The following is a 144179-nucleotide window of genomic DNA, read 5'->3' on the forward strand; positions in this document are numbered from 1 at the left end:
AGGAGGTTTAAAAATGAAATACGATTTTTACCTCGTTTCTCCTAGTCTGCTTGATAGTGTGTGGGGAGGATGTTTATGTAGCATATTTGGTTAGACACGTTAGGAAGAAGTAGTAAAAATCAATTATTTGCTAATGACTATGAAACTTAAATGTAGCCCCTGTGTATGGGAAAGGTGGAGAAGATTTTTTTATGTAATTCTGTCTTAGTGTCCTGAAGCATCTGTCCCTCAGTGAAGTGCTATTCATATAGGAGTGGGACCTAAAGGCCCCACAGCCCTCTTTTCTGCCTCGGTTTAAGGCATTCATTGTAAATAGAAATACAAAGATAAAAAATGGCTCACATAAGCCAGGCACCTGAGCATGTCTTCATTTTAACTGTTACAATCTGATCTTAAACACAGTGTTACATTACACTTTGAAATTATATTTTGCTTTTGAAATTTAACGATCAAGCACAGCAATCTGAAATCTTTAATGGGAACCTTGACAACTAAATCTTGTAGGCTCCTTTGCAAAATCTTGCCCTTTGAACAACAGTGAAATATATGGGTCATTTCCTGGTCTGACTTTTGGCAATGGGACAGTAGTATATTTTTGCAAAGTGAGAGGTTTCTCCCCAAATTTGAGCACCTAGTAACATCAGTTTCCAGCGATCCTTGCAGGCTGGCAGGAAATACATAGTCTCACAATTGCGTCCTGATCACAGACGTAACGGGGTTTGCCTGTGCATACTGTGCAGGTTTATATGGATTCATCACCTCCAGTGAATGGCAGCAAAAGAGGTCTTACTCACCTGCGCCTGCTTCTGCACCAGGCAAGGTTAATATTGCAAGACAAAAATTGTTCTAGCAAAGGAAAAAGGAATGCTTTTCATTGCAAAATTGGAAACATCAAGGCAGAAGAGAAAAAGGGAAATAACAACAGACTAGACCAGTTCTCTGAGTGAAGGAAAGACAAAGGGGTCTTTCTACCCCTCTTCCCCAGTTAGGCAAGACAGATCAACCAACATTTGTTTTTATTTTGTTATCTAAAAATGTCCTATGGGGACATGTCTTTAACAGGAGCAGAGAAACAGGCAGTTCATAGATGGGTTCAGTGTCATCAGGTGACACTAATCCATGACCCATGAACACTACCACACTATTACTACCACTAACAGGTTCTACATAGTCAACTTGAGCCTCCCTGTAGTCATGCCCAGCTCCAGCTCCTTGGGAATCTCTTTGCAGCACTTCTTGTTGAAAAGGGGAAGCTAACTTTGGAGTTAACTTTGTTCACCAGGAATGGGGTAGTGCCCCTTCATTAGGTCCTGCAATAAACTCATAAGGAAATAAAAATATCTTCATCGTAGCTTGTTCCAGACAAGTTCTTTTGTATAAATGAATGTTGTGGTTCTTTTTCCAAGAATGATGTGGCTTGATGGGATGGGGAATGGTATCTTTTTAGTTTACATGGAAATTGCCAAGAAAAAGACGAAACAAAAAATGTATTTTCTTAATTTAGAAGTCACTCCAGGAGGCTGATTTCTCACGAGCATAAACCTCTACCACATCATTTTATTTTGTGCTTTTCACAACTGATTAGAGAAAATAATGCCACAGAACTTTAGAGCAAAAAATGAGAAAAACACAAAGTCCTGAACTGCAGTAAGAATGAAAGCTTGACTGTCATCTGTAAATAAGCTGTCTCGATAGGGGATTATTTCTACTGGCCTTTTCTCTTTCAAGACAAAAAATAATTCAATATAGTTATTTTCCCAGTTTTCTCCCTTGAAAAGTTGGGCTCTGAATCTGGCTATTACCCCAAAAACATTTAAAAATCACATCCCTGATGTTGTACTTAAAGCTCTCTCCCTTTCACGTATCAGCTGACCAAGACATTTCAGCCTGTGCCTAAATATAAACAGATTAATTAATCATGCTGAGATGGCTGTGTGAATTTCCACTCATAAAGAAGGACTCGTGCTTTCAAAAATCTTTTTTAACTGCATCTAAAATCTTCAACCACTATCAAGAAATCCTCATTTCATAAAATGTATTTAAGGATGATAAGATTGTTCAAATTTGTTTTCAGATATACCTGTGAATTCAAGGTTCAGCCCTTTGGACTGTAATTGGCTTTCACTACAGAAGGTATTTGCACCACTTAGCTTAGGTGGCAAAATGAGGGGCCCAGACTCACCTCATTGGAGATGGGTGACATCCAAACTTAACCAGTCTCAGTTATCCTGAGGTGCTTGCCTCACTGCTTTGACAATAAAGGAAGAATTTATTACCAATGTATAGACTTAAAATGAAGGCAGGGTGACTGTCTCTTCCTTACTACATCTTCCAACAGAGCTAAGAGTATGGCATTTTGATTACAGAATTATCTGCTCTCAGGTATTTGTTGCACTTCAAACTTTCATGTCACTGTGTCTGTTTAAACTTAAGTGCATACTTTAATATTTACTGCATAGGACAAAAGTCTTTCCATACTGATTGAATGAATGTTAGAAAAGAGACTAATGTAATAGGAAATTCTGATGTTGCATAGTGCTGCACTACTGCTGTAGTGATGCTTACCTAGTTGATCTACGAAATCAGGATCTAGGCCAAATTTTGTCAAAGTTTTATAGCCTGGATTTTCACAGTTTGCAAATGGTAGAAATCTGTTGCTCTGAAACTTCTGGCTTGTTTTTCAGGCTGTCAAAGCTCAGAAGTTCAGACAGACATTTGGCTGAGAACCCAAAATCTGAAATTTTCACCAAACTGGAAAATTAGTTGAGTTTTACTTGTCACTGTGTATAATACTGATACTGACATTTACAGCAGAAAATATTCCTTTCCTAGCTAGAATTGTAAAGCTTTTAAAATAAGGTTCTTCAACTTAAATACTGTGACATCTGTGAACTTCTGCCAATTTTTAACAGCAAAATCATTGCTTTTCTGGAAAGAAATACTACAAGCCTCTTGATAAACCACTTTAGACTTCAGAAATTTCAACTTCCTCATTGTGATCAATTAAGGATTCTTCAACTGGCAGGATAACTTCCCTTTATATATATGCTTTCTTCACACACCAATTTTGTTGACATCAGTGGATTCTGTGTGTGAAACAGTATAATATACAGTGGAGAAATGTCCTGAACAGCAAGAACAATTTTTCAGTAATTGAGCTTGCATATAGAGTAGTGAAGAATTTGCATGGTTACAGCTGTTGTAGAAGATGAAATATAAAGGCACTGTTACCTGCAGGAATGAAATCCATCTTGTCAGCTCGTTGGAAGACTCATGAGAAGGAATTTCCTGTTGTGGCCAATTTCATCTCTCCTTCCTCCACCCCTATTACGTCTTTGCTGTGCCTGCTTCTTCAGCTCTATCCGAATATATTTTCACTACGGCACATTTAGTTATCAATCAACAGGAATCTCAGCTGCTGTTGTGCTTGGTGGACAAACTGTTCTTTCTTTACACTAACAAGGAATGCCTGAAATAGCCAGACACACAGCACTGATTGATGCAGCTACAGTTTATACACCTAGATTCAGACAGTCTGAAACTGCCAGAATTAATGGCTTATTATTAGAAAAATACTTCTGCTAGACTTATAATTTAAAACCATTTAAACGTCTCAGGCATAATCACTGAAGTTAAAGTTTTAGCTCGTAGTTTGATGGTATGAATTAGACACGTGTCTGCCTGTCTCAGGTGCATTTTCTCTTAATGTTTTTGCTGTTCTAAGATTTTTCTGTATTTCTAGGATGTGATATCCAAGATGATCAAGACTGATGCACAGCTTTCTATAGATTACATTATGTCCCCGACTTATTATTGCTGAGCAAAAGAAAACTGTCCCTCTTCCACTGAGTCAAGCCTAGTCCAAGCAGGGTCTGGATCTCCTGTAGAATACAGCTCCCACTTTTCAGTTCTTGTAGATAGTAATGTTCTGGTGTTAACTTCAGGGAGGGAGGAATAATTAAAAAGTGAAATTCAAACTTCCCCACTCCATAAGCTACAAAGGGGAAGAGAAGGATATAGCAAACAGCATCAGAGATGGGAGCTCACTCCTGCTTATCACACTGGTGAAAAGCATGTTTAGAGGCTCTTGCAATGAACATGGTTCTAGAGGGCTGAGAGCATAAAACAATCAAACTTCCAATCAGCTAGGATTCTTAAAGCATATTAACAGTCTGATCTGGGGAAATTACAAGAAAGATGATGGGACCCCTAAAGTTTAGGGCTATGTAATGTTGCACAAACAGGAAATGACCACACATTTTCACTTACAGTCTTGAACTGTCTGGCTAGTTCAACTCAGTGAGTGCCCACTGATCAGGGAAAACGCCAAGAGTCCACCCCCCTAAAGGCAATCTACTTTTTGCTGTAGTGTTGGCAAAAGCAGCAACTGCTTTTTCTCCTGGACTTATTCTATGACATACAACAGAATTAAGGGCTACCTACAAAGAAAACATGTTGGAAATGAAGGGAAGGTATTAAGTGAGATGTGATGTAAAAGGAGTAAGATACCACAGAAACAGGGGCTATGGGACAAATAGCTCAATTTTGCCACACACATTCTTATTGGCTTTGACTGTAACTCTTAACCTAAGGGTTAACCTTTCTGTTTTATATATGAGAGTTTAAGTTTGTGACTAGCTTTCGTCATGAAAATGAACCATGATTTAAAAGCTCCGGCAGCACAAAATGCAGAATATCGAGCTACCGGAAACCTGTCCAAAGGCTGTATTAGTACTGAGTGCTCAAAAATAGTGCATGGGCTGCCTGTTAGGTGAAATCAGAAAACATGAGGAACTAGAAGAGGATTGTGGCTCTAACTGAGATTCAAAGCATAAGCCAGTGTGTAGTCTAAGCAACAGTCTGCACTCAGAAAAAGCTATCAAACAGACCTGGATATTCTCACTACCCAGTGTGTTTTATAATGTGCGATACATAGCACCAGGATGGCCAAGCAAGGACAGTTTCTTACAGTTTGCTGAACTGTAAATGGCTATAGCTTTGCCACCTGTTTTAATACAGTACTCTTAATTTGTGTTACTGTGTAAAATTGTAAGAGCAAAATTACCAATGCACTTAAGGAAGCTTTTAACTGATGGAGTTCTTCTGTTAACTAAAATAACTTTTCTGGGAATACTCAGCATTTCAAAATACTTACGAAGGTTGATGCAAATATTTATTTATATATCACCTGCTAGATATCTTTTTATCTCTACTGTGTTGTAGTCTAGTCGATCAGAACATCTAGTGTTTGAATCAGGTCAAGCTTTTGTGAGTTGATGAACTAATAAAGGTGGTGTATGCTGAACAGCGTATTTTTTCATAAAAGGTTTATGCTTTAGCAACCATCAGTGCTGTTATTTTAGCAGTCCTCTTTTTAAAGATAATTTTTTTCATGGACACTATCCCATTCTCTAAGTCACCAGTGAAAAAAAGAAAAAAAAGGACTCAGCACTATTGCATTTTCCCTTTTGAACTAAATGTGTGCTGTTCCTCAGTTTTTGAAGCGAGGCAGGTTACAGGCTAGCTAGGGGGGAATTGGGAGGCTTCTGTGTAACCTTGAGAACATGTGGGGCTGCATCCAGGGTTGCCTGTGTACTGAGGACACACAATGTAAGTCTGCCAGCTTGGTTGGAAAAACAGATTTTTTTCCTGCTCTTGCAAAGGGCACCTTTTTATTTTTTCCAAGCTAGACTCCTGGTGGCTGAGCTCAGTCTGTTAGTCTGTAGAGCACAACGGCAGTCTGAACACTGGTTGTTATGCCAGACCATTGTTCCTTGGTTTGTCAGAGCACTAAGTCACTCTGTAAATATACATGTGGTGTTAAGTATATCTCTGTTCTCTTTCTATAAGAGCTGCTTCTGAAAAGGTTTTTTTAAACTTGAGCAGTGGCAGGAAAAACACAGTATTGATTTCACAGGTTACCTGAGGCAAAGTCTTGTTGTGGTTTCTCTGGATCATTTGAGGCATCCTTTATAACCATGACTTTCAGACATCCCTCAGAAAAGAGACCATTTTAGAACCTTTTTCCTTGCTTTTTTTAAAAAGTGAATTAAAATATAGGTCCTTTATATTTAGCCCTTTTTGGTGAATCTCAATACATGTGCTGTATTTAAATAAAACATAGCTTTCTCTTCTATTTATTTACTTTATATTTGTTTCAGAAATAAATTCATAAAAGTCAGTTACAATATGCAAGTGCTTTTTTTTTTATCTGGCTCTGACTAGTTAATATAATTTTATACAAATTAGGGTTAAATTAATGATATATTTGCACTAGGAACACTAGGACTGTTTGCACTCTCATTGCACTAGGAAGTTCATGCAAGGACATATTTCTTATTTTTATTTAACATCTCAAATTTTATTGACTCAGAGTCTTAAGGTTAATAGGCATATTTATAAATATACCCACATCAATCTATATTGTGGCTCTCAGTAAGTGCTAGAGAGGAGTTGTTTGCACAGGAAGTTAAGACAAATTAACTAAAGATATGATTTTAAAGTATATTAGTTAAAGTGCATTAAAGCTTGGTGTGAATGTTCTCATTCAGAAGTAAAGTGACTGTAGTTCACTTTACCTTAATGCACTTTAAATTCACACCTTTCAGCTAATTTAGCTTAACTTCCTGTGTGGACAAGCCTTAAGATTGTTCCCATTAAACGGCTGTGCTGAGCTTTATTTTCTACTTCTTAAATGCAAACATGTAAAATAGTCTTATGTTCTAAAGAGATGATATTTTAAAAAGAGATTTTTAAATGAGTTTTCCAATCGTGATATTTACTTGAATGGGGTATTAAGTGGTAAATTTTAGGATAAATTATAATTTATTTATTTTTTTATTTCAGGTGTGAGATTAGTGAGAGATAGAATGTATTTATCAAACAAAAAACATAAAACGCTATGGGCAGCACATGAAACTATGACAATTCTTACTCAATGTGTCTGGATTATTTTCACTTGGGAGTCTATTGGAGCAGAATAAAGAGAGTTTGAACTATTTTTTCAGGATTTCTGAACCTTCAAAAGTCTGGAGAAAAGGTGCTGTGCATAGGCAGATCAACTCACCAGCACATACATAGTGAAACTGATGCTTTGATGTGCAAAACCTGGAGTGGGGAGACCCACATACATAGAGCTCTGCCCAGGAAACCTTGTCACTGACGTGGCAGTGCACAGACACTTTCTGTTTGAAAAAAACCTATTTCATCTCACTCTTTAGCAGTAGTTTTGGTGTAGGTATTCCATCTTAAAGATGGATGTTTGATGATTATTTATTACAGTGCCATTGTGTATTTTGGGGTACTTAAGGTATATAAACTAATCACCTTATTACTCAGCATAGATTTTTCATTAGTTTAGGTTTGTATCCTTTTATTCTCATGTTTATTATCAGATAAAAGATAATTGTCCTTCTCAGTTCCATTAAAAGCTGTATATTTCAAGAAACTGAGCTCTTCTCACAAAAACTTCTGTCTTACAAATTGTTTAATGTTATTTGACATGTTAGGCTCCTATTAATGTTGCATATTTATAATGTCAGGGATATATGCAAGATTTCTGGATTAGCAAATCCAGTCTGCTTTTAACCACATTATTTACCCTTCACAGAACTAGTGCTTCTGCAGTTACCTGTAGGTTGTTGTATCAAGCACTGCACAGAGCTGGGCGATCTAAATGCATTCAGCTGAAACAAGGATGTGAAGTAGTGGTTGGATCTGCAAAGTGTGTCAGTCCCAATCCAGCAGCCTACCTGGGTTTGCACTTAATTTTTAAGTACTTGTGGCCTCATTGTTTTCAGTGAAACTACTTAGACTTCTGAGGGGTTAAAGAAAATCATGTGCTTAATGCTTTCCAGGGTTAAGACCAGAATGCTAAACACATTTTAGGGTTTAGCACTATGCATTTTACTCTGCCGATGACATGAACTTTAACCAGGGAGTGTGTGTTACATTTGCCAGCTGTTATCCATGGTGTTCTACAGTTTGATCAGAGCTGGCATGTAGCTCAAAAAAGACTGTATGGCAGCTGATAGTTAAGTATGTGTGTAATAAAAACTGTATTTTTGGTCTTCAGATAATGGTGAAAAAGCTCCAATTCTCTTTCATACTCCTTTCTCCATTTGTCTTATTGTTCACATTTTCTAGGAAACGGTAATGCAATTTTTAGATCAGTCTGTATTCACTGTATTCATTTTATTCACTTTGAACATAACTTCTGTTCCCTTTTTGCATTGTTGATAAAAGTTACAAATTATTTGAGAAAATGAATCTCTCAAGTACCAGTTATTCTTGATGGCCTTTTCCATAAAAATAAAACCCTATGTGAAATAGAAGAATAATATATGAAATTTTGGATTTAAAAAATGGGTAAAGAATAGTAGGCAGATGTAGTAGTGAGATACATTGCCAGAGACCAACTTTTCTACACACTTTAATAAGTAAGGCAAAATATATTAATTGGTTCTCAAAAATACTTTTGTATCTGATACGTACTAGAAGATTTACAGAGTGCAAAGGAAGCAAAAAGCCGTTGGCATCATTAATGGTTCACATATTTGTAAGACTGTTTTCCACTGGGAATTATGATTATAATGTCTTCTGTGAGTTTGATGTTTATATGTTGCTGTATTTTGAATCATAAACGTAGAATATCATAGAGGGAACATGTTTTAATAAACATAGGCAAGAAGCATTGTACAGATATTATTTGTGTTACAGGATCACCTACCTATTTTATTAGGTACTGCATGTAAGAAAGCAAGTGTGCTGTGCAGACAGATGATGGATGAGGGTGGAAGGGGTCAGAGAAACAGGAAGCGACTTGGTCACAGTCATATAACAAGAATAGAAACGAAGTCTCCTCACTCCCAAACCCAGTGTGTTATCCAGTATTCCACACTGCTGCTCCATCTGTATATTTAGTTATTTGTTAAGCTCAACCACTGCTTGAAATCTGAGCCCACCTACCCTGGATGTGACAATAAGCACCACCAAAGTTTTAAGTAGGGAAGTTGAATGTGCAGGTATAGCAAATTACTTAGCAAGTGTAGTATCAGGTTTCTAATTTTATCTGCAGAGACCATCATTCCACTTGTATTTCAGCACCAAAACAGCACATTAGGCAAAATAAATTTGGCACAACTAGTGAGTTTATCATCTCTCTGTTTCCTCTGTACATATGATAGGTTCAAAGTTGTGTTTCTGGTTGCTTCACAGACAGAAGTGTAGTCTGTGGGAAGGACTGTGAACTAGTGGTCTCTGCAGCCAAATTTTTAGATTTAGGGACGGTTGTCAAAGGAAACCTCTTCTCAAGCTGTTTTAACTTCAAGAAGAATAATTAACTTGTACCAGCTTTTAAGCTTAAGTCATAACCTCTGTGGACTCTTTTCCCCGGTATGCCATGTTCATCTTACAATAAGCTGTCTTTTTTTGTAAAAAAGAGAAAGTTAATCATATTGTTCTGAATCAAACAAGGAATCTTACGGCAAGCTGAATCCCTTCTGTGGTGAGGAGGAACAGTGAGTTTGCTTCCCTTGTGCTGCAGTGCAAGTGTAGCAAAGGATACAGGGAGAGAGATGAAGTATCCCACAGCTACAAGAAACATTTTCCATGTTGTATACATGTACATTACTTCACAATTCCAATATGGGAATGTTTAGCTTGTTGTACCTGGGTCATGTGTCAGACTAGTTACAATTGACATGTTTTAACATAGTCATTATAATGACTCAAGAATTTCTATTGGGAAACAATTCTTCACACTGGAATTTACTGAAGGAAAAATATGCGATACCATACCTCCAGGTTTTCCTCTCTGGATAAAAACTTTAGCTTCAAAGATTTTGACATATTCAAACATTTATCCACGATTTCTGGTAACACAGCAGGCCAACTGGAGCATCAGTGACTGCATCCCATGCAGCAGTTGCAGTAAACTGGTTCTTTCAAGAAATGTTTGAGTAAGTGTGCATGCACTACACAGTTGCTGTCTGCCTGCAATAGATCTGACGCTTGCCGGAAGTTTTGGCCAGGCCTGCCCTACCACACACGTGCTTTCAATCCAGGCTGCACTCACTCAGTAAGTCAAGTCTTTCAGGAAGCCTCTGACTTGCTCCACAAACTGTATATTTTTTCCCTGTGTGCACAGAAGATTTGCTCTGTTCCTCATGTGCACAACAGTTATACCCCATACAGAGGTCCGACATGATGTTTTCACAGTGTTGAGCTGGATGCACAGGTGCTGCACAGCATATGTCTAAGCATTTCAATCTGGACTTATTATAGGAACCCCAGAAGGGTATGTCTTGTGTTTAGCTGAAACAGTTGCAATCACAGTTGCTACGGCAGAGCGCAGGGCACAGAATTGTTACTGTATGGAGGGGACTAGAGAAGAGGGTGGGTAGAAACACCTCAAGTCAACTCTGCTGTCAGAGAAATTGCTTCTGGTACTCCAGCTTTTATGTGCGTGCACCATAGAGTAACTTCAAGCGTGTTGTAATTCAACATATCAGACTAGGTGATCTGATCATGAACAGCCTATGCAGTGTGTCTGCACTAGGTCTGACGACTTGCAGAAGTGTTAGACTTACTGTATATGTGCTACACGGATCATACTTGCATAGGGCAGCAGTATAGACTCATTCATAGGCTGTAGGAACACCAGACATAACCATGTTCTACAGCCATAGTGGCTTTGAATATTTAGGAGGGACTTGGAACTTATGCTTCAGTTGCAGTATTATTTAAGAGTTACTTTTCTTCTGAAATACAGAAGAAAATTTGTTTCTGAATTTCCATAGAAGAAGAAAGATGACCTTTATAAATGTGGTAGATTATTTTAATCACTGATGGAAATAAATTGCATTGTGTAGTCACTCCTATGCATGGTTTATTTATACCGCATGTCCTATCAACATATCAACTTATTAAATTTTCTGTTTACAAAAACAGTATGGCCAATATGTTCAGATGTGGTTGATTTTTACTAGTTTAAAACTTCATTGTCCACTCTTCCAAGAACTCATTTGCATTAGAGATTACACTTTTGTGCAAATTGTTGGCAGATAATAATTACAGCTTAAACTGTCAGCCAAAATACACGAAAGCTATGGTTCTCATATTTGCATTCTGTATTCCTCTACTGTCCACTAAAGCAAATTAATTACACAGTGTTTCTTTTGCAAGTCAGCAGGAGGTAAATTGGTATGGTAGAAATGAAAGGGAAGAGTCTAAAAGAAAATTGTCAACCAATTTGTTACATTTTCATTTCTCTTTGCTGCATTGTTTTGCAATATCAAAGCCTGAAAATTAAAAGTCTGTCATTGCTTTGGGCATTGTCCTAGTGCTGCTGGCACAGGAACTGTTTGTGGTAGGTGAAAATGTCAGATGGCTTTTTGAATGGCAGCTAAAGGGTGGAGGACTTAAAAAATCTATTTCCTTTAATTTCTAATAGGCTTCATCATTCATTGTATTAAAGAGATATTGAATAACGTGGCCTTAATTTACTTTTTTGAGACTTCTGGTATCTCGGCCTTTGCACACGAGGTGATTCCATCTTAATTTTTTCTTGAAAATAAAATCCTCTCTTTTGCTAAAGGTTGTACTCCATAGAAATAATCTGGGACATCTTCCATTATATTCAATGGACTTTAGGTTTGGATTTATGTATATAAAAAAGCGCAATGTTGTAAGTGCATGTATTGCTCCTACCCTTTACACCTGTGTTTAGATTAAAGAAGCTGAAGAAACTCATTACTGAAGGATGAGGCAGAAGCACAGTATCTATATGCTGAGTGTGATCCAGTCCTCTATCCACAGCCTCCCCTTGATTCCTTATTTATTACACCCCTCTTGGCTCACTCAGTTATGATGTACCAGAGAGCACAGATCTTTGAGAATATAGGTTATCAGTAATGCAGTTGCAGTCTTGTAGGTTAGATATCATATCAACATCCTACCAATGCTTCTACTTGTAGAAATTCACCTGGAAATTGAGTTTCGTTCACCACTAATTGGTCTGATTGTGAGCTCCTCTTGATAAAATTCAGGTGACCTCATTTTCTGTACTTTGAATCATATGGTCTCTAGTCCCAGTGAGAAAATAAAAATAGTGAAATCTCCTATTATTACAGATACAGAAAAAAAGTAATAACACTTCCTTCAAAATTCCTGGTGTAATACAAGCAACAGGTTATCTTGAACGGTATTAGAATTTTTAGAGGTGAATAACTGATTTTGAATTGAATCTTGTTGGCTAATGTAGAAAAAAACACACCCAAACTGTAAGGTTTCAGAGCATTTAAAAACTGTTTTGGTCCAATATGTCTAAATTTGGAAGGGGTTTTTTTTATTATTTTCAACCAACTGTGTAACAGGTAAAAAAGCAAATATTAACTTTTGTTGAAATTTGAGATTTCAAAGAAAAATAAAATCATCAATACAGCTAAACATTTTTCTATCCTTCTGAATAGCTTTAAACCATAACACTCAAAACCAACCATTTTAATCTCTCTGGTGTTGATTTTCAATTATATGATTTCAGTTTGCTGAGCAAATGGTGTGCGGTAATAAATGGGGAGTGACACTAGGGTTGAAAGGAGCTGCAAATATTAGAAAAGCATTTTATTTTATTTTATTTTATTTTATTTTATTTTATTTTATTTTATTTTATTTTATTTTATTTTATTTTATTTATATTTAGGGGCAAGTCTGGGGAGTTCACAGAAGTCAAGTATGTTGGTTCCCTTATATGAGATAATTCCAGTTCCTTCATTGAAGGGGTTAAAGATCTGACTCTGATCTAAACCTTCAACACAAGTGCAAATTGAAAGATGTAAATCTGATCTCACAAGTCTAGACATAACTGTCAGCTACTTTTAGCCATTGTTCTGTATTGATTTTTATGTTCTTAGTTTTATTTAATGAACAGATTATTTTTCCCTCCCTCTGAAATTCTGACCTTATTCAGTAGAATTTCAATCTGCAAGTCCCCTTTAACTTTCAAAAAAAATCTCTTCCATAACAGGTTCAGAAAGCAGTTTCCTGTGAATTTTTATGAGGATGTTATGAAAATTAGGGTTGCATTTTTGACCCCATTTAATCTCTAAGCATCTGGCTTGCACTGTTCTGTTTGGTGATGTTTCTTTCCCCCAATATGACTTTGATAAATACTTTTGGTAGGCTGCTTACCCTTTGCAATTCAAAGCATTAGAGTTATTTACTATGCTCCTGCAAACTTTCCTATTGTTTCCACTGTCCTTTGTATCAAATAAGTTGGAGACCAGCACCAGCTTTGCAGCAGATTGATTATGTGGCTGTTGATGGCTGCTTCTTTTGGTAGTTTTGAATTTCAGTTCAGAGTAAGAAGAACTGTGCACGTACTATAAAATTATATCTTTCTTGCTTTTATTTTCCCTTTGCACATGATGCTTTTATTAAGATGATATACTATTTTTATTTGCCATGAAATCTTAGTTCTACAAAACTAATTTAGTTCAGATGGCAATACTTGACATATGAATTTTTAAGAACTTTGATGTCCTACAGGACAAAATTCTTTTCATGCACCTTTAGTCAACGAGCTGTATTTTTACTGTCAGTAATATTTACTTCTTTTTTTTTTTTTTTTGTAGCATGGTAGTACCCCACTGTGAGCAGATACCCATTTTAGTAGGCACTAAACCAACACTTAGTAACAGAATTCTTGCCCTGAAGAATTTACAGTCTGAACATTAACATATAGAGGAGAGGAAAGGAAGGACTGTTTATTCTTCTTCTACAAAGGAAAAACTTGAATGTAGAAACATGAAGGCTCAGATCCACAATGACATTTAACTGCTGTTGAAATCAACTAATTGATTTAAGGTCCACGATCACTGTCTGTATAAGCATCAAGAGGGAAGACACCAAAGTTAGATATACACTTCCAAATAAAAATACTGGGGAAAAAATCAAAGTAATATAAACTAGCCACAGATACTTATGATTACATATGGTGAATCAGGATGTTTCCATCTATTGGTGGAGAACACTCCTCCAGTATGAGTATTGGCAGCAAGAGCCCTAACTGTATTCATGGAAATTTATAGCTCAGTGCACTGATGATCAGAGAAAATTAAGAGGCGTCTCAGGTATCTAGTCACAGAGATCTTGGCGCTAACATTAGAGGCTTCAAAGATCATGATAGTGTGGAGGTTTTGTTTGTTCTATAACAGAGTTATAAATACATAGTTTATAATGCTTTTGTGTATGACATGTACAGTGCTTGCTGCAACAAAACCTCTCATTGATCTGCTAGAGATCTTGGGCTTTTGATCTCTACTCAGTGGATGCGGCAAAGCCAGAAGATAACTTGTAGGACTATAAAAATAAAATTCTGAACTTTCTCTAGGGACTTGTATAAAAAGCTCTTTTGACTGACTAAGACGACTTAGAGAAGACTCATTGAAACTATGCACTCGAGATGAGAGGAATACTTGGGAACCTGGTAATGTATCTGGTTATGCCAGCCAAAAAAACCAGGTCGAATACAATGCTTGCAAACAGAAAATTGTATATAAGCTTTCTTGTTTGCTGTGATGCTTATTAGCAGCCAAACTGATATAAAACAGCTCATTCTGTGTAAAACAACACTAAAATTGAAATGACATCATTTCATTGAGCTATCCAAGCAAATTCTGTATTTTTAAGAATATAAAATGTTTCATAATTTGTGAGAAACTTAACTTTTATTATTCTCTTGACGTGGATTACAGCATAAAAATAATTAGATAATTTGAAGATCTGCGTAAAATCTTAGAAGTTAATGTTTTCCTAATAGCAGTGCACTTAAGACATATCTCTATAGTTAGCTTACAGATAGTTCTGTTTCAAAGTTAGGAGAGGAACTGCTTTTACATTATCTCACTGGATAACAGAAAATCCCCAATAATTAATGCCAGATCCTCAGCTCTGATAGTTTCATTGAAACCATTAGGTCTATGCCAGTTTACATCATTTGAAGATCTGACCCAGCAGGTATAAAAATGAAAATGGCAAGGCAAAAAAATACGAGCAATTTGATATCAATAAAAATGTGCATGAGGTCAGTGGGGACAGAGCCTTTTCAAGTTTTCCTTTGACTTTTTATCCTAAAGAAGAACTTTTTTTTCAGTCATTGAACAAGGTAATGTACAGCAAATGATAAATTACAAAAGAAAATAATCTGTTGTAATAAAACCTGGGCAGAGGCCCAAGTATTTGTTCCTAAAATATTTATTTTTCCCCAGCTGTATTTATGCGTGAATACACTGATGTTTCTAAAGCAAGTATTAAAAAAATGTAACATCTTTTGAGTAAGAAACTGGTTTTAGTTATGCACATTTCCAAAAAAAAGCTTTTCCTCTTTCAAAATTCGAACTTTGACCTTTCTGAAATCTCACTATCACAACTGACAAGTTCCAACTCTTTTTATTTGACAGTGTTTACAGAAAAAGAAATTTCAATTCAGAAGTCTGGATCAAATTTCTGACATAGAAAGTTAACTCAGCTGCCCAGAAAAGAAAGTGTAATAGATCAGAGGACACGTTAGTCTCTCACTTTGAATAGCAAATACATTCAATACCTTGTATTGAAATTATTATCACTATAACTTGTCTGGAAAATATATATTAATAATTATTTACCAAAGAAAAATTAAATCAGAGACAAATACAGAATTTGCTGTTAACTCAAAGAAGGGATGTTTTCTTTTTATTTCACTGCAGCACTGGTAAAGAAACATAAATTTAAAATTGCTGTAAGGAAAATTACAGTTTAAATAATGAGCTTAGTGAAAAAAAGAAAGCTCAGACCCAAGACCTAAATGTAGAAAATGAAAACTGAATTTTACTGAGCCACACGGAGAGAATATTGTATTAAGGAGTTGGGTGTGTAGCCCCACATGTGATTAATTAGCTGCACCCAGGTGGTGAGATAAAAGAACAACAAGCAGCTTAGCTGAGAGAGAGCTGTAGGGAATAGGGGGCTACTGTAGAAGTGCTGGGTCAGGGAAAGGGGCTTGCTCTACCCGCTAGATGAAAGGCCTCGCTGGGTACACCTGCTGTGTCGAGAGCAGCAGAAGCCCTTGGAAACAGAGGTCTTAAGAGAGGCCAGACAGCAGGATTTAGTTTATCTGTTTTCTTTATTGATGACCTCTGTTTGAACAGTAAATATGTTCCTTAGAGGAGGACACAGTGATGCTAAAGATGCTTCATTAAAAAGTGTGACTGGCTCATATCAGAGTGGGGAAACTGAGGCAGGAATGTTGGAAGGTGGAGTTATTGCTTGTATTGCAGTGAAGTACTGTTCAGTTCTAAGCCTGTATCTGACTGCCCCCTCCAGCTTTGCTTTGCCTTTGGAGTGTGTTATGAGCAGTGGAGCAACTTAGAATGTTCTTACTGAAGGTGAATGACAATGATAGTACTGGCTAATAAGAGCTGCACAGAGGATCTGGGAACAGAGAGAGGAAAATAAGTGGGTACTATGGAGAAGTTCCTCGTCTAGAGTGGTTTGGGTGTGTGCTGGGGCCTAGCCTCATTATAAGGAATGGAATATATGGAATCAAAGTGAAATTCTATATGGGACAAGAAATGGGGTGGTCTTTATAGCAGGGTGGTCTTAAACTGAGGTTTAATGTATGTACAATATACAAACATTTTTGACAGACCATTAACACCTATAATCTTGTAAATATTTGCAATTTTCTAGATCATAAATATAGCTGCATAAGCAGTTCTTTCAGGACATCATTTATACTCCATTAAAGGTTAATTTACAAGTTAGTACCTTATAGAAAGAAGATATGTGTACTTTTATGTTAACTTTCTGTAAAGGGAGACTGGTGTCTCCAGCAGCAATTTGTAATTCTCCTGTGACGCTCCCAGTGGCACTATTCAAAGCACTATTTGAATTCTTTTCATCAGCTCATGTTCACAGCAAGCTTAATCTTCTGTTTTGAAGACAGAGAGGGAAAGAAAAAGAAAAAAGAGCAAGATCTTAGGTCTTCTGTCTGCGTTCCCAAGCATCCAACTGTTTGTTTAAACAGTCTCCCCTGACACACATTCTCATTTGTCACAGTGCTGATGATACCTGCTGCTGTATCTTAGCTCAACTTAACTAGCTTGGTTGTGCTAGAGTCTTGGTCGTGAAGGGGGGCAGGGAGGAAAGAGGTAAATAGTAGGGGATTGACTCTGTGGGCTATGACTTTATTCACTGTAATGGCATTTGTGCTTTCTAAAGATCAAAGGCCAGAGAAAGGGTGGGGGCAGGGGAAGAGAAAGAAAATTGTTCACTGTAGACCTAGTCAGGAACTTTCAGAAGTGCCTGTGAGAAATTAGGTGCCTCTCTGCGCATTTGATCATCTAACTTTGAAATCCTGATGAGAGAGCTTAGAGAAGGATCTGAAGAGAAGAGAGAATAACCGCTCATAAGTTAGGACTATTGGGGAAGAGTGCCAAATTTAACTGATTTTGATTTATTTTATTTTTCTAAATGACAACTTTCCTTGTTGAGCCTGGTAGTTAAACAACAGAGTGGCTTTAAAAATTGCAGTTAGCTGCAGATATACAGGAAAAAAGAAATCTGTTGTAAATTAATATAGTTTGTTGTCAGTTATTGGGATAAAAGAAAGCTTTCTCAAATGGTATGGCATGAGTTCTACATCGGTCTCTATGACTTTCGTCACCTTCCATAGGATTTCCCATGAAGAGAGATGAAAGCTTTATGCTTGTTGCTCACATATGTAGTATATGTTTGTCTTTGGTATTCATATCTTAATAGTGTAAAGCTTTTCTTTTCATGTTTCAAACTACTATGCACATTGCAGAATGTTCCAAGCTTCCATTTTTCATATACTGAGATTCTTTCAGCTAGTTTCATACACAAAATGGAGGGTGGTCATTATGGTACATTCACAACACACTATATAGGAGCTAGTTAGGTACTCTTACTGTTCTGTTTTCACTGGAAACTCTTTCTTTTCTCAAAACAGAATGACATCAACATTTGGGTAATTTTCTAAGGGTCAGGGTTGAACTTTTGACTTGGGGATGTGAGAACTAGAACCTTTGACCACTGCACTTTGAATTTGTGATCTTCCAATCCATACTTAAGTTTCTCCTTTGAAAGCAGCAGATCGAGGAGCAGTTAAAAACTTTCAGGCTGCAGATTGGTGTGGAGAAGAGGGAATGAATTTCCCTCTTACCAGGTTAGTGATCTAATTGCAACACTATAGAGTCAGTCCAATCTGTCAGAACTCCACTTGTTTTAAACAATTGCTTTTGTCTCAGACAAGAACCTTCTGAGGTACCGCTTGTAACCTCAAACCAGTTCTTAATATTTTTAAAAACGCATTGTTATTAATTCCGTTGTACCTCTGGTGTTGAATGAAGTAACTGCCTTCTTGAGGCCTGAATGATTTGGCATGCATTTTAGTATTAAATTCAGTGACAGGACTTCTACTATAAGTAGCTGGAGTTGTACTTGACTTTAGGAGATACCTGGTATGCCAGCAACAATGCCTTGAGTCCTAGAGTCATACACATGCCCAAGGAGACATCTTTACCTCTGTTTTACAGGAACATAGATCTTGATGCCAAAGAGCAGCTGCGTGGCATGATGTTGCTGATTAGTGCCATGTGCTGTGTGACACAGGAATCCCAGCAAGGGGTTGGAGAGGGGCATATTAAAATGGCAGAACTACACAGCTCAGTCACAAGTCCAGTCAATGTCCTTTTGAGGTACAAAGATGGCCACTCTAGTATGCGGAGTGCTGGGTTTGTATATACATATCAAAAATGTGGTTTTAATTTATCTTGTAGTAGTTACCATAAATAGCCTTATTACAGTTGAGGTTGTAAGTGGGTGGGCAAAACAGGAGTAATCATAAAGAAAAGTCTAAAATGTCTCGTTCACTAGGGAGCTCATCAAAGAGCGGTTTCTTCCTGCAATCACTAGTAAAGTGGCTGTGGTGAAGGAACATGAGGTTTAATGGCTGTGTAAGTGCTTTAATATAATTTAGCCTTAGAAACCAGTTAGCTTCAGTGTGTGCAAATCCCTTCACTTTTTTTTTGTATTGGGCCTGCTTGTAGGCCTATGGCTCACCATTGCACACTTGAGGCAGCTTAAAGAAATATTTATCTACATTAAGAAGAAGCACAAGTATTTCATGAGGGCATTTGCCACTCATCCTGCAATCTGTGAAAGGACTATCTTAATCACCTGTCTGGTCTTATTTCCTACTTCCTGAGATAACTCCCCTCATATCCTTCAGAAATAGGAAAATCTTCTGAAGAAATCCTTTCTGTTACTCTTTTCTCGTCCCTGTCTCTTAGCTCTAGAAACGTGCAGTCCCCACCATGCTAGTTAAGGGCAGGATCACAACTCAAAGAGGGTCTTATTTCATCTTCCTCTGCCCTGTGCACAGCTGAGGGATGGCTGTGACTATAAACTTTGCTCCTGCAGCAGCTCTATTCACGTGTATAAAGTGAAGCATGTGCTCATGAGTTTGCAGGATCAAGCCCAACACATCTGATCTTGGCCTTCCTCTCCCACAATTCATATATAAATTTACACAGTGGAAGCTAAATTTTACAAAAATTTTCATGAATAAGCAAATATATGATTGTCTCAGTATGTGAAATCTTCCTGAATTCTTTGAGTTGAATCCAGATTTACACAAGTGCAGAGCTCAGTGAGAGTATAGGCCTTGACAATTATAATGCCTACTCATCTAGCTGCTCAAATGACATTTGCCTCTCTAAATTTTACAATAATTTGTGGAGCCTTTAGGGCCCTCTGTAGAAATCTTAATTTAAAATCTTCAGTTTTGTTATGTAAATCAGTGCAAAAATATGTTCATCTGCATAATCTTAAAGTAGGAGACGGCACACAGTTATTCAGGAAGCTTTACAGAAGGTTACTTGAGGACACCATTAATGTGTAACATCTTTCTGATTATAATTATGTATATTTTATCATGAATTTGGGTCTTACATTTATCAGAATAATATCTTTTCCCTAATCAATTAAAGGGTGATGAATTGATGTCAGAGAGCAGTTTTTCTTTTCTGTTGCGAGGAAAGGGAAATGTGCCAATGCTTATGAAATCACTATGTTATGGTTTATGACACAAGTAAAAAAAAAAAAATTAATGTCTTTATCTAGCTATTGCTACTGCAGGAATAAACCCTTCCTGATCAAAGTTAAAGAGATATTAACCAGCCCTTTGCAGTTTGATCAGAGCTGTCATTGCACAGTACTATTTTGCCAGTCCTCCAAATTACTACTTTTATAGCAGAGCGTTAGTGTGAAAGAAGACTTTTTCATGTTTTCCTGTCATTTCTAAAAACGCTTTGTTATAATTCCAAATACAAGGAAACAATAAATTTCTGGGTATAATAAACTGTTATTAAAATGGTTTGCTTTAACTAGCTTGTTGCAAATTGGCAGTACAATATTTTTCAGGGTAACAGTAAGCTTTGTTTTTCTAAATAATAGTTTGCATGAGCTGAAGATACTGACAATGCTTGCTGAATGCACCATACTTCTGATCTTTCAGTATAAAGCATAAATGAAAGGAAGAGCTGCCAGGGCAGTTTATCTCCAATCCCTTTCTAAACTGTGCATTTCACAGGATTATTGTCATGAAGGTGACCATCAAAGCAGTGAGAAAAACAACATCCTGATTTTCTAAGAGTGAAACAATCTAACAGTTCTCTAAATACTTGCTTTAGGAAGTCTGATGCCACTTTTATTAAAAGAGTCTTCCATTACCTTACAACCAGACAGCACAGAGAGAGTAACTGGAGTGTCTGCAACAGTTGCGAAATTGCAATGGAAAACTGCAAGTTGAAGGTTACACAGATTTCTTATTTTATACTATTTTTTTATTAGTCAAAAGCTACTGGAAAACTCTTTGTCCATCTCTTCAATAAGCTAGTATTATTTATATTCCCATGCATAATACCTCAGCCAAGTGACTGAGATTTTTGAAGGCTTTCCAGAAAGACAAAATGCTTCATACGTATATATACTCTAGCAGCGATCCTATGCTGTTTGTTTATACTTTCAAGATTCAATAAATTAGGGTTGCTGTCATTGTTACATAAAGTCTGTGTAATTGTGCTTCATGTAGCTTTAGGAAAAGCAAATGCCTATTTCCTCTGTCACAGAATATACCTAACAGGGAGGGTGTCCTATTTTTTCAGCTGTTTATGAACTGCTATTGTAAATGAAGAACTGTGATCAGACGTTGCTCTTAGTCCTGTGTATGTTTTCCTTTCCCAGATCCTGTCACAAGTCCATTCTATAAAGATAAGTGTTAACTTGTCCTGGACCATTTCTTCTTTTAAAGTTTTCCCATTGAATGATTCAAATATAGTCCTGAAGCAATTGATTGGCTCGAATCCTGTTGCAGTTAATAGTGGTCAGTAGCTTTGGATGGTTATTTCTAATCCATGATTGGTTGTCTTCATTTGTCTTTGCTGAGGTTTTTTGAAGATATTTTTTCATCATTCATTCTTGATATACTATTATTTTCAGAACAGTGTAGATAATGCAAATGCCATTTTTTGACCTTTTTTAATCATGCCCTGTCAATTGGAAAGAAATATTACTTTTTATTTCCTTTTCCATTTGTTCCTGGATTAATAACAGTGTAAAATCCTGTGTTATTTGAAATAGATGAAACTGTATCATTGAGCTGCCTTGTCTTCTTAGAGACAGAGGTGAAAATGAGTTAATATCTCTTTATATAGAACCAATGGAATAAAATTCCATTGTAATTACTTTCAGACTTCACTGACTTTCATAAGTTTAATTTTCTCACCCATCTGTGTATGCTATTCAGTTGTATTAATTATTCCATATTGAAAGACACTACTTGATAATTAGTTGGTTGTATAACTTGAAGCAAATGCTGTAGTGAATTTTGCTTTTCTTTTTATTCAGAAATCATCTGGAAGCAGTTTTCTCAAAAGTACTATTTACAGAAAATTATGTACCTAGTAGTTATACTTGAGGAAATACAGTTGCTCTCGAATAGTATCTAAAAAGCTCATTGTGTGTATCTAATTTTTTTAATATATTCTAACTTTTTGGTTGCTTTTTATTAGCTAGACACATACTGATATAGTAATTTCTTCACCTGAACAAAAGAACAGAATGTATGGATTTAAAGATCAATTACTTCCTGCATTGCTTTTCAAGGAAACAAAAAGTTCATGAGTTATCTCCGAGAATTTCTCTAGTTTTATTTTATTGGTTGCTTGGAAATACAGTTCAGATGCTTCTTTGGATAGACAAATAGAGGAAATAAATCAAAAGGATTTGCGACTCTGCTTTGGAGCACGCATTCTCAAAACCACGTCTTGCAGGCAGACAACTTTTACTGCAAATTCAAAGCTTGTAACTGTGTTTCTTCCACTGTTTCATTTGTCTTTTTGTGTGTCCTACGATTTTGTATTCTCCCAGCACACTTTGTATCTGATATATCAGAGCACTGAATTTTTAGACACTTTGACACTATCAGCTTGTATTTTCAGGAGGGTGGTAGTTACAGTCTTGGATTTCTCACCCTTCTAAAGTATCATTCTTTAAGGACTGAACTTGTTTGAACATGCTTTAAGTGTCTGGATGTTTTTCAGAAAATAGAAAGTTATATTTAAACTGCGAGATTGTGATATAATAGCTTAGCAATCAAACTTTTCTGTAATACTGAAATACTGATACTTTAGCTTGTTGCTGAAGTACAGGTTCATTTAGAATAGAGTGTTTTCATTTGGAAGGGACCTACAATGATCATCTAGTCCAACTGCCTGATCACATCAGGGCTGACCAAAAGTTAAAGCATGTTCTTAAGGGTGCTGTCCAAGTTCCTCTTAAACACTGACAGGCTTGGGGCATTGACCACCTCTCTAGGAAGCCTGTTCCAGTGTTTGACGACCCTCTCGGTAAAGAAATGCTTCTTACTCACTGTCAAGTTGGTTCTTAATATAGCTTCATTTAAAGAAAAAGATGGTATCATTCATTGGCCACTGACTTTATTCTACTCTAACTTTATGTAATCTAATCTGTGGGCTCTTCTAACACAGGTATCAGAGTAGCATGTCAGTAATTTTAGAATTCAGTTCCATAGTAATTTCTCAAAGTGGGGGGTAAGTCTGATGAGCCAAGCTTGGACAAAATTCCAGCATTTCTCTTAAATTGTATGATGAGGTATAAATAGGCATAGGAACAATATTAATGTCAAATTCTAGCTCTGCCATGGATATACTGAGTAACCATTGGACAAATCACTCTCCCTACCTTCCTTTTCCTGTCCTGTCTATTTGCAATCCATTTGCCAGTCAGAGAGGGACCTGGGGGTGTTGATTGATAGCCATCTGAACATAAGCCAGCAGTGTGCCCAGGTGGCCAAGAAGGCCAATAGTATCCTGGCTTGTATCAGCAATAGCGTGGCCAGCAGGGACAGGGAAGGGATCTTACCACTGTACTCGGTACTGGTGAGGCCGCACCTCGATTACTGTGTTCAGTTTTGGGCCCCTCACTACAAAAAGGCCCTTGAATGACTCAAGTGTGTCCAGAGAAGGGCAACGGACCTGGTGCAGGGTCTGGAGCACAGGTCTGCTGGGGAGAGGCTGAGGGAACTGGGGGGGTTTAGTCTGGAGAAGAGGAGGCTGAGGGGAGACCTCATCGCCCTCTACAACTCCCTGAAAGGAGGGTGCAGAGAGCTGGGAGGAGTCTCTTGACCCAAGGAACCAGCACCAGGACAAGAGGGAATGGCCTCAAGCTGCGCCAGGGCAGGGTCAGACTGTCTCTTAGGAAGTATTTCTTTGCAGAAGGGGTTGTTGGGCGTTGGAATGGGCTGCCCAGGGCAGGGGTGGAGTCCCCATCCCTGGAGGGGTTGAAGAGTCGGGTTGATCCAGTGCTGAGGGATCTGGTGGAGTTGGGAATGGTCAGTGTGAGGCTCATGGTTGGACTGGAGGAGCTTCAAGGGATTTTCCAACCAAGATGATTCTGGGATTCTATGAACTTTCAAGTATTGGTACTTACAACAGTAATTCCAGTACAAAACATACATTTCTGTACTGATGTCAGTGTGAAACTGTATCTGAGCTTAGTGATAGAATATTGTAAAAGGGATTATTGTGTCACTGAATGCTCCTCTTTTAAAATTTAAAATGGAATTTTTGCATGTTTTTCATGGTTGCACTTTATGATTCAAGGTTGAAGTAGTTCTTATCAGCTTGATATTTTTTCCCCCCTCTGTAGTTCAATATCTCTCATGAAAATTCACCTTATTTGTATTGAAGAGTAGGCAACAGAGCCATCTGCACCAGTAATTCTAGGAAAGAATTTTATATGATTCATGTTTAACACTGCTTCTTACAAAGTGCAGCTGGAATAATCAATTTGACCTTCTGTTTTTCAGCACAATTTTGGTGGGTTTTTTTTTTTTTTCAGAGGAGACAGCAAATTCATCCTGCATACTGATAGTGGGTAATGCTCAAGTTCTTTCTAATTGAAGCCCCTAATTAAAACTTAAATACAGTTTTATTATAAGGTACAGGCAATAGAAAAGATCAGGTGCTTCCAAAGTATTAGAGCACATGATTTTCTGTTAGAGGATTTTATATAATAAAATATCATCCATCTGATAATCTCTTAATACTTGACAAATATTGGTGATTTAAGCTTCACAATTACCTATCAGCTGTATATTTAATAGATCAGAAGCTGAGGAAAGGAAATCATAACACACCTAGGACACAGTGAGGTATCCATATTCATATTAAAACTGGTAGTGCTGCCTGGGCTTCTTGAACCTTCAATTTGTTCACTATTCTTCATGACTTCTCTTAAAGAAACAGCTTGTTCTACCTAAAAAGCGGTTGCTATCAACATTTTAATTAATATACCAGTTTAGAAGTGGTTTTGGTTAATAGAATCATAACATGGGACTGTGGTCATGCTTTAGATCAACAACATATCACCAAAAGACAGGAAAAAGAAGTCCTCAGTTTTTGGCCAGGGTATTTATATTTGCCAGTACTGCTCAAATCAGTGCAAAACTGAAATCTGATCACAAAGCAAACTTCTCATTACAAATATATTGCTTTCTTGCTAGCTGAGTAACAACACTGGATGTTGTATGGAATCTGTTGCAACAGTGCCTGTATGGAAAACTGAATACAGGCCCAGAGGCAGGAGTTCCCCCAGATTGGTATCTTCAAATAAGAAAATTATATTTTCAGTTGCAACCATTCAAAAGATCTGCACTGAGTGAAGCAGTGCAGAATATGATCTAAAGCATATTATTTATCAATCAGAAAAAAAGTCATCAAAAAAAGGAAATTCAAAACTATTCATTGGTGTGATAAAACTGCATGGGATGTTTTTTGGTTTGGTTGTTGGTTTTTTTAATGTTACAGTCAAGAAGAGCACCTGAATTAAAACCTGTGGGCATTTTTTCTGTACAAGGGCTCAGGTGTCACACTGGTCCAGGATATTTGAAGGGTAATTCTCTTGTCCCAGCACTTAGTTACCTATAAGATTTCAGTTGGACTCAGTGTTGCCTATAGGAGAGACTGACCTCACTGCCGTATAAGATACCTCTGTGCAGGCTTGTAGGATACTCATATACAAGTTATCTATGAAATACATGCATATAGATCATGTCCTTTAAAAAAAAAAAAAAAAGTGCAGAGAAAGGTACTCAGTGAGAGTTTTCACATTGTGTGAATTCAGTTAATTTTTCCTTATAGCACCTCATAATTTTTCTGAACAGAGATCATTAATCATTCCAAATTGTGTACAAGTTTGTGTGATAGCTGTAAGACCACAAAACTCTGACCCTGGAGAAAATGAATTCCTAAAGGTGAAAAGCAAGTGTTTTCTTAATTAAGCCACCTAAGCTGCCTGGTTTTGCAAATATTTATTAACTCAATTCAGATGAAGTTAGATTAACACTTCTTGCTGCAGAGAAGGTTGTTTCACTGAACCATAAGTCCTTGTTTTCAAATCAATATTCAATCTTTTAACACAACAGCAAATTATTCTCCCCATCCATCTCCTGTGACAACTCTAATGAACGTAATATCTGGATGGTGATGTACAAACACTTTGTGAGTAGTTCATTTATAAAAATAGAGGTAGTATTTATTTATAATAGGCTGTTGGGGTTTGGGGTTTTTTCACTTTTTGAAGATGACTTAATATTCTTTTAAATTTGCTGCACGTAACTGAAACATAAGTGAACACGTAGATAACAGAACATTTGACATAATAAATTTGTAGGGTATATGAGCTTGGTATCACAAAGGCTTTCCCAGCCAATGCCTTTGTACTGTAGGACTAACAAGTGTTTTAGTATGAGTTGAAGAACAAAAGGTAGTTTGAAACTTGGCCAAGCTGGAGACTGAACCAGCTCAGAGTGTGACTTAGAGCAGGTCATGCCAGTTGTACCACCTAGAGTGGATCCGGGCGCTTGCCAGAGTGCTGTTGTGTGTTTTAAGCACCCACCTTCCGCCCCAAGATTAACCAGCACTGTTCTTTCTGATTTAAGGATGAGTGAGAATGAGTAAAGCATGTCCCAGATGGCCTATTAACAAGATGGAAGTTCAGACACTCTTGCTAACATATCAGGATTTGGCCTATATCACAATCCGTCATGAAGAGGGATTGGTTTTTTTAGTTCTGAAAGGAATAATAAGTGGCTTGAAGGCTGCATGCCAAGTACTTTGCTAAGTCAGAATCTGAATGTGGGAAATAAAAGCAAGAACCTCATGGTCTGAATCAGATTGTCTTTGACCTGCTGGAAAACAGAGTAATGCTTGCTGCAACCTGCCATGAAAAGTAGGAATTTATTTCAGACTCATTTCTCACCTTTGGTGTTGATTGATGCATTAGTTAGGACATGAGGAAGATGGAGGAGTGGAAAGGGAAGCTGTGAACTAAATCCATCCAAAAAGTATGTGCTCATTAGAGAGAAATGATCACTTTCTATGCTGTTCTCTTTTGTGGTGATGGAAATGGGACTCGTGGCAACAAAGTGAGGACTAGTAATAATGTTTATTGCTTAGTGAGAGGCTGGCATAACTAATTGAAAGGAAACAGATTAATCAGTTCTAGGGCTTAAGGAAAGTGATGAGAGGATATTTTCATGAACTGCTATTCAGTGCAATTCTATTTCATATTGAGTTAAAAAGCACATTTAAACTGTTACATATTCTAAAAGCCTCCACTGCAATAAAAAAGTAATGATTTTTGGCAAAGTACGTTATAGATCTCCTATATTCAACACAGGAAAGATTTGATTGCATTTCCTGCATTTTAATGTTACTTATATTGAAATGTTGAACTTCAGGAAAGAAGAATCACATATTTTGAGTTTTGCCACTGATTTTGCTGTACCTCATATCCCTTGTAAAGTATACATAATCATATGTCCCTGTCTCTGTAAAGTATAAAAAGGCTTTAAGAAAAACTCTTTTATGTCCATGTACATTGCCTCTGTAGTAAACCTTGGATCTTCATGATTTGAAAGCTATCATAAATGCTCAGCAAAAATGAATGTTTAAATGTGCTTTTTAACTCAATATGAAATAGAATTGCACTGGAAAGCCTGGAGTTACTTCACAGCAATCACTTCTATTCTGTTTAGGTTTTTGTATTGCTCCTGTGAGACCCTGGTTTGGAACTCTTCAGAGTTATTTTCATTTTAACTAAAATGTAAATGAACAGTCACATCAGACTGAATGAATTCCAGCCTGTGTAAAACTATCATAGCCAGGGAGTGTGATGTTTCTCTATTACAGAGATGACCCATGGGGCTATTCACAAAAGCTGGTCTAGTAAGACAGATCTCCTTGTAGTTCTTTCTCTGATAATGCAGACAAATAGGCTCTTGTTTTGGATTGTTGTTATCTAGAATAACCTGTCTCTATCAGGATCTGGAAAAATTATTCTCCCCGGGTAAATGTTAGCCTTTGAAAATAGTTGCCCTCCTCCCACTCCTTGTCCTCAGTATCAAAGTTTTTCCAAAATGGTACTTTATTCTTGTTTTTTGAAATGCCTGATTTTAATCACTATAAAATATTTATTAAAGAGAAATCATTGCCCTTAAACAGATTTCTGCTTTTTTTCAGGACAAACAAGCTGCTCTTTAAGGAATACCTATTTAGTGAAATAAACACTGCTTTGGGTTCACAGACCAGTAGGAATTTGTTTTTCTGTTATCAAAGTTGTTTATTTACTCAGTATGAGAAATAATGACACTTGTTTAGTGCTCTATAATAGATGCTCTTATACATCAAGTTTTGAAGAAAAGGGAGATTCACCTTCAGAAATAGTCCTTATATTAATATGTACATTGTTAATTATGGTAATCATATGAAAGTTGCAATGATACCTATCTGTATATTTATAAGTTCCTTTTGGTCTTTTCAATAACCATGTTGCAACCCTAAAAATTGTTCTGATCTTTGAAGACAGCATGACTTTATAGCTATAGTTTAAAAAAAAAAAAAAAAAAAGGTGCTTCTCTGGAATTGTGTATGTCTGCCTCTCTTCAGTTTTGTTCCATGCTCAATTTTGGTAAATCCTACTTTTTCTTTATTCTTTCCTAATCTAGAAATTGCCAGCTATGAAAAGCTTGTTAATTTCTGTTTGTAAAATGTTCTGCTGTAACTTGGATTAAATGCAGTGCAGCTGGGAGTAGTCAGGGCCAAACAATACATGGCATAAATTATCTCTATGTGGAGTGTCTGACTAGATAGCATAATCAACATGAGACTGACAAAACAACACAGTTGCACTGTTGTTGCTGACAACTTCATTATTTCTATGCTGTTCAGCTGGGTAATTTCCTTCTGAGGAACAGCAATATCTTCAGATATGTCTAATGGCCTGTATGTACTTTTATAAGCTTTCTGAAGATGGATGTGTCTGCACAAACTTAGTTGTTTGGGTTTTTTCTAATATGGAGAACAATTGCAGGAACCATTAGCAAAGAGCATTCTGCTCCATATTGTTTTTGCAGTAGGGCAGCATTTCCATCAAGCAGTGTTGGTGAGCACCTCTTCATATGCATGTGGATCACCTGGGGTAACAGCAGATGCTCTTTGATCCCTTGTTTCAAACAGTATTGGCTTTAAGGATCTGATGAACTTCTTATATTAAGGTATGTCTGTTTACCTTAACTTACACTCCAAATGGTCCCAAAAGACTAGTGTTTTGTGGCTCAGACACTCCAGACCTGATTCTATTCCACAGAATGCAGCCAGGGATTATTATTCTCAGGAATTTTCCAATTAAAAAGACTAGGAAAAATAAAAAAGCCACTTTGTCAAAAACAAATTGTACAAAAAACATGCCATCTTTAAAGAATTCTGACCAAACAGTTCTGGTTTCCTGCTAGTTCATCTAAAACCACACTCTGAAATATAAGCAACCAGGGTCCACAGCTCCAAGGCACCACTGCCATACAGGCTGCCACAAAGCTGGAGAACTGCTGGCCTCCAGTCCCTGCCTGGGGAAGTGGGAGTCTGCAAGCCCCAGGCACTGGTGTATCTGCCAGCTTCAGCCCTTCAGCAGAGCCTGTGGGTGTTGAAATCCAGGTTGTGCTGAGAGCACTGCAGATTAAGAACCACGGCTAAGCCAGGAAGCCTGGAGGAGCTGGGGCTGCCAAGTTCAGTTTCTTTTAGTCGCTTACATCACGGGTGTCTCAAATATTTCAAAACACTTGGGAAAATTGTTTCATTGGGAAATTTTCTAAACTTAGTCCAAACACAATTATTTTTTCTTCAGTCACAATTTCAGAATTTCTTGAGTTTGATCATATCTATGACCGATGAACTGGGAAATATTTGTCTTTTTTATGAATATACTGAATACTTTTGTGTCTCTGTGGATAATAGGTTATTTGCTATGGATTTGGATCAAGAACGCTGGCTAAAGGAACTAGTGAAACAGTAAGACTCAGATCAATGTCCTTGAGGAAACACAAGAAACCAGGGAATAGGACAGAGAATTAACAAATTGGCAAAAGGGTATGTGTGAAAGATGATAGGTAAACAAGGAGCCAGAGAGGCAGAAACTGCCAAAACCAGAGTTGGAATTTACTACAGTAGCTTATATGTATAAAAATTTGCAAGAAAGAATAAGTGTGGGGACAAAGAAAGATACACTTTTATAGTCTTGTTTGGCTTTTGGGGTTTTGTTGGTTTTGGGGTTTTTTTTACTTTTCCTACTATATAACTTTGGCTGTATGAAAAAAACACTCCAATATCTTGTTTCAAGGAGTAGAGTCACTTTAACCACCTTTCTAGCCATGGATTTCCAAAATGACAGAGCATACAGAAGCCAGACAGAGTTGGCCTGACCATGCTACTTTGGGAGGGAGGCTGGAGATCCCATTCCCAGGTATCTGATCTGCCTGGCTACACTGCTCGAACCCGGTCACAGCAGTGTGAGCCCAGTCACAACAGTGTACCGGACGTCAGATCTGATGTTTGAGCAATATTTGTTCTTTTAGGGGGACTGAACAGTCTAAAATACAGGTTTGTCTCTAATGATGATGACAGCTTTGCCATTGAGTGATTAGGAGGTAAAGTCAGGCTCCATGTGATGTCAAATTCCAAACGTTTGAGTGAGTTTCTTTGCTCGAAACTTCCCACCCAGTTTCCAGACTACTGGCCTGCCAAGCGTTTTTCACAAACTCAGTGTATGCATAACACTGAAACACAAGGTGATATAAAACGTAGGAACGTTACTTTCTGTGTATGGAGGACGTGCTTGCTACTGAAATACCACCTGCAATTAAGTGTTGGACACTCTGTGCTTGGGCCAATGCAATACCTGTGTGTGGCTGCTGCTCCCTGGACCACACCAGGCTCTGGAAGAACCGGGTGGATACTGCCATCTATTGCTTGGCGAAAGGAAAATGAATGTCTCCAGCTACCCTGAGATTGTACACAGAACAGCTCTGTGAGCTGCTCATCTTCCGCATGAGAACAGCCTTCCTCCCAGAAATGTTACCGGTGTCCAGAAGAATTTTCTAAATAGAATTAATGGCCAATACAATGTGCTGCCTGGCTGCTAAAATATCTGTGGTGTATAAAGCTGGGAACAATGCAGGGTAAACATTTTGGTAATGTGTCAGTTACTCAGCCAACTTGGGTGGCCTCTTTAAATGAAATGTACTGCTAAACATACATCTGCATAAAAATGTGCTGCTTTAGCAATAGTAATAATAAGAGCAGCTTGTGGAATCAGCTCATGATGTGTACTGAAGGTAGGTAAACTTTTAGAGTGATCAAACATGGAATGACAATTTGTCGCAATAGGTTAAGTAGTGTAAGTACACAAACAAAATATTCTGTTCAACTATGAAATATAGGCAAGTGAAATAATAAATGGCTGACATCTTTGGAATGGCTGACATCAATGGAATCATCAAAGGCTAAGAACGTGCAGGTTTCTATACAAGATCAGACTAATGGCTCTGCTTGCATGTGTTTTATCATAAACCCAGGTTTTAGTTTTCTGTAGGTCTTTTAGTCTTCTCCATTCCCAGAATTAGATGTAGGTGCCTCTCATACTTATTTGCACACATTCATTCATCATTTTTAGTAATTAATTACATGGTTTTATCATTCAGTAAATTTATGATTACTTCTCTTACCTTGCTGAGTGTTGTTTTATGTCTTATAGCTTTTGGACAGCTGAATAATGAATTTATATTCATATAACAGGAAGATTAGAAATATGTTTTCTGGATATAAACAATGTAATTGTCTTTCATAGAACTAGCTTGGGCAAGAAAACGCCTTTTACTATTCTACTAAATAATGTTTGGGTAGCAATAGAGAAGTACTAAGCATTACAAAAATTGAAATGGCAACTGCAAAAGGACTACTTTCCATCAAGAAAGAAAAGGGGAGAAGGGGGAATATTGACTCACAAAGAGAAACTGCTACAAAATGTTTAAGGATAAACTAGTTTCAGTAAACTCATTTTAGCTTTCCCCCTGAAAACAGCTGGAAATTGAGAATTCCCTCACAAGTGAGTTCCATAGATGGGGTCTATACAGACCAAAAAAACTTAATCATGGATTTTGACTCAGAAGAATCATTCCTATTCAGCACAGCACTGAAAATGGAATTTTTGTGCTTACATTTAATTTTAACTAATTTAGACATTTCAGATTTTCAGCATGCTTTTTTTCCAGATAGTATCCCAGTGTTAGAGAGGTATTCAGTGGTTTTCGAAAGATTTCCAATTTTCCTCCTGTTGGCAAGGAGCAGTGACCTCAGTCAGCTGTCCTGTAGCCTTCTGACTAATGATCCTTAGAAGCAGCAGAACAAAAGAGGGGATCCTATACACATATAGCCTGTGATTTTCACGGTATAGGAGAAGGAATGTTGTGCATAGCATATTGTCATAGCACTTTGTAATTCTCTGCTGCAGCAAAACATGCAGGTAGTTGCATCTGATATTCTTGTTATGTCTTTGAAATATATATATATGCATGTTTACATACATGCACATATATATAAAAACATGCATATGAGCATGTAGAAAATATCTCAAAAAATGATTTGGTCCATATCCAGACTGACTTTAAAAGTACAGAATAAGTTCAAGTCCCATGAGATACAAATGTCAGGCCCAGCCCAGCACTAGATTTTAGCTTCATCTACTTTGGCAAAAGGATGCTATTTGGTATGAGGTACAGTACCCTTAACTGAGTTTTGAAGGGTGGGAGAATCAGACTGGTCACCAGCTTTTTTTGGGGGAGGTTTCCAACATTTTCCAGAAATCAAGCATCAAGTCTGAATAAAGCCAGTGAAAATTTTTCAGCAGATTTTAACAGTAGCTCGGATATCCCTTTAAAAACAATTAAAAATATCTTTTCTGTAGATATTAATGATCACTGATCACAACAGACCCAGGAATTAGTGTGTTTAATTTTTTTTCTATTGCTAGATGTTACACAGGAGTGTTCTGGTTGCATGAATTTAACCAAGTGGACTGTCCAGGAAGAATAACGATTTTCTAGATTGTTGTTTATCTTTGTTTATTGTCTACACTATTTTAGAATTCTAAGGTTGTGCATGGTTATTCCCTATTCTGACTTTGTAACATTTTTGTGGGTTTCTGTGGGATCCGGCATTTGTGGGTTTTGCCCTATAGTAAAAAAAAATCTATTTTGAAAAATCACTGTTCTACTATTTTGGAAGCTCTTAGAGCAGACATTACAGGATCTGTTTTAGCTGAAATGTAGGCATCAATAAAATATGTTTTTCTTATTCATTTAATAGTCTTTTTTAAGCATAACCTGTTCAGGCTGGGAGCTCTCAAATGATCTTGCAGATGTCCCATAGCTATGGATATGGTTGCTGCTTTTGTTGCTATGATTGCAGACAGCTGTAGTGATAGCTTGCTTGAAGAAAGAAGAAACAATACATCACATGCAACATGCATTACTGGACTGAGTGTAGGACTGTGATTCTTTCCCTTTTTATTGGTTTAACATAAAACTAACTGCTTTAAGATGGCTGCATTAATGTCTTTTTGCTCATACTTCACGGCAAATTAATTACAATTGCAGTTTTGTTTACTCTGGCAGTAATTATTTTTTCTACTTGCACGCTGTGCTGCTGATCAATTTTAAGGGATACAACAAGCTAAAAGCATACAGAAGTCATGGCATCTTTGACTATGGAGGCAAGAGCTTTATATAGGAATTAGTTATTCCTATAGCTGCACAGGTAACTAGGATAGAGTTAAGGCACCAAACATTTTACCTGTGATACACCGCTATTTGCTTTAAATACTGTTTTGCTCTGAGATCTTACCAGTGATCTTGGACTTCAGTATTTGCTAGTAATAAGCTTTTTCATATCTGATCATTCATGCAGTATAAGGAAGAGGTTTACTCGTTCTGCCCAGAGGCTGAACCAGCAGAGACAGCAAAGCCAATGTGATTCATTGAATGAAGACAGTGGACAATTACCAGCAACTTGTTCACGTTTTGTCTTGGATAGCCTAAGCTGGTAAGTCAAATTTAACTCTTTAATGCATATATTCTTAATTAGGAGTTTCAAGTATAAAATTGTTCTTAAATATGTTTATGAAACACATAGTGTTGAGTGGTTTCTTGGCTGTTGTGTTTTCCTAAAATCAGAAAGATGCTTTTGCAGCTATGCTGTGTCTTGCCAGTGCACCTGTCTATACAGTGCAGCATATATGTGCCACATACAACAGACAGTGATCTATGATTTTGATATTTTTTCTCTCTCTGCAGTATGTTTTTAAAATGACATGAATATTAGGTCAGTATTTGCCAATTAAAAAAAAAAAAAAAAGCCTTTATAAGTAAGGGTAACTAACCTATATTAAATTTTAGTAGAATTTGACTTTCAAAGCACCCTGCTGTTGGGGAATAAAACAGTTACTTCAGGGCTTAGAAGCACAAGTAGAAATCCAATCACAAAGGTTAAACTGCAGTATGTGCAACATGAAATGTGTGTTGGAAGACTTTGATCACTGGTTTGGTACATGCTATAGCATGCTATAGTCACACAAAAAAGACTGGCTTGGTGGCTATTTCCAGGGTAGTACAGTAAGTGTTTCCTCAGAGAACTGCCATAAGACTTTCATTTTGTGTTTTTTTTAATTCTTGGAAATGCAAACTACAGTTAATTATGAGTAGTTATATGGTGAGCTGCTGTTGTTATTCTGTCTTGTTCTGCCTTTTACTGAGAAATCTTGTAACGTGCTGCTTGTTGTAGTTCTTGCCCTGCTGTGAGAATGCTGGTCAGATCACACAGGGCTACTCCAAACCATATTGAGATGTCCTTATCATTTAATTCTGACCTATGCTAGGTATGTGCAGAGGCTTCCATAGGTGAAAATCTCCAATGGGAGAGTTCTGGACATCACCTGTTTCTAAACTGTCTTTGATATACTGTAACAATTTCAGTTGTGACAACTGTATATCCTCAGGCTAAGTGCATTTCAGTGGGGGGATTTGTTACTTCAATCAAGACAATGCATGTTTCAGGGTTTCACTTGATCAGTGAGGTGAGGACATGGTTGTAAAAAACCCAAAACATGACTTAAAAAAGGAGCCTAAAACTGCTCTTACAAAATAGTTTATGTCTGTAAAAATAAAATACCAACATCCAGTAAAAAAGAGTAAGTTTTCAATCACAGAATCATGTGAATTGAGCTGTTTTCCTTATTTCTTATTATACATTTTACCCATGTTTTTGCCAGATCTCATTTTCATTGCTCTCTACAGCCTAATAAGATCACACTTCCAGAAAGTTTTCCAGAATATTCAGCTTACCTTTACCTTTTCATTTCATACCTTGTATGTGACTAGAAAACATGTTAAGTATGATTAATCTTTAGTAGCATCTTACTGTTTCAGTACGCTGGTAAAAATGCAGTTCATTTGTATTATATTATTCCAGCTATTGCTTTATTGTTCCACATTTATTCCATGCACTATTTCAGGATATTGATGGTTAGTATACAGGAAATGTTTCTGTGTTTCAAGTCATTTGTAATACAATGATTCTGTGTGGATAGTAAAGATGCCACCTGTTTTATTGTTGAATAGCTGCAATTTTTACAATGTTTACTTAGCTTCTCTATAGACTCACCTGCTCTTGACTTAAGAGAAACTTTCATGAGATTATAAAAGATTCTGTCCTCCTCTTACATTAATGTTAGTCTTGGGGATCTGCTCTGGCTGTGTACTGAAAAAGCTTCCATGCATTAATTGTTAGTATTCTTAGAAGCCATTGTTTAGATGGTTAGTAACACATTATAGTTTTCTCCTGAATCTATAAAGCCTGTTTCATTGACCAGATCAACGTGGGAAGGACTCTGGCAACCCCTAGGAACTGTAATAGTTGGAGTCAAGCTATGTTTAGATAGAGTCACTATGAACAGTAACCCCTGCTATGGGGAACAGGCCTGAGCAGACTTGGTATTAAACAGCTGCTAGGCGTTTCTGGGATGGAGGCATAGGCTAGCAGCCCAAAGATACCTAAATTTGCGTTGGTCCTGAGACTACACCAGCATCCTAGTGTGCTGTAACATATTTAGAGAACCTAGTTTCTTTTTACAGTGTACATATTGAAAGAGAGAGAACTGACATGCAAACTGAGTTTTGAATGTGTATTTGTAGATGTGTGACTAGAGCACCTCTACCAAACCCTCAGATTTCCAGGAAAACATCAAAAACTTGAGAGGTGCTTCTCCTTTACTTGATCAGGCTAATGTCTCCTCATAAAAGAAAATGTTACTGTCAAGATGTTCTCTGTAAAATGTTGGAATCTCTGAAAATAACTTCTCTACTTCTCAAGAAAAGCTTGAATTTGATGACTTTCAAGACATTCTGTGAAAGTCATCTGAGCAACAGAGTTTAAGATGATGGATACAAATAAACTTCCCACATTAATGGAGGCTGGAGAAGAGATTGGGTTTTTTTAGGAGTCAGGCTGGCAAAATTTCTTTTTAGCAATTATTTTAATCCTCAAGAGTATTGTCACAGTACTAATTCTATGAGCCAGAAGCTCTACAGCTTCTGTAAGAGTGACTTTAAATATAAATAAATGCCTCTTCACATCAACACCAAAAATCTCCAGCTAAGATCAGCTCTTCTTCAACGGCTGGCGTCTCCCCAGACAACTTAGGGATTTGAAGTCAACAAGCAGGTAGTTTGGTCTAGTGAGATGGAGGGAGGAATTTATCAGCCTAGGGATGACTGATAAAAGCAAAAGCCATGTTAGCTTTGATAGCGGGTATTAATAGGTATGAGAAGTGCTACTAAGTAGATATGCCTAATTTATTTAATGTAAACTTACTAAATGCCTACACAGTTTCTCAGTAAGTTTCCATACTGGCATACAGGCTTAATGAAGCTTGGAATCTCTCCATAGTGTCATATTGTGCAACTAAGAGGTGCTGAGCCTGTTGCTTTTCATATAAAAAAATTATAATTCTGATGCAAACACAGGGGAGTATTGTGAGCTAACTTTGAATTAAGTATTGGATGGGTCTACTCTTATTTTTTTGTCCTCATCTTGATGATGATTAGGTTTGTGTGGTAAATGCAAATTGTTCTCTCCCTCATGAGTTTACTACAAACTGTGTGGTATTTGGTATTCAATGACTGTACTCTTGAAATCAAATTATTTGGGGAAATTGAAACTTCCTTTACAAACATGTCTATGACATTTATTGGCCTATTTTAATCCATAATTTGGGACTGATTCTTGACCCATATTTTATTGATGAAAGAAGGAAATTCTCAAAAATGGAGGTAAGAGGAGAAACTTATGTGGGATATATGCTAATAAAAACTGTGGCAGTGTTACTCTAACTAACTGTGAATTAAATTATAATTATGATATATTGGTAAATTGCTGAGTTTCTTTAAAATACTAATAACTTGGAACAGTGGAAGTTGGGTAATCAGCTTTGGGGTTAATCAGCTATTTCTTAAGCTTATTTTTAACAAATATCTCAAAATAAACTGAACTGTTGAAGCTATGCTAAACAAAGACAGATGTGAATGAAATCTTTGGACCATTTTATTTCATGTTTATATTCCCAAATGGCTACATGGATGCATCTGTAAAACAAAAGGCTGTCTTCAAAGTTTGTCCAATATTAAAACTCAACACTTAGCAGCAACCTCCATACAGTAAAACCTAACCCACACTGATTCCAGCACGTGGTTCCAAATAATTTTGGCATGTCTGGAACACTTGTGAAATGGCATTGGTGAGCATAATTGTAGTGTTACGTTCTAGTCTGACATTATCAAGCAACTTCTCATGACAGAGACTTTGATTAAACATATCTTGCTATGTTCCTTGGTTTCCAGTCAGACTTTCTATCTAGTCTATGCAAACTTGCCATTCAGGGCAGAGAATAAAATGCTTTGTTTGAAGAGACACTGATTTCAGTTAGTCCTTGTAGGCGCTGCTGAAATGCATCTAATAATTAAAAAGCAGGATGAATTACTTGTGTGAGCCTCACACTACCTTTATTCCATAAGCTCAGAGAAAAGCAGTCCAAAATCATTGTAGTATTGTCTCTCCCTGAGTCCATTTCTTATCATATCCACTCTTCCACATTAGTTCCAGAGATGCAGCTCACATAATACCCTCCTGATAGCACACACCGTTGTTCTAATTTAACAAAGTATTCTCACCACATATGACAACTATGTTGACTTTGTCCCTCTTCATTCAGAGACTTGGTCTCTCTTTAATACCCCATGAGCTTGGAGAATATGTGAGATTACTTGTAATCAGATACTTTTGTGCTCAGGATGTCTGCTTCCCCACAATTTACAAATGAGAAAGGAAAATGTAGACAGCTTATGAGACCTGGGTGGTGTCTTTAATCATAGGGACCAATTCATGCCAACGAGCAGCCTCAACAGTAAAGAATGTTTAGTAAAGAATGCTTTTAGGATTGTAAATAGTTATTAGAGTCTGGTCCTGCGGTCTGATATGCTTAGATGCAGGCTGAGACCACAAGAACAGGAAGCTACAGGATTTGTATCATAGTACAAAAAATCTAAAGCTTATTTCCAGGAAAAGATAGTCTGAAAGGGTAGCCACATTTACTGTTACAACTGTGAGGTTGTCTAGAGAAATATTCTGTCTTATAAATGTATACACACTCTCGGCAGGAAAAAAGGAAACGTGAAGAAATTGTGCATTTTCGTCACGTTTTCACTTACAGAGATCCTGGGGATAGTTTCCCTGTACTTGCAGTCGGGTCAAATCTGATTCTTAGTTTCTCTTCAGACAGGCAAAATTATTCCCACATAAAGTGTTTCCAGAGAGTTAAATGTTAATTCAGTTTTTCCTAATATGGAAAAATTACTGTAATCATAGAGTATAGAAAGTATTCTTTAGTTATAAGATAATATGGAAACTCTATTGGGCTAGGTAGTCTTAGAGAGAGGAGGCAGTCCCTCTTGGAAAAGTTTGTAGTGTAAATGGATAGGGCAAACACAGAGCAGGATAAAGTTATACAATATAGAGACAAAACCAGTGCCTGTCCACTAACTGAGGAAAGAAACTACTCAGTATGAAACTGTAAACAACAACAGTTAGAATCACAGATTATTTTAACTGTAAAACATAGAGTGTAAGGCCTTTGTTTGCAATAACCTGGACACTAGTTGGCCACAGGTAGTTTAAATTAAAAATGCACATATGCCTCATTATGCCTACAACAGAGCCTAAACAGGCTTTCTGTGTTTCAGCTGTTATTTGCTAGAATATAATGCCTTAGGAGTCTTGGTCACAAAGCAGGTTCCCTCCCTGCTAAATGCTCTTCAAAACTCTAACAAAACCACATTCTCTGTAGCAACGGACTTTCATTTGGATGATAACATGTCAGCATTTAATGCAAATTAAATGTAAGTTCATGCATTATTTCTGTAGTAGCTTGTGATGGGTTCAGAGATGAAAAAGTATTTTGAATCCAGCCATACTTCCTGAGTGAGAAATACTGCTTTGAGTCTCTAGTGAAAGATAATCCACCCACCCAACTGAAAACGCCACATGCTTTTGGAGCACACAGTTTGCTAGCAGATAGTAATGTGGGATATAAAGCACATGTCTTGCCACAGTTGTGCTTGTGTCAAACTTAAATCACGACCAGTTAAAAAATTCAGTCCTGCATTGTGTTCTGTAACCAGTTAAATGTTTTTCCTCTCAATTGCTTCAGTTTTGTTTTAAGAAACCATTGTACTGACAAAACACAGATTACATACATGTTGTCCAAATTGTATAGTAACATTTACATTTGGGGGTAATTTTTTCTGACACCTGTGTTACCAGAACTCACTCTGTCAAAAGGCCATTCCCTTCATTAAATGAAACCCCTTCTCCTTATACAAATTAGCAAATAGTTCTGAAGTGGTCTGTTTCATTTTTCCATCCTTAATTCTCCTTCCCCATAGATATCCATGGGACTAATTCCATAAAGAGCAATTTGCAGTTGAAAAAGCCCAAAAACGTGCTTCTGAGTGTTCAAAACCTGTCTGTGTGAAAGTGATTTTTGCCATAGAAGTCTTGCAATGTGCATCTCAATGATACAGTTCTGATCAATGATGCTAGTGTAGCAAAAACTTGTTAAACAGCTGTTGTTTTTCTTCTAGAAACTACTAGCTGAAAATGACACAGCAAATGCATAACTTAAGTCTCCTCCAGACTAAAAAGAACAGCGTGCCATCCTCTCCAAATGCTGCAAAGCGGTTATATCGGAACCTGTCAGAGAAGCTTAAGGGGAGTCATACATCCTTCGATGAAGCATATTTCAGAGCTCGATCTGACCGGCTCAGTCTCCGTAAGACCTCAATGGTAATTACTTGATATTTATCAAATTGCCAATTTACTGTCCTATTAATCTCCTTATTCAATTTGCTTTTAATCTGTACAATTTTCATCATCTCACTTTGTTCCCTGACCGACGCTGTACGTTCTTCCCAGACATACCACTTATGGTTCTGTGTCAAAATAAAGTCTGACCTTCTTGAAGGCTAAAGAAAAGCTACCTTACTCAAGTGATGATGCTTTATTTTAGGAGTAAGGTCTTAACTTGGCATTAATGTGACAAAATGTAGATTAAATATATACACAGAAGTACTTCTCTTACAAGAAATGAAGAAAAAGTATTTTGAGAAAACTGAAGATGACTGTAATAGAAGTTCCCATTTTTCCAAACAACAGAGCAAGTGGAACTTACATGCTGTGACAGAAAAATGCAAGGTTGTTCACAGACTGTGGTGTGATGGTCACTAGATAAGACCATGGGAAAAGGAGATCACCCAAGAAGCAGTCTGGCCTGGGTGCCCTACCCCAGTTGCAGAACACAGCCGAGCACTCTGGTGCCAGTATAGGAAAGCATATAAGCACCTGCTGGATTTACCACTCACAAGTGCTCCTATTTATGCCAGTGCTGGTGAAGTTACACAACCTCCAGCAGATACATTTTGAAGCATGGACTGTGTCCTTGAAATAATAGCACAGTGTAAGTTCAGTGCAGAACAGAATCTTTTATATTTGCTGGAGGAAGATGAACCTACTGTTGATACTGCCAAAACAAAATAATTTCCCCTTTTCCATAAGTAGGAAGAACTGACACATCCTTCAACTTCTTCTCTGAGTTATTTCGAAGAGTTCCTCTCCACTTCTGAAGAGCCATGACTTATAACAGTGTCTGTGAATATGCCCGGAGACACCTCTTGGAACCATTACTCTGCTGCACTAAAGCAGATGCTTAGCCCAGTGCAGGTCTAAACTCTGAATATGGTTGGGCCAGATAATAAAAATATCACATTTTGTCAGAATAAAAAGCACACTCTAGACTCCTTTAACACACACAAATCTTTGTTATGTATGAGAAAATTCATATGAATCAATGCCAAAATTGAAAATAATTGTAAAGGCAATTCAATGATCCTATCTGCTAGGATCACTTCTTTCTGGAGGTCAGAGGACCCATGCATGCTCCATGGAAGAGCTAAGCTGAAACGTAGCTCTAGTGCATTGGAAAGTCAAGAGACTGTTGTGTCTCTCCTGTGAAGAAAGACTATGATCTGAAGATAGCAGGGGATCATGGCTCCTTCCTCTCAGCTCTGCCAGAGCCAATAGATTTTGTTTTACAGGAGAAGCCTGAAACTCAAACACGGCTTCATAGCTGAACAGCCTTTGCACAGGAGCCAACAGCTGTGCTTTGAGGCAGTGGGCTTCCAGATGCTTTCATTTTGTAGGGAACATTTGAGTTTGGGCCTCTAAGTATAAACTGTGGGAAAAGATTCTTTAGACGAATTTTTAGTCACTATCTTTCCTTGCCTTTTTTTTTTCAATTGCAAGCTTGTGTGTGACTAAGCAAGTGAAAGAGAGGAGGCTAAGCTAGTGCTGGGGACCATGCCAGAGCAGACTGACATGTAGACTGAATGAATGCCAGTCTGTTAGCATATATTCTGACCAGTGTTTCTCTAAATATACACTTAAAATTACATGTTCCTTCAAATATGGGGTCTTCTGTCATACTTAACTAATGAGAAGAGAAATTGCAAATGAGCATAGCCCAAAAATTGAGGAGCAGTGTACTGCTTCTGAGGCTCAAGTCCTCTGCTGTCCATAGAACTAATTACTTACAAACTCACTTCTCTCCCTTTTCAGTCCAGATCTGTCAGGCGGTGGGTGTGCCCATTCAATCAGTAATTGTGATTAGGAGACTCGATTTTACATTGTGATTTGGATGGGGGTTTAACGGGATGTAGACTTACTTGTCCTAACTTTGTTTCCCCCAACCCACTACGCTGTCATGGGACTGATGTAGCTTTTGTCACTGCTGACCCACAGCAAGCACAGGTACCTCTAGGTATTATCAGTCGGGGGGCTGAGCTGGTGTCCACAACAGTCAGTGAACAGACTCCCACTGAACTCAAAAGGCTTTGGTTCCCATTCTATCCGTTCTGCCTGTTGTTTTCATAGTTTTCCCTAGAAATAAATAGCAATGAAACCATCAGTGAAGGGATGGAAATATTCCAGGTCAAGTTGCTAGCTGATGTATTTTCTAATCATTGAATTTCTGTGCTACAGAGCTAAGTCAATGACTAAAATCATGTCTCCAGACAAGTGAACAACACTTGTTAGAATTTGTTTTCTTTCAGCTTTGGCTAGGGAAGAGTTTTCTTTCCATTCTCTCTTGCTGTGCAACACTTTCCATTCAGTAAATTGTTGTCTTGCTGCAGACATAGCAATGTCCTAAAATAGCTTTATTCTTGAACTCCTGTTTATCAAAACAAGTCTTTGCAGAAACTACTTTAACATTTTTTCCAACTCCAGTAGCACATAGTGGACTTTTTCAGTAAAACCTAGAGCAAATATCTTGAAAGGGGCACTTCATTTTAATTAAGCTACATAAGATTGCATTTCTAAACACTCCAGCACTGAATCACTTACTGGAACATGGTTATTACTTACTGCAAAGCAATACTGTGGTCCTTTTCAGTTTATACATTTGTGCATCAGAGTAACACCTAAATAAATTAATCACATAGCACAGCTGTCTAGCTAATGATTGGAGGCTGCAGGACTGAGTCAATGAAAAAGCAATGTAAAAACTGCCCCTAAACTTTACCTGATCACTTGTAAATGTGATTCAGTTTCTCTTTGAATTCAATGGTTTTGCCTTTTCAGAGCAGAAGAAAGTTATCTAGTAAATGTAAATGAAGGCAGAAATTAGAAGGATCTTGTTAGTATTTGTGACAATACCAGTTGGACTAAAATTGAACATGTGAGTCTAAAGATACTATGTCTTACCCCTCTTTGAATTTCTTACCCTCGGGCTGCAGATGTCTGAATAATGCTGCAATACTAGAGAGTCTTTTACACAGAATATGATCAACTTTTTGCAGAAAACTGTCTAATCTTCAAATATCTTTGAAGATATGCTGACGATATTTTCAAATACTCTGTTTTCTGTGTGAAAGCAAATAGTTGGGGAAAAGTTGGTCAGGTGTGTAGAATGTTTTTCTGGACTTGGAGAGCTGGGCTCGATGCAGGCTTCCAGATGGGACAATTTACTAGCATGACTGAAAATGTGGTAGATATTTTGCTGTCTCACCAGGATATTTTTTCACTGAAATAGATATAGCATGGTTAGATGCACACTGCTATGTGGATGAGGGATGCATACATGCCCATATCACAGTTCCCATGTTTTTATACTCTTTGAAGTTAGGAGACTTGCCAACATATTTCAGCCTATTGCTTGTGTCTGAATTGTTCATTTGGAAAAACTGATATTTGCGATTTGGTCTCATAATTGTTTGGATTGGATGAAGTAGCTTGTAAAATTCATGATCTGTTTCTTGTTTAAATCGGTGTAACTTTTTCAAACAGATTTCTAATGAAATAAAGAAATAGAATTTTTTTAAAAATTTTTTCCCATTCAGTGAAACATTCTTGCCAACAGATTAGCTGTCAAGAGCGTTTATGAGGAATTAACTTAAGCATGTGCTTAGATTCTGTTTAGCAATTTACTTAAGGCCAAAATTTCACAAATACTTTGGATATTTCATTTGGCAAGCAAAAGTCCAAAGATGCCTTTTCAAAGGCATCTAAACAGGTCTAAATCTTGATAAATTAATCCAAAAATAACAATTCAAATCAAAGTTTTAAAAATAGTTCTACAATAATCATTCAGGTAGGTAGAATCTGTTGTTAAAGTGTGCATGTATATATTTGAAAAGGGCCAAATGCTTTTGTCAGCCACATCATTGGGTTAATTTCAGCTGTAATGCTGAAGTTAGCCATCTTTTTTTTATTACGTAACAAGGATTTTTTTGTTTTTATATAACACAAGAAATTCCTGAGATGTATGACAAGATTTATTGAGTTTCACACAAAATTGGAATTAAAGCCAAATAATGGTATTGAGCACTTAGGGTAGCACTCTACAAATGCTAACTCATTTAATTTTTATGCACATACATAAAAGCAATTAAAAGAGAATGACTATTCTGATTTCAAAAAAGGGGGAAACGATGTATGTACCCAGTGCCACAGAAGTGGAAATGTAAACCGAGAAATACCTGGTTTCCTGTCCTAAGTGAGCACCACAAGCCTGTCATTGAGTGATATCATCAGCTGTACCTTTTTGTTCTGCTCTCAGATTGTTAGCTGGTGTTTCCCAAAAGAACTTAACTAAAAATGGAAACTAATGTAGTCATTCAGTTCAACCAATTCCCTTCGTAGTAAGCTCTTTATGAATTTACTGTTAAATAAGTAGATTTCCCTAGCTGTGACCAGTTACAAGAGTAATATGATTTTGCTTGTTTTCTGATTGGATCAAAAGCAGGCGCTTCTGAAGCATAATTACCCTTTATTTCCATAAACAACAGTATAAAGGAAGTTCCAAAATCAGTAGAAAACCAATTTGAAATGGGTGTGAACTGTGATGAAATTAATGCTTTTTAGAATGTTGATATATATTTTTGAAGAATTGGTGAATGTATTTTGCATTTCTAATAATTCATATGCAAAACCAGTCTATCGGTTCACAGTTCTGCATTCATAATAATGAACTTTCAAAGAGCAAAGGAGCACAGCTTTTTTTTTTTCCTCTTTAGGTGGAACATCAATGATCTATTTATATGAATTCTGAGTACATAGCACAGTGACATACAGCTGTTAAATGCATATCTTTGACTTGAGTGGGAGTTGGTGACATATAGCACATATCAGAATCATACCATTAATATAAATATTTTGTAATTATAATAAAAATTAATTAAAATTCTTTTAATTTCTAGCCAGAGCCCTTCATCCCTTCAGGGTAGGGGCAAAATGCCAGAATAAGAGTAAGATCTCTGATTTCAGGATGATAAGGTGTTATATAAGCAACACAGCAGATGTGTGGAGCTACTGGAATTAAAAGAAACATTGCTGCATTGCAGTAAAAATTTCTGTCATTTTTACCTTATAATAAGAGAAATATGTGCTGGCCTCTTTTCTAAAATTTGTTGGAGATGTGCCCTCTCTAATGACAGTATATATCCTTAAAGGCAATTTTTTGCCTTGAACAGTGGGGTGGATAAAGAATGATAAATATTGCTGCTTGCCATTCAACTTTTTCTGAGATTTTTTCTCTTACACCTAACACTGAAGTATGATCTAAGAATTTGATAATGAAATTAAATCTGAATCTTACAATCTAGAGAAGAATCTGAAAACAGGAATTTGACACAGACTCATTTTGATGAAGCACTTGTTTAAGTAGTGTCTTTTGTTCTGCATAGAAATCTACAGAAAAAATATTTCTCCAGCGTGAGTTATTTTCTGTACTTAGATGTCTAAAGGGTAGATTCTCAAGTCGGCACTACTCTCCTAGATTTGCATAGTTCATCTCACTCTTAGGTAGTCGTCTCATGTAAGTATCTCATTTGACTATATTGATAATTTTGGGTAAGGATCATCTTATGTACATCTGTCTTCTTGTTCTGCTGATCCCTAATATTCAGCATAGGTGGGATCCATATTAAAATTTTAAGATAACATCATCTTTGCCATTGCTTAGTGTGGTACCAATACTTCACATACAAAATGGTAGACCAGATCTCTCTCAGGTCTGAGAATTTCTGAAGACACTTTTAACTTCAAGCTCAACTGAAAAAAAAAATGTAGAACTGATCAAATTCCAAGCTGTGGACTCTAGTTTTCAGAACTGCTTGTAAACCATTAGTTTATGCATTTTAGGAGGAGACAAAAGATATTCCAGCAGATCAGTGCTCTGTCAGAAAGAGTTGCTTCACTGAGAGCAAAACTTGGACAAGTATATGCCAAATAAAACTGCATCAATTTAAAAAAGAAAATGAAGTTTTAATGTGGCTGAAATGTTAATTTCTAATCACAGAAGACGGTTTCAATTCAATATTTTTTTCATATCATAAAGAATACATTATTATATAAGAATTTTCTCTGTGTTTCCTCCATGTGGGTTTCAGGGCACGGGAAGTTAGTTTACATCATCTATCTGGATCGCTTGCTCTCTTAGGTATGCATTTCTTTAGTATGCCAGTTGGCACAATATGTCTACGTATATCTCAGTTCCTTTATGTGACCACATGCTGAGCTCTCCTTGCTTAGCTGGGCCTCTTGCTTCTACTAATTCATTCTTAAGAGGAAAAAAACCTATTGGGTAATTATGGCAATAGGACACTGGGAGAGAATTTAAAGAATCTTGGCAAATAACATGTCATTACTGTAGGCTCCAGAAGGATGTTCTCATAACAGAAACCTGCAGGCCATGCTACTCTCCTGCACCTGCTTCTCCTCAGCTCAATTAAGAAACTATATGTCTCTTTGTATTATAACATTCTTTTACCTCCTTGACATTGGTAAGGAAAAGGTTCAGTGGTTCTCCCTGCCTGAGAGTTTTTGGTTTTGGCTGCTTGTGTTCTCTGCTGTTCAGACACATCACTTTCTGGACATGCATGCTAGACAGTCAATTTTTTCAGTCTCACTTTTACTTCTTTATTTAAGGACTATATGTTTCAAAGCTTCTTCTAGTTACAAGTTAAATGCAAAAATGTGTGCATCTAGAAATGACTGAAGTGTTGGAATGAACAGCTATTACTAGCTCACACTGGAGCTGTGAAGTTTTTTTGCTCCAGAATTATCTTGTTTGATTTGGATTTTGATCACCTGAGTTTGTAGATTTTTACTTTAAATTTTGAGTTTGAAAAACTCAGTAGTCCAATACTCTGCCAAAATCATAGTCTTTCACCCAGTTGCACACTGAAAACATATAATATTGCTCATATAGTTTGATTACAGGACAGATGTCTAAATAAGTATGGGTTTGCTTTGTATGGGTTTGAATCTCACTTGAATCTTCCCACAGACCTGAAGCAAGTTCAAGCACACACAAGTCCAGAGGCAGACCAAGCTCAGTTTTGCTGCAAACAATTTCCATGTTTCTAGCTGAACCTAAGCTGGGGCTGGAGAATCAATATTTTATAGCAATCTCACAAAACACAAATTTTCTCAACGTATTTTTAAAACACTGACATTTGAATAGTTTTACTGAATTTCTGTTTTTATTGATACACAGAATTTCCAGTGCAATGAAGCTATGTTTGAGGCCGTAGAACAGCAAGATCTGGATGCTGTTCAGATTCTTCTTTATCAATACACACTGGAGGAACTGGACCTGAACACACCAAACAGTGAGGGACTAACCCCTTTGGATATTGCCATTCTGACAAACAACATCCCTATTGCTAGGACCCTTCTACATGTTGGAGCAAAGGAAAGCCCACACTGTAAGTAAAGAACACGAACTGACTTAGATAATTGTCTGTAGGAGATTAGACTTGCTGTTGTTTTGGAAAATTAATTACATTACACAAAAATTGCTTGTTTTATCATAATGAAGATTATACCAACAATAGTACCACACTGCTGGAGGACATTTGCAGCAATATCTGCTTGTTGAATGCATGCTCAGTAGATCTTTTTGGTTCTCTATGTCAGATACACCAACTGATGAATCAGGTTGAGCTTCTAATGTGATTAACACTGGGGCAGCTGAGTTAATATCAGTATTGAGAAAAAAAATCTTTCAAAACATGGAAACGAACTGAGTGATTCAAAGATCATGGTCTGAAATATGGAGTTTGTCATCAAAATTGAAGGGACGATGGGTTGTCTAGACTTTGGTTTATTTTGATTATCCTTTTGATTTTGGCTATGCTGCCTTCAGGAAACAGGTTGTGTTGAAATCTATTATTTCCATTACCCACAGACTCCTCACTCCTGGTCTTCAAATGGCCTAAAATCCCACTTAAATGAGAATTTCAAAGTTCTACAGAACCAGAAAAAATCTAAACACAAAACAGGCTTCTAACTTTACTGGAATACCAATATTGCTTATAACTACATATTGTAGTTATAAAACTCCTTTGTATTCCTTCATGGGCATTTTTATGCACAATTTGTGGGTTGGAGGGTGACTTACCAACCCAATTAATCAACCGTACACCATGACACAAACTCTGACGCCTTACTTGTGTCTAAAAATACACCAATGTATGCGAATTTGTTTTAAACTGTCAATGCCTATATTTAGGACATTCCCAGCAAGGCTATAATGAGACTGTGTTTGAGGGGTTCGGCCACTGCAGACTCTGCCATTAATTTGAAGTTAGTTAAATTAACAACATTTAGTGCTGGCATGTCAATCTCGGTGCTCCAGGAAATTGCACCTTGAGGCTACTAACATTGCCAGTTTTTTCACTGGAGAGTGTGTGTGCATGTGCGTGTGTGTGTTGAGTTTTTTTGCCAGACCCTCAGTGTTGGTACACCTTTATTGCTTTTCTATGTCCACAGCACTTATATTATCATTTATTCTGGCCTCCTTTAACCTTCCCTGGAGATTTTTGCATAGTGTAGCTGCTCAGTGAAAAGAGTTTTTTAGTTTTATATTTATTTGTTTATTTTTCTGTCATGGTTCATGACTGAGGCTTTAAAAAAAAGTGTGACAGCATTTAGAGTACATGATTGACTGCTGAAGCAACATTCATTAACCATGACAAATCTAGAGGAAAACACAGTCTTGAGTGTTCTAAACAGCAGTAAAAAAGACTAAACTAATTTTTCATTGACCTCATCTGTAAATAAATGCAGTCTGATGGCGAGCAGGGGCAATCATAAATTAGTATTCATTTCCTGTAATTAATGCAAACATGCCTATGAACACAGAGAATATGAATATATAACCACCTCATTTCCATTTCAAAATATACCCACCAAATTTCCACTTCACTTATCTTGATTTTTAGTTTTTCTGATTGAAATAATGGATGAAGCATTCTCAATAAAAAGCAAATGATTGTTTGGTTTGGGTTTTTTTACCTTAAGGGTTTACATTTGCTACTTGAGAGCAAAATACAAAAAAGTTATTTTCAGCAGTCAAAACAAAGGTTCACAGCATCTTTGTATGTGGCTTCATTCTTGTGGAACTGATAGCAGTCACTTTCTATTTTCTCTAGTCTTTCTGCTTTGCTTTCTGTACTTAACCAACCCTGTTAGAATGAAATCCATTCTGTTTCTATGATCTCAGGGCTGCAAGAACATGCTCCAGCAGACAGTGGGAGCATTTTCTTTTCTCTATGATGGGCAGTTGAACAAGGCTTCCCCAGGCTGAGTGGGAGGGGAGAGGATATCAAGGTAAAATTCTGACTCACCCCAATTTTGAGACAGGACACAAGCATCTCTTAATCTGATTGGAAGTGTATAGGGCAGATGCACAGATCTGGGAGACTGCAAGGTAGAGGAATTCCCTGTTCCAAGTGCACACCAAAAGCTTCCTACAGAGAAGACTCTTGCTCTTCCACTATATGAACCGTAGTGATCCAGCTGAAATCTCATTACAGTCCCTAACCTAATGCTGTAGAAAAGAGGATCTGGAGGACAGATAGCTTCCATCTGTATCACCTGGATTTCTGCCTGGAATAGGAACAACAGCAGATAAAGCAACAAAAAGTAAAACTATGATCTTCATTTCCACATGGAGCTCAGACTGTATAAATCCTTACAGGAACCAAGCATCTCTTAAAAACAAAGAAAGATCAGAGAGTACAGCATTTAAAATATTCATTTAGTTGGGGAGGAAGCAAAGTCCACTGTGTAATCTTTTCAGTTACTCTTATTCATCATATACTTCATTGTTTGGCTTGGCTTGTTCATGTGAACTCAAATAAAAATAAGATTAAATTGTCCAGTGGCTGATTGGACACATTTCCAAGGCCTGACAACTGTGGATCAGAATCTTGATTAAACAGATAGAGCCAGATCCTCAGTGAGAACTTGAACCAATGCCAAGTTTCAATCACCTGAAGTTCTGGCACATAAAATCTCCTTCCTCAGTCCTGTTGTGCTATCAGATGTGTTGCATGCTTATGGTAGGCATGGATCCAGGCAACCATATCGCCTTTGGCCTCCCAGTAAACAGGCAGTTCTGAGGATACCAGCAGATTCCAGTAAGCCTGGCCATATGTCTCTGATGTCCATATGAAGAATGATCAAACTTCAAGAAGGATGGCTTCAAGCCAGCTTCTGAAAGCAAAGTTGGGGGTTTTTTCCAGTCTTTTTTTGAGACACACATTCTTCAGAAACAATCTTTTGGATGTCAGAGGTGTTGAGTAATTCTTTGCTCTCCTCCTGTGGCTTTAGAGATCCCATGGCACTTTTCACATCAGTACATAGGGTTATTCTTAGACTCTGATAAACTTTGACTGTGATATTGTTATGAGAGACAGAGGGCAAAAGTTAAAATGAGAGGTTCAGACTGGATAAAACAAACACCTTTTTCACCATAAGGACAGTAAAGCAGTGGAACAGGTTGCCTAGAGTCGCTGTAAAGCCTCCATCCTGGGAAGTTTTCAAGACCAGACTGGGTAATGCCATCAGTAACTTGGTCTGACCTCATAGCTGATCCTGTTTGGAACAAGAAGGTTGGACTAGAGAAGGTCCTTTCCAATTGGATTTGTCCCATAATCCTATGATTCCAGTTTAGGAATAACACATTCATATGCGCAGACATCTTCCCTCATGTGGTTTTTTGATGTCAAAAACCTGTCAGAGTCTTGGTCCTTTATATGGTACAGTTTGATGTTTTCAGAAATGTCCACTGCTCGTGGCTTATCAAGTGAATGATTGGTGCATCCTGTGCAAGAGTCATGCTGTTCCTGTAAAAACCTTAGGGAAACCAAGAGCCTGGTTGTCCTTACATAGCAACTCCCCATCATTGCTAAGAGTAGCTGCTTGTGCTAGGGCAGTGTTTTCGGTAAATAGGGGCCTTTTAAATTAAGGCTATCTCAGAGCTCTTCCGCAAAAATACAAGACACCAGAGAAAAATTATTTTCTGTGATTTCAGAATTCCTTCTCCTGTACACTATTCCCTGCATATTGAACATCAGATCAGTGGTTGCATTTGCTTTCAGATTAAACACCTTTACAAGTCCTATTTTCTAAACTGCAAATAATTTGAACAATTTGAGGCTAAGAGCATTTCTGATTCACCACATTTCATTGTATAATCAAGGGGCTTAGGGTAGTCTTGTGGACTTGGGCTAAAATCAAACCTACTTCAGTTTGTAACCTATGCAATCTTCATTTTTACCTTTATGTAGCACGCAGTAGTTCATACAGGCAATCTGAACTGCTAAACATCAAATTAAAGTTTTTCTGAGTACTGGAGAAAACCAAAATGTCCATGTGTCAAGCTGCTCACTATCTGTCCAGTCTGTCAGAGGACTAATTATATAGTACATGGGCAAAACTGTGGCACAAAGAAAACCTGGAAAGAGATGCATTCTATACCAGCCATGGCCCTCAGGCACAAAACTCTCACTTTTAAATTTGCCGATTAGATGTCTCTTCGCCTGTAGAGATTTATATATTGTATGTGTTTATTACAATTTTCTATTTTTCTATGAAAGGTTATGATATTATGGCAAAGTAGGGGTTTCATAGAAACCAAATGCTTTATTATTTTAGTTTGGTTTTAGTATTCCATTAATTTAAAACATATATGCAATTTCAGTCTAATTAAGACATTTTAAAGCATATGAGAAACATTGGAAGATACAATCTGATCAATTTATTCATGTTGTTAATCCCATTCAAGTGGTCAGATCCTTAAGTGGTATAAATTGGCACTTGCTGACAAGATAACTACTGGAAGGCAGTATTTAGTGATGTCTGATATAAGGTCAAGGATTTGACCTTACCTGTGTTACACTGGAATGCGTAAGGCCAGAATTTTGTCACATAGGTCCACCAAGCAATTACTTACTTTTCCCTTTTCTTGGTAGTTGTTAACATGGAAAGCAGGTCAGTGCATCTGAGTACATTGGTCCAGGAAGCACAGCAGCGAGTTACTGAATTGTCTGCACAAGTGATGAATGAAGGCCTGGATACAGACAACGCAGAAAAAGAGAAGCAGCTAAAAGCATGGGAATGGAGATACAGGCTATACAAGCGCATGAAGTCAGGCTACGAGCATGCTAGTAAGTAGAAGAAAGTAGTTGCAAAATTCAAGACAAGCACTGCTATGAAGCAGATGAATGTTACAGTGGGAAAACTGAGGCATACAACTACATGGCCTTTCTAAGAATGAGAAGGAAATTGATGTTAGAGCAATAGAGGACCAAATATCTAAGAGCAACAATCACATAGCTCTACTTTAGGAATTAATGAGACCTCCAGACTCTTGGTTCAGGATCTAATGATTCTGTCCTGCTTATTTCTCTTTACATTTACTCCTGGATCTCAATTAATGTGCTCAGAGTTTAAACCAGGATGATTAGAAAAGAATATATAAATAGGGAGGAAGAGGGACTGGGGACATTGGCCTTTCTTCTGTTGTAATTTGATATTTATAAAAAAAATAATTATTCTGTTTTAGAAGAATGGAGTTCTAAACATTTGTTTGGAATTTTATTGTATACATAAAAGTTGTGAAAATTTAATCTTAATTTTGGCATCCATGTATAACATTTCATCAGTGCAGTCACAGATTGGGTCACTTTAAACAGTTGTGCAAGTGAGTCTGCACCCAAAGTAAATGTGAATTTGGGCCCATGGGAAGGAGTAAACAGGGCTGAATTGTTTCACGTGTAGATCTTTTAGCTGTATCCTATTCAATGAAATATAATCATTGCCATTAACATTTTTACAACCATCTTTAAATAAATGTACTTACAAATAATTTTCTCAAATTTATTGTATTCTAAGATTACTTCTTCAAGACAGATGTAGTGCTCCCCATATTAGATACTAAATACAGGAAATACAGCAGTAGTGTAAGTCAATATAATGATTTTTTAAATCAATCCCAGCAGTAAATTGTGACATTTTATGTTTGATTTCTGAACTGACTCTGATTGATATTCTGTGAATTAAGCTTTTTTAAAAAAAAAAAAAAGTTAAACCTCAACTGACAACTGTATTTTGGAACTACTACACTGAAACATTTGTGGAATTTGCAATTTCTGAATCACAATAATGTAAAAACATTTTCTGTTATTTGATAAATTTGAGTTTGTTAGTGAAACCATAAAGGTTTAATTAGCTCTTTGTGGTTTTGTCCTTTCTCCTCTCCTCCTACCCACCCCAAGAGATTTATAGGGGCTTTTCATTGACATAATTAGCATGAATCTGTTTTATTGGGTTACATATATGCAGGAAGATATTTTTAACCGAAAGGAGCCAAAAACCATGATAGAAACAAATGGTGTCTGCAGGATATTGTTAGCAGGGGCACTAATTAAAATGCTCAAAAGGCAGAGAACACAAACACCTACAACCCAAAGCTCACAATTGCAGGGTGATTTTCAGTGGGTTCTTTGAAGACTCAGAAACATTGTTTGAATAGGATTTGTTGTGCTGAAGAGCTGATGTTTTCTCTTCTCTCCCAGGAGCCCCTGAGGCGCCAACCAATGTCTGTCTCATGGTAACAAGCAGTACATCACTCACTGTCACCTTCCAAGAACCTCTGAGTGTCAACTCAGCTGTGGTGACCAAGTATAAAGGTACTGGATTTAGATATCTTTCATTTACCTTAACAATGTACAAAACTTTGAGGGCTAAGTGACAAAGGTATTTATCTACAAGAGCTTATATTACAATGCTAGTAATGTTTGAGTTTGTTTTCCCAGTTAATAGCTGTAGAAGTGGAATTTTCTTAAAAGATTCCCCAAAGACAAAATTTTTATTAAAAAAGAAAAATAAATTAACCAAAAGATTTCTCCATGAGTGCTTTGAAGAAGTTTGCTTGACTCACTGTGGTTAGGACATCGGCTCAATGACTGGGTTGAGATGAGCAGTTATAAAACACAAGCTAACTTTTGGTGCCTGTGGGCTTCTGAAACCATGTGTATCCTTGTAAATGCCAAACCCACACCATCATTCCTTAAAGGAATGCCTCTGGAAGCTGAAACTTTTGGCAGAGGCATCATACAGCCCAACTAATTAGCTATTCCAGGGCTGCCACATCATTCTTGGAAGAGCAATACGTTTGGGGTGGCACCAGTTAGTTGCAAAGTGGAATGAATAGGAAAATGCTTCCATCTGAATAGCGCTGTTGAATAGAAATGGTTTTAAAACAGAATTTCTGTTCCACAGAAAATTCCAACATTAAAAAAAAAAAAGTTTTATTGAAGATTAGAACAAAAATGAGAAATTTTAAAATTTCCTGTTTAAAGGAACTTCCAGGTTTTCTAAAATGTTTGGAACAGTAAGTTCTTCAGTGTTAAGTGCAGCAATCCACAGCCTCCATCTTCCAGTGGGAGCCCGAGCCCTTCCACAGGTCAAGGAACTGAAAGCACTGTTCTGAAGATCTGAGGCCTTCTTCGCCCAGCCCAGGGGAGTCAAGGAGGGGGGACCCTGAAAGTCCTCTTAGTTATTTCCCACTATGTTTCTCTTAATGTTTCCTGTTGTGTTTGTTTCTTTGTATTAATAACTAAAACTCATTTGAGAGGTACTTGAACCTTGTGTTTCCATACATATAGCAAGAACCATAATGGCTGTGTTGTGGGACAGTCTATTTCATGTTTCCATGTGTGCGTGTCACAGGGATTACTTCAACGGGGGAGATTCGGAAAGCCCCAGTCTATCAGGGGTCCAATAGCTCATGAAGCTCTTCTGACGGTGGGACATGCTGGTGCACAGGCTCCATGGGCAGCAAGCATAAGCACCCAAAGGACTGCATGAGTTTATTTTGGAAAAGGCAGATTCTCCCTTTCTTTCCTCCCCCTGCTTCTGGTCAGAGCTTCCAGTCATCACTGGCTATGCCCAATAAAAAAATTTTTTACAGCGCAAAAATAAAACCCAACCTCCCAGACATCGCTACAGCCATCAAAGTGATTCCATTCCTGATAGCCTCAGTAGAAGGGTAAATTACTGTATTACACCTAGTCAGCTGTGCAGTGCTGCAGGAAGTGTGATTTTCAAAAACATCAAAGCCCTTTAGAAGCCTAAATCTAATTTTCAGCAATGGGTTGGGTTGCCAGGAAACTAAATTTCATTTAAGGGCTTCCTACTGCCTGATTTACTTGTGAAAATGATACTTGGGCTCCTAAAACACTTAAGTTCTCTTGAAAATATCAGCCTGCTCTTTCTAATACACATATTTTAAACAACCTTGAAATATTGTCCACACTCTAACTATAATGATTGTTGATATTATCACAGTAAAGCAAATTCCCAAATAGAATTGGTTTTTAAAATAATTTTCTAAAGGTTGTAGTGTTTTTCTCTTCTGTATTCATTTGGGTTGAGTCTGTTTTGCACCATGTCACTTCTGTCTTCTTTTTGGTATTTAATTTAATTTAAAATTCAGAGAAATTTAATTCAACCTGACCTAACTTTCTAATCAGACTAGGTAGCATTGCCATTGTATTTTGAATTACCCTCATTGGTGATCATTTTATGCTTTATCAAGTTGACAGTTAATTTTGCCAGAATGTTCTTTTTAAATCCTTTATCCCAGGAGGCTTGCATATTTATGGTTAGATAAAAAGAAAGATCATTAATAGCTCCTTTTGGTGACTTTCGGGAATTAATTAAGCACTGGTTGTAGAATTGTTTATTACATTATGGAGTGAGATTCTTTGTGCTAGTTTGAGGGGTCATAAAATGAACCTTTCAAATGATCACTTGCAAGAATGATTAGAACCAGCTAGCAATTACTAGCCCTGAAAAGAGAGCTTGATAACATTGTGTGAGGATCTTTTCAGTCAGATATATGTAAACCTCCTATGCAGAAAACCATCTAAGCGTTTTGCTAATTCCTGGACAAAAATAAACTGTTAGGGTTTTTATTCCCTCAATACTTTACCATTTCTTTTTCTAAGCAAATTAAAATCCAGGAGCATTTGCAGCAGTGTTTAGGGAATACCTGCTCATTAACAGAAGCTAATAATGTTCTTTTCTCCGGACCTGAATTATAGGGGATAAAAATTGACATCAGTTTAGTTTAGTTCCCTAAAAACAGTGAGAACCTGCCAACTCCTTTTTTCTGTGTTTTTTTTTTTAAAAAAAAAAACGTATTTTTTCCAAAGCTTTATTTGCCCAAATGTCATTTAGAAACTGGGCTTGGAACATTATCTGTCTGCTGTTTTCCTGTGTGATCTTTTCCCTTGTTAGCTGTATAACTTACAAATAATAATACAGGAGAATAATACTTTGCACTCACTCTCTAACCACTAAAACCATCTCACTTCATTAGGAGATTTAATTTTAACCACACACGGTGAATGGGTATTGACTTTGGTGTCCCAGCTGGATGGCAGTTCAGTGACTGCATTCTGTTGAGCCATTTCTTTAAGGAGCCAGAGTATTCTTTACTTCCTCTCCTGGATTGTTGTTTAATGTTGCAGGCACCATCCTAATGGCTCCCTTCAGTTTCCCTCCAGAGAAGGCTACAGCGTGGTGGTGGCTGACATGAAATGATTCCTATGTATATTGTAACTTAGTAAAGTGTTTTGAGGCTGGAAGCAGACAGGCATGACATAAATCAATAACAATAGTAATAATCTGCTCCATGCTAGAAGAAAGATTCAAAGCCAGAGATACCTCACCCCAGCCAGTTTTAGGAAGGATGTGAAGCATCACTGTAATATTGAGAAGAAAACCCCCTGCCCTTGGCTAATCATGCCCTAAAGTCAAACTTCACATCCATCCTGGAAGTACTTAAGACCTGCTTTAGTTTTACATCTTTGAAAACACAATCACTACGTTCCACACTAACATACAAAATAACTTGCCACAGTTTGAAGCTGGGGTGGACCTTCTGTTTACACTGTCATATTGTTACTGCATGATGTAATATTATCCTAGAGCTACACTACTGTAGCTATCTGAATGCAAAAAATCCCAGCAGCAACATAATCCAGATAGGTACCACTTGACTCCTAGAAGCAGTCCCAATACAGCCAAGTGCTAAATGCTTGTGGGGCTTTTAAGAACTGTTGTCCTTCACTAATTAGCCTTTCTAGGGTTCACATGTTCCACACAAGACACACACATTAAGAAAGCATGGTTTTTTAAAGAACAAAATTATAAGTAATGGTAAGTAGTTTTGTTGCACTTATTTTCAGTGCATTTTAAACCTGATTATTATCCTGATTTGATGGTGAATAAGTACAGATAAACCTCCTCTTATTGCATATTTTTTTTTCATCCATTTCCCATCAGAAGTAGTCAAAATAATACTTGTGATCCCAAATTATAGGATAAGGAAGGAAAATGGACAAAGTGCTGATCATTACCTACTGGAAAGGATCACTATGCAATGGAAAATCTCTGTTTATATCTCATTTACAATTTTTAAACAAACATCTATATTCCCTTTTGGAGAAAAAATGAAACAGCTTGTATAACCAAAGTTAAGCTAATTTATTTAAGAGCCTGGAACTATTTATGTTTGAAGAGAGAGGAAGAAAGGAAAAAAATCTGAGCCATGTTTGATGTAGCAAACAGAGCTGATCTTCCCTCTGTTTGGATGTAGCTGTGGTTGTGGATGCCAAGTTATTTTCCAGATAGTGATACTAAGCTGTCCAGGCCACTTTAGCCCTTGTTACCTTTTCGTTTAGTTTGTTATTTTAGCAGAATATTTCATGGTTTTGGGACTGCCCAGCTGCCTTCTAGGATTTCTGTTGGATGGAGAGAAGATTTTTTTAATTTTCTATGTCAGTGTAGCTCTTAAAAAAAAAAAAAAGTCAGATTAGATCAGGAAAGAAGAAGTTATGTCTTGCTTAAATTTTGACAAAAAGTTGCTCCCTGCCTCCCTTCTTCCAAGTCAATTTGTTGTTCATTTCAGACTTTTTTACATGAGAATAATTTAAATTGTCTTTAAATCAGTGGTTCAGTCCTAGCTAGATATGCAGTAGCCACAGTGTGTTGCTATCTCAAGGCTGCATGGGATGGGTTAGTTACAGGCAAGTACCCTTTGGTGTTATCATTGCAAGACTCAACTAAAGGATGAACAGAGCTGCCTTTTCATTAAAGGTCAGCACCTGAGATCATGGGATGAGGAAACCTGCCAGGTTGGGCCTGTATGAGATATGTTCTGCAGCTCAAAAAAAATCTGTATTTGAGATTTTCAGTTGATATCTCACTGTTTCAATGGGAATTTTTCATTGAAAATTTCAGTGTGAAAAACCTCAAAGTTTTTACAAAACCTGTCTAGAAACTTTGTGTGATTCTACATGTTTTACTCTCAGGAGTAATCCTTTCACAACCAAATAATCATCATCTTGCATAGGCTTCTGCTTGTCCCTGTGAGCACGTACAAACAGCATATACCGTATGTTTTGTAATTATGCATTTGATTTGTCTATCAATAGTTGAATTACCATGTTTGATCAAGTTTGGAGTTGTTCCATAGCAGGCTTCCTGCAGTAATCCTTTCAGTACTGTACAGTGGGTTTGACTCCAGACAGATTTGGCTAGTCTAATAGGTAGAGCTTACACAGAGACCTAAGTACATATATATGTATGACATCTCCAGCTTTTTTTCCCGCTTTGGTGGCAACTAACTGTTCCCATATCAGAGTAGAACACAGCAAGCCTGTGCTTGCCTTGATTTCTAGAAGAACCCTGGTTATGGAAATGGATGCTTGTAGAAGTGAATCTTGGGTATGAAAATGTGATGCCTTAATATTAATACCTATGCATATTTCTAAAGTAGGAGCTATGTCACTGCTTGATCCTGTTCCAGTCTATAGTGGAATTAAGCAGCATTCTGCATTCAACTTGATCTTGAAACCCTTTTCAATTATTCAAAGTTTCTTTGTATATTTTGAAACTCATTCTTTCTTTCCTCAAAACAGTTCTTACTCCATAAAAAGGAAAGAGAATACATTTCTTTGTAAAACATTTGAATTTATCCTGCTGAATAGGTGTGGTCTGATATTTTTTACAGTAGTTCATTTATGGCATTTTATTAGGTCTCCTGGGCACTTTATTTGCACATTACATTTTGGTAGCTAACAGGACTGTGCAATTTGACTTCTATTTTTATGCCTAGCAAGTACAGAAATGTATAAATGTTAAAACAAACCTTTCTATTTCTAGCTCCTGTCAATGTCTGTAGTATGTGTTGGACTTAACATAAAATTTAAGAACCTCTATTTTTTGAGTTTGCTATGTATTTAAAACCACCTTTGAACATGGATCACATATTAAGTGATGATGCAATTAACTAATGTAGTTGATCAGACACACCAGTTACTCAATTCAGTCATTCTTTCCTCCTGCTTTGTGTTTTATAAGGATTCTGAACAGCAGCTCAAGATGAATGGCTATGAGAAAACCCAGACATACAGGCTCTGGTTTTGTCTGCCTTTGTTGTCTAAGAAAAAAGACTCATATCATGATGCTGCTGAATCTTAGACATTGCCTTACCTTTTACCTTTGTTTTGACTTACCAACATTAATAAGTGTTTTTAAAAATTATTTGAGTGTGGCTAAGCATTACAGCTTTCATTTCATAGGTACTGCATAGAAAAGGTGAATTTCTTATAATTAGTGGCAGGACTGGAACTCAAGACCTTCAGATTTCGTCTTGAAGGAGGTTTCTGATTTAGCAGATCTTTTGATTCATGGGTGTGGGAATGCTTCCTCACTGGAGACTTAAAACCAGAATGTCTTCAAAAGGATTGTGGCAAAGTTTCTCTGTTCAACACTTTGTCTGAAGTCTTCTCTGGTCCATCATGGACTTTTTTTGGGCCATTTACAAGCATAAAGGGTCTAAAACATAGCCAGTTTGCCTTTCCAACCAAAACCTGATACTCTTCTAGTAATTAGATCTGACCCACAGAAATGATAAATGAATGTTAATTTGGAATCAGGCCTTTGGATCTGCTTCAAGCTCCTACCTCATGTATTGAGCATAAATTGCAGGGTTTAGTTTTCATGCATGAGTGCCCAATTAGTTCACGCATGAACAGCCAATCAATTTATGCATGAGCACCCAATCAGCTCATGCATGAGCACCCATTTAATTTACTAATGAACACCCAGCTGGTTCACACATGAGCAGCCTATGAACTCATGTCTGAGCACCCAATGAGTTCACACATGAGCACCGGCTTAGCTCACACCCTGGTATTGTGTTGGGCATATATGGCAGATTTCAGTAGCCAGGGGCTACAGGTGTGGGAGGAGGTCAGGAGATGCCAGGTGCTGGTCACAACTGGCCCACCCAGCTCTAAATGTGATGGAAAACCCCATTGCTGAGTGTAACCTCATGGTGGAGACAAGGGAAGTTGGCAGTAGGAAAGGTGGGGGATAGGTGTTTGACTTGAGTTGAGCCTGGAAAAGGTGGTAGAAAGATGTTCACTTAAATTTTTGTTCAGTTGTATATGTTTTCTTTCTTCTCACTCTGAATGAGTGATTAGAAGTTTGTGTTAATTGGCAATAAATTAAATTAAATAAAAATTTCCCAAATCAAGACCGTTTTGCCTGCAATACCTGGCTGCAGTGCTAGGGAAAGGTGAAAGCTCTTTAAGCTACTGTAGGGATTAGTTTATAAAGAAAGAAAAGCCTTAAATATAATTAATTAACATCTATGCAGCTAAATCCCTCTTTAAAAATATATTACAGGAGAACCAAAGGAAAAGCAGTGGAATCCCATTAAACAGAATACTTGATTTAGCGTTTGTGTATTTACTTTCTTTGTTAACAGCGCTGTGCAGCATTCTGGTTTGTCTCGTACATTGCGATAGATTACTTTTTTGTTTGCATTTTCCCAACTGCTCATTATTAATTAGATGTTCATGTATTATGTTTTGGGAAGAAGCTGAGCCTAACCTATGCATGCTTCACACAAATGAGTAGTCCTTACTTTCATAAGCTTCCCCACCAGCTTTGGTTACACAGGTTACATGAGTAAAACGTACACTGGGAGTGGAAATCTGCAGAATTGGAGCCAAGCCTGTTATATACCTTCCTAGGATGTGAAGCCTTTGCGTAAGAACCCCATTTATTCTCCAATCCCTTTTCACAGTTCTAACATGTATTTTCTCCCACTTTTCTTTCCACAACCAGAATGGGATATGTTTGTCACTGCAGGGCTGAGACACAAATCTTGGCTGTTATTATAATCCATTGTAGCTTTTTAACCACTGGCCCACATTGGAAGGCAACATGCACCCACATGGCACATTTTCTTAGTTATTTATAAAATGTTAGTAAGAAATGTCATTTTCATGAACAGAAAGGAAAAAAGTTCCTTCTTGTACTGGAATGGCTGACCTTACTACAAACTGATAAAGAATTGTAAATACTTAGAAAACGCTAATTAAATACTTGAGAAAAAACAGTCAATAACCTTTTTATTTTCTCTTGGTGAGAATTTTATTACAATGCAATAAAAATAGTATCTTATAAATCATTTATATAATATAGATTTGCTATAATATGAAATAGTGAAACCATGATCAAGCAAAGATGTGTCTTTGGCACCCAGCCTGCTGTCATAATGCTTCCCATAAGCATCAAGACATAAAATAAGAGTATTCTGGCCTGGGTCAAAGGAACATCCAGAAACAGGGCCATGAGAAAGGTTATTTAACATCATCAGTTATTATTAGCAGGCATAACAGGTAAAGGAGCCCACAGCTGTTTGGGAAGAAGCTTTACTGCAAATAAAGTATTTGATTATTAAAAAAATTCTCTGAAACAAGTACCATGAAGATTTATAGGCAGGGAAGTTTCAAATGAAGATGTGCTCTCTAGGAAGTGTCTAGGAATGTTCTTCTTGGTACTGTTCTGACTGTTTTCCGATAAGAGGCCTTTAAATCCACCCATAGCTCTTTCACACTAAAACACAGCAGTGCTTTATTTACTTCAGGTGGACACAGTGCTGTTTGTTTGCATCTTTTTCATTCCTCTTCAGCCTTATTGATGTTTCTACTGACCCAGTGCAAAGAGCCTTGAATAAGCTTACAAATAAATGGAATAGTAGATAAGATCCAAAATAATGAACACTAGCATTTAGAGCAGTTAGGAGCTCAGGTTTTAATTTAAGTAGTACCTAGAGATCCTAGTACCAGGCCATGACTACACTTTACAACTTCTGTGTCTGCTCAGCAATATGTCTAAATCCCTTAGGCATTGTAGTAAATCCAAGTTAGAGTCCCTAAACAAGCAAACAAATTAAAAGTTCACCTGTCCCTTTTGTGGCTCGTATCATATTGTCCCTGTCTACAATCTTATTGAGCAGAATGCAACCAATTCCAGACTTTCTAAGTTAGTGTGCATTTATGGATGGATCATACCCTTCAGCAAAAAAAATCCATGGGAACAAACATAACCTCCTCAATGCCAAACATTTGGTTTTTTCCTAATGGAAGCACTATGCTGGGACCTCCGTCAGTACTCCCTACAGCTGGTATGACTTGTCTTTATCATTCTTTGGAAAATTTCTAAATGTGAGGGAAGCATGAACAGAGCCTGAACCCAAATCTGCAAAATTGGGTTCCTTTCTTAATTCAGGAGGAGCTGACCAAATAATGCAAACTATGTTCTCCATCTGAGCTGGTGATGCTGTATCCACCAACAAACTGATTCCTGCTTTTCACTAGTTTTCAATTCTCTTTACTTTTTTTATACTTCTAAATATTTGTTTAGGTACTTTCATCCTGATTTTATTCACACAAACAGCAGTGTTCAATATCCTTAAATCAAGCTGCTAAGATATTATGAGTGTAAATTATTAAAATTATTTCGTAAAGATCAGCAGGCAGAAGATGGTGTGACGTGGTTTCTGGTGTTAGTGCTCTCTTTCAGTTCTACATTTCAAAGGAAGCTATTGAACAATGCAATTATTGGTTTGGAGGCCCTTGGAAACACAAGCTAAGCTCTCAGTGTCCTTCAGCCTAGGGGCCTGGACATGGGAAGGAAGGGAAGGAGAGAGAATCCTTGCTGCTTAAGTCTGGGTTAAAAGTCATAGTGGCATAATGCTTTGCCCAAGGTCACAGCAAGTCAGTAGCAAATACAAGAATAAAACCCAGAATCCCAGCTCAGTACACTGTTTTGTAGACCCCATCAACTTAACAAGGTAGCTCATGTCCCTCGGTCTAATTAATCTACTCAGCAATTCAGTGAGTAATTTAAGTGCAAGCAAAAACAAATGCCAAGAGAAGTGACAAATTCTACTGTGGCTCAGGCTATTTACCTAACTCAGGAGAAGGTGCTTTCCCGAATGAATCTACAATAGGGTCAGGAGGTGTTTTGTGCCTTCACTTTGTCTCTTGTCTGTCTGCTGTCAATCCCTCTGATAAACTGTTTAAGGCATGCTCAGTATAACAGAAAGATAGCGAGTGGAAAAGAAACAGGTGAAAATAAACTTCTCCCTTTATTTTAAAGTGCATGAATTGGGTATTAAAAAAAAAAACCAAACCTTGGCCACAAGTAAGTTACATAACTTAAGCCAGTCTAAAATTATGTGCCAGCAATTTACATGAGTTTTATGTAACTGTTTATACTGCTGTTTATTTAAAAATTACTACTTATCTTGGCGACCGCAGCAACACATCGTGCATTTGCTAGCTCTGGAATACAGGGCACCTTCATTAAAACACATAGTCACCAATATATTAAACACACAAAAAACCCCTGCTCTGACATAACGTGAAGTGTCAGATGGAAAGCCGCAACAGCAAAGACATTCAGCGTTCACGACAAAGCAGCCCTTTGGCGTGTTCAGAACAGGACTGGAACATGCTCCATCCTTAATTCACCCAACAGCTTTCAGGTCCTTTACAGCACAGTTGGTACAGTCTACAAGACCAGCTCTTGTTCCTGGGCTCTTATAAAGGACCCTCTTCATCTTCAGGTTTTATACTTGAGCATTTTTATATTCAGCTTTTAAGGTGCTGAGGTTAGCTAGCCTTTTGTTCTTTCTTAAAGTCCCAAGTACTTTAGAGTTCCACAAATGGTTGATATTTTTTGTTTGCTACCAGAGCAGTCTGTCCCAGCACCCTCTCTCAGTAAGTAGGCAAAGATTTAGCAAAATCTTCATGAGGGGTTGCTTGTGCACAAAGTTGCATAATTTTTAGATCCAGGTTAATCACAAGGATAAGACCATGGATGTGTAGCTTTGTACTGGTACCAGAAAGAGCTATATATATCCCACATAGCCAGAAAATGGGAGCAACACTGGCCTAATAAATGTAATATAGGTCATAGGAGTTTGTCCCTTGTTGTTTGGGGGCCTTCTGAGTGAACTAGATGCTCTACCTCTCCTTGTCTTCATTTTCCCATCCATAAAATAGGAACACTGGTATTCACATCCTTCTAGAGGTTTAAAACCCAATGAATGAGTATAATAGAATATTTAGATGACTATTATGGTCATCTAAGGAAAAGCTGGCAATGTGTAACAGGAGATATAAACTTAAGTGATAAATGACTTAAGTTCATTTGCATTTCTTTAAAACTATATCATGTCATCCTCTTCTCACTTGAATCAGTAAAATCATGGGGGAAAAAAGTTTAAGATCAAAAGTCAGCAACAAATTCCAAAATTTGTTATGTGTTTCTTTATGACGGACATCATGAGTCAGAGAATGACATTCTGTCAAAAATAGCAATGCTTCAGTGTATCCTGTTGATATGTTTTCAGTACTGCTTTGAAACAAGGGGAAAAAGAAGGCATTATTCCAACACAGCTGTTCAAAAAATATTTATTTTTCAGTTAATGGAAATTTTTATTGAAATGGGGGGGGCAGGGTTTTTTCCAAATGTGAGGTTTTTAAATGCATATATATGAAAATTGAATTTTGAGTAACTTTGTATACACCATGTTGCTAGGTAAATGTCCTTTAAAAGAGTGGTTCTCAATCATAATGATTACCATAACCTGATCCACAAGCTAATATCATATTCCTATGTTTTCAACTTTTCAGTGACCACAGGGTAAGCTAAAAAAAAAAAGTGTAAAATGCTGGCATTACTTGGCTGTATAATGAGAAGCACAGCTGAGCCTCGGCCTAGCTGCAAGTGCAGACTGGGCTGGTTGAGGGGATCAGAGGGGTACACAGTCCTCCTCAGTACCTTGTGAAAAGACTAGTGGACTCGGTCACTCTCTCTAGTGAGTAGTTGTCCTTCAAGGGACTGGGAGATCACAGTGTCACCCAGCAAGTGGATGAGGCCTGCACATGGGGTTTCACTAACATGTGTTGGGGCAACAGTTTGCCGTAGAACATCAGAGCAAAGCTGTGGTTTATTATTTCAAAACCCACCTCCTTGGCTGTTCCTGAGATGGCTTTAAAAACTTTTCTCCCCTTGGTAACTCAGCTTCTTTCTCTGAACTCAGTGGTCCTTGATTATTCCTGAGAACAAACTGCCATGAAGTTGCTAGTCATAATACTAGTATCATGATGTTCCTGCTGTACACATGCTTGCAAATGTGTAGGATTGCAATCCTGTTTAGATTAAGACAGTTAATTCCTCTTCAGGCAGTGTGTTAAGATCTCTAAATATTAGGAGCACTTTTCTAAATGCCAGAATACAAGTGGAAGGGTTAAGAAGGAGACCCACATCAAGAATAGGGCTGCAATGTTTATTTGTGTAAGCTACCCAAATTTAAATATGCCTCTTGAACTACCAGTTTATGTTTGGGCAGTCTCCAGTCCATAGAACAGCTCAGTTTAGGAATTTGGGAAGCTCAAAAACAGCTTAAAGCCGCTTATTTCACCCTTGGTTTTTGTTTTGTGCTGCCTGAAGTGCAACCTTACCACTGCCCCTCATGCTGAGAAGCACAGTCAGACATGCCTGGGAATTTCAATGAAGACAGGATTTGTTGGCAGAATCTGTCTTGAGTGACACTATCTTGCTTAACATGAATCTCTGAAAAGAAAAACGGTATCTGAAGTAACTGCAAGCTGTTGATAACCTGTTCAGCAGTTCAAACAGGGTTTCTACAATTTATCCTTCTGGAAAACAGATGCATCTAAGTTTGCAGCGTGTATACAACATCCTCAATGATTTAATACAGTGGAGTTATAAACCCTGAAAATCATGGTTTACAATGGAAACTCTGACAGGCCATCAAGTTCAATGGTACTTGTAAGTATTCCTATAATTAAGTTGTCAACAAAAACCTACAACACAGTACCATAACAGTCTCTACATTTTCATACTAATGTACAGAGATAGCTTCCTCTAAAGGTGGCAGTAATTAGGTATTTAAAACCTATGAAAAACTAGAAAAATATACACTGAAAAAGTTCAAAGACAATAACAAAAGTGATATCCTTTTCATTGCAGCAAATACAAAAATGTTGCAGAACATGCTGTGCATTCACACACTGCAATCACAGAAAAGGAGCAATTAGGAGAGAAAGGAAAAATGAATTGTGCTATTGATACTTGGCTATTTTAGAAAAATGTGTTGGCAGTTAAATGTTGTATGTGCTGAGCAAAAAATTCTGTAAAGCCTTTTTCTTTTAATGTGAACATACCAGTATGACACAGCCAGAAGATGAAAATTCCACATGCTGAAATTAAAATACCTATATTCTCTGATCTATTCTAAATTACTGACTCCAGTACTAATAAATATGCAAATATTTTGTGAATTTTAAAGGGGAAGCTTTGGGTTGAATTCTGTACCTTGGTATAAATCCACAAAATTGATGGGATTCTCCCATGTCTACAGTAGAATAATTTAAGAGATTATTTTCACTATGCTTTTGATAGGTTTTCCTGGAAGTTTGAAGGTACCAGTTACTAAATCCCAGAGGTATGACTCCGGGATTAATCTCTAATCATGGTCTCTGTCATTAATAAAATATAATTTAAGAAAAAGAGCTTGTTTTCCTACCTGCAGCCATCAGTTCCCCACTTGTATATATTCTTTTTTTAAAATCATCTAGTAGTTTTTCATGGTCTGTTTGATACTACTTTACATGTATATTAATTTTTGCAAGCACTAAGAAAGAGTACTGACAGCAGGACTACTAATTTCATAACCCCTTAAGGAGGAATATGAGTCGTCCATACAAGCTGATGGGAGCGCTTCAGTGAAGGTTCCCATTGTAATTTAGGCTGCAGGGTGGGTTGGGAGGGATGTGTCAGCCCAGCGCCACTTAATTCACTTCAAAAGTGGATACAACTCAGTAGGTCCTTGTGGAGCTCTGTAGTTTCAGTGACCACAGCAGCATCTGGCTTGGGCAAGAGAGCCAGAACCCACTGAAACCAATGAAGAGACTCTAGTGGGTGTCAGATCTAGTGCGAGGAGGGTATTTCTATACAAATTAGCCAAGGCTAGATGATGAGAGTTTTGTGGACCTGTGGAGCCAAAAGGACTCTCTCTCTGCCCATGCTTACCTATGCAGATCCAATTGCAAAACAATAATTTTTGTAGGTTTGGATGTATGAACTGCCAAATGGCATTAGCAGGTCCAAATCCTCTACCTACTCTTTTCCACTACTTCACTTTCTTTAAAAGGAAATTGTTTAAATGAAGGTAAATGTTGACTGAATGTAATTTGGATTGCAGTGTATTTTTAAGCATTCTTTCCTGAAAAGCTTTTGAGCAATATTTTGCTTTTCTCTCTGATACACAGACATATAATTCAATTATTGTGTGAAGTTTTGCTAAACATTATTGTTAAACATAACTTTTAGTATCCACATGGAAAGGGAAACTGCTAGGAAACTGCTAGGAGAAAAGTTAACCTCTGAGTGATTCAAGTACTTTGATTTCTTTGCTTGGACTGGTATCTGATTTTATTTTCTCCTGCTATTTGTTTCCTAGTGGAATGGAGCTCTTCAGAAGACTTTTCTCCTTTGGTTGGTGAAATAATTATGGATAATCTTCAGTCTTCGAGGTGCACGATCACAGGTCTCAGAACGGTAAGTGCCAAATGACTCATTTAGATCTTGATGCCCCCTGCTGCCCCAGTGATACAAAGACACTGAGAATTTGCATCCATGCCTGTTGATAATAAGTGTAGAGTGCCTTTCTTCTAGCAACAAGTTCCAGTCATTAAGCGTCATATGTCTGGTATCCATAATCTGAAAGTCACAAAGGAATAGACAGACAGCATGAACTGTTTTATAAGTTGTCATGCTTAGGGGAGATCAGAAATGACTGGAGTGAAAGCTGTTGTTTTCTGGATCAGAGGATAATCTTAGTGCTGATCAAAGGCTCGTGAAAGATGTAGTCCTGACTCTGATGACCAATAGCTAAAATAACAGTTCTTCCTCTTCTACTTCTTCCAGGAACACACACATTGATGGCAATCATTTTCATTTTTGTTATTTATTTTTGTATAAATATTTTACACTGATAAGAACTGGGTCAGCAATGGGGAAAATTGGTCAATATCCATAAGGATTCTTAAGCAGAATAATTTTGACCATGTGTCTGAAAGTCTTTTTCCTATAGGTTGTTCAGGACTATTTGTGCAAACAAATTTTGATTCACAAAATACTTGCTGAAAATAAAGCTTGCCCAAAATACAACTATTTCCCCTGGAATCATCATGAGAGGGGCCCAATCCATCATCCACTGAGCTGGAGCCTTTCCACTGAATTCACTGCACACTGAATCAGGCCTACAAAGTTATAGCAGGCAGAAGTATGCATGTGACCCTTGGACAGTGCCCCAAAAGATGGGCTCTCAAAATGAATTAACTTTAAAGAGTAAGCAATGGGCTCAATATAAAACCCTCTACATAGAATAGAAAAAATATTGGGTTTTTCTAGCCTGTTATTTGAAGAAATCTTTGATTTGAAGCACACTGTCTTCCAGGGAGCTGAGCCACAGTATGTATTTACTCTGTTTCTCATTTTCTAACAGAAAAACAGAATAACTGTTCTTAAGTTAAAATCAAGCAAGCTTGCACAGTCATTTCCATAGGCACATATTAAGAACAGTTCTTACTGTGTGTTTGTCTATACTCTCCAAAGTATATAACATATAAAGTTAGACTTTCCAAAGTGCTCTCTATCAGCCTAGATTTATTCATCAAAATCTGTGATAAAGGTCTGACTGATTTCAGTCGCAGACAAACTAAGCTTCTTTCATCACTGTACTGGCAGGGAGACTGTTAAATATGACAGGAAAAAGGGGAGTCCCTATTCCCGAAGTCTGATTGTAAGAGTTCACAGGGTTTGGCTTTGGTAGAAGAGATTGTGGTTTGTCAGATGGAATTGGTGTGTTCTGTAAAACCTCAGCAGACCACCTGTCCCAAAATCTTGGTACTATGTGTCAATTTGTTATGGTGCATCAGTTGATGCCAATGGAATCTATTTCATTTTTTCAAAGAAATCATCTTTGGGAGTGACTGCTTTCCAGTTATTACAGCCAGGATTTTGAGTCAAGTGATAGTTTTGACTCCAGTTGTTTCCATTTGCAGGGCCAGAGGTATTATGTTCATGTTTCAGCATACAACATGAGAGGATGGGGACCTCCACGCAAATCTACTCCTGAATATGCCTCTCCTTCAAGTAGGTTGAGTTTGTCTACCCTCCTAATTTGATTAGTGATGTTGCTTTGTAAGAATTTCTCCTTCTTCAGAGAACAGAAAAAGAGAAATATTCTGGAGTTCATGATTTAATTGCCATGTCATCTAGGAGTGAAATAAATAAATAAAACTCCTTCCACCCCTCAAAAATAAACAAAACAATCATATATGTATAATTATTTGTCTTATCTTTTATCCTTCTCCAGTCTGTTGACAGAACGTTGTCATCTAGTCACTAACACTTAAGAAAAATTTGAAATATTTTGGCCTTCATTTCTCTTAATAGAGTTCTGCTGTATGAACCTCATTTATCGGTACATGAATGGATCAAAACCTGAATCTGAACTGATAGAATCAAAACACTTACATGTATCATATGTAGTTTTGTATTCTGCCTTGTAGCAGATGTAGATTCCTTTTAGTGGACCATTCTTATAGCACCCTGTATGTAAAATACTCTAGTGTGGACATGCATGTTGATAGGATCCAGCCTGTAAGCACTAAAATGTTCCTGACATGTCCAAAACCCTTCCTTCCTTTTCAAACCTATGACAGGTTTTCCCAGACTCCATTAGAACTATGATTTTTCATCTGTAATTTTTAATCTATTATAATCACATTGTATTGTTAGTTGCTTTGCCAGACTTAATGTTCACTGCCAAACCGGCTCAGCATATCACAGCTTCTTTTATATTGATTAATGCAGTAAAGAGGGACTTTTCATTTTATTGCATTAGCACTTGTTTTTATTAGGCTAATGTAACAATTTAATAACCTTGCATCCTAGTGTGAGAAAATAAAGCAAGCTGTACCTACTCTCAGTAGCCATAATGGAGAGGGTTGAATAAAGGAGACTCTTGCAGTACCATTGTCCCATTTTGCTTCAATTTTGCTCTTGTTTACCCCAGAGTAAAACCAGAACTAAGGTAAAGAAATATTCTGTTTGAGAACAAAAATGTGCTACAATCATGGGACAAAATTCTACTCTTGGCTATGTGGATACCTCACTACTACCGAGTTGTTTTGAATAACTTATTATCATGCAGCTACCTTGACTATAGCCAGGTAGAACTACACAGGATTTGGCCCCAAAAACCAAAAATTTACATCAGCTGATAGACTCTTTTACAGTAGCTGCTAGTTATTCAGCTAAATATCCCCAAAGAATGGGGCACTCCTGGCAAGATAGGTGGCATTTAAGACTGTAGCTTTGTATGATATGAACTTTTGCTTTGACCATATTGCATCGTCTTCCCTGTGTATTTCTTGTCCACTATTATTAACCTTCTAAAAACTGACAATATGTGCCAGTTCCAAAGCTTTGGGATGTAAGGGAAGTTTTCCTGCAGATTTCACTGGATCAACACAAAAACTATGCAGAGAATTAAGTTCATTTCCCATGTTTAGTGTCTCAGGGATTCTGGGCTTTAAAGTAGCAGAAAGTCCTCGACTTGCTGGCATTAGGGCCGTGTTGTCATGTGCAGCTGCTCAGAGCCCAATGAGGTCCCTGCTTCCCCCAGGGAGAGCAGTGCCATCCACGGGAGCACTACTGAAGTGCCTGGGACAATCACTGCGGGGTGTCTCTCTGAAAGGCAGCCAAGGTAACAAAAGGAGTCTTTTGGATTTCCCTGTAGGACAGCAGGAGCATCACTTGATATATATGGGATTTTTTGTGAGTTTATGACAAAGAGAACTGTTTCTTCATGGCTACATATGTGTTTTCTTTGTTGATGAACACAGAAGCATTAGGCAGACTCAGCTCACTGTATATAGATACCTGGCAAGATTGTGGTATTTTCATTAAGTGACACATGCTTAAGCTTTTCAGCAAGTGAGACCACCAGAGCCTAAATGTAAATTATTTCATTAAGTAATACTAACATCAGAATTTTAGCTTGAGAAACAAGATGTTGTCTATCACTGCAATTACTGGGGGCAGAACTTCTTTATCCATGTGACTGCCTTCACCACTGATTTTGAAAACTAGCAGATTTGTGCTTGGCAAGAAGGCAGCAACCTGAAATTACACCAGTGTTGCATAACAAAATATGGCCCTAAGCTAAAAATTAAATGTGAATACATTAATACTCTACAAAGTTGTCTGTAACGGCAGCCAGAAGAACATGCAAGGGAAATGAAAGCTTCAGGGCTTAATCCTGATCCATTCCAATCCCAGAGCATTAAAGGTTAGTGACATCCTTGGAGATGCATCCATGTAGCATGGCAGTGAATGCTTGCCACTGTCCTCCTGCTTCCCCCACGTACACAGTAGCAGCCTGGAAAGTGGCCTGTGTTGTGAAGCTGGTCTGTGAAATCATAGTAGGCAGTAACATTTCTAGGCTTATTCATTAGCGTGTGAGTGATGGACGATGAGGGAAGCTGGTCTAATTTCCATGTCATTTTTAAGGTAGTCAGCAGTCTGGAGGCTCAAAAAGTTTGGAAACCACTGGAATAGAGAAATCATGAGGTTGTTCGAAACTCTACCAGTTTGATGACACCAAAGCACTTTGAAATTGGTGAGTTCCAGTTGGTTCCTCTTGGCTGCTCACAGGAGACCTAAGAACTGGCCTCCCCACACAGAGCTATAAATGCAGCTGGCCCTTGATCTCTGCAGTAGCGTAGGACATGCAGGATAGCCACTCTGCAGCTGTTACAACTGCCCACAGGCTATCAGGATAGCAAATGTCTTCTCTTTCCACCCTTTCATGGGGCTTACTCTAGCTGCTATACTAAATGGCAGCAAATACATATTTATATCCCTGGCATAGTGAGACCATTGGAAGGAATGCTTGACTCCAAATTTGCACTAGAAACTAGATCTGTATATTTAGTGAGCGAGCAAACCGTTTGTTGGTGGCTGTGAACACATACATGGCCTCTATGCCAGCAAGATGGAAGCATGTCTGCCTTGCAGACAGATCTCTTATTACTTTGATTCACCATTACTTTGAGTCAGGAAACTGGTGCGATACTTTTTTCTCATTATAATGAAAGTATGAAAACAGTCAAGTCTGGAATTAAAAAGCTCCGCTCTGATACACACGGTTTCATCTTCCTATTTGTGATGAGATTGCCTGGTTTTTAAAATCAAGACTGAGATTGTAACTAGCAGCAAATGAGTGAAAACAAAGTCTTTCGTAGGTTGAAGGTATGTGAGACAGAAACCGCAGCTTCTTGCCTCACGAGTGCAGTGCTGAGCAGACCGTAGACTCTAGGGCAGGAATTGCCAGTGTTTGTTCAGGCCTCTGCTGGGAGCAGATTTTCAGAAGTGATTTTACTCAGAGCATGTTCCTCTGGCTACAGAGCTAGCTCTGGATGTAGGAAGATGTTCATTCTCTGCTTTGCAGTCAGTTTTCTATATAAATGTGGGAGAGTCATTGAGCCTCCTGGTGTCTCACCAAAAGGCAGAAGGAGTGGTAGCATGAGCTTAGTGAGGTACTGAGTGTCAGTACAGTACAGGCTGAGAGCAGCTCTGACACTACAGCAACAGAGGCCATTTATGTACTGAAGAGAAGTAGCCATTGTCTAGTCACTCACTACAGGAGCTTCTAAGAGCTAATTGTTCATAATCATTATGATTAATTACCTAGCTGGCAAAAGGCAACAGAAACTTACTGTAGAAGTAACAACAGCACACTTAAAAACAACTGCCATTTTTTCCTGCGTACCCAGATGTAAAACTTCTCTAAAGCTGAGAAGTATCAGAGGCAAGAAAATATTTTAAAACCTCCTGCTCCTTTGTGTTTCATTTCTGTTTATTTCCTTTGTTCAATAGACTGGAAAGACTGCAGTGGAAGAGAACCTCGGCACAAGGGACACACTGAGGCCCTGGAACGTCTCCTTCAGCAGGTTCGAGCAGCTCATCAGCATTATAATTGCAGAGGTAAGGATAAATATCTATGTGGTAGGGCACCGGCTGAAGCCTCTGTGGCGCCTGTAATTTTAGCAGTTTTCTAACTAGGTCATACCTTCTCATTCATCAGGAAAAGAAAGATATTAATATTGGCCCATCTGGAATCACTTTAGCGCACTATCTTGCTCTTAACCCTTGAAATTAGTTGGATGAAAACATCTGAAAGCTAGAATGCACACAAGCACAGACACACCCTTTCTCCCTCTGTATCCTACACACCTATTGATTTGGTTTTTTCCTACAAATAAGTTTCACACAGGATTCCACTAAAATGTTTCAAGGATCTCTCTCTTATTTTTTCATATAAAGAAATACTTTAGAGAGTTAACAACTGGTTTGGATCAAAAGAGAGGACTTGGCTGCCTCCAAATGGAAGACACAAAGTACTCTAGTGGATGTGATGCCAATCTATAATGAAAAATACTTGCACAATGCAGTGGGAAGATAAGATTGCTACATTTTCAAATAGAATGGATCAAAACTAGGAGAGAGTTCGAATCTCAGCCAGCTCTTTGCTCTTCATTCATGAGAAACAGACTGTGCCTTTAATAGCTCAAGAGCTAAGGCAACAGCTTGGCATTCTTTTTAAAGCATATATAAAAACTCCTGTTCTATACGGGTTGTTGAAAAGTACTATTTATTTTCTTAAAATAAACTTCTAACTGGAATAATGCTTCATTGCAAAGGAACTTATTTTAAACTGAAAAGTTGAACTACCATGAAGTTTTCATTTTTCTTCACCTAGTATGACTGTTATGTCAAGCTGCATCAATTGATTTAAAATCACAGAAATACTTAGGGCTAAAATCATCTGGCTGAAACATAAAGATGCAAATGTGCAAATATGTCACTATCACAATGATCCACAGTCTGCCACAACCCATTGTAACCATAGCAACTTAAACTACTCAGCTATGTTGCTTGGAAAGGAAAAGGAGATATTGCAAGAAAATGTTGTTTCTCTAATTAAAATTCATACAAGCATTATCACTTGCAGGTGGTCTTGGTACTGAAAATACAGATGATGTATTCCATATCTTACACAGATTTTTCATGCTATTAAGAATTCTTTTTTCCATGGTACAGTTTTTCCTCTCTGAAGTTAGCATATATCTCAGGTCTTTCAGGCCACCTTCCTAGTCAACAGGGAATAAGTGATGGAACATCTGAAAATATTCTTAGTATAAATTGTTTTACTGACATACCAGCCCAGAACAGAAGCAGTTATAAACAACATGCAGAAAATCCCTCCTTTTGAGAATCTTACACCAGTGCCTGGTTCTTAGAAAATTCCACTGCTCCAGAAATTAACCCCAGTCTCAAAGCAAAGCACAGACAACTCTGTTCTTGATTTCCTAACTGCTTTTCCTTAAATAATAAATAACAACAATATAGAAAATCTGTTTAGCTCAGAACATTTTCTTGCATGTCTGAAAGAGGATGTGGGAGCTTACATGTGGCAGTACTGCACTGTGGAGTCAGCTTGAGCAACACCCTTGCCTCCAACCAAATAAAAATCTCATAATTGCTTGTAATGCTAGCATTACACAGTAGTATATTTTGGATAAATCAGGATTGTAACATAACAGGAGAGCCTTTGGAACTTGCCTTAAATATATGACTGATGTCAATCCCTTGTATTTCAGTAATTTGGTAAACAATCAAGGCAAAGAGTTTGCAGAAAAAGTAAGAATTATGACATCACTTTGACTCTGAAATTTGGTTCTGGTACTTATCAACCTCAGTGAAATTTGAGGAGTTTGATCAAGGATCTCAGATAAGCTACTGTACATGACTGAAAAGCCCAAATAATGGCTTTCACTTCATATAATACAGAGGCCTGAGTTAGATTCTTAATTTATGTAAATTAGCATGATTTGATTGACATCGATAGAAGTCAGCATGGATATGCTGTTAAGCTGAGGACCTGCCCAGGCATTTATCCATTCTTTACCATGCTTCTCTTTCAGAGCATCATAGAATCATAGAAGGGTTTGGGTTGGAAGGGACCTGAAAGATCATCTAGTTCCAACCCTCCTGCCACAGGCAGGGACACCTTCCACTAGCCCAGGTTGCTCAAAGCCCTGTCCAACCTGGCTTTGAACCCTTCCAGGGAGGGGGCAGCCACAGCTTCTCTGGGCAACCTGTGCCAGTGTCTCACAACCCTCACAGGGAAGAACTTCATCCTTATATCTAATATAAATCTCCCCTCTTTCAGTTTAAAGCCATTATCCCTTGTTCTATCACTACATGCCCTTGTAAAAAGTCCCTCCCCACCTTTCCTGTAGCCCCCTTTAAGTACTGGAAGGCCACTCTAAGGTCTCCCCAGAGCCTTCTCTTCTCCAGGTTGAACACCCCCAACTCTCTCAGCCTGTCCTCACAGGGGAGGGGCTCCAGCCCCCTCATCATCCTCGTGGCCTCCTCTGGACCCACTCCAACATGTCTGTCTTACACTGGGGGCCCCAGAGCTGAACACAGCACTGCAGGTGGGGTCTCACAAGAGTGGAGTAGAGGGGGAGAATCCCCTCCCTCAACCTCCTGGCCACACTTTTTTTGATGCAGCCCATGATACGGTTGGCTTTCTGGGCTGCGAGTGCACATTGCCGGGTCACACTGAGCTTCCTGGCAAGCAACACCCCCAAGTCCTTCTCCACAGGGCTGCTCTCAATCCATTCTCCACCCAGCCTGTATCTTGGGACGCTTGGGATTGCCCCGAACCATGTGCAGAACCTTGCACTTGGCCTTGTTGGGACTTCATAAGGTTCACTCTTCTTTGATTATACATTAATACGGTAATCTCTGTTTTCCTCATTTGTTTTAGAGATGTCAGTAAATAGCTGGACACTGTTTGGAGAGTGTCCTTGAATCTGCTTACAACCACTGATTTTCTGTGGTTTATAAATGAGAGCAGAATCAAGCTCTGCACGAATTAAAGCTAGATGAAGATAGAGACAGGACTCAAACCTGGGGTCCTGGCACCTTGGCTTTTCACTAAGTGATTCCTCTGTGGGATATCACACTTATGCTGCTCAGACTGGCTGAAGGAGAGCGGAGGATGGTGCAAGGGCAGTGGAAAAAACTGAGGGTAATCGATCTAAAAGGTCTGAGATTATTTGAATAACATAGGCAAAAGCTTCCGAATACAGAGGAGCCAGAAGAGCAAGGCTGTGTGCTAGTGCACCAGCGTGAGCTGGGAGGGTTAAATTGCCTAGATTCCAGGCAGATCTCTTGCCCAAGTCTGCTCCTTCAGGCTTTGCACTGCAGCCTGCCTTTTGCCCTGTGCTTTGCATTGCAGGGGCTGAAGAAAACAAGCTTACAAAAATACCAGGAAGAATACATTGGAATGTACAGTGAGTTTAAGAGCTTTTGGAATTAGATCAGCTGTTGCTTTTGAACCTGCTCTGTGATATGATGAAATCTCCTAGGGAATTACTTAGGAAGCTTTGCTTTCATATGCTTAATCTTCTGGAAAACCCTGATGATTACAAACAACAGTCATCCATTTGTCTTCATAATATCATGCTACAGACTATCATAACTGAGTTACTACAATTGTATGTCCTGGCAAAACTTCAAATGTATTTTTTAAGTATTTTTTTCTTGTAGATCATTTTTTCTAAACAATCCTGAGTGGATTTAAGTAATTGTGGGATGCTTCATTAAGAAAGGAAGCCAACTCTTCAGTGAAATGCTCACCAGATATTTTCTTTCTGAAATTTGGTTGAAATGTATTTTACTAGACAAGGAAGAGGTGGAATAAAAATGTTCTAATTGTAATTTGATTCACAAGCAGAGCACATAGTTTTATTGCATTTAACAAAGAGAAGGATCTCTGATTTCACAGGCCAATTACAATGTTTAGATTATAATTATTGGTAAGAATATACAAAAACAGGCTTGCGAAACAAGCCATAGTTCAGGTAGGGAATTTAAAAAGTTACCATTTCAGCTGTTGAGCCTGACTTTGTAATCCAAAATATACCACCCAGTAATATGACTATCATGCCAGTAGCTTCTTCACGAGATACAGAATTTTCTTTTGAAAGACATCCCACACTGAGGTGAGGTAATACAGTATCTATCATGTTCTCAAGCTATTGAGGTGTCTGGCCACTACTTATGCCTCTAACTTCTCCATGCACATTATCACAGTGTCAGTTGTTTGCAATGCTAAAAATGTGCAGCTTTAAACTGAGTTTGAATTTGTCTGGAAGTTTCCAGATATTTCATGTATTTTCATAAGGTTGCACAACTAGTGAAAACTCTAAACCCCATTATATGCCCTCCATTAGGATTTCAGTAGGATCTAGCTCATCTTGTGCTAATTTGCTTCCTTATTCAGGGTCACCCTAAATGATGTTTAGCAGTTCCGCAGGCTGTCTGATTTGTGGGGCTAAGATCTCAGATAATTTTGCACTGAGGTAATTCCATTTACTTCACATCTGCCCCACTTGAGGAGAGGCACCCGCTTGTCTAGTGATAGGACAAAGAATTCCAGATGATCTTCCTCCTCGGAGAAATGGCACGGCATAGCAGACATTCCTCTACAGCAGAGACCCCAGATGCATACTAGCAGCCTGAGTATGGAACTTTGCTCTTATTCTTCCACAATGGACTCGTGTTGCTTTTAAGTATCTGTTGTATTTAAGTGAACTGCAAAGAAACATTTATATAAATATACCTTTGTAGTTAATTGTCTATTTCAATCCAGGGTTGAATTCTTCCGATCTAAATCTAATCACCAGAAATTCTCTAATTTCAGTCACTAATTGTTCACTCCTGTGTTTCTATGAAAAGAGCTTACAGCTCTACTGCTGTATCATTTATTAATATAAACTTATTTTGTTGTTACTGGTGTTCTTCTATAAAGGTTACTCTATGTTATTTATTAGTTAATTAAATAACAGACAAAGTTCCATTTCCTGTAGATCCAAATTATCCTCTAATCTCAGCTCCATGTTTTTTGGCTTCTAGACACACTATACTGTAAAACAAAAGCAAATAGCAATGTAGGAGAGTTTAGAATCTCCATCTAGTTTTACATTGTTTCTTTTGCTGTTGGCTTCCGCAAAGCTGTGGACTAAACCCAAACCACTGAAAAGCCCAATAACATATATTTCACTTGTAATGTGCCCTCTTATTTTAATGCTGCAGTCTCTGAGTGTTTTAAATAGAATTATGTTGCTTTGCCTTCAGCAATTTCCTCCTTCATTCCCTCCATCCTTAATATAGAAGAAAATAAAAATCACATAATTAGAATGAAATTTATATTCCTAAATTGGTCTTAACCTTGGAAGACGGAAGCAGTAAGACAGGAGTTTTCATGTAGCATTTGGTTTACATTACTATGATATACTGAAAAAGTTCACAGTAAAATAAAAATTATCTGAGGAGATATGAATAGAAAAAAAAATTTTTTAAAGGAAAAGAATACAAAGATCAGTTGCATCAAAGGAGTAGTCAGGGATTTGGATGAGTCTGTTAAAACTAAACTGAACAGCACATTGGAGAATATGCCATGGAGAACAAGTTTCCACTGGAAAGACAATGGATTTGATGATCTAATAAGTCTCATACATCTGAACTGTATGATTTCACCTCTAATAGAACCTTGTTCTCTTTGTACTTGCTGTTCAGCAGAGTGGTAATTATTGCTAACAATGTGTCTTCTTTCTGTGGTTTTCAATGTGCAAATTTATTCATCATTTAAAAATATGTTGAGCACTTCCACAGATGGGGTTTTGACAATAGCAAATTTAGATGTTCTTTAAATGTTCAAACTTAGAACTCACTAGGGAGACACAGATAGACACCTCCTATTCTGCACTGGAGGTAAGTGAGAAATATGTTACTCTGAAAACACCTAAGCAGAGTGATTAGCAGCTTTCAGCAAATAGTTCTTTATGAGTCATATTTTTTCCCCACTGGAGAAGGGCATCCCTCAAAATGTTTCATGCTTCAGTCTGGATGGGTATCCATGCTTTATCCGAATAAACAGTCAGATCGTGGAAAAGTGAGATGTAGTTTCACAGTTACATTTTTCTTTTTGTCTTTCTTTTCAGATCACAGTAAATATCGGAAGAATTAATTCTTTTTTTAAATTAAATGTTTCTGCTGTTTCTCTGACAACAGCATTAAACAGGAGGGACATTGCAAAAGACAATGCAAAAAAAAAAAACCCCAAAACAGCCCATTCCTTTTAAATGCCGTATGTGGACAACAACAACTGACAATACATTGTACATTATAGAGTCCTGCATGTTCCTGACTGCCATCTATTGGCACACCCTCTGAAGTCTGCTCACAGGTACACAGGTGGACACAGCTGTTTCACAGAGCTTGCAACTTCCAGTTCCCACTGGAAGATTTCTGGCTTACAAGGAAACTCAGGCCGTGCATGAGAGAAGGAAAGACATTAAGTCAAATTCATGAAAATGAAAAATAATACAATGTATAAAAATTTAACCACATTTTTTTAGAATATTGGGTGAATATTTGATTTTATTAAATTCTTCTGCTGAGAGAGCTGGTCCAGAGATCCTTGCAGGCACACAGCAGGTCTCAGCTTTGACATGAAGTGAACAAACAAGTCAAACACCTCTTCCTTGGATTCCAGATTCCTAGGGAGCAAATGTAACTGTGAAAGTTCTGAAGCAATACAGGTGACTGGAAATTATTCTGATACAGAAAAAGAATCCAAACAAAAGCACATGCATTTAATGTGATACAGAGAAAGACAAGGGACAATCTAGCTGTTTTCTTAAAGCCTTTACTTAAGACTGGTGATGCTGTGATGTTAGTGATTGCCAGGGCACCAATTATTCAGTACTTAGAAGGAATTACAGCACCCTAAAATGTTGACTGATGGTTTGAATCTCTTCTTGGTTTTTTGAGATGATTTGCAAAATTCACATCTATTCTGAACATTAAGAGTACGTAGTACTGGTTCAAGCTATTCTTTGCCTAGGAGCAAAACATTTTTACCAAATCTGAGTTTGCTGCAAGTAAGGAAATTGTTTGCAGTTGCCTATCACTAAAATAATGAAAATATAAGCAAAAGGTTGTATTTGAGCATGTTTCTAAATGTTGCCTTTTGAAAGGTATATAGTGGGCACTGACTGAAATTTAGTATTGTGCTTCAAAAGACAAAGGTTCTTTACGAGATACTAACTGAAATTTAAGTGCTGGGCTTGGTTTGCTTTTTATTTTCCATTTTAGAGAGTTCTAAATTACAGAATGCTGGTCGCAAGCAATCAGTTTCCAGAAGCCTGAAGCACCTTTTCCACTCATCGAACAAATTTGTGAAGACTCTGAAACGGTTTGTCATTCACTTTATCTCCCAAACGTTCTGAGTTTTAGCTAGCAGTTGTTGCTCTTATGCAATAGTGAAAAGCACCTTAGAAATGTATGTCAAGATTCCACTACCAATGAAACAGCAATCAATCAGAACGAACTTGATAAATTTGCATACATGTAAGACTGGTGCAGCTGATAGGAAAATAATGCTCCAGTTCCTACTGAAATCAATAGAATCTTTTCATTGTTACTGTTGGAAATATATTTGAATTGTAATGAGTGAAATATTCTGTGAAAACACAAAGTGCAGTTACTGTGGTATTTTGGAAGTACTGCCTCTGTTGCTGCTCAGTAATGAAATGGTATTTATTTCATTCATAATATAAAATGCAGAGCTCAGATAACATGTTTTGATAGTCTATTGGCAACAAGCAACACATCAAGAATTCTCTAACATCTTTAGCTAGGTTTGCAACTCAGTGTGACTCAAACAACCCTCAGCCTTGATAATTTGTTTTAGCAAATGGAAGTTTCTTATGCTGGATTATTTCTTCTTTCATTGCCAGGAGTGTTCAGTTTGCTTTTTCTTCTTTGTATTTTGATAAGAGTTTGATTCTTTCAGAAGAGCTCTCCAGAGTCTTTAAATTCCCTAAGGCAACTACTTAACGTATGTAACTAATTGCAAGGGTAAATATTGAAAGGAATGATCTCTATAAACAGTTTTGCAGATATGCTGGCCAAATTACACTCAATTACACTAATGTAAATCCATAATAACCTGCCTGATTTCAATTCAGTTACTTCAGATTTACTCTGAAGTAAACGAGGGTAGAACTAAGCCCGTTAATGATAAAAAGTTTTAGTAAAATTTCTGATTTCTAAAGGGCATAAAGCCTCTATTTTATACTGTTTACTCTGACAAAATCCTTACTAAAACTGATGTCAGTGGCTTGCATAGATTCATAATTTCTTAGATTCTTGTAGTCTCACATCATCTAAAACTGTAAGCTTCCCAAATATTTTTCAGAATTCACTGGCTGAAGTTGCCAGTGATCTATATAAGTTGCATGATCTATATAACACAGAAGTTATGACCAGATGATTCGATTTGTCTCCTCAGAACTTAACATCTATGATTCTTTGACTAAAATTTGGCATGGACGTGAGTAGAAATGAAAGGTGTTTGACAATGTTTCCTTCTTTCTTTAGGGGACTCTACTTATCTGTTATATTTTTTTACAAAGACAATTTATTAGTAACCAATGAAGATCAAATCCCAATTGTGGAAATTGATGACTCTCACAGTAGTTCAGTTATGCAGGATTTCCTGTGGTTCACAAAGGTAACAGGAGCCTAATTTCATATATTGCTTCTACGGATTTGTTGCTAGCAATGCATAGGCCTTAGCTCTTCATTCTGAATTTTTGAAATGATGTCAATAAAAAGCTAAATGATGAAGTGCTTTACCTTCACTCATGTTAAAATGCAAAACACTTATATGGGTTAAATTCTGACTGGGTCGCTGACAGTGGCACAATTACTCTTTTAAATGTATGATCCTACATAAGTGACTGCTACTTGGGTACATAAAGGTTTTATGAATATTTAGAGGAAGAGTCTAAAGGAATAACTAAAAGGTTTAATGTTGGTATTATGGTTATGCCATCATTCAAGGTATCTTCACACTATTTTTTATACCCCAAAGAACAGTAAATCAATTTTACACAATAATCCAAAGAGCAATTGAAGTAGGTGCATGATGTTTACAAAGAAACTTCTGTGTCCGATTCAGTATCTGTTTCATGTTTATATAGGCAATACATTGCCATCCACAGAAACTCAAAATGAGCAATATCCACTGATTTTTCCTAGTCCAAAATGCTTTTAATTTCATTTCTGTTTTTATAAATGCCGAGAACAAAAACTGATTGAACTGTATATATTTTTGCAGTTGTCTTGCATGTGGGATGATATCAGATGGCTGAGGCAGAATATGTCTGTATCCGTGTCCTCATCAACAGCACTTCAAGCCAGGCAAAAGATGCTTTCAGCAGCAGCACAGCTACAGGTTGGTTGCATTGCGTATTTCTAGCTATTAACTTGGTGACTTTCTGATCTCTAAGGGATAGTACTGCCAGCTGTCCTATGGTTCACCACTCCCCACTGGCCTGTTCTTTGGAGCAGCGTTATCATCTACAATAAAATGAGCCACTGAGCCTCTCTTGCCAGCTGGAAGGAAGAAGTTACATTAAAAGTAGGAAAAAGAAAGGAAAGAAACGAAAGTGGCAGACAAAGAAACAAACAGATATGAACCAGTGAATAATGATCACAGATAAACCTGCGGGTTTGCAGATTGGGAATTCAAGAGTTATAATCCTAATATTTGCTGCTCAAAAGCCTCTTAGAAAGCCTATTCATTATTAATTATTAATATATTAATAAAGGATTTAAACTCTGGGTAAGATTTAGCACTCCCTTGTGCTACATGGGAACCTGCAGCAGTAGGTAGCTTCTGTCCCCAACAGGAAGGACAAATAGACTGCGGAAGTTGCCAAAATAGCACTCTTGATTCACCCATAACTTACAAACTGCTCAAGTACAGCTTCTAGGGCAGAACTACACTGTTTGACAAGCAGGATGGCTATGCTGTTGTGGATTGTCAGCAGGGAAATAAAAATGAATCTTTCATTAAGTTATTAACTGAGCCGCCAAAATTCTTAAGGTGAAAATGTACCTTTGTGCAAAGAACCAGTCAGAGGCCTATTCAGACCCTTAAAAACAGAGACTAAGAGAGATTAAGTGGTGCATAGATCTTGTGCTGACCCCTCAGCGCAGTGGTGAGGACAGCAGCACTACATGGACTATTCATATCATGTTAAGGTGTAGCAGTGACTCTCAGGACAGTTCCGTTCCAACATGTGCTACAGATACAATCTGAGTGGTACTGAACAGGTCACTTAATCCTTCTGTGACTCAGTCCACTATTTGTTATGCAAATAATAATTACACTTTCTCCAGCAGAACATTTTGACATTTATTGTAATGCTTCTGAAGAATGGATTTCATGATAACATGAAATCTCTAGCTGAAAGACAGACATTTTCATAAAATACTTACTTTTGTGGCAAAATACATTTTCAAAAACGTGTGCATGATTCTTGCAGAAAAGTATATCCAGGCCTCACTTTCTTCTACCTTTTGTTAGAATAAAGTCACCAAAGCTTCCCAGAAAAATCTATGGTACAGTCATGGAATTAATGAAGATCTTCATATTGGTTGGCTCATGTATTAGCCATACGGCCATCCCTCGTTATTGCCAGTCAATGCAATAAGCTAGGTTTTATAGCAGCTATGAAAGCCAGATACTTTGTGGCCATTATTAAGAATATCCATGTGGGGTTTATTTTACATCTTTTGGCAAAGCATGCTGTACAGGAGAGTAGCCTTCCTGGGCAACCACCTGTCTTGACTGATTTCCCCAAAGTATCCCGAAATATATGGAATGCCAGTCTCCTGTACCTTTATTGGAGGACCACCTGTGTTAAGCAGCAGCTGTTTGTCAGTCCTTTGAGCTGTCACTAGGGAAAGTTTTAACTATATCTGCTGAATGTTCCCTCTGGTGTGGTTAGCTCAGCTTAGGTAGCACATATTCCTTTGGTTAGCTCAGTTTCATTCCCTCTGTGCAGATTGTCTTTAACAGAGCATTGCTAGTATGCACGGACTGCACTTTGAGATAACCAAGGTTCCTAGTACATTGTGCTATTATTTGCTACCAGAGATGTTAAGAGCAGAGCTTGAAGCACAGAGATATACCAAATGTGTCCATGTGGTATATTGCTCTGTTGAATTTCTGGCAAATTTATTGTCCTTAACATTTGTTCTGTTAGCTTGGTCCCCCGATCAACGGAGGGATTGTCACCGATCTGCCAACATCTAACAGTGTGTGTGGCCTAATGGGATCCACCAATGGAAGGATCTCAATAAAGTTTATATGGTTGAATACATTTTATTGAGGTAGTTAATAGACTGACTCCACAAGAATTTAGGACAGAATGGAAAGATCAGTGACAACACAGCTGCTAAGGGACCAGATCAGTGGATTCAGAGACAACAGGGACTGTAATTTTGCCTGTTCTTACTGCTAGACAACTAAAGCAAACAAAACACAAGTGATGGGGTGCCAAGCTAAGTAGACACAAAACTTTCTTAGTATATGAATTAGTCACATCTTCATATTAGTAGGTACACCCTTTCTCTGTGCTGGAATGTCATTCAGAATATACAGTCAGTGACAGTAACGTTTGTTTTCATCTAGGCACATTCATAGGTTGCAGTGATTAATGTGACAACTAAATGGTTAACACCTACCTGCAATCATGTGTCCCACCTGTGGACACATGGATAATACAAAATGTATACTCAAGACATCCAGTGCTAATCAGTTATGCAGGGTAACCTCAAAAGACAGAACAGTTAAAAAAAGAAGGGAGGTGTTGTATAGACATCAACAGTATGCCCTGGAGAGGGATGCATAAAGCTAAAATAGCTAAGTTATACCACATAAAGAACAGTCACTGTGCTGACTACCTAGAGTTTATAAACAATTTAATAATACAGTTTATAAGTAAATATTGCCTGCTAAGTACAGATAAATAATTTCAGGATAACCTATCCATTTACAATGTCATTAAGTTAACGTATAGCACTTCCCTAAACATACAATGTGCTATATTGTAAATTCAAGTTTTCATTTTAAACTACCCCCATCCCTACCCAGCTTACTGTAGACCTCTTGAAAAGTCACAAAGTAATGAGCATATTTTAAATGTTAGGCATTTTTCTTTAAGACATCTGGGAATCTCTTCAGTGGCTGGTCACTGGATTGAGTGTGTTTGCACCTATAAGCAGATGCCTTACTGTGTGAGAAAAGGGATTTTGACCAAAATATGTATTTTATGTGGAGTCTTTTAAAATTACTTTTCTTTAATCCTCACATATTTTCCTGGAGAGCTTTGCCCTGCTAGTTTGTTAGTTTCTGCTGGTTTTGTCTAGCACATTCTTAGTATCTGAAGGAAAAGGAAAAGGGTCCGTGTCTCTTCAAATCCTTCTGTGTTCCTTCACAAACACACTCCACAGTTTAACTCCAGATTTATTTACATTCAACATAGATATGAGGGCCTCTTGCTTTTCTTGCTGAAAATAATCTGAATAATTTTAAAATGGAGAACAGAAAATGGAGATTATCATTAATGACCCTAAGAGAAAACATTTGAAGTGTCTATTATGAATGATTTGGGGGCAGGGGAAGAATTTTGTATCATCTCTGACATTTGGTTAAGGGGAGGTTAAGAGAGCACCTAGCTCTTCTGTAAATGCAAATCAGAAGGGCTTCATTGATACCGAAGGAATCACCACTAGAACAACATTGAGTGCTTTTGAGAAGTGCATCCTTTATCTTTACCTGACTGGGCAAAGATAGGAAGTTCTGTCCAAATAAGTGATTTTGCAGTGTTTCCTTTTACAAAGTCATGGGGTCATAATAGTCTTTCTGATGTTCTCCATTAAATGTTGGACTAAACACTGCTGGGCCATATACATCAGAGGATCCACAATTCAATCCACAAACACAACTTCGGGAAAAACTTTTCCTTTTGCCAGTTGAATGATACGACTGTAGGACAAGTCTTTGAGAAACACTTTGTGTCTAGTTTTTCTTGAAGTCAATAGGACTGATGTCAGTGAGCACAAAGTTATGTTTCAAAAAATACCACTCTCTTGATATGCAATAAATAACTTTCATTCTATAATTTGCTTGTTTTCTAGAATTTGCTGGGAACTCACAACTTAGGCAGAGTTTTTTATGAGCCAATCAAGGATCGACATGGCAATATGCTGATAGTTACTATAAGAGAAGTGGAGAGTCTTTATTCATTTTTTAATGGCAAATGGATGCAGGTATCCAAACTACAAAGCCAGAGGAAATCCCTTTCAACTCCAGAGGAGCCAACAGCATTAGACATCTTGCTTATAACAATCCAGGTAGTGCTTTGCTTCTCTTACTCCATGTTATTTGCTTTTGTAAAGTCTGTGCCAGAGTCCTGATTTTTGGAAGAGTCTTGTAGAATTTTAGGCCTTAATCCAGTGCCCAATAAAATTAATGGCAAGGCTCCCGTTGAAAGCAAAGACTTATATTACTTCCAGTGGGTCTGGGATCAGATCCTTAATATGTAAAATATCCATGAGATTCTAAAGAAATTACTTCAAAGTCCTAGCAGAGAATAGTAGTTTCTATCAGTTTCGGGAAACCATGCTATAGAATTCTGTAGCAAGGGATATAAAAACCTTTAAAATTCTCTGGGATGTTCTTAAGCACCTATACAGACACTTACATTTTCTACACTCCATAAGATTTTTCCATCCAACCTTGAACACTAAATCTAGGTTTAAAACTTTACTGTTCTACTTAATAAACTTGTTCTGTGGGGTTCAGAGTTCCTTGGAGCCTGGTATAGTTGCTAAAGAATTCTTTACTGACCACAACCCTTCTTTAATTTCTGCCTAACATGCCCCCAGACTTCAAAATTAGAAAAATACCAAGGTAAGGATTGATCTTGGAAGTTGCTTTGCATAGTCAGATCAGTTAATATCATTGAGAGTCATGGGTTTTCAGCCCTTCAAGCATCAGGGTATCTGCAAACTCATGTTAAACATAGATAGTTCACATAAAGATTAATACATGTTTTCTGTAGGTAACAGCAACCTATTTGTCACAAAATGTAAGCAGCCAATCTCTCTAAAACTCAATTGCATAGTTACCCAAAATGCTACAAGACAAGTCATTGTCTTAGTCCCTTCTTTAGCACCCTCAACTAGACGATGACTGCTGTGATTAATTTTTGAATTAGAGGCACTTTCTTGAGCAGAGACTCTGCTTTTCGTACCGGAAACTGACAGGCAATCAAAATACACATTACCAGGTTTTAGGAACGTTAAAAAATTTCCAAAAGACAATAAAACTTACCTGATCTATGTTAGATTTAATGTATTAAAATGTGTTAAAGGTGTAGAAAAATGTCAATCTGGGCAAAAGTTTTATATTAGGAAACCCAAAATACAGGCCTGATCAGATTTCCACAGAGATCCTAGTGGAAAAAATGTTCCCCTAATGGTTTACACATTCCTATCTAATGCCCACCCTTTCTTCTATTACTTGTTTAATCATCGAATGGGTATTTTGTTCATGAAGTGCTTGTGAAAATGAGGGTCTAATTGCATTGGTCAGAGCCAAGCATAGCACTAGCAGATAATTTGATGGTTCCAAGAGTAAAGGCATAAGGCCAGCTGTCTAATCCTCACCCACTGCAGAAGCACACATTTCTCAGGATGGCAGCAGACATCATTTTTAGGGTAGTTTTGGGGAACTGCTATACATAGCCTTGAAAATGTCTCCTGGCTTCAGCAAATACACCATCATTATTAATTCCTTCTAAGCTCTATTTGTTAATAAAGATATTTGTTCAGAAAACACCGCCATTAATTAAATTTTGCAAACCACCAACCCCCATGGTCGTAGAGATCTTCCTGTTGACAGCAGGTGATACAGAACAGGTTTTTGAGAGATGTAAGTTGGGACTCCACAGGGATTTCTTTGGTGACAGTACGGGCTTACACAGCCCCTCTCCTCCACCTTCCCCAGGTGATAGTTTTTTCCCAATGCTGCTCTGCTACACACCAAACGTCAGCCAGGGAACTGCTCTGGCTGAAAAATGACTGCTCCTTTTTCCGAGTTGTTTTTCAGCTGAATCAGTTCCCCAACCCAGCTCACTGCTGAAATGATCAGACAGGAGTGCAGAGGTGGGTGTTATTTAAGCTAGTTTAAATACTACACTTGTAGAAGATTGAAACCTCAGTTTTTTAGAACCAATCCCTGCATGACGTGGAGAGCTTAGAGAACCTGTGTATGGCTTTAAGTAAAAAGCTGTCGAAGTGCATCCAAACTACCAGAGATTATTTATATGCTTAAGCATGTGCTTAAATGCTTTGCGAATTGGGAACACTGTTGAAACAAAAAGACGGCTGTAAAAACATTTGTTTCTTTTTGATCCCAAATTCTTCCGCTTATGTGGAAAAAAAATGAGATTTTTATGTAGGACTGTTTCTCTTAAAACAGGACATACTTTCCTATCACAAACGAAGTCAGCAACGCCTCCCTCCCGGCTTGTATCTGGGTTACCTTAAACTCTGCAGTTCTGTGGATCAAATCAAAGTGCTTGTGTTGCAGAAGTTGCCTAATATCCTGTGTCATGTTAAAATCCGAGACAACAGCAATGTCTCCAAGTAAGTGAATATGTACATATTTACACACACATATGTAGAGAGAGAACATTTGTTTTAAGTTTGAAACAACTGATCAAATTTAAATGCTAAGGCAATTTTTGCCGTTGCAAAATTGTAGGTGCCAGCAAAGTTTGGCTCAGGTGTGTACCACCCCAGAGATCAGCGCTGAACTAAACGGGTGCACCTGTGTGTTTCCAGCAAGCTGAAGGCCTATCCAGAACACATGCGTATGAGCCCACTGGTTTCTAAGGACAGTGTTCTCTGGTTGCTCAAATTCTGCACAGTGGTAATGATCTTCCATATATCCGTTAGGAAGACCATAGCCTGCAGCCCTGATTCGGCCTCCAGTGAATTCAATGTCACCCTTTTTATTGATTTTCACTCACCATGGGGTGTTGGAGCAGGTGATTTTTCTGTGTATTCTCTTATGCAATATCTGGTTTCTCGCTCTAATGCACAGCAAGCATACAGCAATTGAAAACACATATTCGGACAAACGCTATCAGCCATTGAACTGTTGTGCTCTGGGAAAGCCATCTTCCTCTTCATCCATTGCTTCCCTTATCTATCGGGCAAGTGCACTTATTTGTACTGCCTAGTCCTTGCCTAGTGGGCAACACATTTTCCTGGCTTTTCTGGAGCTTTTTAATCCTATATCATTTCAGCAACCAGCTGATAATTTTGCATATGGAAAAAGGAGCTGGATATCTATATGGGTAACAAGGATATCCAGAATGTAGTAGTTAATAGTAACAAAGATTTTGGAAGGAATATAAAGCCTAGTGCTTCAGAGTTTATAATAATCTCTGACTCTTGAATTTTAAGATCAGATCTTTATTTAGGAGCAAACTGTACCACATCTATTACTCATCTTGTAGTGGCGTTTCCTGTACATTTTTTTCTTGAATGTTTGGTGCTGGCTGTTTTTCAAGACCGAATACTGGGCAGGGTGAATTAAGGATTTGATCCAGAAAGATGATTCCCATGTTTATCAGGTCTAGAATGGATATATGTCAAGCAAACCAGGAAGTTCTTTGGCTCCAGTGAGTATAAGAGAGTCTGTCACAGAAATTAAACTTCCTGCTAATTGTCACTGTTGTCATTTCCAATGTATGCTTTTTAAAATATTGTGGTAGATAGGGAATTATGTGAAGAAGAAAACCTGGATTGAGAAGCCTTAGTGAAATATTTCAAAGGCAGTTGGACTTCCAGAGGTTTGCAAGGAATGTTCAGCCTGATGTACATGTGCTAGAAAAATTAAACTTTTCAAAGTTAGAATTTTAACCACAAACAATCAAGATTGCACAAGTTTAGAATGTTTTGCTATATGAGGATTAAACTATCAACAGATCCCAAATGCACATACATTGAATTCCTGCTTGTGCACTGAACTTTTGTTATATTTCTAATTTTAACTTGACTCAACATACAGAGATGAGTGGGAATGGATCCAAACACTTTCTGGCTCAGAATCTGTGGAAAGTATGGATCATACTTCAGACTGCCCTACTCAATTGTTCTTGTATGAGCTCCAGATGGCAGTGAAAGCTCTCCTTAAACAGATCAATCTACCTCTGCATCAGGTATTTTCCTTTGTGGTATTTATCACCTTTTTAAAAACTGATTCTTAAGAACACTAAAAGCTACAAACTGTGTAACTTGCAGGTAGGGATTAAACGTTAATGGTCGCAAGAAAAGAAAAGCTGAGAAGTATTGTATTCCATTATTCTAAGTGTGTGTAGAGGAACATCTTCAATAAAACAGTTATTTTCCTGCATACTTGAACATATAAGGTTTAAGAGACAAATCTTCAATTAGCTCCTATTTTTGCATCTGTTAGTATATTTGTGCAACTTCAGGCAGGTGCAAATAAGCACTTTTGCACGAAACTAGTAGTTGCAAGCACCTTTAACCAGCTGGCAAAGAAAAACAAGTATTTTTCCAGGTGGGCAGGGCAATTGACTGTTCTTTTGGAGGTAGTGAGGGTGTAGGAAAGTCCTGCTGAAGACACACACAGATAAACGTTGCACTTCTAAAACACATAGTACCAGACCTCCAGATTGCTGTGGGTGAGGAGAGGTATCTGGCTTCTGGCTTTACATTTAGGTACAAGAAATGCATATGTGAATAAATAAAGTCAGGGAGGATAATCTATGATGTGAAAGATCCATGAAAAAATAAGCTAAGGAGTTTGTTTCTTGTTTACATGAATTCCATTTTATTTTGGTCTACAAGGGTAAAGAGGGCTTAAAGTAGAAGTAAATCATCTTTATATTCACTTCAAGGTCTATTTGTGCAGCTAGAAAGATGTGGCCTTAAAATAAATTAATCTGGTTCTACATTTCTTGATTTTGAAAGGTTTAGGTTTTGCTTTTAAAAAGAAATCCATCAGTGCTGCACCTTCTAGCCGGGGAAGAGCCAAGTACGACTCAAGTAAATCCAAAATTGAGACAGATGGTGTGTGCTGCCTTGTGGGCAGTCACTCTAATTCAATAGGGCTCTGTACAGGTCTCTATGCTAGTGTATTTTCTTGGAGGTTATAGCTTTTGTGCTTGTCTTTTTTTTTTGAGCTAGGGACTAAAATATTTAAATCAATGTGCAATATGTTCCTTAGGCTGCAGCTCAGCCAAGCATTTAAGCTCATCTATTCTGCATGAGAGAGAGACATAAACATGACCTTGCAGTTAAACACAGTTGTAAATGTTTTGATGACTCAGGACCAAACTTCTATGTTAATGAATTGAATTTTTAATTCAACAGATTTATTTATGTATTTTTATTATTTTTGTGGTAAGCAGAATCATGGACAGTGACACTGGTGCATACCCAGGGTAAAATGCAGTGCTTGCACACAGCAGCTCTACAGCAGCCTCAGGCCAACTCCTGTGTGTGCCATTTTCTCTTGCTGCAGCACTTGTTAAACCTTTTCAGTGCTGTGTTGAGGGAGAGCTGCATATTTCTCTTAACCAACCCTAAATTGAATCTTAAAGGTTTTTAATTGAATCCATTTTCATGTTTTCACATAATTATGCAATCATAATCTTGAAAAGCACATGGCATGTGATCATTTTCTGCCTAATAAGAAACATAAATGTTGTTTTCAGGGGGGTTGTGCCTGTGTGTTGTTTTAATGTGGAACATTGCAGCTTTAAATCTTTATTTTATGTAGTGACATGAACCCACATTTAGCCCCCCCCTCCAAATATTTATGTTTTATAAAAATTCCGAGCTTGATGTTGTGCAAATTTTCTTTAATGTTTTATATCATTTGGGGTGTTGTTTATATAAGTGCCATGTTGTAATTCTCTCCTATTTCTTCCCCCGCGCGTGTCCCTCTACAGGCTAAGCACTTCCGTCTGTATACACAGGAGGTGTTGGAACTGGGTCACAATGTCTCCTTTCTTCTCCTGCTCCCCGCCTCAGACGACGTCTGCACTGCCCCAGGACAGAATAATCCTTACACCCCACACTCAGGATTTCTTAACCTCCCTCTTCAGATGTTTGAACTTGGTATAGTAGCTTGCTTCACCTAGAAATATTAACCCAGTCTCCTTATAATAAAATCACAAAGTTGTATCTGTTTTCCCCCTTGTCCCAGTGGAGAGTCAATAAATCACATGATGGCTTTGGCAACAACACTACCTATAACTGTGTACAAGTTATAGAGAGAGCAGAGCAGTTAAAGCATATACTGTAGCAATCGTTATTGAAATGCAAAGCATAGAGCAAAGTCCACAGTTATCCAGTATGTGTCTATAAGCTTATTTGGATGATGTTCTTTAAAAAACAGAACCAAAAAATTACACACAACATAGCAAGGCTGGAGTGTGAAAGGAGATGCAAAAAAACCCCATCTCTCTAAGTAGTCACACAAATAATCACCAGTTTTGTAGAAGAGAATTTTTGCAGTTCCCGATTGCAGATGGTCCTGCTTAAGGTCTGACTCCCTCACACCTTTGTGAAAGGTCTGACTGGAGTTTCCCATGTGAGGGTCATCTTTTCCTTCTGATTCCTGGAAAAATGCAGGAGAGTCAGTCCTGTTGCTGTGGTGCAGGAAAAGCCTGTTGTGAAAAATGCCAAAGCACTGGACTTGAATCTATTTCTGTAGGGAGCACATCCTGTGCTGTTGCAGATTCAGCCCTCTTGTTCCACTGCATTGCTGACTGGGTAAGAATTCCCCAAAACAGAGTTTTCCAGCTGTCTCACAGAAGGCATAAGACGCTTTAGCTTCAAGGTCCTCTAGTCCTCATTTCTTCTTCTTTGGTCCACAGAGAAAAGAAAGGTTCCACATAAAAGCAGCTCATAAAGACTTAATAGCTCTTTTTAGAAAGAATATTGTAAGTATGGGGACTGCTGAGCCTTACAGGAGCCTTAGTCTCCTGTTTCCTTCTGGCCTGTAAAACCAGATATCTTTCTTTCCTCTGCCTTGGAGAAGAGAGAAAGATATGAGCCAAAACTGATGGAGTCAGTACACAAGGACCCACTACAGAATAAGTCTCAAGTGGCAACTGTGTCCTCAGTGATACCTCTCTTAGGTGTTTATGTGGCACCAGTACCAGCACCACCCTATTTCCTACGTATCATTGCTAAGTGCTGCTAGAGTCACTAATGTAGAAGAACGATGATTGGATGTTAATGGAGGATCTTACCAAGACTCCATTTCTGTAGTCACAATAGATCCGTGACCTACAATAATCCAGCAACACAAATTTCATTTGGATCGTGCAGGGATATACAATTGTTTTATGCCCCATCAGCCAGAGCACACAAAGTGGTGCCTGTGACAACTCTGGGTTTTTATGCTGGTTGTGGGAGGACAGATGACAGCTGAGCTGCCATAAAATTATGAGTGGTACAGACAGACAATACATGAGCTGGTGTAGTCTGCCAAGGAAAAGTAACCCCTTCAAAAGAAAGCTAACGTAATTGAACTAGAAGAGTTAGTTCAGTGCTTTGGGTCATATGGCCACGGCTGTAGTGCCCTAAAGCCAGACTTACTATCTTCTTGACACGCAACCCTGAAGCCGACAGTTAGACTCTGTGTACTGAGCATGTCATTTCTCCCTATGAGAGGTGACTGCTGCATTCACTGTGCAAATTAATGTATGAAGCAAATTCATCTCTGCTGAAATTAATCTCCACGCCAGAGGTTTTGCAGACTATTTAACTCTCATTATGTGGTACAAAGGCCAGGGGCAGGAGTCATTCTCACTTCTGGGACACAGTTTGCATCAGGCTGACAAAGCAACAGACACTGAAGGGGATGATGTACAGATAAACATGCACCAGAGTGATCTCAAACAGCATTCTGGGTGCAGACCTCTCTGTTTAGCAATGTTGCTGCAGTGGGAAAGCTGTTCATGGTGGAGAAAACAGTATGGAAAGCTGCATTTTACTTTTAAGGGTATTTTTTTAAGTAAGCAATCATCTGGCCAAAGGCAGATGACATTTCTATGTGACTTATTATATATGTATCCCTGATGTTCTATAAAGTGACTGTGATTCACATCTCAAATATTAGAAGCTTCCATTCCCCATTAGCTGGTGGCTACCAACTATATAATTGCATAACCACAAAAGACTATGTTGAAGTAACATTTGTTAAAGTAACATTAAAGGGTCTGACTTAAAACCACAAAGGCTAGAAACTTCAGCACTGAAGCTGAAACCGCGGCTGTAATTCACTCAAGAGTCCACCACATATGGCATATATACTGTAAGACCACACACTATTCAGCCTAGATCCCTGCAATATCTAGGCATCATTGAGAAACCAGAAGGTAGAATCCTTTCTTTCCTTGTTTTTTGTGGGATTTCTATGTTTAGATTAGGCCTTTATTGTTATGCTAATGATGTTTCTGTGATTGGATTTCTTAGTTTGAGAAATTCTTCTCAATTATTCTTATCATGTTTTTTATAAGGGATAAGTAGACGTGACACTGTTTTTATTTCTTTTTTAATATTTATGATAAGAACATATGCAATTTACACTTGAAACACCCTGAAAAATATCATGTCACAATCCAGAAAAGTAGCAGTTATAAGTCAACTGGCATTCACTGCTATAACAAGATCATGCTGCATGCCTGCATTTATTGAATCACCAATGAATAGAGAAGTATTTCTGAAAACTTGTTCTCCCTCAGCAAGTTTCAGTATGTCTGTACTGCAGTTTGTAGAGATAACTGGTAAGTTTTGCCTTTCAGGTTCTGGAATAAGGTAGCTTTAAGAGGCCAGGTAAATTAACATTTGTGAAGCTCCATGGCACTGTAGCTGTTCTGCCTCTGTTACCTAGTTACCTCTTTTACAGGTAGCTCAGATAGCTCTGTGCTACTCCAAAGTTAAACGACACAAAGCAAGAGGTCATGTCTGAACTTTCTGTGCTACGTTTCTGCATGAGAGTTCAGAGGATGATATGTGATAACACCTAAAAGTTTTAATTGTTTTACCCAAACTGTGATATCACTGAAATGCTTTTACTGCTGAGCGATTTACATTTAAGTTACTGATTTAAGCTAGCCTAGCCCAAGAGAAAGTTATCATCCTTTGAAATGATATTTTCTTTCTGAAACACTCAATTAAAAAAAAAGATTAATTCCATTTTCCAGTCATGTCACTACTTTCTTGATAAAAGAAATTATGATCTATAAAAGCCTCAGAAACAGCCTTTCTGATTAAAGCTATCAAGGGCAAGAAAGCCTCTGGAGTTGCATACTAAGGACCTGATTAGCCTTTCACTTAGATATAAATTAGAAATGACTCTTTTGAAATCAGTGAAGTTACAGAGTAAATCCAGTGTAAATGAGAGAAGAATTAGAGCCTGTAATATTTATTTCTAGCTTAAAGTAACCCATCCAGAGTAAGTAATTATATTTAATAAAATTTGTGTTCTGAAAGCTAAGGATTTCATATTTCATAACCAGAACATAACAATGTTTCCTTTGCACTTGGTCTTTTCACAGTTCATTTTTGCTGTTACAAGGAAAAATTTATAAGCCTGTATTGCCGCCTTTCTGCTGTCATAGAGCTGGACTCTCTGAAAACCCAGCAATCCCTAAGGGAAGCAATTTCAGACAGTGAAGTCGCTGCAGCCAAACAAAGACACCAGCAAGTTATAGACTACATACAGGTAATAGTCTGTTTCTGGCTATTCCAAGGAGATTTTAAGGTGGCTTTCTTAAAAATTGCATGGGGCTGTAATTTGAAATCTAAATGGAGAATTATTCACAGACATCATAAAAAGAGTAGTTGTATCAAAAGTGCAATTCTGTTTTTATGAAATTCAAACCCAGAACATGATTTCCTTAGTTGTTGCTTTTATACAAGGATTTTTATGGGTAAAATCAAATGACAGTTATACTAGACTGTTATAAAGAAATGTGTCAGTCTGCTTGTAAAACTTGCTCCCATCTAATGCGAGGTAGGCTAGTACTGTGCTTGGGCATTCGTGTAACCATTTTTCTCTGTCTTTGTGAATTGAGGACATTTTTCACCGTGATAAGTTGCCAGTTAAACACATTAAAATGAAAATTCAGACTAGGTTGTGGAGACAATCTTCATCAATGATATCACAGTGAAGAAAGCAGCTCTGCATTTAAGATGGCAAGCTAGCCCCAACAGCATCTTGTAAGTCTGTCCAGCACCATGCAGTGATATTGCTTCAGTCCCCCAAATATTATCAGACTTGTCTAATTTGCTTATTCTCTGTCTCTCACACTGATTTTCCCATACTGTTCCCAGATCAGGACTTTACCTACTCAACTCAGGGATCTTTGAACTACACCTCATTGTGCAGCATGGCAAGGCCTGTCCTTTTGCAAACCATTTTGGCAATTGGTTATTTATAGATAAAACTCAAGACCTTTGCAGACTGCACCTATGGACACAGTTGATCTGTCTGTCTACAGGGGAGGTGCAGATAAGTTTACAGCTCTATATTCTTAATATTCAAGCAACCTTCTGTTGGCATAGGAGCCAAGACAACCATTTATCCCATTGATAATATGTTTGGCTCTCCACAATTATGAAGGAGATGATAATATTTCTGTTACTCTTTGCTCTGAATTCAGATCCCCTTTGCCTTGTCCACTTTGGAGCAACCTGCAGGGGAGCAGAGAGGAATGTTCCATTGTACTTTCACCACTCAATCATCTCCTTCCACCTCATCTTCCCATTCTCACACTCAGAAAATCTAGCTTTTTCCCAGGGTGCAGGAGAATTTGGAAAATGTCTATCTTTCACAGCAAAAATAAGTACGTATGTATTAATATGCATGTGCTGTATAGACAGTTCTGTATTCTTCTTCTCCAAAGTGTTTGTGTCACATATATACATTGGGAAAACATGGCAGAACATTTTAAACTTCAGTGTTTTGTGCTGAATTATTGTGACAGTGTATTAGCCTTGTCAGGTTTCCTCTCAAATGAAAACCAGCTGTATTCCACCTATTGGCAAAAATATCTCAGCCCACCACATACCGCAATCTTCAGTGGTGACCACAAAACCGCAAGAGCATTTGTGTGATCCTAGATCTAAGACAGTGTTGAAGTCACTACACAAACCAAACATTGTAAAGAGCAAAGGAGTCTATATAAATGCAGTTCTGAAAAGGAGTCAGAGGGCATCTGAAAAGTAAAAATTTAAAAAAAAAAACCAAAAACCCAACAAAAACAGCAGATAAGGTACTTGGAGTCTTTACCAGAATGTTACACAGCAAGAAATCTACAGACACTGAAACTACAACTGAAGTTAAGCTGTAATTTATATAGCGTAATGTTTCAAATGTTCCTAAATTGTAAAAGAACCACAGTTCATTAAAATGACTGGTCCATTGTCCCAGGAGACACTGCAGAATGTCATCAGGGAGAAAACTGACAGGATTTGCATTTTATTAATCTTCATGCAGTATGATTTTTGTTTGGGGTTGAGGGAAGATCACAGAAAGGAAATACAAAAACTCCAAAATCAAGTAGGTGAGAAGTTTGCTAACTGGCATTCTCTTCATGGAGCTACACAGAAGTCTTGAAATGACATAGGATTATGAATTAATCTCTGAACCATTTGATATTCTTATCAGGGTATATTCTTAGCTCAATTAACTCAGTGGCAAGGCTTGCACTGACATCATTGGAATCGGGATTTCACCTTTATATAAAAATGGCCATACTAGGTCAAAAGAAAGATCCATCTATCCAGATATCCTGTCTCCAAAACAGCTCATCAAGAACTGCCCTAGCTAATCTGGCATCTACAGTATCCTTTGGCAATAAATTTCACACTTTGAATGCACATTTTGTGAAGAAGTCTCTCCAGCTAAGAGTATGTGCTGGAGAACTCGTCTTAGAATATATCAGTCTGCAGATTCCTTTTCACTGATCCCTCTGTTACTTCCCTATTTGATAATACTCACTGCACCCAGTACCGCTCACTTTTGCCTATGCATTTACTGACCCCAGGCTCTCATTCTGCATTCTTGAAGAATGTAGCTTGTGTAACTGCAAAGCAGTTTCCCTCAAACACTGCAATATTAATATGAAGGCTCACTTATTTAAATGCAGAATCTTCTGTAGGAAGAGAAGTACAATGAAGGTTCTAGAAAGGATACTGCAGCAGAAGGATATTATACCCACAGCTACTGTCCTTTGCTGGTTGCAGCAACATTTGCTCAGTCATCAAAGATCTCGAATTGCTTGAAGATGTTAAAGGTGTTCCATTATCAAAAGACTCTCAAGACCCACATTAAATAGCATCTTTCTTCTCTGCCTAGATACTTAAAGCTATATCCTGCTATTGATTTAGGCACTTGTCTCTTATTGCCATCAACAGGCATGTGTTAGAACTGTCTTAGTGTAGATTTATACTATTAAAATATATGCAGACCAAAATTATGATAAGGGGGAAACCTGCAGTCTGGTGCATAGCGGTGCTTCAAACCTCCATGTATGGGTATTCTTCTACACGTATGTATATTCTTTCTCTGTTAAAAACTAGGTTTCATCTGAGCACTCTTCTTTTGAACATAATCCTGGGCTTGCAAGGATGCTCAGCAAGTCTTGCTTTTGTTCCAGTACAGAATGAAACCAGCTTTCAAATGTGCTACAAAATTTATCACATTTTTTACTCCATCAAAGACAATTTTTGTTTCCTTTCCATGTCAGAGTTTAGGCCTGGATTCACCCCTCCTAACTACAGGTTCCTAACTGAGGTACCTAATTTGAGAGCCTGGTGGCCCCAGGCAGCCTCTGTAGTGGTGGAGGAGAACAAGCACCTAACCAAAGGCAGTTCAGACCACCTAAATCTGAATCGTCCTGTCAGGGGATCCTTCTTCTCTCTGTTGGCAGTGACTACACACCTACTTGGGCACTTGAAGAAACTACACACTTAGGTAAATTAATAGACAGACTAAACTGTACTTTTTCAATATTCTTTTCTCTACAGCAAATTGATGAGATCTGGAGGGACATGAGATGGATCACAGAAGCACTGCAGTATGCAAGATACAAGCAGCCAGCAGCTGGCCTACCCATAAAGAAGCTTGTGGATCTTTCAGAAGAACACTCTCAAAAGAAAATCAGTTCAACCTCTTCACATCTAGATTGTCTCCCTTCACCTCCCCCTTCACCTGAGGCTAGAATCCAGAGGAGAAAAGCTGTGAGTGGTAAGAGAATTTTTCTGTGTTCATCAAGCAAAATCTTTCAACCCACTTTTAATTAAAACAGTTCTTGTATGTCTTTTATAAAAGGAATTAATTTTTTTCCATACCTGCCATGGTATTTTAACAGTCATTTTACCAGTCATTTGCGACTCAATATCCTGAGATCCCTCTACCATCTTTACAATCATTTTGTGCTTTCAACTACTCAGAATAATCGCTCATCATCAGGCACCTTTGTCACCTCACTGTTCCAGATCATTTAATGAAGAGATTGGAAGGGACAAGTGCTATCACTGCCATCTCCATGATGTTCAGAATTAGAAAATCCATCCATAGTGAAAGCTGACTACTTCATTTGTTGTCTACACCAACAATCTGCTATTAATATATGGAGAGAGCTTTCTCTTTATCCCAATTACAGCTTCATTGCTTCAGAACCTGTGGTAAAGAACCTTGTCAAAAGCTCTTCAGAAATCTAAGGATGCCTGCGTATTAATTGTGCACATGTTCATAATCAATTCTTCACCATAGTTCTAATAATTTGTCCGGAATCTAAGTCAAACTTTTCCATAGTTTCCATTTGTCACCTTCTGTTTCTCTGATACTACAGCCATTTTCTATCCATGCTTTGACTGTTCCTCTGCTTTGGAGCAATTCTTTCTTACACTCTTCTTTGTTTTGATAGAGCAAATTCTAGTGCAAATAGTCCAGTTTGATTTAACAGTGATTTTCACATACCTCAGTGTTCTTAGTGTTTTAGACAAGCACTTTAAAACCCAGAATTACACAAATAAGTACCCACCTCATTGACCATATTGCTTCTCTGAACAGCTGGAGAATTAAACTGATGAAAGAAATGGATCACAGCAAATAAAGATGAAGCAAATTAAACAGTAACACCTAATTTGCTAACAGAATAAGGACTTTGGAAAAAAATGTAAACCATCATTCTGCTGAGCTGTCTTTTAAGCAACAAGTAAATAAAACAGTAGAAACAAAAGCAACAGATGCTATGTTAAACAATTGCCATGACCATTTTGGTAATAATAATTTGTTTTTTCAAATTGTCAGTTCCATACAGTTAAGAAAAATGAATAAATCTACTCTGATTAGATTAGGTTAAAAGAAAATAAACCCAAAGCCAATGGTGCTTTGATTTGCTCCATTACACAGTGGTGTTCTTTCTCAGCATCTCTCTCTGAGCTAATTTTTCTCCCTGCATTACAGACTATGAATGCAGAATAATCCTTAGCTTTGGCACCATGTAACCTAGAGCATTATCTTGTCCTGCATGGGCTTGATTCATTATTGCTGTGCTATATGGTAATTTACACTAGGTCAAAGTGAATAGTCAGCACTGTATAAAATCTACGTTTTCTTCCTTGGATCTAATATAAACTATCCAGGGCAGTGGAGCATCAATCCATTCTATCACATATGCCACTATTTATTATGTTATTGATCCTTCTACAGCCAAAAGACAGCAGTGATTTCGGTGCCAGTGTGAGTTTTGCTCAACAAATTCACATCTGCCCTGATGGGCAAATGGGTAGTTTTTGTTCATCTACCTCCGTGTCTTGCCTCAAGCCTCTTAACGCACACACACATACAGTTGCACCCTACTCACAGTTACAGAGGTATAAATCTGAAGTAACTCAACTGACATCTTTAATAAAAACAGAACCCTGATTAGAGTTTTTCTCTTTCCCAAATCTCCATCTCTATGAAATTTGGTGAAAACAAGATAAAAAGAAAACGGATCCTTTGAGAACGTAGTCCCAATTCAAATTCTCATTCTTCCCTGTACTTAACAGAATAAATTATTCTTTTTTGGTTTTCCTAATTCTACCACCACCTCACTAATGCATCTGTAAATCCTCCCTGACTACTGTCTTTGCTGTCACCTAGGCCCATGGACAGTTCCACAGAGGAAACACACATACATTGTCAGAATTGTAGATTTGATTCTGAATTAAAAAAAAATAAAATAAAATAACAAAACACAACATAAATGACAGGTAAGTAAGTTCTCTCCTGTGCTTGTCTTCTTAGTGTTAATCAGTTCTCTTTGCAGATTCTCAGCCCTGCTCAGATGAAGAAGGCTGCTCGGAAGTATTCCTTCCAACTGACAGCGACTATGACTCCAGTGATGCATTAAGCCCCAGAGAATTAGACCTGATTTACTCCTCCTCACATGACATAGCCCAGCAGGCAGGCAGTGGCCTGGGTGGCAGTGCACCTGATGTTCTCCAAGTCCACGACATGAAGCCGTGCCTAACATTGAAAGAAGGCCTGACAGAGTGTAGTGCCTTTGATACTAACGCTGAATGTTGCACAGAGTCTATGAGCAATCTAACAATGTCAGGGCTTACATCGAAAAGCATAGACAAGTCCTCTAGCTCCAAGCAGCCATTGAGCTTTTTAGGGAAAAAGCTAGGGAAACATCAACATTACAACTACTTCAGCCGGCATCATCGCTGGCTGCGTGTGCACAGCGAGACACAGTCTGGCTCTCTGTCTGAAGGCGTGTATACTCAGCATCTCATGAGATCTTCAGATTTGTCTCAAGAACCTACCTCCAGTGAGCAGTTAAAGATTTCCATTGATGGGTCTCGGAGCACTTTCTTGCCTCATGCATCCAGCCTTCCAGAAGATGGGAAAGGCAAGTATGAGGAATCAAGGCAGAATGTCCACAGGATACACGTGGAGCCTTATAAAACAACACTTCTGGATGAGGAGGGCAAGTCCTGGGCAACGAGCACACAGTCTGTAGAACACAGGGATGTGCACAGTGCTATGCAACAGATAACGGGTCCAGATGACCAGTCGGGTTCTGCTGTCTCAGAAGTCTTCAGCAGCACACTTTAACCCCAGGCTCCTGCCTTGCTTCCCACTGCTCTGCATTGTGCTCATACTTTCAAAACCACTTGTAAAGATCCAGTTCCTGAAATGGCAACTCATGCCACTCGAAAGAATCCTTATCTTTTGACTTCATCACCAGATTTCTGGTCTTACAGGGGTATCTGTCATGATGCAAGCATATTATTGGCATCTGCAGTTTTGCAGATAGAGTCGTAACAGTCACCACATACAGAACGATCTGTGGCTGCAAATCTTGCAGTTCTCTCGATTTCCATGTTTCTCTGAGCATGCAAAATTTTAAGCATGAGTGGTTCTGCCTGCAAGTTAGCAGAAACTGTAACATCCTTGGTGTCCTCATGTTAGGACTGTGTCCTAAACTTCTATTAACCTCTTTTGCACCATTTCCTAAAAATTTTTCTACTTCTCAGCTGTCTTGAATGGATTTAGGTTGCATATAACTAAAGCACTAACTGGTCTAGTAACAAAGTTAACGCAGAGTTTTTCTAGTCACAGCGAAATGAAAATCCTTTCAATATCTATAAAATGCAGTCAACACCATCTCTGAATGCTGTCAGAGCCTGACATAATTATCACAATGGGGTTTTTTTCAGGAGCTTAGATTTCAAATTATCTGAGTAGCAAGTTATTTTAAAAGCTTAGGAGGTGAACCTTTGAGGTCAAAAGCAGGCAGAATGAGGCCAAGTTCTGAAGAAATAATACGCAGGGTCGAAGTGAGATTGAAGCAAAGCTTGGTCTCTTCTTCTGCCCACCACACAAGAGTGCATTTCTTTATGTTGGCAGCACTCTCATACACCCATTGGAAAGACATGCCCCTACTTTTGTTCCTGAATATTCACTGTAAACTTCAAGTGTATTTGATCACCATGTCTGAAACTGGGATATTCTGGCAATTCAGATTAGGGAAATTTGGGGTGCAGTTTGAATCTAAGATTTTTTATTTGGGCCACCAATAAATATTAATATCATAAGGCGGGTAGGAGGTGGTGTTTTAGCATGCTGTATTTCTCTAAAGGCAGATCACAGTGAGTCATGGTTTTGTCTTCTGCAACCAGAATAGGACTTATAGTACTACAGAAGATGATCTCAAAAATGAAATCTATATTAATGAGAACCATAACATTTGAGTTGCTAAGAAATGAACTAATGTGGAGAGAAACCCCAGCTGTTGCACAAGCTTTAATTTTTCTTAAACAGTTCTTGAAGTTTAATTTTATAGGCCACATTCCTGCTGGTTAAATTCCCTCACTCCATGTTTGCGCAGCCTTCTACCTTTCAATTTTTCAGCCTCCAGGTGGATACATTCTAAGGCTTCCAATAAAGAGATTTGAGTTAAATAGTTGAGTTTACAAGTCCTTGAGGTAAAGGTAAGGATTTGGGCCCATGATCTGTGGTCCTTATTAAAATAGCACTTCCATAACCCCAGTGCTATTAAAATCCCTGTGAACTCAATCCATAAATTCAAAAATAAATGTTATTCACTATTTTATGCCTGGTCAGTATGTGGAAGCCAAGAAGAGTCTTTGCAGTGATATAAGGGCAAAAACTTTCTATAAGGGATTTACATTTGTAACTTCTCTTTTTGCAAGAGGGAAGTTAACTTTTTGCACCAAAAATATTCATTCATTACTTGATCCAAAGCTCAGTGAGGATGGAAAGACTTCCATTCACTTCCACAGGGTTTGAATGAGACCCACACTGAAAATTCCTGTGGGTGAGAAGATGCGGGGGGGAGCAGAAGTGTCAGTGCCAATTTGCAGCTAGAAGGACACACACTGTATGTTTTATGCCACATGGAACTGCATGGGGAAAACCTGACTCACACTCCATAGAACCAAACAGTGATGTTTTACTGTCACTGACAGCAGTAACAGCTTGTTACATTAGATTATGTTCATTAGCAGAAGGCTTTTCACCAGGGAGAGCCGGAACAATGTAATGCTCATATTCGGAAGTCAAAATAATTTACATTGTTTTCCAGCATACAGCACCTAGCCCAGGCTCCCCTAATCTGTTTAGCCTCTAAGTAAAACTGCCATAAAACTGTCTATTAAAGAATAAAAATAACAATATGCTGAGGCCATATGTTTTTGCAGGAAGTGACGAGATAAAACAAGATGTTACTAAATGAAACCCACCTTGCTTTGCTTTGGGTCCTCAGGAATGGTGAGGCAAGAAGCAGCAAAATCTACAGCAGAACAGGTACACACTGCTGGTTAGATAAGGATGTAAAAATCTCTTGTTATCTACTCCTGCTGCTGGACTTTTTCAGTAGTCATGTATCTAATAAAGCACTAGATTCTTTACTGGTAGAAAGGGCTTGACTTCATCATAATCTTCTGTGCTAGGATGGAATTTGGCTCTGGGAGTGCAAATGCCAGCCACAATCTACCCCATCTTGATTTTTAACCTTGTTATATGGAAGTAGTGTTTACGTGATGGCCAACGGGGCTTGCTTCCTTGATCCCATTACCTCCAAACTGAGGTTCTTCCACATAAATAGTCAAAGTAGTAACTGATAGTTCTAAATACTTCTGATTATAAAGCACTGAATTATCTTTTGGTAGAAATCCATGTTCTTTGCTCAAAATTGCTATCCCTACCTATTTGGTGGGTGACTCAGTAAAGCAGCTCCTTAAAAGAATAGTAATTAACACTAAGAGATAAATAAATAGTAGAAAGCGGTGCCTTTCAGGTACTGTCATAATACTAATAGTAGTACTAATCATAATACTTCTGGGATTCTCTTAGGAAAATCACTCCCACATTTCACAGGCAACTATAGCAATTCAGAAGAATCCTGCAAAATACAGCACTGTTATCCTCACTCCATAGAGGCATGAGTGACTCTTCTGAGTAGAGCTTATAGTAAAGGCTCACAGTCAGGAATCAAATTAAAATTAGGAACTCAGACCTTTGCTTTAATTACTAGGAACCCTTTCTCCAGGTTGAGCTAGAGTGCCCCTCCAAGGATTCTTGCACAGAAATGGGAAATGCTGTGGCTCAGAGCCCACAGCATACTAGAATTTCATTAGCCAGCAGACAGCTCATTCAAATGAGTCCGTACCCACTTCTATCAGCTGAAGCTCTGCTCTAAAATGGGTACTTGGGCTTTGCAAACTTCTAGATATCTCTCTCTCCTACTGACGTATCTTGCCACAGAACCTTTATCCTGCATTTTCCAGGGAGTATACTTTCACCTGGGCTGAACTCAGTCTCTCCTATTTCTAGGCACGACATGGACTAGCCAGAAAAGAATATAGTGCTAATAGTATGACTCTACAGAAAAAAACCAACAACGTGGACCATACTTCCTATGGTCTAAAACTTTCCTGTTTCTGCTGGTAGGAAGCGAGATATAGATAAATGGCAAGGTTTATACTCAAAATTCCTTGCATCCGCAAGAAGGCAGTCTGCCCACGGACAGTCTGCCTCAAGAAACCTGTGGCTCAAGCATTTATTTCCCATGCTTGTATTATTTTTTCTTTGCCTTTAGATATTAACAATTGGATTTTCTACACAGTAAGAGCACACACAGAGAAATATAGAAATTAGTATTTTTAAATATAGACATTAAAGGGGGAGGGGGAAGATGGAATATTTTATCCTGAACGTTTATGTTTAGAGTGTTTTGGAAAGAGATGGTGCATCTTTAAATTCTCTATGGTATAAAGAAATGCATTAAGTTGCTGGTCAACTCTTTTAAGGTGTTTAAATGCATGGCTCATGACTGTTATGTAAAACTTCAATACAGCCTTACAAACAACAAGGGTATAGTGTATTTGAAAATATGGTATACAACTTGGAAACTTACTCTGAATTTCTCTGAGGTGTTGAACTTTGCCATTAGCAAAAAGTATTTTTAGTAAAGAGGCCTTGAAATTTCAGACAACGGAGATTTCTTCAGGTGGGTCTCTGATTTTTCCACTACAGAAAAACATTAAATAGCTAGAATACTTTATTTGTAAGTATAATTTATCTTTTGATTCCATGAAGTAACATTCATAAGGCTAAATCATGCCCAGAAGTGAGAAGTAGAGCTGTTGCCCAGTAGATTCTCTGCAAAAACCAAGGGCAACGTTGCCCAGGGTGGGCTGCACATCACACTCTGGCAGCGTGCTTTGCCCAGGAGTTCACCCCTCTTTTGTGCAGACACCAACTACAGCCCTCTCTTCTGCTAAGTAAGCATCTGCAAAGTCATTAGGAGTCACTCTGTTGATGTGACTGGGCTTTAGAGCAGGCCCCATACATTGTTGAATGCTGTACAGACCCTACCAGCTCAGAGACCATCTCCCCTGGGTGCTGATGTTTGTGAGCTCTTACCCAGCTAGCTGTCTCATACTGGGCTTTTGGGGTGAAAGAGCCAGGCTAGAATAGCTTCCTCAGCACCCTGGGCAAGATTTAGCCTTTAAACCAGTCATCCTATGATAGGATAATATGTTACTAAGCTTGTCTGTCACTAGGCTATAGAAAAGCTCCTATTTTCCTGTCAAATAGTAAGAATAGATTTTCAATGTTTATTGTTATTTTCATTTTCTTCCTTGGAAAAGCTACATGAAATTCATCTAACAGTAGAGAAAGTGATTGGTGTAGCACTAACCTACCTTATTACTGTGAACTGTAGTAATTTATTGAGCAGATTTTAAGCTAAACGCATGGACTGTTTGTGTTTTACTTCATATAAAGGTCAGTTTGGGGCCAATCCTGCTGTCCTTGGACCTCATTCCAGGCTCTTTTGCACCAGTGTAAATCAAGAGTAGTTCCACTGAAGCCGAGTCAGGTATTACCTTGTATAAATCGGGATACCTCCACTTGCTCACAAGGCTGGCTCCGTGTCCGCTGACGGTCTGGATCAGTGGAGTCATCATGAAAACAACACATTTATGCTGGTGTAAAAAATGATATGTGTAAGGAAGACAAAAGGGTTTTTATCTCATGGAATATTCCCCTAGAGGTCACAGGGACTGTTGTCAGAGCCGGGCTCAGAGAGCGAGCCCACCATGCTGCTGTGTTACCAGTTGTACTGGGGGGAAATACGGACTGCATAATGTATTGCTACATTTTATAATAGGGACCAAATTTCTCTCCCATGTTATGCAAATGAATCCCCTACTGAATGCAATGGGAGTTCCAGTTATTTTGCCGATCAAAATGAAGACTGTTTAGGGTTATTGGGGACTTGGGGGAGGGGAAGAGGGGTTGTTTGTTTTTTTCCCCTCAGAGAAAAAGTAATTTAAGTGAAATGTGCAAGGCAGTGTTTAATTGCTTCCTGCCTTGTTTGTACATAGCAATTTGGCTGTTTATTGGTTGTCTTTGTTCAGATTTTTATTGTAACTTGTTGCTATATATGCAACCAAGCGTATGTTAAAGTTTAAACTTTGGTACGTAATAATGCACAATTTTATGTGCTTTAAAACTTTGTAAATATATAGATGAACAATGTATGCTGTGCTAACTGTGATCTTGGGACTTGACACAACAATATTTTCATGCATATGTACCTGCAAATGGTTTGAAAATAGCAAAATATATATTGAGGATGGCCATGAGCCAAGAGTAAATGAGTGCCGTATGACTCATGCTTCTTTAATAATTCCTGAAAGAGGCATGTATAGTACATAAAATAGACAATAAAAATAATTTTCAAGACTACAAATATTTTTTATAACTTCAGATATTAAATACTATTTTAGAAAAAAGATTGGTTGGTAAAAGAAATCTTAGGTTTATTCAAGTGAATCATTGTCATAAAAATGTTCTTAACATAGATTTTTTTGTTTGATCTAATATCATAGAAACCTAGCTCTTTTAAGATTTAGAAGACTTGAAGTTCTCTTGCATTCTTACAATGCCTGTGATCTTCTAAAATTATGTACTTCAAGACTTCTCCCACATTAACAAAAAAATGCTAGTGTATACATTCACATAATCCTAAATACCATGTGTAGTTGCGTATAATCTTTAAACTGTATTTTTTTGAAACATGTTATAGGGGACCATCATCAAGTACCCACATATGTGAGCCTTACAATCCATGGAAATCTGCATGTAGTTTGTGTTTTTCCCTGAATTCTCTTATTTTTATTGGAAAGTGACTTTTCTAAGACCAAGCTTTCAAATATGGTCTCCAAATTTTGATTTTGGTCTACATATTCAGAAATCAAAATGAAATAGGCATGGCTTCCAGAGTTTGTGGGTAAAAATAACCTCCCTCCCATCAAAGTCAACAGAAATTGAAATTCAATTTATATAAACGTAAATGCCTTAATACAGAAGTGCTTTCTGGGTAGTCAGATTTGAAGTGGCATCTTTCTAACGTGTGTTTCCCAACTGCAGCAGTTGCTAGCATACAAGCATCTTTGCATCAAAGCACTGAACAGCCTAGAACTCTCGCAGGCTGACAGACTGAGCCCTCTTTCCCCACGCCTGGGGGCTGTCGTACGGGCTCTGCAGCCTTCAGCTGTGTATTTACAATGACAGCCAGACAGGATCTGCTGTGCATTTCTGGTGTGAATCCGTGTTTGCAAGCCACGTTGTAAACATACTGTACTGTGGGGATGTATAATCTTCTTGTAGTCGAGAAACACCCCAGATATTACCTACTGCGGGAATTACCTTATAAAAGTGAAACACACTCTTCTGCTGTGATTCCTCTGTTTTTCACATACTCTTGTACACAGAAAAGCATGACAGCATTTCTAATGTAGTAAAAAATTGAGTTACTGTGTGTAAGCAAGAGAAGTAAGAACAACTCCATTTTGAATGCTGAAGTAAAACTGGAAAGATTCTGCTTTGGGTCACTGTTTACCTTGTTTCAAAGACAGACAGGTTGCTAAATGTATTTTAACTACCGTACTGTCTGAGCCTCTCAACGCTCCATGCGCTGTTCTCCCTTTTGTACAGATAATGCCATAATTGGAATAAGTGACATGCCCAAGGTCACACACAGAGCTTGTGACAGAGCAGGAACACAATTTTCTGGCTAACATCCTTACAACACCATCAGTCGATTATCCATAGCTTGCGCACAAGTATATATGGTAACGTAAATGTTGACAAATGTCTGTACTTAGGCCACGACATGCCAACTCTTTGCAAGCTTCAGAATAACAGCATCTTACTGGAGTATCTGTGGTTATTTCACACATGGAAAATATTTTAACCAAAATGCAGCCAAAGTGAAGTTAAGCAGCAGAACAAAATAATTCTTAAAATGTAAGATAAAACATGACTGTCAGCCATTTCTGCTTCCTTGATTTTTAATTTCAAAACATTGAGATTGTTAGCACATTTACTAAGTAAGTAAAAGAAAAAAACCAAATGCAAGTAATTAGTCATGTACAGTAACCTAAGAAATTAACTAGAAAAAACACTGCAAGACAAAGAAGGATTTCTGTGTGCATGTACTTAAATTACTTCGGTGCATTTTTGCATGTACCACGCATTTTTTAGGGCCTGGTTGTTCATATGTTTTGCTTGCCCCAAACTGAGGTTTCTTCTTTATATAAGAAGATAAGTAGGTGAACGCTGCAATTCTTACAGACCTTTATAACAAGTTTGCCATGGTTTCTTGAAGGACAGTGCTGTTTTATAATTGCCTCTGTGTTCTATGCTGTTTTACTGAAATGCTTTTAAACCAACTGGAAAGAAGTTAACAAACTCTTACAGGCATGTTTTTGACTTGTTACTCTGACAGCAAAAGATAACCATTTTGCTGTTCCATTCAAATGTATTAACTTATATAAACTGTCATCTCTCTGAGCAAACTATTAACTTATTTTTTAACTCTGTCTTTAAATAAAAGCTTTGGGTTTGATTGGGGTTTTTTGTTTGTTTTGCAAACACACAAAAAATCTTTATTAATAAGCTTCACTGTTCTCTTCCCCAGACTGCTATTTTCAAACTCTCTTTTCAAACAAATATATGTTCATTTAGAAAAGGGTTATTAAAATGTTTCTAGTTTCTTAGAGTTTTTAGTTAATATTAATTAATCAGTCCTAATTAATCAGTAGGACTTCTTCTCCTTACCTGTGTGAATAACAGATCTAATTATTCTGATTTTTCAGTTCATCTCTATTATAGCAAACATGCAGGAAAAAAATTCAGGTTGAATCCTCTGGTCTGCTGCTCACATACACACTCAGTTTACAAAGAAAAAATCGTAAACTGAGCAGAAATTTTTGAGCTTTATAAACTAATATTAAAGTCAATTTAAAGACAAAACAGCCTTTTATACCAGTAAATATAAAAGCTTTGTTTTGGAAATACCAAAATAAAATTACTGAATTTAGTGATATGGGCATTTTTTTGACTGAATCAATGCAATATTTTGAAAATAAATTATTTTAAAATTTCAACCAAATTTGATTTTTCAGGGGAAAAAAAAGGCAACGCCAAAATGTTTTGTCCAGCACTGTTTGTAATCACTTTTTGAAAATCCTGAAGCACATTTCATGTGTGGATGCCTTTATTAAGTGGTGATAAATAACTCTGTAACAGATTCAAACACCCTTCTGTAAGAACTGCCAACATCTGCCACTGCTGTTGATTTCAGTGGTACTTGGGAGTGCTCCTTACTTCTGAAAATCAGGTATTTTGTTTAAGTGCTTAGTATTAGTCACACATGTATGAGAACGTGGCTCCGGTTCCCCTCAGCTGTGATCATTTCTGGACCACAAAATATTTTGCCACCTACATGGGGGTTCCTCACAAGAACCTGCATGGCCTTTGCCTTTTCCCATATTGCTTTTTAAAATGTTTGAGAAAGTTTCGAAAAGGTCGCTTTTTTTTGCTTATCTCCTTTTTTTCCTGAAATGGTTGCAGAAGGGAGCTACATCAGATCTTGGGCTTGAATAGTTTAACGTCTGATTCTCATGGCTGTAGATGCTTTGATCCCACCCACCCCCACCCCCCTCCCGAAGGATTTTTTCAAGCTTTCTTCTGGGGCACACTTGCTCCTTCCCCCTTCTGTGCCTTGTGGTTTCATTCTGATCCCCTGCTCTCTCGTGGCTCCATCCTGATCCCTCTCTTCCTCGAGTCTGAGTCACAAGAGCAATAACCCTGCCTGCTTCGACCTACTCAGTGCCTCAGCTGTTAGGGTAAAGCCCACGCTCCCAAGGGACTCACGTTTGAGTACAACCCCAGGATTGTCAGGGCTCTGGCTGGCAGTGCTGCCGAGGGGACAGTCTAAGGCTCTATTTTAATCTTCTGGAGTCCGGCCAAACACTGGAATGGAGCTGCCAGCACGAGGGGGGCCCTCCTGCTCACTGCGCCTGACCTCCCATCAGGAGAGGTGCTGGTGTGTTCCTTCTCAAACTACTAGGGCTCTTTCATTGCGCCTGACCTCCCATCATGAGTGCTACCAGGGATCCAGCTTCGACTACTGGGGGCTTAACCCTGGCACAGGTCCAGCACACGAGCTACACGCTGCTTGTCTCCAGATGTAAGATGCACCAAGTGTAAATTCACGCGCCACAGGCTCAGCTGGAGGCGGCTGTTTCAGGTACTTTGTAAAAGCAGCCATGGAGCGCCGCTGACTCCTTGCCCTGTCTTAAGAGGTGGACATACCCCTGCACGGTTTTCAGCTGCTCCTTATCTTTTTATTTGGGTGTAGCCAGCATTTCCCACGCATCCATGGTCCTAGCCACAGTCCATACTCCAGCAGCTGCCTCTGTAGCTTGACTATAGATACACACTCCTGTCTCGAGTGGCATCAGCTCCACAGCCTGTCCCCACAGACAGTAATTAGGTAAATAAGACCCAGCTGTGCCACGGGCCTCGGGGAGGAAGCCTGCAAACAACTGCGAAGCACAGAGTACGCCCTACCCTCTCTCAGATGCCCAGAGATGTGAATTTTACAAAAGACTGCTTCAGAGGTCAGTAGTTCAGCTAAGTCATGATGGGTTTTGCTGCTCAGCTTTGCAGATCTCTCCTTCAATAGAGGCAGCAAAGGCAGCAGTGGTCTCCTCCTGCCCTGGACTGCTGGTTTGCCCAGAGCGCCAGGACATCAGCCAAAGTCCGTCCTGCGCACCAAGAGCTTTTCCCTGATGCCAACAAGCTCTGAGCTGGGATCTTGTTTATTAGCAACCTCCTGTCCTATTTTTTTACATTTGCTGCATATCATAAATAACCACATCACCCTCCACGCCAATCTAACACCCCTTGCAACTATCAGGATTTTTTGTTGAAAGAAAAAAATATTTTTACCAGCCTAAGTCAGTATGTATTTATTAACTTCCTTAGTTTGTTAGTAAATACACCCATGGGTCAGCGCTAGGGGGTCACGCAGGTTTACACCTCAGGAGCCCGAAGCTCCCGACGCAGCTGTGGTGACAGGAGGCAGTGGCGGGAAAAACCTCTGTCCTGCGGAGGGGCAGGTGGGACTCTAGGTACCAGCCGCAGGTTGACACTGCCCTGTGCCCCTCGCCTTTGCTGCCCGAGAGTCCCGTCTGTGCCCGGTTTGGGGACCGGGCCGGGGCACGCTGCCTGCACGGCCCGACCCTGCCCGTGCGCCCCGCGCGCTGCCCGCGCACGGCCGGCCGGGGCCGCGCTGCCCGCCGCGCCTCTCCTCACCTCACCTCACGCCCGCCCAAAATGGCGTCCCACGGGAGCCGCGCGGCGCCCTCTCCTGGGCAGCCTGAGGTAATGGTGGCCGCAAGGCTTGGCTTGGGGTGCCCTAATGTGCTCTACGGGCTTCGCGGGGCAGGGGAGGAATTAGCCAAGGACCCATAAACGAGTGGGATGAAAAAAACCCTCCGGTGTTTTCCACAGCCCCTGGGCCCGTAGCTGCGATGTTACAGCAGGTCCATGCTCCAGATATAGCACCTGCGTTGCTAAAGCTCAGCCTGTGTGGATTGCTTACTCTGCGTCAACCATCGAGGGCCACTGCTGCCGCCTCTCAGGTATTTATCGTTTTCGGGGCTCTGAGGTGACTGGAGGCCTCCCGAGGGTGATGGGGGCAGTGACACAGGTGAGGTGGTGCAGGCATGCCTTCGCCTCACCAACACAGAGTCGTGGCTGGTCTGAACCTGCCCAGCTGCAACCTGCAGCCATCACCACCCTTAAACTTACTATACACAGATCTTCATCGTGCCTTAGAAAAGCTGTAAGGGTTTTCAAATCAAAAGAGATTGAAAAGCCATGCTCTAAGTCACTAGGAAACACCTGATGGGTGAAAACATCCAGGTGTAGGTCCACATGGATAAGGCATTCCAACAACCAAGGGCAGCTTGTGTGTCATCCACGCTGATGAGTATCTGGAAGACGGTTTGCACATGCATTCTTGGCAAAGTTAAACTCATAAAGATTACTCTGTTTGAATGATTGCATCACCACAGGTTTCTGAGTGACTCCAAACTCAAGATGCATATTTTAAATCTCCCCTGCTGTTGCTGATAATTTGTTCCATATTTACCATATTACTTAGTACTTGCAAATGGGTTTTTTTTTAGAACGTAAATGTTAATTAAATTAGATAGCCGTAGCCACAGCAGGCCAAACTCATCTCTGGCCCTTAATGTCATTGCAATCCATGGTTTTAACATTCGGGATGAATTTAGCGCTATTGACTTTCCCCCTACATTAATCTATTGTACTTGAAAAGAAACGGAGCTTTCTCTTCTCTCTAAGCTCAGATGGTAATTACTTCTGTGTTGAGCTTCATGCTGGCATTGGGTCCTAACGGTTTTCGAAGGATGAGGCTACTGAAACTGTATTGCTTGTTAAAATATCAGTGTGTGATAAATATATACAATTCTGGACTTACTCAATGACCAGTTCTTACATCTGCATCTGTCAACGTAGGATTTGTGTAAGAACGTAGGTAAAATAAAAGGCTTAACGCAACAAGCTTTTAAAACCACATTTACACAGCTGGAGTTTTTATGGTAATATTTTTCCTTAAAGTAAATCAGTGAACTCCCACAATATCAGAAAAAGGGGTGTTACTGTAAAAGCCATCAGAGGAACTTGGGGGCAACTCAGAGAAAAATTCTCTCATGCACAGTCTCCTCCGTTCTGTAGCGATTGCATCCAGTGTCCAGTATGGCATTTTTAAAATCCATTGAATAAAATTATATTTAAGGCAATGTAGTTACCGTTCATGAATACAATATTCTTTACGCGCTTGTTGATAGCTTTCACTTTGGAGCAAGTATGATGTAAATGAGATCCATGCTGTTGGGCCCACTAATGTGCAAGCTGATGAGAGGTCCATTGTTTTTGTGACAGATAGCTTTATTATTTCACTTTCAACATGTTCTACATTATTTGCTAAATCAGTTTATAGAAAATCAGCTCAACAAAAACTGAGAAAAAATATTTTATTTTTGGCAATTAATTTTAAAAAAACCCTGAAGATTCATTTCAGCATCCACTGAAGCCATGAAAGCTGCAGACAATGCAGCTGTACTGAGCATGAGCTACCTGATTACATTCCAAGTAGGCAGTATTCTAGTTTTCAGCTTTCATGTTAAAAATCTCATTTGAAGTGAGAAACTAACGTCTTTCACTGGTATTTTTCTTGCTAAATGTCTCCTCTACTTGTGGTTTAACCAATTATTTTAACTTTAATTCTTTGCCAAATGACCAGATTTACCACATACAGATCCACATTAATACATTTTAATACAAGTAGTAAAGTATTTCATCCTGTTCTGGTAGTCAGACTTCAGAAAGGTTCAGAAGGATCAGTAGGGATTTACAGAATGATTCAGGGATTGGAAAACATACCTTAGAGCAAGATACCTAGGCAACTCTTTCTAGTTCATTTAACCAAGGGGTGACTAAGAGCTATTAGCTCCTGTTCAGTATGTATGTTCATGAGAAGGATGCTTCAAATTGTAAAGGTGTCCTAACATTGAAAAGAAACTGCACTGTGAGACCCAGTGTCTGGGTACTGGAGCAGTTTTGAGTAGAAAAAGGGAGTGCAGTTAACTTGGAGAAACTTGCTGAAGATTGACTTGCTCTTTGCACTGAACTGCCTCTCTAAATTCACATTTCTTATTGGATGTGGAAAAAAAATCCAAAACAACCAAATTATTTGCCTCACAATACCTTTTGTTAAGCAAAGAAAAGCAAAAAATGTGACTTATGATGAACCCTAAAATTGTATTTAATACATGTGCCATAAGATACATATGCCACAGCATGTATTCCCATGAAAAATTTTAGGAGGAGCAGTGCTCGCAAAATAGTTTGTATTTGGCCCTATGCATGCATTATTCATGCGCACACATCATTTCTGTGAAAGTTGAGAGAAATGAATAAAGATGAAGTCATTAAAAGAAAAATCAATTCAGGTGGTCACACTTCAGCCCAATTTGTGTGCCCAAGGTCTGTTTTGAGGGTTTTTAAGGCTATGTGCAAAATCACCAGAAAAACTGAAGAATGGATTGAACTTTGCCTGTGGAAAATGTCTCTTGTATTGGGGCATTCTTCAAATTAAAAAATACCTGTTGAATAGTTTTTCATGCTGGGTGTTACACGATAGCAATTCCCCTCTTTAATGTGAAATTTGTGGAAATTTCTTTATAACTTCACCATGTACATTTGGTGTACATATTTTCAGCATAATTTAGCTAGTCCTGCTGGTGTAACAGTTAATGTCTCCCATGCTTTAATTCATACAGGAATTATTTTGGTCTACATTGTTAAGTGGTCTAAATAGCCTGCATGTTAGCAGCCACTGAAATGAAGCATAGTTTTAGACTCCCCGTGACACTTAGCAGTTTATTATTAGCTTCATATTTTGTGGACTTTCATAACACACAGTCACTGCCCTTTTGTAATAAAAATCAACAGCTGTGGAAAAAATGGTGCAGTTGGGCTGTACCTGTTCCTCTATGGCCTTTCTGTCCCTGACCCTGCTGGAGAATGCAGAGAGCCCTGAGCAGTAGTGCACTAATACCTCTGTGCTGCTTAACCACTTTGGGGAACAAGTAGGTAGTCTGATCAGTCGGGGTGTCGTCAGTCAGGAGCGAGTGTTGCACAGACGGTGGCCTTGCCGTCTGTGCAGTGACCGCCCAGGTGTGGGAGCAGCTCATCCAGCTCCTGCTGCTGACTGCCACAATCTATGGCCAGGGACCTCTGGAAAGGACATTGGAAAACTATTGGCAGTGTGCATGAGCTTGACTTAAGTCTTCCAGCCTGAGCAAATACACAGCTCTAGCTCTACCCCATACCCTCTAAGCTGGCAAGAAGACACAGGTTGAAAGTGCAAATTAGCGTACTTTGAAGATTGTTTTAGTGTGAATTGATGGGAGGCAGGCAAAAACACTTGTAAGAGCACTGAGGCTACAGAATAAATAAATTGGGACTTTGTGCATCCAGTTTTACTGGAAATGAAGTTGAGACAAAACTTCACTTTTTGAAAGACGTGAAGGATACTGGAAGTTGAATGGCCCCAGTAAGAGTGTTGGTTCTGGGAGATAAGCACAGGTTAAGACGTGCCTTTTTGGATGCAGTTTGGCAGGAGTGAAAGTTGGCAGAGCTAAGCCGACAGCAAGTGCTTTAAAAATCCCATCCTTGCCCTTTTAGTTCTCTGGGTAATACATTCCCTTGGGCTGTGTGACTGTACACAGCAACACCCCTTTAAGTACTTCCATGCTGGTTTTGAGTATTGGCTCATGCTCCTCTTTAGTTGCCTTTAGGCAGGTTTATAAATTATGTGCTGAGGCTTATTTTGCTTATGTGATTTCTTAAAACATGCTTAAACTTAGAAGATATTTAGTCAGTATCTTTGTCTCTTTAGAGACATTCTGTTATAATTTGTTGCTCTTACTGTTAGCTTTCGGGTTTCACATAAAAAAGCTCCTGACCAGCGGATCTGCAGTAAAGGTCTACTTGCCATGAAGACCACCCGCCTGCTTGCTAACCACGTACTGTTTGTCAAGGTGCCTCTTCTCTCCTATTTCAAGTCCATCAACTGAACTTTGTTGGCAACAGTAAACAGTTAAGTAGCTAAATGTCTATTCAATGAGTGGCCTGCCAAGTTACCAATGCAAGCATATTTTTGTAAAGAAATATGCAGCTCAACTTGTGGTGGCCATTGAGAAGCTGAGCTGCAAAAACATCAACACCACAAGGACACAATATTTTTCTCCTGATTACAACAACACACTCATTTATTTTGGAATTCTTATGCCAGCTGAGGACTACAGGGCAGTGACAGTAGAAGAGTTGTCCAGATGCCAAGGAAAAGAGAGAACTGTATATGTACTCCTGTCCTGAAATGGTAGAGGGTAGGGAGAAAGGCTGAGTAATGATTTGAAAGAATACATTTCCATAAACTTTTCAAAGGAATCCACAGATTGCTCCCACAACAGATACCTGCAATACTTTGAAAATATGTATAAAATCCAGCTGATTGCTGAATTCTCAAGTCTGCTTGTTCGCTTTGCAGAGATCTGCAGATTCAGAACAACTTTTCTTTTAAAATTCAAATAAATGATTACCTTTCAAATTAGCTGGGAAAGCCATCACATAATAAGGTACTTGTCTGGGAGCAGTCCCTATAGTGTGTATTCCTGGGGCCTGAGATAGTGGCCTCTAACATCTGACTGGGTTGGCCAGGCAGCAATACAAAGAATAAACAAATAACTGTAACAGAGACTTTGTTTTGGTTTATGTGGAAGACTCAAATCACCATGTCTTTCTATAGTATATGTAGACAGGTTTTTTTACCTCTTAATATGTGATCGTTTCTGCATGGAGGCAACCTCTCCAGCACTCAGCATTATTTAGAACTTTTGGATTCACTGGCAGTTCACAGCACTGACTTTTTGAAAAAGACTGTGTTCATCAAAATGTATGGAGCACAGGCTGTATAGCCTAGCATGAAATTTTTTCTATACAGAATTTTTTCCTGGGTCCTACCACAGTATCTGAAGTTTTTAAGCCTTCTTTTAAAAGCCTGTTTTTCTGTTTTATCTGAGAAAAAAAAAAAAATGAGCATAGGTGCTGAAGCACAGGTGTGCTGAAGCAAACCAGCAGATGGTAGTTTCATTGTCTTTCTTCTGTCATACCATCTGTTACGTCATGGTTTTAATTTACGCTATAAACTTTTGTTGGGGCAGGGATGCCTTTTTCTTATGCATTTGTACAGTACCAAACATGGTCAGTCCAAGTCCAAGCCTTTAGGTACTATGACAATATAAATAACAAATCTTTGAAAGGATATATTTTTTTATCTTCCTTGTATCATCATGGGTGTGATGTCATTTTATGGCTGGAGAACCAAGACATAGATGATCTACAGTCAAAATTATCAAGTATCCCCTAATTGTGGGTGTGCTTACTCAAGCCACCTAAGTGCTGATATTTCATATCAGGACTTCATATGTTCAAAGCACAGTTCCAGTTGGCTTGAATTGCAGCTGTCGTGAACGCACGCCCTGCTATGAATGGAGTCCCAACTGAGGCTGCATAGCTTAAGCATTGTCGAAAATGAAACATATACATTAAGTGGCCACCTGTGAAAAGCTTTCAGTTGCTTATATGCTCCTGCACTGGGATTCTTTGGCAGAACACAGGGAGAGAATTCATTTTTCTGTCATGATGTTCAGTTCCTGCAAGTGTTGCCTTTATCTTGAAATCTTCTGCTTCCTTCACTACTTAGCATCTAATTACTGTAACAAATCAGAGTCCTCCTTCTGCAACAGTCTCCTTTCATTGCATATCTACCATCAGGTGCACGGTCAGTGAGCTCCAAAGATGGAAAAGAAAGTCCACACACTGACTGCAGAAGTACACAGGGAACAAATGGCATTTGCTCAAGCAGTATAAAGCTGTAGCATGAAGTGTGAGAAAATTCAGGGCTGTTTCTCAGACACTAATGGCACATGATAGAACATGGTTCATTATCAAAAATGTGCTTCCTTCACACGAAGGCCCTTCAGCTTCATTCCTTTATATGTCACACTTTTGACTGAAAGGTAGTTGAAGGTCCTCTATCTGTAGGATTGGTATTTGAGAAGCAGTGACTTATTCAGATAAAATAGTAAGAAGCCCTATAAAAGGAACAATTGCATTAAATTTAGAAGGCTGTTTCTAAACTGAATTTTGTCTGTGTACTATTTCCTTGCTGCGAGGATTACTTTGAGGAGCTGTGCAGAGAGCAACCGGTATTTCACACACTGTACAACTGTTCCCTGTAACTACAGTTCTTACTCTGTCACGTTCTTTGCCAGTTGATAAAGCCACTGTTAGCAGCACTGTGGAGTTTTGCTGCTGCCTTTCATGCAGCTGTGATTTGGGCCTCCCTCTCTAGTTGATGACTAACTCCCACTGTAGTGAAATCAGAAGATGCTGTGAAATCCATGAGGCCCTGTGGCCTATCCCTGCCAACATGCTCCTCTTATAAAAGATAGGAACTGGTCCTGAGCAGGGAAGGTAGAGCCCTTTTCTCAATTTTGCTGTTTTGTGACCTTGGGCAAGCCGGTTCAGTACTTTGTGTGTTTTTATCTTCTCACCTTTTATCTGTGTAATCTACTGAGATGATCCAGAATTCAAAGCCTGAACTGCCGTTCAATACATGCACAATGCCTACTGCAAAGGAATCCTGATTACGCTGCACTAACATTCACCTGATACCTTTAGCTGAAAAAGCAAAGTGAACAACTGACAGAAGAAGCTGAACCCAACAGAATAATCACTGACCAAGCTGAGTACACACAGCATGGTGCAGAAAACATGTACCAGTTTGTATGAAATGTGTTGGATTCTCTTCCCAGTGTCTCTGATAAATCTCTTTATGACACCACAGGTGTATATGTGTTCTTGATGTTTTGAAAATTTTCAAAGCAGCCTTTCAACAAGGAGCCATTATTTTCCTATGTTCTTAGTCCAGGATACAGTAGCCTTATCTCCTTGTACAAAATGGCTTCTTTGCCCGGTGAATGATGTAGTTTAAGCCAATCAAATCAAAGTCCAGTTTCATTATAAGCAGCGTCATGTGTGGCACAGCAGGGTTTTAAAGCACTATCTGGGATTTCAGAGCTCTGAGCTCAGTCTTCAGTTCTATCATGGACTCATGCGACCATCTCTGCTCAGGCGGTGGCTGGCTGCACCTGTACCAGGAATGAGCCGTGCAGCCCAGCTGAGAACAGTCAGGCTGGCCTGGGCCTTGGGTGAGAGAGAGATGGGGGTCCTCTAGCTAGCCAGACCCTGGGCTTCCCTCCCAGCTGTTCTGTATCACAGCGCAGCACTGGCTCTTCCCCCTGCACACACTGTAGTTTTGCCACTGGTTTGAGCAAGCGTTCACGCCTGGGTCCGGTTCCTACCAACAATAAACATGACCTATGCCAGGACAGTGAGTCAGTGACAGGAATCTGGAAGGAAGCTGCTCTCTGAGGGGTTTGTTCCTTTTGGAGATGGGCATTCGTTGGCGCTCAGTGGCAGCATACCTTCTTGGGATACCTGTGTGAGCGAGCACACACGCACACATCTGCTGCCTTTGGGCATGCTTTTTCAGCAGCTAAACAAATGGGGATCTAAGGGAATCAAAAGGCTTGATTGCTCTTTGTTGCTGTCTTTTGGAAGGCTCTGTTGCCCATTAAAATCCATGTGAGCTTTTTCTGTCACTTCACAGGCTTCTTGAATGAAGCCCTTTCCAACGTCAGGATCTAAGCTGTGGGATCTAAGCTGCAGGATCAGGCTCTTACCTTGAAAATCTGTGCATTAAGTGCCTCCTATCTTACCTATATAGCTGTTGAACTAATCAATAAACACTCTACTACTAGTTACATTTACCCTCCCAAGCTGAGGGATCACGCACCACTGGCATTGAAAAGGCTGAATGATTTGCCCCGGTTCATGCTTTTGAATAAAATTGACAGCTATGAGATGGAAATGTTCAGCTCTTTTTTTAATTTGCTGCCGGAAAGATTTATCAGACAGAGGTGAAGTCTTTGACCCAGTTTTGTCCTGCTGGGGTCTCTCTGAACGCCTTTACAAGCTACAGAGAGAACGGAGGCGTCCCAAGCACTGATATTTTCAGGTATCTCTTGCTCTCCCAGTTACAGCCACAATACCCCAGCGAGCCAGTGAGGTTTTAGGGTACCTCACTCTGCGTTGCAGCCTGAGCAGAGCTTTTGCAGGGCTGGGCAGAGACTGCTGCGGCACAGGACGCGGGGCATGCGGCCACCCAGGCGGGAGCAGGGGGAGGCTGGGCACCTCGAGGCACCGCATCCACTTGCAAGGAGCCCTCAGGGAGCAGAGGAGCCCTCAGGATGCTGCTGCCTTCCCCCAGGCCGGGGACCCTCACTGGGGGAAGTGCAGGGTGGGACGCGGCTGGCAGAGCCCGGGGAGCTGGTGGGGCTGGCAGGCCCAGCCGGGAGGGCTGAGCTCGGCCCAGCCGAGGGCTGTGCTCCACGCAGGGTGCCGGCGGTCCGCGGGCCTGGGGGCAGGGCGGCTGTCTATTTTTAGTGAGGGTTTTATAGAGTGGATCCCTGCGGTCTGGCTCCACACTGAAATATTGTCCTAGTCTCAATGACATAAACACAGGGCCAGCCTGTGATCCTGGCGCCAGCTTCAGCTTAGGGAATGTGAATGAAAGTACCAGTGGGGTCCAGGCAAGAAGAAGAAAAAAATCCCGACTGTAATTACAAATAAATCCCAAACCCTTTCGCTCTCATGGCTCACTTAGTACAGCAAATAGCCTCTGATTCTCTACAAATAAGTCCCAGCTTAGTTACTGACAGATCTACCAAGAGGCAGTTAATGGAATAATGACTAAGGGAAGCTTAGGGTAATTTACAAACGGTTCCCAGTGTTGGAGGGCGATTGCCCCCACCTCACCCCCCGCCCTGCTCCCTTCAGGTCCTGCAGCAGTAAGCCACTGGGCAAGGCCTAAGCCTAGGCACACAAGGCCCCTCTTAGGCTGGTGGGGGAAGGCTGCTTATTTATTTATTTATTTAAGAGATCTAACACAGAATGATGACAGGCAGACTCTGATATCTGGAGCTGAATTGTCCCCCTGGAGAGAGTGATTTAGGTTAGAGTCTGCAGAGCAAGGTTATTCCTACCTTCTTTTTTGATGAGAAAAGTGGGGAGATCTTAAGTGAAAGTGGCATAAAAAGCCATTTCTTGCAGAAGACACTTTAAATGCAGCAGTGTTCCCTTTGCTTCTTTTTCTGTTACAAAGGCATGTCTCTTCTTTGAATCCCTTGTTCAAGTCTGTTTCGATACCTAGTATTTGAGTTCAAGCACTCAGTTTGCTTAAAAAAGTTAACCTTCATGTTCAAAGTATGGAGAATTCTAGTGGAACTTCCACAGTGGTCAGGGCAATGCTCTTTTTTGTTTGGTTTTGATCTTTTTGTAAATAAAAACAGAATAGTGTTCCAAAGACACATTATCCTATTAAGAATGGGAGTAATGGAAAGGCTGTTCCTATATGGGAACTGCACATGCCTGCACACACACACACTTGCACACATGCCTGTAGATATATCAAGAGAACAAATCCAAATAATAGTTAAAATATATGCCATCTGGCATCTTATTGAACTTCTAGTGTGTTTATTATGAAAACAAATACTTTTAAACGGTGATGTGGCTTCAGAAGGCATGCTAAACAGCAAGGATATTCAGTTGAAGTGTCATTATTTCAATCTTGCTTGAAAGAAAATGAGCCTACGACCAAGGTGTATGTGGGAAAGTCTAGCTGATTGTTAGTCCTGTGATGGGTTGTTTCTTCTTTACTGTGCCATCTTAGACTTTCCAAGAATCTATATTAAAAGGAGGAGGGTAGTAGCCTCTTGTTAATATTTTTTAATGAAAAAAAAACCCAAAGGCCTTAACTCAGGCTTGTCGAAGGAAGCGGACTATCCATAAGCGATGCTTTGCTGTGAGCAAAGTAGTAATTTGTGACCACTTATTTCTTTGCTGTGGAGATGTTTTCTGTGGGGCAGTTTGTCTCGTATTCCTACTATACCCTACCATACCCTGTGTCAATTCTCTTTTAGAGACGGTGGTGTTGTGGGATGTAGCTCTATACCCAAGAATGGCTCTAAAAGCTTTTAACTCTATCCTGTAATTGATGTGTTGTGTAAACTGCAATAAAGGAAGGATATTAAAAAAAAAGGGGGGGAACAACATATTTAATGAGGATGAGTAAACACACCCAAGATGTAACTGTAGATATAAGAAAAATAAAAGCAGCTGGGGGGCTTCTGAGACATTGTTTGTCTTGAAAGTGATGAGAAGAGGCACCATCAAAAGACTTGTTTTACTACAGTCATGCTTCATTATGGGGAAGGAGAGTGTGGGGAAGGGGAGGGGTGGGGGTTCCCTACGTGACCAGGTTGCCAGAAGAGAGAACCTAACTCGTTTGCATGGCCTAATTAATCCCTGAACCCAGTCAAAGCCTGAGTCAGAGGGAGAGAGCAAATGTCAGATCTATGTCTGGGAAGCCTAGATTCATTATTTTACTCGCCTGGGTCTCTTCGCCTTCACAGGCAAAGACTTGAAACTCCCAAGCCAAAGAAATACATCCCAGAGATTCATACTGAACATGAGCAGGTTTGGAATCAGTCTCCTTTGTGTCTGTTTCTGTATCCGAATTAATCCCATACCCCCGTGTGTGTGTCTGTTTCATCATTTGTGAGAGAAAGGGGAAATAATTCCATTTGCCACTAAAGGTACAAGTTTCTTTGAAAAGTATCCTATTGAACATAGAGCTTTTCACAGCCAGCCCAGTCACTGTGAGATTGTATTTTGTGACATTTTGTAGCATCTGCAAAGATAATGCTAGGCACGCAACTCAGGCTGATCACTGTGATCTACTTTTTAAAGAGATCAGATTCCCTAAAGGGATAAAGCATAAAAAGCAGGGAAGAAGTGATAAATACAAAATGCTGGGGAAAGACATGCAGTTTAATCTTTTTCTAGGTATTAAAACTCCTTCATCCTTACAGATTTTCTAGCCAGAGCAAATTTAAAGAATGTCTAAGAACGCAGCGGTTATGAATTTGCGGGACCTTCCTCTGCTGCATTTATTTTTGAGGCAAAACTGTAGTCAGGAGTTGTTCTATATATATTGGGCTAAATTCTGCTCTTTTATTACCCTGTAGCCAAAATACTTTTTGTGAGCACAAAGTGCAGCCATTCTAGATTTGGTCCAGGGTTTCTGGATTAGATATATTTGTGATCCTGCTCCCCCTGGCTCTCTGGTCAGGATTAGACCCTGCCTTTGGGATTTTGAGCTTCCACAAAACCCGTGAGTCTCTCGGAACATTTTGCCCCAGCATCTGAGGCAACATTTACTGAATGCAGGGGACCTGGGGGCTCAGGACTTAGTTGATAGAAGTACTTTTAAAGTAAGTTTAATTTTCCTTCATTCATAACCAACAGGGTAAATATGATGTAATCGGATTTATTTTTTCCTCTTCACCCCCACTGGAGCCAGGAAAATGAAGTAGTTGAGAGAAAAGGGGTTGTCATTTTCAGTCAAGCAGCCATTCATCACATAGCATTAGACAATTAGCAATAAAACATTTGAAGGGCTCCATTGGTGCTAAAAGGGCGAGGGGGTCTTTTTAAATATCAGAGGTGGGAAATGTTATGTATCAGGGTTATTCAGTAGCTGGCATCAATGAATCACTCACATGCACACAGGGCTTGATTGGGGGGTTGCTATATTTTTCGCTTCATTGAATCTCTGTCACTCAGTTGTCTTTAGTGTTTTATAAAAAAGGAATAATAAAAACTTGGTTTATCTCAGTAGACGTTTATCTTAATAAGCATGCTGGCAAAAAAAGGATAAATACATTCCTACTTGTCATGTGTGTATATATGTAATATATGCTGCTACAGGGAGTTTGTTTGGATAAACGATGTTGCCTGTGTGGAAATTCAAATCCCCGTCAGGAGACATTGCTTGTAAATACAAGTGTCATTTTTTAACATAAAAAATGCCTTGGTTTCTGTTTCATCTTTGCCAATTCTCCCACTGGCCTCTCTCTCCATAATGAATTGGTCTGCAAATGTGAGACACTCAACCAGCTCTGGTCTCTTCTCTCCAGTGCTGAGATGTTAGTATTTGGCACAAAAAGTGGGATGATTAGGTGGGATAGAGGAGGGGGAGGATTTAGAAAAACTTTGGGTTTCCTCTGTTGCAAACTTTTTGCGTGAATAAACAAACAAATAAATAAATAAAACTAATTCCTCCAAGTGGGGTTGCAGCCAAGAAAACTCTGTTCTGAGAAATTCAGATTTATGGCAGAAGACACTGCTGAGAGAAAAAGCGAGAAACAGAGACAGTGGAGTTCCACCTCCCGTGATATATAGAGCCAAGGGGAGGTATAAATACCCGTCACTTCCCGGACCCTCTTTTAAAAAAAAAGACAAACACCCAGGATCCTGTCTCTGGCTGGCTTGCAGCAAGGCGCCCTCATAAAAGCTAAGATAAACAGTTTATCAGCAGATGAATGCACAAGCTCTGTTCTGAAGACAAAAGTCTATACCTTAGGAAAAATGCAGGAGCAAGAGGAGAGTGGGCTGAGAATCAAGGAGGCACAGTATTTTAGGAGCAAGAATGACACTGAATGAGGAAAAACACAGCAATCCTTTAAGGACGTCACAAGACTTAATTTTCTTCTTTTACATCATTTTTTTTCTTTTTTTTTGTGTTAAGGCAATGGATACATCTCCACATATAGCTGTATTAAAGACTAAGAAATAACTTGTTTTATTTTGGGGCGGTCTCCTTTTTCTTTCTGCTTCTTTTCATTGCTTTAATGCATCAGTCATTTTAGGATTTACTCCACTATAAAACATTCATCCCAGAGCTTAGTTTCAAAATATATTATTTATACATCATTTATCACTGCAGATACAGGTTCTTGGCCAAATGTACCCTTCCCTGTCTCCATTCTGTGGGGATTTCAAGGTAGAACTTTGCTCTCTCAAAAAATGTTTACCTTCCGAAGTATGTGATTCATAACTCTTTTCTTTCAGAGCAGCTGATCACCTGCTAACATTGTGTAGTACGTTAACACAATCCTTATTCTGTGGTCCTTTCTGTGAATCAGAAAAGGGGCAGGGAAATGGATGAGGTACCTTGAGATGCAGCACCACATTTCAGAGGTCCAGCAAGATCTCCCTTCCAGACTAAAGAATGTATCTTGAAAGCAGTAGAACAGTGATTTTCTACCTGTGGTGCATGGATTCCTGGGTGAGGTCATACATGACCTTTGATAGCTGATAATATAGATTGGGTAGATCGTCATATGGCATATATGAACTTTGTAAAATGTCTGAAAGCTGTCCATCTCCTTCAGAATTTTTTTAGGGATTCACAGTTTAAAAAAAGGAAGAAAATTAATCCCTAAGGAGTTCCTTACTGAATTTACAGGGGTGTTACCAAGGCAGAGGGAGCTGGTCTAGCAGCTCACTAGGACCTAAGACTAAAACTTAAGTAATTTTAATTCAGTTGTCTGCTCTGTCAATCACAGGTTTCATCTATAATTTTTGTAAAACACTGGACTCTCCCCTTTGCATTGATATAGATTTACTGGTAGCATCTAATCATCTCTGTGAAAGAGGCCAGGATTAGCATTCCTGCTCTACAAATAAGGAAAGCAAAAAGCTATGAAATTTATTGCCCAGAGCCATATGAGAAATTTGCATGAGAGCTGGGCAGAGGACTCATTTGGTTATGTTACTGGTTTTCCTTTCTTTAACAAACAATCATTGTTTCATGCCAATGGATTTTTAAAAATAAGAAGTGAAACGCAATGAGATCATTATTTAAATAATCTTTAAGTGTAAGGGAAACAAGAATAGTTGTAAGGAAGTCTCCACTCCTAAGGAAGGCACAGCTCTTCCAAGCATACCTGGCATAGTTCTTCCTCATCCCAGTTTTGTAGGGGTTTATTACTTTCTGCGAGATTCCCCCTGTGTTTTAGAGTGGTGCGTGCATCAAGCTCGAGACCGTTGCTCATGGACCAGACTGATTCAACACCATGGGCTGAATTCAGTGGGATGTCTCTGAGCGCTGGGTTGGATGAAATAGGTCAGGCCATTTTCTGTTAGTAGATTTAACGGGAAACAAATCTATTCTGAATTCTTTCTGTGCATCCTTGCCATTGTGGACTGAAATCAGATCCTTTCATAATGTGTTTTCAGAGCTGTGCCTCCGGAGTCATAAGCAGAGCAGCGCAGGCTGCATACCTCTTCTCTCCTCATCAGAGATGTGACCCTACAGAAGTAGCATCTTAATCTTGCCCACATTGGCTTCCTGTGTGCCATGAAGGTTGTATTTGCTTTGTCTACTGAAAAACCACATTTTTACTTCTGACAGCACTCCAGAACTAATAAAGCTGAGGTGAGGGGGGTTGTTTTCTCCCCTGCTACATACACCATTGCCAGTTGAGTGACCAGCTGAGGCCTCTCTGAGCTGCTGGCCTCTCTCCCTGCCCCAGGAAGGGCTGGCATCACACACAGAGCCTGGATCAGGCCCTTTACCTCCAGGTTTCATTTACTGCTGTTTTCAGCAAACCCTGAAATAAACCAGTTTGATGAGAATCCAAATCTCTTTTCCCTCTGACCCAGAGACTTCTAGCAGAGCTGTTACTGGCAGCTCTTTCCCAGTGCTGCTATCAGCCATTCCACCAAGAAATTCTTGGGCCACAAGTGATTTCTGTCACTTCTGCATCCCTCGAGCTTTCACAGCCTTGCCAGGAGCCCAGCGCACCCCAGGCTTGAGGAATTACCAGTGCACCTGAGCTTGAGGAATTACTGAGCCCCAGCCTGCTCCACTCAGAACAAATCGGTGTGCCTTAAAGAGGCAGCCCGTCTGAACCTGCCCCATCCCAGAAGACATTTCCTCCTGCAGGTAACTCAGTTCAGGAGAGAAAGGTCTTCAAGTGCTTGCTTAGGATCACAGTTTTGAGCATGGACTCTTAAACACACTGCTGGTGTGAAATAGACAGGACATAGGCCTTAGAAGCTTTATTTTTAGACCTTAGAAACTGTTAAAGAACCATTTGCAAATACCAGCTGAGTAAAACTGAATTTATTATTAAAGAAGAAATACAAGACATTAGGTATAACTTCTGAATTTTTGCTTTCTGTTTGAAACACTATTATTTTAACCTAGTATTGTTATTTATGCTTTGTTCAAACAAGGTGGTTTAAAAGTGAATTCAAAAATATTTGCAGTGACTTACAGATGACTTATTGGCTGGAGTTAGGAACCTAGTGAGGAAAGAGAAAGAAAGAGGCTGACAGGCACCCCAAAAAACCAGTCACCACCTGGCTAGGATTCATCAGCCATCCTCACAAACAACTGCTCCCTCCTGGAACCAGTCACATCAGTCCTTCCCAGAACCAGTGGATCAGCTGATGAGCTCTGAGTGCGGGCTTATGCTTCTGTGTGGCAAGAAACATTCTGTCCTGCAGGGTGGGCAAAAATATGGAGTGTGTGTGAATAAAAGAGGGATCAGCTCAGCTCAGTGACAGAGGAGCATCTTCTCTAGGCTCAATCCCCGGTGGCAGGAGTGGAAGTGTGGTGTGGCCAGGCCAAGACCTCGGTGAGAACCTGAGCCAAATGTGTCTTGTGTCTGAGCTCACTCGCTGGCTCTGTGCAGACCTGAGCACCTCCATGTCCTGCTCATGTTCAGGTCAGCATCAAAGTCATATCCAGTTGAGTCCTAAATTCAGCAGAATGTCTGTCTTTCGTTCCTGATAAGTTTCCACTCCTTGAATCAGGGGAATTTGATTTCAAAAGATAAGAGGTGTGGCTTCTCACTTATTTGCAGGGACAACTTGTATGCCAAGTTTCAGCAATGAAAGTTTATCAGGTTCTAGGTGAAGGTAGAGACCTAAACTTCCAGGTGAAAAAATATCCAGTAAAACTCCAGCAGATCCTTGACTGACATAGTTGTAGCAAGTGTCACTGTGAGGCTTCTTTTACAGTATAGAGCTACGGCCAGTTTTCCATCTTTTTCATGTCATTTATTTCAGTTATGTATTATTTATAAAATGCCCTACTTGCTCAGGAATAAAGCAACGTAAGAGTTGTTTTAAAGTTAACTTAGGGAGTGAAAATAGTTGGAAAAATATAGTTAATTTTTAGAAAAAACAGTCAACCTGGGTAATACGATCTATATATTACTTTCATAATGAACCTAAATTTGAAGGTTAACATTTAAACAAATGCATAAATAATTTAGGTGAAGTGGCTAAGCTTCAGTCTCATTAAACTTAGGCTCCTAAGTGCCTAAATAGCCTGCAGGAATGGGATTCAAGCACTTCAGGAAATTTTACTCAACCCGTAATAGACTGTTCACCTCCCCTTGCAGCGTGCTGCCTGGCGAGCGCGCTTTGTGAGACAGTACGTGTGCAATGGCAGCAGCATTTAGTATCCATTTTTAAATTGTTTTATGTACTTGCTATTGAGGTAGACTTTTCGTCTGTTCTATATGGATTGGGGGTGTAACTGGGAATTGTGTTTCTGACGGAGAACTCTTAGAGACCTTCCTAGAAAAATGCGGAGTGCTTGCTCGGGCGGGCAGCGGAGCCCCGCAGCCTGCCGGGATGATCTGCCGCGGGAGCGGGGCCACTGGGCTCCTCGGGGGGGACCGCAGGCTCCGTTCCGAGGGTCCCGCTCGGCGGGAGTCCTCCGCGCTCTGGGCACCGTCCGCAGGAGCCGCCGCCTCCTCCCGCCCGCGGTGCTCCCCGGAGGGTTCGCACGGCGGCGTTTCCGCCCGCGCTGCCCGGCGCGCCGCGGGACCTTCATCCTCGCAAAAACGCGAGGGGTGCGCGGGGCGCCCGCCGCCTCCCGCTCTCCCCGGGCCCGCCGCCCGCCCGCGGGCAGCCGCCAGCAGAGGGCTCGCTGCGCCCGGGCACAGCCGGTGTCGGCGGCGGCCCCGCGGCCGGGCGCGCTGGTGCAGCGCATCACGGGCGCCCATGGTGCGGAGCCGGGCCAGCAGCCCCCAGCCGCCGGGGAGCGCCGGCCGGGCCAGGAGGCCGCGGGCAACAAGAGCGCGGAAGCCCTCCGCGGGCAGGCGGGCCGCGCTACTGCGCGGGGCCGAGCGGGAGAGGCCGCGCTGCTCCGCCGCCGCTGCCCGGGCTGCAGCCATGGGGTGACCGGCGCGGCGGCAGCGAGGCCGGGCGAGGAGCCGGCGGCGGCCGGGGGAGCGTGCCGTGGCGGCGGAGCGGGGCCGGCCGGCGGCTGCCCCGGCGGGAGCAGCATCTCCTGGGGCGCGGCGGGCTCGCCCGAGCGGCGGCGTGCGGAAGGCGGGGGGGGGGAGGCAGCGGCGGCTCCCGCCTCAGCCTTCCCCAGCAGAGGGTGCCTGCTGGGTGGGAAGGGGGAAGCCGCGCTCTCCTGGACTTTTGTGGGAGTGGGGGTTGCGTTGTGTGTGTGGTTTTTTTTTTTAAGGGGGGTGGGGTGGGTTCGAAGAGAGTCTGTGGTTTCCATGGAGATGAAGCTGAAAGTGCAGGAAATTTAAAGGCTTTGGGTCCTTGCAAAGCAGACAAACTGGTGCCAACGTGCGTGGCTGCTGTTGCTGCTGAGGAGGCTGCTTTGCAAACGGCGGAGAGGAGCGGGGAGGAAGAATCGGCAGCAACTTCTTCCATACGCCCGGGCAGACAACGAGGAGCAGCAGCAGCGAGCAGAATTTGCAACAAAAAGAGGCATCTCCCTTTCCCGGGGAGGGTGAAGAGAAGCAGCAGCAGAATTTTGGAGCGGCTCCACCAGGAGAAATTTTATAGAGAAGCCTGCAAGAGAGAGTGTTTGCAGGGGGCTTGTTCTCCGGGCTTGTTAGGGGGCTGTCTTTGCCGGTGGTGCGGGGAGCGGAGGTGATCCCCCTTAAAGACAAGCTATTTTGGATATCCCCGTACAAGTTTTCTGATGTCTTTGCTTGCACCTTCTTCCCCTGCTGTTTGGTGAACCCAGCCCCCCTCTCCCCCCCCCACCGCTCTCCCAAGGATGGATCATTCCCAGTGCCTTGTGACTATATACGCCTTGGTGGTTGTGCTGGGTCTCCGGCTAGAGCAAGGCGCCTGCCAGCACTATCTGCACATCCGACCGGCTCCCAGCGACAACTTGCCCTTGGTGGATCTAATCGAGCACCCGGACCCTATCTTTGACCCCAAGGAGAAGGATCTTAACGAGACCTTGCTAAGGAACCTCATGGGCGGACACTTCGACCCTAACTTTATGGCCATTTCCTTGCCCGAGGACCGGCTGGGGGTGGACGATCTAGCTGAGCTGGACTTGCTGCTCAGGCAGAGACCCTCGGGAGCGATGCCCAGCGAAATCAAAGGGCTGGAGTTTTACGACGGGCTGCAGCCGGGCAAGAAGCACAGGCTGAGCAAGAAGCTGCGCAGGAAGCTGCAGATGTGGCTCTGGTCCCAGACCTTCTGCCCGGTCCTATACACGTGGAACGATCTCGGCAGCCGCTTTTGGCCCCGGTATGTCAAAGTGGGCAGCTGCTACAGTAAAAGGTCTTGTTCAGTCCCAGAAGGCATGGTTTGCAAACCTGCCAAGTCCGTGCATTTAACGATCCTGAGGTGGAGGTGCCAGCGCCGCGGAGGGCAGAGGTGCACATGGATACCCATCCAGTACCCCATCATTTCGGAGTGCAAGTGCTCCTGCTAGGGCTTGCACTTACCTTTTCTCGCCCCTTCTCCGGCGGACTCACGTGGACCTTGGCTGCAACAAAAATAAAAGACATTTGCTTTCTGGTTAACGTTGTAATGCACTGTAACGTGTAGGAGAATGTATATTGTGTGTATATATGGCACCGTTTTAATATACTATTAAAAGGTCAGTATTATACGTGAAATAATCAGCGTCTACTGTATTTTTAAGACTATTACCCTGATCGTTGCTAATGTATCTTTTTTTTTTTTTTTTGTATTTATATTCCAGAGAGAAGTTGCTTCGCTTTGGCGAAGTAGTCTTTTTGTTGGGGTTTTTGTTTGTTTTGTTGTTTTTTTTTTAATAAAAGGATTAAAAAATACAAACCAAAATTTTTGATAAGAAAACGTTTTAAAGCTATTTTCCATTATTCGGAAAACGTGTGTGTGAGGTTTTTTTCTTTTTCCTTATGGACTTTAGATTTAAAATAAAAGTGAAAAAACGCCTAGAGCACAATGTTATTGTAAATAGAGAGAACAGTTTGAATGACTTAATCCTATGTAAATGAAGAGTATCTGCTATTTATTCTTTATATCCTTGTAGTAAAAGTGCAGTGCAGAATTAAAGTCAACCACTAAAACACGAGCCGTTTGGATTCTGTTTGCTTTTTGGTTTGGCCACCTTCGGGGGGGCTTTCTTCTCTCTCCTCCTCGTTCTCCACGCTCAGCGGGACGTTTCGCGGTGGCAGGGGGAGGTGGGGACCTGCTCAGGACTCTGCTCGAGGGGCATCTTTGGCACCGCCACCACGGGAGTACCCCGGGTCCCGGCCCCGCGGGCGGGGCGGACGAGGCGCGGCCGCGCAGTCCCCCCGCGGAGCCGCTCACCCGCAGCCGCGCAGGCGGGGGCGCGCTCGGTGGCAGCTGGGTCGGGATTTTTTTTTTTTTAACCGCTTGACATTTCATTTACAACGGGACACGTGTCTTTCACACCTACCATTGTGGTGGGACACTGCTGAAACTTGACCCTTGGGCTTTGGGGGTTTTCAGCGCAGACACGTTATTAGCCTGATCCTATGACAGCCTCGCACACCCTCCCTGCCCGGCCGCGCTCGCCCCTCGCAGCCCGGTTAACTCTTTGGGCTCCCGCCAGCCCCCGGCCGAGCTCTCCACTGGCCACCCGGGGCTTGTGCCGCGCCGCTCAGGGACGTGCCCCCCACACCCCGGCCCCGCTTCCCTCGGGCATGCCTGGGAGCACCGGGCTCCGCCGCGCCCGGGGACGCCGCTGCCTCCGCGGTGCGCGCTGGCTCCGCGGCCGCGCTTTCCCCGGCCCGCCCTCCGCGGAGCCCGCGGCGCCGCTCCGCCCGCTCCCCCCGGCCGCCCGCTCCCCCCGGCGCGGTGCAGCCCGCGGGCTCCGCTCCAGCCCCGCGGGCTCCGCTCCGGCCCCGCGCTCCGCTCTCCGCTCCGCGGAGCGGGGCACCGGCGGTGGGGGGATGTCCCCGGCCCGCGGGGCGCGCTGTGCTCCGCGGGGCGCGTTAACTGTCCTCCCGCGGCTCTGCAAGGACCCGTCGCAATTACCGAAGTATTTGGCTTTTACGTGCTGGGAGACCCGACGGTTAGTATCTCATAGATACCAACTGCAAAAACAAACTCTCCACGTGTTCTTCAAAGGCTCCCTGACAGTGCAGAAAGCCTTTTCCTTATTTATCTTGGAATCAAAAAACTTTTTTTTTTTTTTTTCCCAAACTGTGAGGGAATCTATGCTAATTATTTTAAACCCGTGGGTCTTTCATTGACACAACCCAGCCCTGCTTTCTCTAACGTTTAGTTCGCGTATCTCCGAATGCATATTCATTCCCTCTCTCACTCTTTCGGTGCGTTTTACCACCCGTCTCTTTGCTTCTAATTTCAATAGTTTGGAAAAAAAAATCAGATCTTGGGACATTTAGGGTATTCATTAACCTAGTGAAGAGGAACAGAGGCATTATTACTCACATAGAAGGCACCCTGCCCCCATGTCTATCTAAGGGTTCATTGTAAAAGGATTAAAAGTTAAAGACCTTCATCTTATGATTCTTTCATTTAATCTTCGTGGCGCCTGAAAGACATGCTGGATGGATGATCACATTTAAAATATTCCTAATGTCGGCTACCTTAGGACTCCAGGCAGGGCAAACAAACGTAATTTATTTCTAGAAGAAAGGGTATATTGAGATGTTTAAGTTTATGAACCACCATTACCATGTATATTTGTTAGGTTCTGACAAATACCCAAATAACATTAAAATCAGCCATTCATCACATATGAATTTATGCAAAACCTTCTATGCCTGGGGCCAATATTTTTTTAGACAGAGTTTCACTTGCAAAAAAAAAAAAAAAAAAGTTTATTTAAAAAAAAAAAGCCAAAAGCAAGAGTTTTTCATGACTGGTAAACACGAGAATTATGTGAACAGAAACTATTTCATGCTGGGATGGCAGCCAGGGACTCGGGAATGTCAACAAAAGTTCTCCGAAGGTTGAAAATGTCACTGGATTACAATACAAGGTCCTTTGCCCCATTAGCAAACTTTACTAAAGTAATATTCCCACTCCTTAGTGAGGGGACTCACCCAGTGATTTATCTGTCTGTGATCGAAGCAATGGGGCAAACAGAGACTTCATCTGGAAGCCAACTCCTGACCGTCTAAAGATTTTGAATTTTTATGTGTGCAGAGAGGTGTGTGTATTTGTGTTAGGCGAGTGTAAAATAAGTATGTTGTTAATATAGTCATATCTATCACCATATCTGTCCTATTTTTAATCTGATAGTCATTGTAATCAGTAAGACATATGTACATACATGGTTTCTCAAATAATAACACCCTGTTACTAATAAATTTACAAGAATATTTTGGGTTAAAAAAATCAAGTTTCACCATCCACAAGGCCTGTGATTTTTTTTTTTTTTTTTAATAACTACATTTTGTCAGCTGGTAGAGCAAAAATAAACTAGTAGTTTTCACTGTTGTTTCTGGTCAGGTTCACTTTCTGGTCCTCCTGCCCTAGTGTTGAAATGTTTGGCTTGTAGTGGAAGTGTTTCAAGCCAAACAAATAAAATATCTTTCTGATGAATGTTTCTATGCAAATCTTTTTAATATTAGATTTTGTAATATGTTTTTAAAGCAAAATTGAATTATGGCTATTTTAAATTGAAATCAATTCATAACACTGCCAATTTTTGTTTGCTGATCTTTGTAGTGGCATCATAAGACCTCACAGAGACCACTGTGGGGAAGAAATAAGAAGGGAAAGGTTGAAAGTATGCTTTTAGTTATTCTTCAGTTTCTTCTTTTGCAATTTTAGTGTCTTAAGGCATAATATTGGAAATTTAAATTCATTTCTAGCTCCGCCATAGCTTCATAACCTCGGTTGAGTCCTTTAACCAATGTGCTGCAGTTCCTTGTGAGGAGTACAGGACTTCATCTTCTTTGTCAGCGTAGTTAGTCTTTATCCAGAATAATTTGTTCTCTCACACCATGTGTTCATTCAAAATCTAGTAAAGTTAAGGCCCAGTGTTCAAGGGGCGGTTCCCTGATGGTATTTGATTTAATGTTCGAGCCATTATTTTTGCCAGTGCAGAACTGTATCTTATGTAGCATTCTCAAACGCTTTATACTTCTGTTTATCAGGAAAAGCATGTGGCTTTCAACAAAAGTTGTGATGTTGTAGGCTAATTTGAAAGTCCTAAGAGTAACACAGTTGATAAAAGGATAAAAAAAAAGTAGACCGGAGTAAGTTGTCCAAATGTTTGTAATAAGCTCATTCAAAATTAGACCAGATAGTGTGAAGAAAAATAACCAACTCGGAAAACTTTGTTACACATACCATTAAAGTGTGGTGTCCTCACAGGCGTACTTGACTGAAAAAATATATTTGATTCATTTTATCCTTTTCAAAATACCACCACAAAGATAAATTCTTGAGATTGCATGAGTGCATGATGGAGTCATCACAAAAATAACCACAGCTAGAAATGAGAGCAGTAGTGTTTGTATAAATACTGGACAAGTTTTTCCTCTTCCATAGTTTTAATAGAGAAATAATCTTAATTTAGTAACATCAACAGCTGCTAAAAAAATTCCTAGCAGTTCACCTTACTTGGGTTGTGTTATATAAATGTAATCTGCACCATGTTGGCTGGATCTTGGATCCATTAAAAAGAAGATATTCCAGCTCGGAGATTTGCCAGGAATCTTCATCGAAAGTTGAAATAAATATAATGACGTCATCATATAACATAACATCATAGCTTTCAAGGTAAGCCAAACCAAAGGTATGTTGGCAGGGGAATGCTGCCACCTGGTAGATCCATGCTAGGAATAGATACGATACTCTCATCCAGCGGGGAGGAGAATAGCCACACTCTTCCTGGAGTGCCCACAAGGATCCTGCAGTCTTTCTGTGCATGCAAGTCCTCTGGGAGTCTTACTACACACGAGAGCTGCAGAATCTGTGTCAATGCTCTCTTTTAGGAGAGCAGCTACAGCAAATTTGAAGAGACCCTTTCATTCCCTCTTCCTTGCTCCCGGACCAAGCAAGAAGCTCCAATGGTTAAAAGGAAGGGAATGAATACATTCACTTGAAACAACTGTTGGAACGGTTCAGAGGGGAACAGAAATATTCAGCAATCAACATTAAAGACTCTAAATCCCTAGAGGTGTTATTGCAGGATCAGCAGCTTACAGCCCTCTTTCGTGAAGGCTGGGTACCAACGTATTACTGGTAAGTCTCCCGCAGCTAGTTCTCTGTGGGGAAAAGCAGCTGCTCTATGTGATGTGTTTCCTGAAGAGTCTGAGAGGAGAGATACTGGAAGAGAAGTCTGCATGTGTGTAACGTCACAGTGAGTCATGTCTCTGCTGAACTGGAGGACAGGACCTGCAGAGATGGCCCAATTTAGCCTCTAACTCTTCAGGTGGATAGTTAGATGGAAACCAGCTGAGAACAGATGCTCTGGGGGCTCACTGGTTGCACGTTCTGCTGCCATTAAGCCCGGTTCTGAACCAACATGCAAGACCAGACCAACCTGTGTGTGCACTTGGGCCCAGTCAAGCTGCAGAAATCCCAGAAAGCTTAACAGCCATCCCTGTGAGGGCCTCTGGCCGTGTGTGGGTGCTCCTGTGCAAGAGCTACCACCAAGCTAAAGGCAGCACTACGGACTGAAGGTGCACAGATCTTAGCACTGGCTAGGCTGGAGCCTACTCTTCACCTAAGATAGACATTCCCCAGGACTCAAGTCTCTCCCTTAGAGAATCCAAGAGTACTAGCTGCATCAGATAATCATAACAGAGTTTGAAAATAGGTTTCACACTCCCCCTCAGCTTTTTTTTCCCTCATGAGAGGGGGAGTGGCAAGACTCCCATCACAAAGAACGTTACTCAGAACCAGAACAGATCTTAAGGCACAACACTAAAAACCTGTATGCAATGGAGAAGGACTGGGTGGCTCGGGGGATTGGTAATGGTATAAAGAGCTTTTCACCGCTAGGCTTCTGGCTTCAATCCAGAGGTAGTAACTGAAAGCCACAGTCATCTGATGCCTGCACAGTGGGCTGTGTAGAATGAGTTGTTGGTCTCTGCATAGATCCTACCAAGCAGGATCCAGATCGCAAAGCCACCACCAGAACTGACATGCTTGCAAGGATTCTCAATGCAAAGAGAGAAATGAAACAGGAATGAGGATGTTTGATCTGTGTTTGTGATTTAGTAGCAATAAGGGTATATTGTTGTTGGGGTTTTTTGTTTGTCTTGTGGGGGAGGGCTTAATATAGGAGAATATAACCCGTCTAGTCCCTCGTACAGATACAACACTAATAGTATTTTCCTTCTGGCATAGTACTATCTTTATATTTGACCTACACCTGGCAACTTATTACCTGGTTTGGATGCAAAACCACAGTCCAGAGGAAGATGCAGCAAATGCAAGGGCCATACTCTGCTGTATTAATCGAAAGTGCCTGCTGCACTGTGTGGTGTGGTGCAAATTACTTTACAGTAAATTATGTAGGCACAAACATCTTGTGCCTACCAGTAGAAATAGATTCTGCTCGCTGGGTTGGTCTGCTTTAGTTAAGGCAGAGCAACTTTCCAGGGCTCAGGTTAGAGTTTACCCTTTCATAGGACCCCCAATCATGCAGCTCTGAACACACATTTCTCTGAACAAAGGATGGAACAGACTGTGATTCAGAATATGCTTGCCAAGCTGCTGTGTTGTACCTGTGCAATAAAAAAATCCAGCACCTTTCTCAGCAATAAATAAGCTGGTTTTAACTTCAAGTATTAGGAAAAAGAAGTACATAAAACCAATACATATTTATATAAGGGCCAGTGTAAACATCACTCTTCTGTTTCAGAATGAACCTTCTGGTATTCCAAGCACTTCATAATATTGTCTGTGAGTGAAAAATGGACAGAAAATAATTTTCCTTCACTCCCCCTCCTAGTTTGCTTTGGACATTTAGAGATACTGCATATCTAGTTGGTTTTATTTTGCCCATTGCATAGATTTGTTCCTCCAAGGGCACTCTGTTTCTTTCATACAGCAACAGAATACTGGAAAATATTGCATAAATATTACTGTAAACATGCATAAATTAGTAGAGGGACTTTATAGCCCAGTGAGACAAGCTAAAATACTATCTTTTAAAATTGAGTGGACTTCCAAGTTCATCATGTCCTTTTGGAATAAGTGGATAAAAACTTGGTTGGTAGGTAATACTTGCACAATAAATGACATCATTGACTTGAACCTTGAAGGTCTTGTAAATAAGCCTCACTGTCTTAGTTATAATCAAGCCCTAAATTAAGTCTAGGTGCTACATTAGAAACCTTTCTCATGGCCTTAGAAGCACTTAGGTATCTCTCCCCTCTGTCTTGTTGATTCTGCTCGCAGGCCATTGGCTTCAGAAGGGTGCGAAGAGTCCCTTTTCACCAAGTAGTTTACTGGATCCGGATCCGTTATTGTGGTGGGTTGACCCTGGCTGCCCACCAGAGCTGCTCTATCACTCCCCCTCCTCAACTGGACAGGAGAGAGAAAATATAACGAAAGGCTCGCGGGTCAAGATAAGGACAGGGAGATCACTCAGCGATTACTGTCTTGGGCAAAACAGACCCAACTTGGGGAAATTAGCTTAATTTATTACCAATCAAATCAGGGTAGGATAGTGAGAAATAAAACCAAATCTTAAAACACCCTCACCCATCCCTTCTTCCAAGGCTTAACTTCACTCCCAATTTTCTCTATCTCGTCTCCCCCAGCAGAGCAGGGAGCAGGGATGGGGGTTGTGGTAAGTTCATCACCTTCTGTCTCTGCTGCTCCTTCCTCCTCAGGGGGAGGACTCCTCACACTCCTCCTGTGCTCCAGCGTGGGGTCCCTCCCACAGGAGACAGTTCTCCATGAACTTCTCCAATATGAGTCCTTCTCATGAGCTGCAGTTCTTCATGAACTGCTCCAGGGTGGGTCCCCCACGGGGTCACAAGTCCTGCCAGCAAACCTAATCCAGCGTGGGCTCCTCTCTCCAGGGGGCCACAGGTCCTGCCAGGAGCCTGCTCCAGCGCGGGCTTTCCACAGGGTCACAGCCTCCTTCGGGCACCCACCTGCTCTGGCATGGGGTCCTCCATGGGATGCAGGTGAATTCTGCCCCACCATTAACCTCCATGGATGCAGGGCACAGCTGCCTCACCATGGGCTGCACCACAGGCTGCAGGGGAATCTGCTCCGGCGCCTGGAGCATCTCCTCCCCCTCCTTCTCACTGACCTTGGTGTCTGCAGAGTTGTTTCTCTCACATATTCTCACTCCTCTCTTCCACTGCAGTTGCACAGGTTTTTTCCCCCTTCTTAAATATGTTATCCCTGAGGCGCTACCACCGTCGCTGCTGGGCTCGGCCTTGGCCAGCAGCGGGTCCACCCTGGAGCTGGCTGGCATTGGCTCTATCAGATGTGGGGGCAGCTTCTAGAAGCTTCTCATGGAAGCCACCCCTGTAGCCCTCCTGCTACCAAAACCTTGCCACACAAACCCAATACAGTTGTGTATATACACAGTGGAGTATTCCAGTTAACTGGAAAGTCTAATAAAGTTCACTAAGAACTACATGAAGAAGACATTAAGGCTGGACCACCAGGTCAGGGATAGTTACGTTGTACTTAAGCTGTCTTCAAAAGTGCAGAGCATTCTGGTCTGAGCCACAAAATCTGAAGCACATACTCAACCTAGGCTTCATGAGCACCTCCACAGAACTGCTCACCTGATTGAAGTAAAACATGTATGTAGGTTCTCCCTTGGGTCAGGCCAAAATGCTCAGCACCCTGTATCAGAGTCCCGAGGGAACCGAGAGCAGCTTGGGTGTTCAGAGGAGGGCTGTTTTACCTAACCAGGAACAGCTGAGTGTTGTGGTTTGTATAAACTGTTTGCCATGTATGTGTGGCATGTGGCAGTAAATGAAACACTTACTTTAAAACTTATTGAAGTTCTTTCAGCAAAAAAATTAATGTGGGGTTGGCTTTTATGCGTTGTTTCAAATGAAGCAGAGATTTATACACCTTATTATCCTAATTTTTTTCCAGACACTGCCCTGAATATCTCTCATATCTTATGGGAAATTAAATATCAGAGTTTTTAAAGAGATCATTTTTAATTTCCCATCTATGGTACGAACAAAAAAATGAGTAAGTCTAATGAAGTGGCATGTAGTCAAATGTTCAGACTGTAATCATCCACAAAATATTTAAAGCAATCTGAATGAAACTTTTCAGACAGCCAGACTAGGTTCCTCTTACTCCTAAGCTTCTGAGAGATGCCAACAGACTTTAAGGTTAACATTTTCAGGTCTGGGTGTCTAAGATTAGGCACCTAGTTCAACAAGCATTCACCTATGGGGGAGAAAAACTGTGGTTTGAGTTTTGGATGCAGAAATTCACAGCTCTCAGTAGGAGACAATGATAATATACCACACAGTGGAAAACAGCAGATGTAGCCTTACCGCTTAAGTTTGTATCTGATACTGTGAACTTTATAATTGTTCATAGTAAGATTTTAATTTTTTTTTCCAAAAAAGAGCTAATAGGTGCACATTTAAAAAAAAAAAAAAAAAAAAAAAGTGGGATTTAGGTATATAACTTTCCTAGGAGCTGCAGAAAATCCCATTTTCAAATCTGCTCACTCTGAAGTAATGAGAAAAAGAAGAGGACTTACAGTTTCTCACAGACAAGAGAAATCCTAAAGTCAAATAATTAGATTCTAAGCTGTATCTTCTGCCAGGGTGGATTTGTAGGGAAAAAGGGAGGATGGGGGAGGTAGAGCTAAGGCAGCATTACCCTCTCTCCACTTTTTTCCCTCCTCCTGCCTCCCACCAGTGTGGTTGATGCTGTCACATGCTGAAGGAGTGGTTGAGTCCCCTCCCTCCTTCATTTCAGCTCTCCATCAGCCCCTGCAGATGTAGTGGATAAACATATTGACTTCAGTGCAGTTATTTTATGCCAATCGAAGATCTTAATCTGCTTATAAATAAATGAAGTATTTTCAGAAGTCTCTTTTTCTGTTTCTTGTTGCCTAAAATCTTTCCGCCTTTGGCACAGAAATTAGCTGTCACTGAAGTTTCTCTTTGTCATCATATTTTCCCTGAAGGTGATCATAATATTGTGATTAAAATATTTTTGGACCAAATAGTAGATGTTCTATGAAATTCCACATTTTCTTTTGCAAGTTTAGCTTTGTGGAATTTCTTCAGCTTTCTCTAAAAACAAATCAAAACATGGGCTTTTTCATCACCCCTTTTTTCTTCTGTAATTGGATTCTAAAGCTGTACTGCCCACTCGTGAGGTGTTCGTGAGAAACTTCCAGTATAGCCTTTGCAATATTACTAGAGTTAAGATGAAAGCCTGCAATTAGAAGGGCTCCTTTGGTCACTTCATAGTGTAAACCAGTAGTGTTGAGGGGCAGAGTATAAACATTATTTCACTGTTAGGTAGAATATCTGGTATAATAATCCCTGTCAGAGTCTTGCAGTATCTCTAGTGTCTGTGCAGAGACTGCTACCACTTGACCTGAAGAAAGCTATTAGCTGGAAGCAGTTGGAGGCTTCTGTTTTCTGTGCAGACTTACCTCCAGAAAAGAATACAGTATATGTATTTTACAAGTGTGCTAGTTATCCTCCTATGTTCAAGTTTGGGACCGCTACTACTGCAACCTCTAGTGACCTGCTGTGCTGTTCATTGGAAACAATAATTTGAATGCTGAGGGGGAATTGCAGTATTTATAATATATTAAGCCATGGAACATGTGAAACCTGGTTTCCTGTGGATTTATGTCTTGAAAGTTAATTTCTGGAGCTCATTTGCCAAATGTATGTGGAGCCAAACCTGGACAGCACTAATCTGACCCGCCCATTTCTGGGGAGCGTTGTCTTGCCTGTGCACTGCAAGCCAGGTGACATCAACTTTGACTAAGCCGAGCGGCACTCTGAGAGACATGACCTGAATCCTGGTCTGTCCGTCTGTCCCACTGGGTGAGGCCTTGTGTTGGTTCCTTGATTCTTAATAACAGCTGAGCTTCTGCTTCAGCTTACCTTAGCAGTGGGAGCTACTAGATCTCTCTTCCCAACATAGCTTTTGGGTTTTGTTATTGTCAGGAATTTAATATTCATAAATGAGAGAGCATATAGATACATACACAGCAGAGTCCAATAAACCTAATTTCCTTTGAAAACAAAAAAAAATTTTTTAAATTGCTGTAGCACTGAATAATAGATCTGAATCCCCTGAATCGCAAGTAGCTCTACTGCAGGTATTAAATAGGCCTACTGCAAATCATCCCCAAATGTTCTCCTACCTCATATGCTCTTGAGCATCATTTCTCAATGGCATTTGCAATGTGCGAGTCAAATATGTTATTTATTTCAAAGGATTTTTTGCCTTCTAGCCTAACTGAGCAATTCTACAGTTTATTCTGTAACTCTTGTCCCTCTTGTCAGCATTTTGGATTCATTTAATTGTACTGCAAATGAAACTAGATTGAAGGTCCCTTTGAGAAAATGTCCCTGTTTCTATATTTCTGCTGTAAATTGCTCAGAATAGTTTAGATTCTGTTAAAACAGTAAATGCTCCTGGCCCTACTTGTGCAAATTGTCTTACTGAGATCAATAGATTTATCTACTTGTACAGCTGAGAAAAATATTTTAGCAGTTTTTCTGGGGCAAAAATGGTGACTCAGTGGTAGTGTAACATTTTACAGATTCACATCAGCTGAAAAATGTGGCCACTTTCCAGCTTTGAAAACGTTAAACAATTTTTTTTTTAAATAAAATAATGTTTTGTTCTGATGTTTTCAGAGTAATACGTATTGATTTTTTAATTGAAAATGT

At 39.4% G+C, this 144179-nt stretch overlaps 2 protein-coding genes across 2 annotated transcripts; both read left to right on the forward strand.

Moving 5' to 3' along the window:
- The first annotated feature begins 40238 nt into the window (after positions 1-40238).
- Positions 40239-103194, forward strand: ANKFN1 (ankyrin repeat and fibronectin type III domain containing 1). Its single transcript, XM_074847382.1, has 17 exons — positions 40239-40424; positions 47692-47902; positions 52457-52651; positions 54062-54175; positions 68413-68510; positions 70019-70109; positions 73902-74009; positions 81258-81357; positions 82545-82677; positions 83287-83403; positions 87159-87374; positions 89506-89672; positions 91105-91255; positions 93014-93182; positions 96635-96801; positions 100110-100329; positions 102401-103194. The coding sequence occupies exons 1-17, from the start codon at positions 40239-40241 to the stop codon at positions 103192-103194; spliced, it is 3237 nt and encodes a 1078-aa protein (XP_074703483.1).
- Positions 103195-131647: 28453 nt separating this feature from the next.
- NOG (noggin) lies at positions 131648-133432 on the forward strand. The gene has a single exon (XM_074847102.1). It carries the CDS (start codon positions 132134-132136, stop codon positions 132803-132805), a length of 672 nt encoding a protein of 223 aa, XP_074703203.1. The 5' UTR covers positions 131648-132133; the 3' UTR covers positions 132806-133432.
- Positions 133433-144179: the final 10747 nt, after the last annotated feature.

The sequence above is a fragment of the Strix aluco genome, chromosome 21, assembly GCF_031877795.1.
Source record: "Strix aluco isolate bStrAlu1 chromosome 21, bStrAlu1.hap1, whole genome shotgun sequence".
Lineage (NCBI taxonomy): Eukaryota > Metazoa > Chordata > Aves > Strigiformes > Strigidae > Strix > Strix aluco.

Coding starts and splice junctions, on each gene's coding strand:
- NOG (XM_074847102.1), top strand. CDS start 132,134: ATGGATCATTCCCAGTGCCTTGTGACTATATACGCCTTGGTGGTTGTG.
- ANKFN1 (XM_074847382.1), top strand. CDS start 40,239: ATGACACAGCAAATGCATAACTTAAGTCTCCTCCAGACTAAAAAGAAC. Junction 81,358..82,544: donor TTTGTGAAGACTCTGAAACG/GTTTGTCATTCA, acceptor TTCTTTCTTTAG/GGGACTCTACTTATCTGTTA. Junction 83,404..87,158: donor CAGCAGCAGCACAGCTACAG/GTTGGTTGCATT, acceptor CTTGTTTTCTAG/AATTTGCTGGGAACTCACAA.